Raw genomic sequence first — 144,179 nt, 5'->3', positions numbered from 1 at the left:
GCCTTCTGAGATCACTCAGTAAATCAAGGGTAAACTATCTAAAGGAGAAGAATTTTTGTAGATGTTATTTTAATTTTTTTCTCATATTAAACTCATGGACTCAGTGGTGTGCTAGAGCCGGGTCACACTGGCTCATGACAATCCATTGCGTACACCTCTTCCAACTTCACTGTCAATGATACCACATTAGCTGCTTGATATTGACTGTGTTGGGAGTATTAGCATAAAAATTACCAAATGCTAAAAATCAGGGCTTTTTATTTTTGGACTCAGAGGGTTTTTTTTTAATGTTTCAGATTTTGTGAAGCAATTGTTAAATATTTCTTAGAAATACACTACTGAAAGGTAAAGTCATTTCTTTATGGCCTTTTATTGGTATTTTAGACCATTAATATGGTCTAAAAATGGAAGAAATATGGCTTCCAGCTATATATGGTGGATAGAGTACATGAATTTATCTTTCCTCCTTTCTGAAATCTCTCTCTCTCTCTCTCTTTTACACACACACACACACACACACACACATACATATTTTCTAAAAACACACAGCAAATAAATGGCAGTAACTTCCCTAACTGAGTAGAGATGGCAAACCCAACCATACTCAACCTACAGATTGGCCTCATTCTGCTGCCTGGAATCCTATTGATAGTACATTTAATTAAATGTTTTATGAGTCAAATAAACAGATTTGATCCTAGATTCCATTGGTCATATTAATCAGAGTGGCTGGTCCAATTGTCTACTCATGGGAAAATTCAACAGAAACTAAAATGGTGCAGAAAAGGAGGTGGATATTATTGGAGACAATTCTCCATGGATCTCTTCCATTTTTCCATCATCTGTCAGCAGTGACACTTTCTGTCACTTTTCCAGACTATCTTTTGAAGGATGCTTGTAACACAAAAAGCCTTGGAAGATAGAGATGATATTTCCCACCAAAGGAAAGGGAAGATTTGCTTACTGTCTTATATGATAGAAATTATCTCTATCTTCAGAGTAAATGACATAAATGGTTATTTCCTGTGAGATTCAGCTTCTCTAATTTCAGGACCCATTGCCTTTAGTAGGTATGTGCAGGCATTACCTAAATCTTGGTACTGCTTTTGGAAACTGGGGCATGGGAAACCAGCACAAAAAGTGCAGATAATTTGCCTATTGCTATTGCTAATAATAAGGTCCTTTCTCTCTGAAACAGGAGTCTTACGCTTTTCACCGGCATCCATGAAACTTGGCAAACTAACTTGTTAGCTTGCAAGCAGTGTAAAATATCAAATGAGATTTCAAAAATAGTTAAGAATAGCTTGCTTATAAAAACTATCTTAACAGACTCATCTCTATCAGTTGTCTTCAAGTGATAAATGATACTTAGATTTATCATAGGCTTGGAACTTAAAAGGATGGACTAACCAATATATGCCCTTCATGTGTTAGTTTTCTATTATATTTTAGATACCAAAAAGATTAGCTTCATATAACTTTGCTTTAAAAAGCCTATACATATTTACTAAAAGTAAAGTCATTCATACCTAAAGATATATAGAATGCATTATTTCTCCTAAACCAGATATCCTCTTAGTTGATAAAATTTAGGTTTAGAAATCCTATGAATTTGACTCTAAGTTTCACTTAAGTTATCCTTGATTTCTGCTTCAATGCATACCTAATTTTTATTTATGTCTTCAGGATGTTGCAAACCTCAAATGCTACTAAAATTTTAAAATTAAATTATATTGGTGTATTGTTTTTTAGTTATCTCATCTACATTTAATTTATTTGTCCAGGTCAGTACTGCAAGTCTTTCATTAAAAGTGCCAGGGAACATGAATTATGTCTATATGATATTCTTTATAGAAGTTCCTTGCAATTTTTAGAGAAATCCTCTTTTAAAATGCTATCTGAATTATATGTAAATTGGGGTAGTCATGCTGGAATATAGTTTTGGAAAGATGCAGGCAGAGGCAATGAAGGGTCAAAATACATAAGTATTAGAGAAGAAACAAAATGTAGAAACTCAAATATCAGGCAAAGAGGAAAAGAGGTCAATAAATTCCAGAGAAGTCCATGATAGGAAGAGACAAAAGTGGCAAAGGTAGAGGTGACACTGCAGGTGAGGGCCTGAGGTAAACATGCTGGTACACACCAGGCTTAGATTGTTCTGTTTTATCACTTTAACATTCTGCACAATTCAATCAATGCAAATACAGCATCCTAGTTCCTTCAGCAAATCTTTGCAAATGCTCAGTAAGTTTCCATTTCAATATATCACATAGATGTTTACATTCAGTAGAGAAATTTGAGAATTTTCATCAGGATATACAAAAATCGAGTTTGGAAGTCTGCGGTCTAACAAGTCCTCCTACTCAAAAGCAAAGCCTTCATCATGAGAAACGCTGTTCAAGAAGGGACAAAGAGACAGAGAGGTTTCAGAGACAATGGGAAATAGTGTACCCACCCAAACTTATCTATGCTAGTTTTCTGGCCACACCTAATTGAACAAGACCAGAGTTATGTGCTTATTCAACTTGGTGTCACACAAAAGAGGAATTGTTTATTTCAGTAACAACACATTGGAATTCATGGTTTTGCTGTTTTTCAGGACTTTGAGATAGGCCCCTGGGTAAGCAGGGTTCTTATTTCTGTCAATGGAATTTTTCCTTAGAGTTTATGACATTTTAAACCATAATTTTCCTTTCAGTTTATAGTTTTTCACTCTCTGCTATTTATGCAATAAAAGTCATTGATCATATACTATATTTAAAGCATTGTGCTCAGCATGGGTAGAAAGGGTTGAATAAAATAAAATCCCTGCCCTAAAGGAACTTAAAGTGGGCAGTTATCTTTGGAAACAGACCATCACAGAAGCAAACACATATTGCCACTCCAACAAAAATATTTAGGTTGTTAGTTGGTTCAGTTTGCCACATTTATTAAGTGATTTGGCCTATCTGAATAAATTTTAAAGACATTTTATAAATATCATATAGAGACATATACATGGATAGTATATACAATTGTTACTATACTTTTGCAATGTTAAAATTGAAGCAAAATTACAAGTGGCTAGGCTCATTCTCGTCATTGATCTTTATTAAATTTTAAGTTACTAGAAGTATAAAAATCAGCCTGGGATTAAAAATTAACAATAATAATAACTTGTGGTTTTTCTATAACCACTATAATTCCCATTCTCCAGTCATGCATCAACAAGGAGCTGCTAAGTCAATCTAATTTCCTCGTGAAATTCACTACCATCATGACGCTTATATATATATCTATATTCATTTATTTTTACTTAAGTTCTGAGATACATGTGCAGAATGTGCAGGTTTGTTACATAGGTATACATATGCCATGGTGGTTTGCTACACCTATCAACCCATCATCTAGGTTTTAAGCCCTGCATGCACTAGGTATTTGTCCTAATGCTCTCCCTCCCCTGTACCCCAACCCCCGATAGGCCCCGATGTGTGATGTTCCCCTCTCTGTGTCCATGTGTTTTCATTGTTCAGCTCCCACTTATGAGTGAGAATATGCAGTGTTTGTTTTTTTGGTTTTTTTTTTTAAGTGAATCCAAAGAAAGCTTCAAACAGCATGGCCAGGATAAAAGATACAATAGATGTTGAAGATTCAGCCTGCTATCTTCAAACAATATCTGACAGTCATCTTATCTATGTATTTTTGGGGTCCCTCCCAATGGTATCCACTTCCATTGTCACACACAGGATAATTATTACCTTGAGATATCAGGCCATAGACAAGTGGCAACTAACAAATCTGCCTCAGATCTATGCAGGTAATCTTAGACCATATGAACAAAAATGGAAAGCTCATGTTCTAGAGTGTATTGTCCTCTGCTTCAGATAGTAAAGCCACTTTATGTTCATTCTTGTGTGATATGTGCTTAATATCTAGAGCAGCCTGAGATGGGCAGAGGATAAGTAAATGAAATCTAAATACAAGCACCTAATTTTACCCATTTGCTGCAACTCAAACATCTTCCAAACTTATTTTACAAAAGCTAAGATACCCAATCTTCAACCAAATTAAGGTGTCTGGTCCCTTTACCCAGTTTTTTTCTCCTAGAATATTAACTATCCCACCTCACATGCATTGTTTTAGCTGCTGCTGTGCACAGCCTATACCCCCATAACACTTTTATTATGTTTTTACCAGTTCACAGTCCATGGTCCTTTTGCAGTGCCCATTTGGAAAGCCTCCAAATTTGTTTCAGTGCAAGAAATCTAGCTTTTTGCTTTGTACACTCAGGAAATAAGGAAAACAGCATTCATTGTGAAAACTGTTGCTTCTACACATTTATGGTTTCTGGCCTCAGCTGGACCTGTGATGTTTCACTTCACCCTGGTGTCTTCCCCATCACTCCTGTTTGCTCATGTTAGCCCTTCCAAATTTTCACAACTTTTCTTAGGCTCTATGTTCTATTCCACTTGCCACAGCCCAGCAGATGACTTCTTCCTACCTCCCTACCTTTTTCTTTTCTTGACTGTGCATTTACAGTAAGCTTTCTGAAACTTGACCAATCCTTCCCTCCATTTGCTTTGTTACTGTTCTGGAAGAGTCAGTTATCATTTCTTTCCTGGATTATTGCAATTTTCTAATTGACCTCCCTCCCTACAGTCTTGCCTTTTCCTGGCATCTTTTCCTTCCTCTGCAGCATATTCATTCACTCTAATCCTCCTTCCATATGCTGGTAACCCTCAAAACCATATCTCCTGCCCTGACTGATCTCCTGAAGTACAGATCCATAGTTACAACCACCTCCTGAATATCTCCAAATGGACATTCTGCAGACTTCAAATGTCTAATTTATCAAAAACTAAATTTTAAAAATTCCTGCCCTGTAGCCTACTCCCCCTTTGCACTAAGCTATTGAATTAATAGTGCAAGTTAGAATCTGTTAGTCACAGTGAGCTCATTCCTCTTACTCAACAGTCTCCCCAGACATCAAGTATAATTACTAAGCATTGCTATTGCACTTCCCAAATCTCTCTTGAACATCATATTCTCTTCTCTGTAATCTTCTCTTACCAATGTTCAAGACTTTATCATTTTTGGTTAGGAGCATGAATATAGCCAACTAACAATTTATGCTTCCTCAAAGTCACTCCTCATTGGTGCATCTTCCCTAGGGACATAATAACAAAATTTTTTAAAATGCAGAAATAATTCATCATAAAAAGGCTGGAAGTCTCTGATAAATCTTCCCACTATTTGCCATCTATAAAAACATGAAAAGATGATTTTAAAAAACGGATAATTAAGACAGACAGTACACTATGCTAGAATTCAGACAGCATTTAAAAATAATAAGTCAAGGGCACTGCCAGAGTCTAAGTATGCCTGCCCACCAGAAAGGAGAAAGGAATATACATTTATTGAGTACCTACTGTGTGTCAAGAAATCTAGTAGATACTTTAGATAGAAAATTAATTCATCACAACTCATTGGATTAAAAATATACTCTTCAGAGGGGAGCACACGATATCCCTAGTGGTAGGTATAGGTTTGGGAAGCGGTAGAGGCTCCTTCCCACCTCTATCTCCTAACCTCACCATTAATACCTCCCTGTTCACCTCTGGTCAAAGCCTCCAAGCTTAGAACAGTGTAGGCAATATAGCGTGGGTGTAATATTAATGACACATTTAATTCTAGAAGGTGTACTTCTTTAATTCTGAAAGGCATACAAGTAAATCATTACAGGTATAGGTAGAGAGAAAGGTCAAGTGATTCTCCTGTCTCAGCCTCCCCAGTGGCTGGGACAGGCGCATGCTACCATGCCCAGCTAATTTTTGTATTTTTAGTGGAGATGGGGTTTCACCATGTTGACCAGGCTGGTCTCAAACTCCTAACCTCAAGTGATCCGCCCACCTGGGTCTACCAAAGTGCAGGGATTACCAGGCATGAGCTGGCCTTAAACTGTATATATTTGTTATCTTAATTAGAACACCAGAAGTCGCAACATTTATGAAATGGAAAAGAGAGCCATAAGGGTGAGATTAAAAACCAGCAGTATCATATAAGATAATGAAATGAGGAACGATTGCCTTCTTAAATTAAAATGCAGTAACAGATAAAATCCACATTGGAAGGCAAAAATGACACTCACCACTGTGGGAACTCAAACTGGTGATGAAGTGAACGTGTTAAAATATTCTCCTAAAATATTGTAGAAAAAGAAGAAAACTAAAAGATAGATACATAAGAGAGGATGAATATCTAAATAAGCAACAACGGTTCACATCTTTCATAGCATCAGAACATCTTTCAAAGCATTTCACACACACACATACACACACACACACACACACACACAAAATACATGTGGCACATTTGATTTGCCAAAAACTCATTCCTGTATTTATAGATATAAAACCTGACTTAGAAAAGAGTAAAATGACTATCCAAGGTCACAAAGTTTGTATGGAGAGAGGATTTATAACCAAGGTCATTTGACCCCAAAATCTGCTGTCAGTTACTATGATATAATGACCCTCAATAAGAACATCTAGGGGAAAAAAAGTGAAGGAAAAAAGAGATTTTAGCACACAGACAACTTGAAAAGTTACATCGAACATCAGAATAAATCCATAAAAATAAATACAAACTACACAAAAATTTTACATGATGAAAATAAAAAACCAGAACAGCTTACATAGCTTTTTTCTGCAATAAAAATTGGCAAAAGCAGTTGAGAGAAAACTTTTTGAGTCAATAATTTAATACTCAGCCAAGTTATTATTCATCTATGAAGGCAACCGAAGAACATTCTTAGATACTCAAAGGTTCAGAAATATACCACCCTTATAACATTTATTTTTTTAAAAAGCATACTCAAAAAATGTTTGCATTACATGTTTAAGTAGAAAAAGAGGTTATAAAACAACAGCTATTAAAATATCACATTGCACCCCATAAATACATATAATTATTATTTGTCAATTAGGAATTTTACAAAAAATAAAATAATACATATAATTTAAGCAGTTTAAAATAAACTTACATATCTTTACAAATATGTAATATGCACAAAAAATCTTAAAAGTTATACAGTCAAAGGTAAATATATTTTTAAAGTTTTGGGTTTTGTTTATTTGTTTGGGGTTGGTTTTGTTTTCTTGGTTTTTTGGTTTGGGTTTTTTTGGCAATCGATGAATTAATTAAAATTAGAAACTTAAGAATGAACAATTATAATATTAAAAGTGATGGTAAGTGCTGAGCTATATTAAACATAGAATCAAGTTGAAATATTCACTTGATAGTAAAACTAAATAGGAAAACACAAGAAAAAATAATTATGTGCTAATAATAAAGTATAAAATCCATATTTTAAAAAAAGTACCCCAGTAGCAAAGGGCCAAAGAGAGTAAAATAATCCCATATATTTTATCATATGTGTGGCACACATGCTACCAAAAGAAAATAATGAAAATAGAATCTTTTAGAAGAAGAAATGCTAGTGTCCAGTAAAAAAACAGAAAGCGATTTGTTCTCCTGAATTAAGAGCACACAAATTTAAAAAACAATGAAATGTTATTTTTCACACGTGAACTTGATATAAAGTATAAATTTATAACATCCAGTGCTGTTGGAAGTATAGGTAAAATGAATCACAGTAAAAATTTGTGCATGATGAGAGATGCAGGACTCAGGAATACCTAATACAATTTGCAATGTGCATAACATTCACCTCCAGCAATCTCACTCATAGTACTTCGTTATCCCAAAGAAATATTTTTTGAACATGAGCGTACAGAAGCACTTGTAAAAATATTTTGGGGGAGCATTATTTGTAACAGCAAAGAAGGTAAAGCTTGGCTCTTACTGTTTCATTGAGGAGAATGGGCAGGCTGGGTAGAGGGTATACAATCTCAGGGCAGCAAGAGTGAAAGAAATAGGAAACTGAGGCAGGGAAGCCAGAAAGGCAAAAACAGTGTGGGTCAATATGAAGCTGACATAGCCTCACAGGATACATAGCAGGCCATATGGAACACCTCCACTTTGGAGCAGTTGGGAGCTGGATGGGAAGTGGACTATGGGAAGTGGACTATGGGAAGTGAATGGAAGAACCAGCCCTCACATCGGCTATTCTTCATTGGTCAACTCTTCCTCACAAGTCCCTGAACTTCTGGCTTGTATTAGTCACTCCCTTTGACTAGTCAGATCTCATGCCCAATGCTCAGTGCTCATGTGAATGCAGAACCAGTGGAGAGAGACAAAATTATCAGGCATTTAGTGAAGGTGAGCCCAGTTTAGATGCTGCTGCAGGTCCCCCTTCTTCAGGCACAACAAAGCTTGACTTCTTACCAGGGCAACCTGAGACAGCAAATTATATTTGGGGTGAGGTGACTCCTCAGTGACATAGCCAAAGATCTCTACTGAGAAAATGGCTGACCCTGGGAAGCAAGTGTGGCCAAGTGAATCTGGGAAGGTGTATAAATGTTTAATTCTATTGTGTGTTTATTAAATTATGTAAATACACTAAGTTTAGAATTAAAACTGAATAACAAACCAAAGTTACTAATATATTTTCACCTTCAATAGTAAGGGAGACAATAAAACTAAAATGTTTTTAAAAGGAATGTTTATCACTAGTAGAATCTAAAAATGGGATACTTACTTTCCAAATTTCTAAAGAAGTGAAAACTAAAATATAGTTTATAACAGAAATAAAAAGGGACTGCAAGGAAGCATAAAATTAAGAAGCATTAAACAAACATCAAAAAGAAAGATCACACAGTTCAATTACGCTAAATGATTAACACCCCATCAGGAGGCAAGGCAACATAGATAATATTAAAGCAAACAAAAAAACCAATATCCAAGTCTTTATTGGCAAAGCATTCCTCATTAGTTCTTAGACCTTTCAATGCACAAACTAAGATATTGCTTTCATCTAATAATGCAAAGCATTGCTAGCTGTCAATGGAAAGAGAACCCCAAAATGCATAGATAAATATAAGTGAACATTATTAGAGTTTATGCAGAAAATCTGATGGCCAGGGCTAAGCAATCTGGAAATCTGACTCTAAATGCTTCATTAAATTATTTGTCACAGCATCCAAGCTATCGATAGCAGTAAAAATACTAGTCTACTTCACTGGGTTTTAGTATCGGGGAAAACAAAAGTATCACTTTGTAAATCACAGAAACCATGGTAACATCGGGATTTTTCAGTGGAGTGGAGAGAGGAAGAATGGAAGAAGAGTGTGAATCCTTGTGCTGATGAAGAAGATCCATTGGGAACTTTGCTTTTCTGTATTTTTTATTTTTAAAAGTCTTGACACAGCACTCAACACAAGTATAAAGACAACAGGAGATATTCACCAGTAATAATTCAAATAAGACTTATAAGAGAGTATACTATGATTAAGATAAGTTTTTTATTTATTATTTTAATTTTTGTGGGTACACAGTAGTTGTATATATAAGTTCCTTATTTCTCTGTCTCTGCATCTGCACCATCATAGACTTTTTTCTCCAAATCTTTTTTTATTTGTCCTAGATTTTTGTACATAAAACTTACCTTGTTCTTCCCTATTTCAAGAATCTTTAGTAAAGTTTTTCAAAGTCACTATCTACATGTTTGAGATAATTATTGTAGTTTAGAAATGTACATTCTCCTTCAAAGTTCATATGATTCATCTTTAGAAAAATGTTCACTTAGAATGAAAGATATTTATTTAATATTTTTCTGTTTCTTTATTTCTCTCTTTGGTATGAACTTCACTCAGAAACATATAAAAGATGAGGAACAAAAACATACACCCAGAATAAAAGCAGCAAAGACTACCAGAAACTTTTTCATGGCTATAAGTATTCTGCAGATTATATGGAGGATATTCTTATGGCACTATTCTTTTTTCCCAGAGAATGATCTTGATGCCAGCCTTATATGTCTTTGTAGATAAACATAATAGCTATGATATGTTCAGTTTTAGGTTGTGAAAATAACCTTAGGCATTAGTGTCTCTTTATTTCAAGACACCAGTCATGAAATACCAACTAGTCAGCTCCAGACTTTAAAAGGAAAAGAAAGGGAGGGAAGAAAAGGAAGGAAAAAAAGAAGGATATGATGATGCACAAGGCCCTAGAAGGATATGATGATGCACAAGGCCCTCCTTTCTAAAAGTTTCCACCACACCACTTGACATTTATCATCAGAGATTAAGCTTTTGCAATTACCAAGCAAGGGGATTCCATGGTATAAGCTAATATTCAAAAGAAATGAAATGGCAGCTGCTTGAAGAAAGAAATATAGAAACTCTAAAATAGAAGATGAAGAGGATAAACTCCATGTGTTACTCTTTTCCCTGGATAAAATTCCATGTGTTGATTAAGGAAAAAGAGCAGTGAGGCTTAAACCAAATAAATTATGCATTGTGCACCTACTATATAAATCCCTCGTATGACTGTGGGCTGAAAAAAAAGAAACAAAAGTAGAAATGAAAGTAGAACGATAGGAAGAAGACATAATAAAAATAAAAGCTACACAATAATTAAGAGACTATTAAGGAAAATGTAATACATACTTGTACTAAATGTGAAAATTTCTGATTGCATTTCCAACTCTATTTGGAGATTTGGTTCTTTTGTAATATAGAAAGAAATTGGTACCTGATGAGAAAAATGCTGGCTGCTTCTCATCGTCAAAGGCTATGGAAGATTAACTGTGTAAAAATTGTATGCAAATATTTAAAAAACATTCATTCAAGCTCTGTTTTGGGTAGATACCAACATATCGCCAGAGGAACATAACTGAAGCTGCATGAGTTCTTAAAACTACTGTGTAGGTACAAGTTAGAAAGAAATATTATTTTTCCTCCCTCCCTTCCTAAAAAGAAAATTTCCTGAAAGTGTCTCCTCACAAACTTAACAGCTATAAAGTCTGAGGGACTGCAATTGGTGGTCTCACTAAAACAGACTCCATGTCTATTTAAATAATTTTTCAAAAACTAGATGGTTATTTTAAGCAGCATTCTTTTGTTGATTTTGTCAGCAGATTTGGGTTGAATATTTACTATTAGCAAATCCCATTGCTTAAAATGAAGAATGTAAAGTTTAGATCCCTTGATCTCTACACCTACTTAAGTTGTTTGAAGTTTCATTGACGAGTAAGACACGTTCCAAAAACAACTATAAGGCAAGGCAGAAAGTGATCGTGCCAAAAGAAAAGTAACAGCAAAATTTCTGTGAAGTTCAGAGAAAGTAGAACTCGTTCCTATAGTGTTAAGAAGGGACAAGAGGTTTTTCATGGAGTTCGTATCAGCTGAGATGGGTCTAAAGAACATGTAAGATTTCTATAACTAAATAAAGTTTTATAAATAATTTATAAGCTGAATAAATTTCAAGTGAAAGAAATAGTGCAATAAAAGGAACAAATGTTTTAAAAAGCACAGGAGATATATGGCAGAAGTACATGTAATCCAGTTATGCATGATACAAGGCTATTTAGAACAAAAGTATATTAAGAGTAAAATACTAGACTTCCAAGATTTTTCTTTGTTTTGTTTTTCTTTTCTTTTCTTTCTTTTTTTTTTTTTTGAGACAGAGTTTTGCTCTTGTTGCCCAGGCTGGAGTGCAATGGCGCCATCTCGGCTCACCGCAACTTCCGCCTCCTGGATTAAAGCAATTCTCCTGCCTGACCCTCCCGAGTAGCTGGGATTATGGGCATGCGCCACCACACCCGGCTAATTTTGTATTTTTAGTTAGAGATGGGGTTTCTTCATGTTGGTCAGGCTGGTCTTGAACTCCCGAACTCAGGTGATCCGCCTGCCTCGGCCTCCCAAAATGCTGGGATGTGAGTCACCCCATCTGGCCCTGACTTCCAAGCTTTTTCTAAGGCACTACTGGCTCATACCCAGATCTTCAAGATACACTTTTATACAAACCATGAACTTCTTCTATAGAAATAATATCATAAAACTTAGACCTGGAACCTTCCAGCTCAAACTTCCCTTTTAGCAGTATTGAAAAACTGAATTTCAAAGAGGTTAAGAGGTGTTTCCAAGTTCACAAAGCTAATTAATGGCATCCTTGAGACCCATATTTGTAGTTTATTATTCCAGTCTGGAAGGAGTAATTTTTCCTGGCCCATAAATAGTCGTTACTCCACACCCTACCTTTCACTCTCTCCCCATTCCTGCCTAAGTACACATTGGTTCACACGCTGACCCAAGCAGTCTGTGATCAAGGGAAGGAGTATTTTCTCTGTAAGATGCTACGTGGTTCACATATGGAGTCAGTCTCTATCTTGGCCTCATTAGATCCCAGTTCTAACCAATTCCTGGACTGTGTCTTTATTAACTGAAAGGGCCAAAACAGACAGATTGTCACCAAGAAAAGGAATTTATTAAAAAAAAAAAAAAAAAAAAACCAGCACTTGAAATGCATTAACATAACTTTCTTAGATTTGACTCCCTCTAGAGTATGTTGAAGGGAAAGACTTGATCCAATAAATTCTTTCTCAATACACCTTTTAAAATATGGAACATTTCATGCTACAAAACTATCTATCCCAACCTCCAAAAAAAAAAAAAAAAAAAATCTACAAGTTTTCTTAAAAAGAAAAACAAAATAAAAACAATGTTCCGTCTTTTTTAATGGACACAGCCAAAATGTTTCTGTTGAGTAAACTACTAATTTGTAACTCCAACTCATTCATCTAGTGGTGCCAGGACCAGAGATCTCTAAAAAAAGTAATTAAATACTGGTTCTGTGATGTAAATTATAAAAATTCCAAATTTGCAGTAAGAGTTTTCATAGAATAAGTCAGATGATGTTTCTAATAAATTAGACTTTAATACATGTCATCAAATCAAATAAACCTGCCATGAAACATTTATGCCTATAACTTAAAGTTTAGCCACCACATTCAATGAGATTTGGCTTCTTGTGTCTCTGATGAACACATATTCACTTGTAAATGTGCAAGTTACTTTTTTTATGGCAAGACATCCATGCATTAATTTCATATTGCAAAAAAAAGTGCAAAATCAGAGAGTTGCTTAATTCTTCTAAACTCTTAAAATGTGAATACATTTAAGAGTTGTTTTACATGGTTTGCATTTTCAACCTCAGGCAGACTTATTCAGCATAACATAAATGTTCTCAATGTCACACTGAAGCATTCTGTACCATACATCAATTATAATAAAAGTGTTTATGAAATCCCTCATAGGAATAATATGCTAGGATAATCAAGTTACGTCAGATCTTTTTTGTCCTTTCCCATTCTTGCAGGGAACCTACATTTTTAAAAAGCACACACGTACACAAACACACACACATAACATGTGAGTTCTGATGATTTTCCACTATCTTATATTGATAGATCCTAGAACCTACCACTCCAAAATTTAAATAGTTACATAAAGAAACTTGGAAATGATATGGGAAAGAAACAATAAAATATTAAGTTGAATAATATGTTAACACTTATCTGTATTTATGCAGGAATTTTTCTACTCCATAGGAAAAACACATTTCATTCACATTTCATTTTAGGCAAAATGACCATTTATGCCATTTTCTGTCTCTAATGCTCCTCCCAGTAAAGAAAGTTCTTGCTTGGCCTTGGGTTCCCAGCTATTAGTTGATTAGTAAAGTACTTTGGCTTGTCTACTAATATTAATAATTAACTTGATTGATTAATATACATTAAAGGGGTAGAGGAAAGTCATGCTGATGGGAACCTGTGACAGATTGGTTATTTATTTCAACACTATGGTATGTTAAGAGTTCATTTTGATTTCCATGAATTCTGCAAGGCAGATAATTGCTCACCTTCTACAGAACTGAGAAAAAAACTTCTAGTCATTCAGAGTTGCAAAACATGGTGACTAATCCTTATAATATTGTATTACACAGTTGCATGGTGACTCCTGATGTCAATTGACCATTTCCCATTCCACAGACTGGACTCACTTGACTTTCTGTTTATTTAAGTGACACTTGTTTGAAATGGTGGGTGCTTCTTATCCCTTTGAGTCACACACTATGTCTGGGAGCCTCTGGCACTTTTATCACCTAATTAATTACTAACTCTAGCAAAGTCCTGCTGTTTTGCAACTCCCTGCCTTTGTTGGGAAATCACAACCCCTTGCTAGAATGAGAATGCAAGAAAATAGTTATCAACCAAATATCCACATTGGGTGCATATTACAATCTTAGAATCTCATAATTCCTCTATATATTCAAACTAGATAGGATAACCCATTGTGTCTCTAAATCTCCTTTAAGTTTAGCACCAAAGGAAATCCAAAAAATATGTTTTTTAATTGCATTTGCATTCAGCTTTACCTCAGAGAAGTTAAATAATCATTAAAGTTTTTCAGTGAGAATTAGTAATGAAATAAAAAAATCATCTCTTAGCTCACACTGGCAAATTTTCTAGGGAGAGCACAAAACACAATGCCTATAGGCATGACAGAGCTCTTAGTTCCTTTAACATTTACCGTCCAAATCTCCCATTTGTCTGTCAACATATGCACTGCTCCATTATTACTTATTTTTTGTGCCTAGAAGTTCTGACACCTCTGACTCCAGATAAATTTCAAGCACTTCAGAAGCAGAGGTTCTATCTGTAATATTTTCTATCTGCAGCACCTAGTGGAGTACTGCACATATTTTTGTAAGTAGATGTTTAAAATACATAGTATTTTTCCTACTGCCAAATATAAACACAACTATAAATAATTCTATAAATCAATGCATAGTCTCAAAAAATTCTTGAAAGAAAACTTCCATAATTTTATGAAAAGTAATTTCTCAAACCAACCTGCTACTCTAGGTCAAGACAGCAGATACACTGAACAGATGCAACGAGTATGTATTATACTATAATATAATATAATCAATATCAGTATTAGAAATGTGTTATTGCCCTTTGTATTACATTTACAAGTAGAGAGATTACACATTCTTGAAATTGATATTCCTCAAACTGAAAATCACATAAGCAAAAAAAGAATCCTAAGGACAGCTTCCCACAGTCCTACAGAATACCGACTCCTTCCCTTTGTAATGAACCAGAAGACTTTCAGTCAAGTTAACCATTCTGATTTGATCTCTCTTTTCCCCCAAACCATGGTTATCTTCTCTGAAACATGCCCTTTCAACACCAGTCCTTTCACAAACAAAGAGATTTAGAGTTGCTGAGAATCATTCACTGATCTAAGTGCAGCAGTGGCTTTGATTGTGACAAAGGGATTCAGGCTGATTTGAGTCCTACCTCTTCCCCCATCCTATTGGATATTTTGGAATCTCTTTCTCTTCCCACATTCTTTCCTTTCCATGTTTGTCTCTCTACTTTGTGAGTTCACTGCCTTGTCCCTTGGTGAAGGATGTAAGGACGCAGAAAAAAGAAATGAGTTCCCACAAGGTCACCAGATGAAAGAAATAGAGCCTGAGTTGCTTGTTAAATACATGGATGAACAGCTTTCTCTTCTGGAAATTACGATTTCTGATTCTGTAGGTCCTGAATCTAAACTCTGAAATTATTTTGTTTACATGGGATTTGTGGAATTTTTATCTATAGGTCATTTTGGGAAAGAGCAGAGCAGTGTGTCCCAACCTTGGGTACAGGCTATAATCTCCTGGAGAGTGTTTAAACCACACAGATACCCCAGTCACTGGAGTTTCTGACTTACCTGTGTTGAAATTGAGCCTATTTAGTAGTCCTGTTAAAAGCTCCTTCAGATGATTATATCATGAAGGGTTCTCAAACTTTAATGTGCATTCAGTCACCCAGATAAATGGTTAAAATGATTGAGTAGATTGTGATTAGCAGGTCCAAGGTGGGGCCTGATGTTCTGCATTTCTAACAAGCTCCCAGTTGATCTCTGTGTTCCTGCTCTCTGGCCTACCTATAAGCCGCAAGGCCTATTAAGCTGAATATTTTGGGGGAATTGAGACAGAGCTGAAGCTACTGATCACTCACTCACCCTCTCTCCCCACCAGCACACACACATACACACACACACACACACACACACACACACACTATTTATATATTTTAGATTCCAGGGATGAATAAGATGCACATGGAAGAAAAGGTTGAGAATAACCTGCCAACCTATCTAGAGGGAAGAACTACTAGTTAAACAAATGTGATGACACGCCATAGTGCCTTGCACAGGGCCTAGAACATGAGGTCTCAGGAAATGCTGCTGAATGTGAAGCTGAACCTTCTGAAGGAACCCGTGCAGAGAGTGGGTCATTGAATTGAGAGAGGTCACTCAAAAGAGAAAGGAAGACTTCTTACCCAAGCCTTCTCTTAAGTAGTAATGTCTATATATATTAATTGCCCTTTCCCTATATCTCCGTCAGATTTAGACTTGCTTCAAAACCTGGCTTACCACTCAAGTCTTCAAAGACTGGTATTTTAACTAAACTGACCTAGTTATTCTCTTTTCTCGGTAGTGTAAGAGTGATTCTGTTTTGGTAAAAAAGGCATAAATAAAAGAGCATTTTTACTATTAACATATTTCTTTAGGTCTTCTTCATGACTTAGTTATGCACTCCTGGAGACCTGTGTCCTTCATTTCTTTGGTGCTATTCTCACTACATTTAACATATTTATGTTTATTGCCCACATAGTAGGTACTCAGCCTGCTCACTGATGGCAGTGTTGGAGTAGAATCCAAGGGATTTTTACACATTGCATCAATCTGGAAATAAATAAATAAATTTCATCAGTGCCAATATAGGATAATATATAAATGCATTGCCTTATTACTTTAAGAAGGCTATTTTTTCCTTAAGTATGACTGAAAGAAAAACAAAAACCTAAGGTCAGTTTGTATAACAAAGCCAAAAAAGGTTCTCTAACTATAATAACAAATATTGGTGTTTTAATCAAAATAAATGCAGAAATATTAGGTTCTTCTTTCTATTATATTCAGAATTTACTTGACCCTAAACTTTGCAATAAGAAGTATATGAAAGTCAATGAAGAATTATTAAAAGTACTAGAATTAAAGTATTTAATCCAAGGAAATGGTTAAATTCATAATTGTTTTAAACTTTATAAAGTGGTCTTAGTCTGAAATGATAATGAGGATTGAAGATAATGCCCAAAGAAAGTAGACACTAAGGGAATGTTAAATTAATGTGAGTAAATGAATGAAATGAATGAACTGGTGAATAAATGAGTTGTTCTTAGATTCCATCGATATGAAACATGAGATGGATTTCTAAAGTAGAATGAGTAATTAAACACTGAATGCTGAATGAAACAGCATTCGGAATCACAGTGCAACAAAATGTATTCTAGTAATGAGGAAGAGGGTTTTAGTCTCAGCACTGCCAATAGGGCCTTGGGCATGTCATTTAATCTTTCAGGTCTTCAAAATAAAATAATGTATACTAATGATTTCTGAGAGTACTTCCAGTTCTAGAATTCTATGAATTTCACAAGTCAAATTCAACTAGATTTTTTTCCTAAAAATCTAAAGTTTTTCCAGTTCCTAGGCAAAGATTCCAGTTTGCTTTTGAAATTTTACTTCACTACAGAAAACTTATGCTGGCATAACCTGCCAACAGAAGGAAATAAAACATTTTTTGAAATAAATTTTTTTCCTCATTTTTGAAAGCTTCTAAAAAAAAGAGGGGAGATTCTTTCCCTAAAAAGTCTTTATGAACAGTATACATCTTTGTCTCTCAAGGTTGCTTTAAATGTTCTCCTACCTCAGGTGAGGGTGGCAAACAGGTTTCTCTTCTGTATTCCAGCTCCCATCCATTGCCAATGACTGCATACAGCCCTTTACATAAAGGATTGTGAAATCCCTTAGAGCCAGTGGTCCAGAGTGCCAAGATCACATCAATAAATTGCAATTCGGAGAGGAGTTGAGGCCTCAGACTGAAATATTTGCCAAGTGTGAAAGATTAGATTAACCAATCTGTCAAGGACCCTTCCAATTCTATAAAATACGTGTTTCTCAACTTGGTATTAAAGATAATAATTCTTCAACAATGGACATAAAAATAATTCATTTTGTATTTAAGTTTTAAACATCTATGAATTCAGCAACAGCAAATATATCTTATTCCAGCGGACTCAGCTGCTCCATTTTTCAGTTGTTCTTGCCCACCATCAATAAAGATCTATTGAATCTACTCTGTAAATTATCCATTATTTCCTGCTTTGGTATTTTGGTGGAAATTGTTTATTTGTCTCTTCTTTATTCCCCATCTGAACACATGTCCTGATTTATACAGACAAGGAACTATTCTGACTGAAATATATGGAAGCTGACTTAAGGGAAATCTCAGTGGCCCGATATAACTACAAAGTTGTGTTTCTCATTCATGCTGTGTCCAGCATAGGTCAGCAATGGGCAGGGAGCGAGGGGGCTGTTCATAGTCACTCAAGGCCCTTGTCTGACAGAAGGTTCACTCTGTCTTATGCTTCCATGATCACAATAGCACTAGAAAGAGAATGTGGCAAGTTCAACCCTGGCTCTTCAAACCTTTATCTTGAAGTGACTAATGTCATTTCTGTCTCATTTCTTTCCATTTATACATCCCATGCCTAACATTAAAAGTGACAGGGAGAGGCAGGGAAATGCAATCTCTACATGCGTCCCAAAAACAGAGTGAGGAGAGATAGAACTATTTGCTGAACAGTCCCATGGCTACCACACAATTCCATGCCAGGACCAGCACTGCAGGGAAAACATTTTGCGTATTTTTCACCTGTGTTTCATGGTTGCACAAGACATGTCTGGCCCCTAGAATATCTTCCTTTGAACAATTATATTAGCTCCTGCCAGTACAGGGATGATTTTAGTTCATCTTCTACCTTTAATTATTAGTTCTCTATGAACACTTTACACGAGGTCCGAAAGGTGCATAGTAATTCTATTTCTATATAAAAAGAGATTTGAATGATCAACTGTCAAGAGGAGACTGGAGTCTGATTTCTTTGCCCTATGCTCCCACTCTTCCCTCCAGTTCCAGAAAGGTTCTTCACTTCCTCTTCCTTCTGACAAGGACACTTTTTAAAGTCCTGATTCCTCACTATACTGTGGCTTTCAGTAAAACTGCATATTTAGAACCAAAACTTTGCTGGTATCTATAAAAGAAACTTGGAGTTTAGAAATCTCTTCTTCTCAACAAATCCATGGCAAGACTAACTACTAGGGATTCAAGGAAAGCAGCTCTGAGACACAAAATGCAATAATGAAATTGTGGTCTAGGGGTTATCTCCCCTTACCCCCAATGAATGACCTTGATTTAATGGGTAGAGAATAACTGTAAGGCAAAAAGATTTTCAGTGAATGAAAAATATGCCCACTTAACATTTTAAAAACTAATGCCTGCGAGTTATTCTTGAATATTAAACTTCAGGGCTATATATTAAACAGAACATTTTTATTAGGTGGGGCATTCTTTAAAAAGGATACAATATAAGAACTAATATCTAAACATGTCTATATTGTCACTGAAGTTTCTCTCAAAGAAGATTTATAAGCTGGTCATGCAGAGAAAGTACTTTCATACAGTCCTCACTCACAGGTATGAATCATAGCAGTAGTTTTGAAAACAGTTAGTTTTAAAAAGAAAGTGAGTAAAAATAAACTACATGCTTTTTGCCCCATGTCCTTGCTTTCAATAATCTATACTCACCCACTTCCCATCTTTAGTGCATGTTCTGGGTAATTTTTTTCTTTCCTTTCTCATGCCAAACATCAGGTGAATTTATGTCATTGTTTTGAGAACAATTTATGTATAATATTTTATGTGATCTCCTCTTATGTTTAGGAGATTGCCATAAGGTGTCAAATTTAGATTTTTCTTAATGCTTCATAAAACTATCTCTAGAAAACTAAGTTCATCCTTTTACTAAGTTCATTCTTAGCACATTCATACCACTCCTTTTGCTGCTGCTTTTTCTTGCAGCTTCTGCTTCTGCGCTCACTTTTCTACCTCCCTTAGTTACTCGGTGTCCTTATCAGACCCAGGTCTCCCTCATACTCAGACTTCATAATGCCCCTAAACAGGTCAGACCCTCTCTCCTTGCCAAATTTCAGAGATATGTTCAGAAGGAAACAATCTAATAAAAGTAATTCACCCATACTTAACTTTCTTTGGAATGTTTGCATTTAAAATAAATTTCTAATTGTGATTATTTCAAGTAGCATACATAGCGATGTGAATAATTTTAACAATGCTAACAAATAAATAGAGGGAAAATACAAATATACATGAACAGTGAGAAAGCAAGCTATACGTACAAATACAATTATTTGGAGGAGAAATCCTCAAGGCATCAGCTGTCTATTAGAAACCAGGCTGTCTTTGAATATGCCTTAGTTCATTTGGGTGCCACAACAAAATATCTTAGACTGAGTAATTTATAAAACAACATAAATGTAATTGTTACAGTTCTGGAGGCTGGGAAGTCCAAGATCAAGGTGTCAGTAGGGTCATTGTCTACTGAGAGCTTGCTCTCTCTTCGAAGATGGCACCTTCTTGCTGTGTTTTCACATGGGATAATGGGCAAAGGGAGATCCCTGGAGCCACTTTCATAAGGGCATGAATCCAATTTATGAGAGTAGAGCCTTCATGACATCCCCAAAATCCCTACCTCTGAATACAATCACATTAGAGATTAAGTTTCAATATACAAATTTGGGGGAGTGCACATTCAAACCATAGTACCACATATCTTTAAAAAAAGACAAAAGATGCCATATTGTATATAATTTGCAATGTTACTTTAATAAAGTATTGATTCTTATGGTCACAAATAGTGAAAATTCACCAAAAACTAATGAAAACCCAATATATCCTTCCTAACTAAATCAGAGAATCGAGTCACAGTGAGGAAGTAAATCCATTAGTTAAATTGCCTCCTTTCCTAAGCACTTAAGGTAAATCTATGTTGTGGGGCAAAATGATTGTACCTCATGTCATTAAATCTTAGAATTATGAAATCTAATGAGATAGTGCTTCATGTTTTTATGCACTAAAATGATAAGTTCTGCTGCCAATTTTAATAGACAAAAGGAAGGCCTCTTGGCAAGGAGGCATTTTCACAGGGATTCTTTGCAACGAGAAGCTGTCTATAAACCTTAAGTATTCATAAACCTTAAGTAATACTATCCTAGCTCTTAAGAGAAAAAGGAAGGAAATAGCAGGCTGAAGAAAAACACTTGTGACTTTTCCCAAGATGAGAACATTGCAAAGATTTTTCTCTATGAGTTCCAAACCATAATTGCTTCTTATTTATGTACCCAAAGCTGAAAATTTGTCCCGGCAATGGCCTGGACCTTTGTACTACTTTGATACTGTGAGGCTTCAAGTCTAGAATTAAAACTCAATCCAGAGAAAGAACTAATCTAGAACCAGACACTCTGTATAGGTGGTCAGATAGGGTATATGGTAAACCTCAGTTTTGCTTTCTTGTTTTAATTAGGTATCAACTTTCTGACTGGTCAAAGAGTGCCAGACTTGGCTTTATACAGAGGTTAATAACCCGCTCATTAGCTCTGGGGTGGATTTAAAATAGCCTACAATTCTTTGCAGTTCCTTCTATCAAAAGATAAAATCTATTGGGTAAATTCTGGAATCTAGACTGGTCTTTTGACTTGCTATGGCCAATAAAATGCAACATAAGTGACACTTGTAGGACTTCCAAGGGGCCTTGCAGCTTCCTCTATCACAGAGCTCCATGCTCTGGGGATGAAATACCTGGAAAGATAGGCCTGCTATCTCTACCATGTCAGCTGACCTGACAGCTGGATATGGCACATGAGAGACCCTAGAGGAGACCAGCAGGAGAACCAGTCAACCTACAAAAGTGTGAGCAGCCACAAATAGTTGATAGTTTAAGCCACTAAGTTTAGAAGTGGTTCATTATACAACAATACATAACTGATACAGGTCCCTGGAAAAGAAGTCCTTTGTTCTCCTCTATCTTCTTGCAGAATACTTCTCAGTGAGTCAATCTTATCTACAAATATAGAATACCACCTGCCAAATTGGAAAAAAATCAGGATCACCAGTCACCAGAGCTTTTTCATAGTGGCTTGAAATCCCCCACACCTGTGACATACCCTACAGGCCAAAGCGAAATCGAAATATGTTTCTGGGAAGAAAAGATTATATGGAGAGAAGAGAAGGAGAGAAGGGTGGAGTTAAACCAGCCCTTTATCACTGGTAAGCAAGGATTAGATTTTAGAATAAGGAACTTCTAGGATGGGGAGAGCTGGAAAGCAGAAGAGATGAGCCTCAGCAGGGGACTTTCGATAAGGGTGGGTGCACAAAACACTGTCTGGGGAGAACATGTTCCAAAGGAATACTAGAAAGTATGGAGAGTGCTTGGACATGGAGCTGGGGCAAGAGAATGGGAACAGCCGGACATTTACAAAGGCCAACCCTCATTTCTTTGGTAGTTACTCTAAACATTCTCAAACATTTGTGGAAATAGGAGAAATGAAATGTCATCTTTCTCACATGAGAGGAATCTGCCCACATTCTCACTACAGTAAACCTGTCAAATCATTAACCCAACAAACCCCCACACAGGTATCAGCCATGAACAACACTCCCACAGGATCAGCACTGAGCCACAAGGAATTACTGGAGGAGGAGGAGGAGGTCTGATGCCGCCCTTGGAGTCTGGCTGCCTCCCTAGCAAGCATGTAGCCAACCATGACCACTGACCTCCTCAAAGCAATGCAGAAAAAGAGCTTTCTCCCCACCACCCCAAATCAGGGCCAGTCTAAAGCAAAAGAAGGGATCCTTCCTATCCATTAAGATTCACCATCGGCCTGGAGTGGTGGCTTACACCTGTATTCTCAGCACTTTGGGAGGCCAAGGCGGGTGGATCACAAGATCAGGAGATCACGACTGTCCTGGCCAACGTGGTAAAACCCTGTCTCTACTAAAATACAAAAAATTAGCCGGGTGTGATGGCACACACCTGTAGTCCCAGCTACTCGGGAGGCTGAGGCAGAGGAATCACTTAAACCTGGGAGGTGGAGGTCGCAGTGAGCCAAGATTACGCCACTGCACTCCAGCCTGGTGACAGAGTAAGACTCTGTCTCAAAAAAAAAAAAAAGATTCACCATCAGTCCTTTAAAAGTTGCATATCTTAGACAAGGAATGTATCTCTTTCCTCACCACCATCACCCCCCACTCCAAGTATTGTTCCTCTTCCCATCCCCACAACACAAGCAGAGCCCTTACGGCACAGCACTTACCACATGGAGGGAGGCCTTACTGATTTATGTGCCTGCCTCCCTCACTGAGGGTATTCACCTTAAGGGCAGGGCCCTAGTGTCCCTAGTTATGTATCTCTTGGGCCTAGCATGGTGCTTCCCACACGCTCAGTGAGTGCTGAAATAAAAGTAGCCAGATGGCCAAAAGTAGCAGCAGCACCAGCAGTAACAAATATACACCATAAATGATAGTATGTATACAAGTGGAGAGAGGTTTTCCTTCTGCTTTGTTTATGAAGATGGCAGCTTTGAAGACGTATTTTCTAAAGCTTGCTGCTGGGTATGTCCTTAGGTGACATTATATGCCAGTTTATTTCTGTCATAAACCATAGCATTGCTTTTCAACTGAGCACCAACACAACACCTAATGTAATTCCTTCACTATTCTTGCCTTGAAGGCCATGCACAAAACCCTGCTTCAGCGTCTAGTTTGGAGTTACCCATGGTAGGCACCATCAACAATATTCATGGGATGAGTGGATGGCACATTGACGTTAGCTGCCATCTTCCACGGTGCTTTCCAATAAAGTACCCCTACTCACTGCGGATTGTGTAAGACTCACTTTGGACCTAGCAGGAAAAAATAAGTAAAAAGTGATTTCATCAAACCGTACTCTAAAATCAGTGTCAGTTTTTGCTGCTGCTATTTCTTGACTGCCTGGCTCTTTCTTTTCCTGTGACTTCTTGTTTCTGATTGCCTGAGTATAATTTTGAACATGAACTCTGTCTTGCTCTTTGCCATTCTGATTCTAGTTACTCATGCTGATTTAGCCCATGACCTTGCTCTGATGTTTGTTGTGTGCCCACTTCCTTACTTTATAAGCGTTCCTGGCTTATAACGTACCTTGATCCTCTTCCTTCATCCAACTCAGTTTTAATCAGAGTACATTCCTCTGGAAAGCCAGGACAACATAGTAAGAAGAGCACTAGCATTAAATCAGACAACCTGGTTACAAGTCCAAGTGCTGACACTTCTGTGTCACTTAGGGACCCAACAAGAATTTTTGAAAGACACTTTTAAAAAGTGGCTATTTTCTATGCTGCAAGACAGGGTTGAAGAAACCAAGAAGAGATGTTGAGGCATCAAGGAACTAAGAAGAGAAGGAAGCCATTTCTACCCCTAAGCCTGAGGAGTCAGGGAGGGTAAGTGGTGATACTGAAACCTACTTGAGTGCTAGAGCCACAGAAGGACTGCATGACAGGGCTATAGGCTCCTGAAGGATATGGCAAATGAGGCCAAAGCAGGGAAAGGGTAGCATCACTTTTCCTCCCCAAGATCTGATCACCCGCAGGTACCCCCACCGATGCCTGAACTCAACCAGAAAACAGGGGAAATGAGCTCTGGTGATTTAGTTTATGGAAGTCAACTTCTTGAGGAACAGGGAGGGCAGAGAAAATAGATTTTGGGGTAATATGAAATATCCAGAATATGATCTTACAAGCTTAAGCAAGTGACCTTATCTCTCTGGATTCAGTTGTCTCATCTATGAGACAATGTTTTTGAGGTAGTTTTGAAATAATACATGTAAAAGTAACTGCAAAAATTACTCATTGATATTATTCCTCATCTAGCACTCTACATCTTACACTTTTATGTCTTTGATAGTCACCCTTCAGCCTAAATCTGTGACCACAACCACTCAGCCTTCACTGTTGACCTTCAGAAGGGGTTCCTGGGATGAAGGGTACATGGTTATAAATCCTCATCCAAAGATGTGAACAGGAAAAATAAAATGTGACTTTTATTTCCAACATTTTATTACAAAAAAGAAAGTAACAACACAAAATTTAAAAATGGCACTTAGTGAGATCCACATTCCTCTCTCAGCTGTGATTCCAGCAAACAGGTCTAAATGAGTGCTATCTCTATGAGATGCAGAGTGCTTTTCCCTACTCTCTGTAGGACTTTGCCCAGAATCTCGGGTTTATAATTTGTTCTTTCTTGTTGTCCCAAAGTCTACAGACATCTAGACAGATTGAACTGGTCCTGAATTTATCTTTGCTGGGCCAGAGTCATCTAGGATTCTTGTAATGGGTTAGGCATTTCCAGAAAATCAACAAGTTTGAAAGCAGATTTCTAAATCTGGGCCTATTCAATTAAACACAATTCTGTAAGTAAATGCTGTGATGTCACACAACTAGAAATAGCTCTGACATTTGCAATTACAAGTCTGTCTTTCTTTCTTAGAAATAGTTCCATTATTATCAGAGCTGAAAGGGACTTTGGAAATGGTTTAGTTGAATTTCCTCGTTTTTCAGATGAAGAAACCTGACACACAACAATATACGTACACAACAAGGACTCACCTCGATCCCCAAACTCCCAGTCTAGTGCCCTCTTACTACAACATACAGCCTCTTTGCATTAAAGCTCCATGATCATGCAAAATTTTCTGAGCTGTTAACTTCTTTATATTGAGTTCTATTGGATATTCACATTTTAAGTGAGCCCAGCAATCAACTGATTTGTGAAAGAAGTTTTAAGCATAGGCATACCAGATGATGCCTGCCACAATTACATAAATGTCCCATAACTTCATCTGGGAGGAAGAGCATTCTTTCTTGTTGACAGAAAGTAATCCATCATGGGTCTTGATTTTCTCATTTTCTTAATGCTATATAACCATATAACCACTTTTTAAATTGCTACAATAATTCTGTCTCCTTTCTTTCTCTCTCTAAAATTAGTAGTTTTCCTTCATCTACTAATTTCAATGGTGTTTAAATGCTGCTGCCCGCTCTGTATTTCAGGGATGACTTCTAGCTGCATCAGTTACACACGCCCCTCCAGCAGTACCCTGTTTGACTTACTGACTCAGATGCCTCCCTATCTGAGCAGCTGGAGAGTTGCACATTTTCAGAATCTGCATATTCGCTCTGTGGTATAATGACTGATGTCAGCCCCAACTTTGCCAAACATCTCTCATCACTACTAGTTATATCCCTTTCCAAACTATTGGGCTTGCTCTCTCTTTCTGGAGCACACCCCCTTTCACATATTTGCAGTATGGATTCAACAATATGACAATCATTTTCTTTCCTTAAAGTGCCACTGCTGCAATGGATAAAAATAGCTTGTTACTGTTGTCACTGCCTGGTTGGAATAAGTGGAAGAGAGATGAGAAACTGCAGTAACTAGTCTGGATACGGTTAGCCTTCTATCTTTGTTCAAAACTATTCTGTTCTCCAGGACCAAGTCTCCCAGTCTCCTGGTTATCCAAAACTCCCTAGAACTGATGTGTTTTGGAGAAAAATAAGCAAATGTTGACGTCCATGCTGAGCCTATGCTTTTTAACTTTCTTTAGGCTTGAGCTCTGAAATTCACTGGCAGCCACAGGCTTCTGTGAGTGTTGTTTTCTTGCCTGAAGGGAAAAAAAAAAAAGGTACTATGTTGCAGAAAATATGCTATGGCATGCTCTCCATAAGCTTCTAAGACAGTTGAGGGAATGTAAAACTCAGCCAGGCAAGTAAACACACATTTAATACTATGGTAATATGGATCAGGAAAAAGTTATTCTAAAGCACAGCATCAAGAGAGAAAGAATACTCTCCCCATGTATTTAATGTTTTCCTTATGCTTCCTCTGAGCAGAGCTTATTCCTTAACAAGCTTTTCCTTCCCACTGTATCTAGCACTTCTTTCCTGGGATGGCTCAAGAACTGTAGCTTCTCATTGGGTTTGTTTATTTACTTACATCGCCATTCCTGTTCTCATCCAAACTAACATATGTCTGCACAACGCACAGTGAAAAGTAAATGTCTTTCTTCATGTTTATTTCCCTGAAGTTGTTCATCAAATTGCTTTTTCACATCCCTTTTGCAATCTCATCTCATCCAGCTCAAGTATCCCGGATTAGAAAGGCTGTCTCTGGAGTCCTTTTCAAAGGGAGCCTCCCATAGTCTTTAAATCCCCCATGTTTTATGGTGGAGATATTCAGGATTTGAGGTATTAAGGAAGAAGGAAAGCAAAGCAGATGGGGACAGGCACAGTAAAATAGAGTGGCTTCTTCTGTGGATAATCATTATTGGAATTGTCCCGTTATCCGTAACTGCTGGTTCAGTGATAAACTCAGTCATTTATAACTAGACGTTTTGCAACATATAAAGGGTGGAAAGGCTGTGGGGGGGGGGCCGGGGGGGGCACACATGTGCATACAATGTACAGAAAAAGTTCCACCACTGAAAGAGAGATGTTGTAAATGAACTCCTAAAAAGAAGGCAAAAATCGTAATCTTGTTGGGGGTGTTGCCTTCCTCATAATAATCAAACCTAAAGAAAACCATGCCTACTTTCAAAATTCCAACACAAGCGTGCAAAATAATAAAGGGTATTTAATTAAAGAATTAGCATCAAAAGGCCATCTCTCAGATTCTAATTTTTAGCATCTTGAAAATAATGCATATTTCAAGTTCCCTTCCTTTTGCATCCAAGCCACTTTACCTCCTCTATCCTACTTTTGGGATGTATAACAAATACACCACTGAAGTACTCCAGAGACACAATTCGTAGCATTGCAAACTTACAAAATGCTCTAATTTATGTACATTTATCTAATTTACATAAATTGAAGGCAAACCAATAATAGGGATTACAAACGGAGGAGAGAGAAGTACAAGTGTCACTTGATTCCCTGCAAGGCTTTAGCAATTTACTTAGACTGAATTATTTGCGCACAAAAACTAGCAAGGCACCTATGAATCAAGGACTCTTTCAAAGTGACCTCCCAGAAGTTTGCTGCTGTGTTAACCTGTAGTGCTAATGTAGTCCTTCAGATATTCTGTTAAATATAGGGCAGGCTTACGTTAAAATCACTTGAGGCTTGTGACTTTCAACTAAATACTTCTTCAGTTAACTACTGAAGCTACTGCTTCATCAGCTACTGCTACTGGAGAGAAGAGGTGGAAAGCTCACCGTTTACTAACAACAGCCAGGGTGTACACCACTCAGGGATGCCGGACCTGTTCTCTCACCCCTGGGTGGGCCAGGGAATCTTACTCTCTGCCGCCTTGGGCCTCCACTTGCTCTGGGAAAATAAGAAAGAGGTAGACCTTCTTCCTCGTTCCCCAAGACTGGGAAAAATCTTTCCACATCTTATTCTCACTCTTCCAGATGAGAGCTCAAAATGTACAACAGATCCTCTCAAGAACACTGGGAGACCGAGGGTGGGAGAGAAAGCTCCAAGCGAGGTCGAGCTGACTACAGAGGGAATTGCCTGAGGGGAAAAGGAATCTTCCAGAGCCACAGAAAAGGCTTGGTTTGGAAGAAAGCCCTAGCACAACTGCATTTCCAATGGGAAGGTCCTAAGCGCACACACTTCTGGGTCCTCCCCGCTTAGAGCAGGTAAACCTCAGAGTAGCAGAACGGCAGCACCCACAGGGTTTCCTCCCGACCACCTGCCTGGCGACCAACTGCAACCACTTTTATTAAAAGAAAGAAAGGGAGAAAGGCAACAGAGGAGAAGATCAGGAAAGCCGGGAAGAAGTCAGCAGCCAGAAACTCTCCAGCGATCTGCCAAGGAGGAGAGGGGAGAGCTGCCCTGGGACCAGTAGTTGGGAGCCGGCGCTGGGGGTGGGGTGGGGGCACAGGGGCGCACGGCCACCGACAGCCGGCTGCACCTAGCTTGAGGCCGCGGAGAGGAGCCCAACTTGGATGGGTGAGGGTCTTCGCTCTCAACACTGCCTGCCAGCCCCAGGGCGCCCAAGTCTCCCCGCCGGAGCTGCCCTTCTGAGGGGCTCTTCGCACGCACTGCTTTCCCCATTCTCCCGGCTCGGGTTCTCCCGCCGTCACTGCAGTGTCCAGAGATGCTCCGCAGTAGACCCGGGACCCCTTAGGCGCCTCTTCCCGTCCCTCTGCCAAATCGCAACGCCTGTACTTTTCCAGCTCCCTCTTTCCCTCTTGAAATTGAAAGTTATTGAGGTCGCTCAGGGTTGTTGCTCCAGCAGTTTCCTTCCCCGCCCCCGAGCTCCCCCCGCCCCCCACAGCCATCCCCCCTCCCCGCTCTGCCCTCCTCCCCCTCCCCCCTCCCTGCCCTCCTCCTCCTCCCCTATGGGGTGCTCCCGGGAGCCCAGCCCAACACTGGAGCGTCTCCTGCTCGCGCACGCCAGAAGCAGCTCGGGGTCTCTCAGCCGCCCCTTGGCCATGGCCGCAGTGCCGACGGCGCCCGCTCCCCTGCTCTCCCGGGGCCCCCGCCGCTGCAGCCGCAGCCGCCGCAGTTTCTGAGCCCAAGGGGCCGCCGCTGCCGCCGCCGCCGCCGCTCGCCCGCCCGGATCCCGCCTGCGGCAGCTGCCGCACAACATGCTACCTGCGGCCGCCCCGGCGGCTCCTGGAACTCCGGTTCGCGGCGATGCCAGCCAACCCAGCGAAGCCGCCGCAGTTCAGTGCTTGGATAATTTGAAAGTACAATAGTTGGTTTCCCTGTCCACCCTCCCCGCTTCGCTTGCCATCACAGCACGCCTATCGGATGTGAGAGGAGAAGTCCCGCTGCTCGGGCACTCTCTATATACGCCTAACACCTACATATACTTTTAAAAACATTAAATATAATTAACAATCAAAAGAAAAAGGAGAAAAAGAAGGGAAGCATTACTGGGTTACTATGCACTTGCGACTGATTTCTTGGTTTTTTATCATTTTGAACTTTATGGAATACATCGGCAGCCAAAACGCCTCCCGGGGAAGGCGCCAGCGAAGAAGTAAGTGCAGGGTTTTTTATGCGTTTGCTCCCTCCCGCCGCGTTCACCTGTCGGGTCTCTTTGCCTGTCCGGAACCGGCTCCCAACGGCGGCGGTCCTCCCGCCCTGCGCCCTGCGCCTCTCAGTGGAGATGCCGGTTCGGGCTCTAGGGGTATGGACGGCGTCTTTCACGCCTGCCCGTCTGCGCCCCTGCCTTCCGCAGCATCCCAGCCGATGCGGGGGACGGGCGGACGCGGCGCTAAGGTGGCTTCCGCCCCCTGGTAAGTTGAGGTTCGCTGGAAAGTTAGGTCCTGGGTTAGACTTGCACCCGGGATTTGTGCTTTCCTTTTGAGGATGGGACAGGGGCACCCAGCCCTAGGCAGTTGGGACGCCCAGACACAGGATGCCCTGAAACTGAGTAAATGCCGGGGGAGGCGCGGCCGCGGCACCCTCTCACCTCGCGACTCCGCCTCGCGCGGGGAGACCTCGGCTGGGCCCTTAGGCTGCACTCCTATAGCCGCGAGCCCGTTACCCGGCCAGGACGCCAGGGAGCCAGCGCCTGCGCGGCCGCATCCCCGACACGCACCAGCGGAGCCAAAGGGCGCGCGAGGCGCTGGGGGTTCGCGTGTCTGCGCGTTTGCAGAGCTGCCCGACGTCCCAAGCCCGAGGGGTGAAGACAGCAGCACCCCAACTGTGGGAGCCGTAGCTGCTGAGTTTCCAGGTTTTCTCTTGGCTGTCACACGTGAGTGTCTGTACCATCTCTGACCCTTTCAAGTGTATCCCCTGAGACACACACGTAAGGAAGATGGGGTTCCCCCTAAAGATTCGCCTCCTCGCTGCCCTTAATGCTGTTATTTGGAAGGTTGGATTGTGATGGCTTATTAAGACAGTGCCCTAGCTGGGGTTAAGCGGACACTACCAGGGCAGCCTCAACCCGGGCTGCTCTGTCTGAAAGGTGGAATCTTCCCGAGATGAAGGGAGAGCTGCGAAGGTGTCACCTCTCCTCGGTCCAGGTTAGCCTGGCGCGCTCGCTGCTCTAGTGTCTGTGTTCCCATCGGGAGTCCCTTCGCAGACAGCAGAGAAGGGGCGACCCTGGCTCTCGTTGGGGGCGCTGGTGGGGAGAGGGAGGAGGAAACCCTTCCTGGGGCTCGCGAGGGCAGGGAACGATGCTGCTGCTCTGGCCCCTAGCACATCTGCGGCGTGCAGCCCGCGACCAGCGGCCCCACCTGGTTCTCCAAGCGGATCCCTCTCCCAGCGTCCCGCCCGGGAAGCCTTTCGGGGCAGGCGTCGGAGCAGCGAGGAGGACACAACACGGGCTTGTGTGAGATGGAAATTTAATAATCGCTTCTCGGCTGCTGTTTGTCCCTGCCCTGCCCCTGGGCATGAGGGTCCCCTGAAAGCTCCCTTTGTGTTGCTGGCCTCCGCTAGACAAGGTTTGATTCACCTGAAAATTGCCTTTAAAAAAGGTGGCAGGGCCAGAGCGACAGGGGCCCTGGCCCGGTTTCACCGCCTTTAGGATCGCCTAGCAGGGGGCAGGAGAACCCAAACTAAATATCTCAGGGCATCCAATTTATTATTCTTGGCCTCCGAATGGTGTGTACTCTGGTAACTCCCCACCCACTCTTTCGTTCAGGCCTGGACGCGGAAGGGGCGGCCTGGGGTTCAGCGGTGTACTCGCGCCTGGAGGTCCCCGCCTCCTCTTCTCCCAGGGTCTAGCCTGGCGAATTGATTCTCGGGCTCTGTGGGCACAGGGAGGCCGAGCTGAAGCGAACCCCGCTCTGCTTTCCATCCGCTCTTCCAGCCGATGCCCAGAGTCCGCTCCTTCCTTTACCCCCACAGAAGACCCCCCCCCCCGCCGGGCTGAGAGCCACACACTTGTCAAGGCGGGACAGGGTACTGAGTGTCAGAGGCGTCTCGCTTTGCAGCGTTGGGACCCCTGGTTATGAAGGAAGACACAGGAAAGGAAGCTCGCGGTCCATTTGCTCCCACCTCCCCCAGCGAGGACCACGGCACAGGAAGCTGTCCCCGGGCGCTGCCTCAAGGCTTGCGGGAGCTGTGGGATGGTGCACCTCTAGGTTAGGCCAGAGAGGAGTCAAAAGGCAAACTGCTTTTCCACTTGCCTTAATCGTCTCAAGGCCAAGTCAAAGGCGACCTCTGTTTGGGTTGCGGGGATGAAAGGGGATGGGTGGAATTGGGTTGCAATTCCAATTATTCTGTGGGAGAGGGACTGGGAGACAGCTCCCGCAGCGATGCTCTTGCTCTGCACTTTTGAGTCTGCGTTTGCAGCGTAGTTCGCTGGTGCAATCCTGGGAGAGGGGCGACCCCTTGCGTCCTCGGAGGAGACAGACTAGACTTTTGGCAGGTGCAGTACGACTTAATGAGGAAGGCGTGGAGGGTAGAGAGGTCCTCTTTAAATGCCCAGAAACTCAAGGTCAAACTGCGTGTGCACAAACTCATACATAGCATTTGTTTGGAAATCTCTGGGGGAAAAAAACGAATGAAAAGACTCAATTCACAGTTCCTGTTTCTCTAGTAAGGATTAGGAAAAGTTTTAAAAATGAAAACATGTAGTGGTCAAACGTGTTTTCAAAAAAACCCTCTTTCCTAATTTTTTTCTTCAAGAGACAATTAAGTGAATTTTTAAGGAATCTTCTGGCCTGTAGATAAATAGTTTCAATTTCTTAAAATCATCAGTGAAGACACGACAGGTAGAAAATTAAGGTGTTAAAAACTGTTTTAGAAAAATTTTAATGGTCTCTCTTGATTGTTTTGGTAGGAAAGTTTTTTGTAAACAAGAACATTCATTTGCAGTGTTAAATATTGTCATGTCTAAAGAAACATGCCTTATCCTCAGAAATAGCAAATAAATCCACAACAGTATTATCCTGTTTCCCTAAAACAACTGTAATCCCATTAGTCTTTACTCTGATATAAACTAGTGATCCTAGTTATTACACACAAGTCTTTCTTCTCATAAAAGAAACAATATTTTTAAATAAGAGTCTTGCACTTTAAAATATCTATTTAGTTATGGGTGAATAAATACACGATACATTTTTATCTATTTGAATTGCTATACAGCTCCTAAAAATGACTCAACCTGTGAATTCCAGATTGTGTGCCAATAACATTAAGAAGCAATTTTTCCATAATCATAGCCACAATATCTTAGTGGGGCATCACATTTTTGCTTCCATTAGTCACTTGGGCCCTGAAATAACCACTGAAATGTAGGGGCAGGTACTTTCCATCTTACAAAGAAAAGATCTGAGAAAAAGAGGCTAAGTAACCTACATAATGCCATACATCTAGAAAGTGGAACTTGTCTCCTGCCATGAATCTCAGTTATGTACACATTTATTCTATATTCTGGTCATAGAGAACATATGAGGTTTATTAAATAATAAATTAGATGGTATGCAGACCATTATTTATTCAATAGGTTTAGGGAATAAACTGTTCTCCTTGACTGGAAATGTTTGAACTGATATTATTTATTATACAATGGTGATCAATAAAGAATGAAATACCTAATAATAAAGCTTCCTAAATTGAATACAATGTTATTTGATTATCTAGAAAATACTGTAGGATTATATTATGCCAGAAGGTTATTGTTAGAAACATCAGATGTCATTTAGTATCCTTTTTATTTGATGCCATCTAGTAACTGCGTTTTAATTGTTCAGATTCTATATAAATACAAGTTTTTAAAAGTCATTATATGCATAATAATTCAAAAGCACCCATTGCACAATCTATAAAACTTTGCAAGTCTTTCACAAAGAAGTCTAAAGAAAGAGAGAAAAAATACAAAGGAAATAATGTTAACGGTAATAAAATATAAACAGACTATTGGTATGTACTGGTCATTGCTCATGACATTGTTTCAGATGTTGAACCATTCTTTGAAATTATGATACACTCTTTGTGATTATATTGTGAATCCTGGAAAATAGCAAGTTAACTGATAAAATAGAAAAAAATCTTTAATTCTATTATACCTTTTGTAGTATTAATTTCAAATGAAAGTTTTGTTTGGATATTGACTACAATACATCTTTCTCGCTTGTCTACATTTGTCACCAATCTACCTTATTTTGAGAGTAACAGTGTTTTAAAGATAGAGACATGAATAGAATTTGCTGAAGAAAGTATATTCTTTGACATGTCATGTAATAGCTGTATAAATCAAGGCAAATGCAAATTTATATCCAGTAGTGGTAACCTGTAAATGCAAGGAAAAACATCTTTGTGAATTCAAATTTAATCATTACATCATCAGGGTTGTTTCTCAAAATATCCCATGGTGGTACTATTTTAATTCTCTGTTTATTACTTTAATAGAAGGATTTAACAAGAACATTAGAAATGGCAATTTAAAAATACTGTCTTTTTAGTCCCAAGTTACTCAAGTAATGAGAATATAAGAATGAATATGAAACTGATTTAATGTTGTTATTTCAATACTCCTTTAAGCATGAAATATGAAGAGTATTTGAACTTATAAGTAGATAAGCTTTACTAAATCATTTCTCCATTAAATAATTCCCTAGTATTTAATATTGTACAAATCAGGTCCCCAGAAAGCAATGAATGGGAATTACAATGTGCAGTAAAATTTTATTTTCAAGTTATTATGGGAAAACCCTTGCTACATTGCTACAAAATGAATTTATTAGTCATCTGATAATTTTAGATGATTTGAATCTGGACAGAGGTATCCAGATTGCTACTAAAAATCTAAAATATTTTCTAGTTAAATGGTTAATCTTTTTTTAGTTGCAATAATTCCTTTGAATCCTGTGCAATGTTGACAGAGTACTATGTAGAGTTGTCAGAGCCCTATGTAGAGTTAAGACCAAAAAACACCTCTGCAACTATAAGAATGAACTATCAAAAAATACAATTACCAAATTGTATTTCCCCATTATCTCCATCCAAATGTTTTATATTGGACATTGTCTTGATCTCTCTCTTCCTACTTCTTCACTATTCACTCACACATCCCATCCCCACCCCAAAAAATTCTTTTCCAAGTAATGAATTTTTGAAATGTCATCAGAGTGGATATTGTGCTTCATGAAATGTAAGAAAGAACTTTGGTTACCATTAGGAAAACATCATTAAGTTTTGAGAGCACGGTAAGGACCATGCAAGACAGTGTGTTGAAATTCTGTGTTTGACTTGGTTAGGACTATTTCTTGTAACAGTGCATTCTGTGATGGGATTTTTTTTTTTTTTTTTTTTGAGAATGAAAATTTGAAAAAATGTTGCATCGTAAATTGCATAGATTTTTTTGGCTTGGCCTTTGATCTTAAGAGAAAACGTAGATTGCTTTCTTAATTAGATATTTTTCTCAGGGTTCCACATGATTGAATTATCTTAGATTTATATCTGTTTGACAATCTAGCAAATTTGCAATGTTTTGCAACTATACCTTAACAAAATACATGAGGGATAGTATATGCATCTGTAAAAGGTGCTAGCTATCTTTTCTGTTTATGCAATTCTGCCCATCAGGTCTTTCCATTTAGGAATATTATTGGCATTCTGATTAAAGTAGTCACCCACCAATACTGAAAAGAATGGAGTGTTCCATTCTCAAAGATTGTGGGGGTGCTGAGAATGCTAAATATCTAAATGTCATCGATTGCTATGAATCCCATTTTCTGCTCTAAAGAATCAATAACATAGCACTTTTAAGCAAAACACCTGAATTCTTTTCACATTTAAACCGTTAGAATAATATTCAGATTTTATTTTTAAAAAACAGGATTGCAGGTGCCTCTTATCTGATAGAGCATTTCTGCTTTATTTGTAATCTCAGCAAGGGACCTAGGTGCTATCTGGTCCCTGAATTTTTTTAGAGAAAATTCATTGGTACTAAAGAATATGATTATTCAATTAAATAAATATTTAATGACTTTTAACTGTCCTTACGTTTTATGCAAGCATCTAATCTATTCTTCAAAACACCACCTTATTAATGTTTCATCTGACCCTTAGAATTTAATGAATTGCAAGTATCATAAGCTTGTGGTAGAGTCTGAGACCTGAGGAGGAAGGCTCCTCAGTGTATGTCGAGAAAAGGTAGACTAAGAAGTTGAAGACCTGGGTTCTAGATCCAGCGTTGCTGCTAATGCCTGAATAACCCAAGAAAGTCCTTTTACTACACCAGGCTGAAGTTCTTTATCTGCAAAGTGAGGAGGTTGATCAAAAACTTAAATCTCAGTGACCCCTATAGTCTCCTCAACATTTAATCTTTTGGTACACAAATATAAGTCACAACTAGGGAGTTAAATAATAACTTACTTGTCTTCTTTCAACTAAATTTAACAGCTAAAGCTTAAGAGTACACACAAACATAAACATTCATTTATTATAAGTAAATTCATCACATACAGGTTAATTGATGAGTAGTAACTGATCAAAGTGAAGAATGAATTAATTATTATATATCCCATCATTCACATCTTTTATTGTCCAAAAACCATAGTCACAGCAACAATCGGCGTACTCAGTCTATAGCAGGGTCCAGGGTCTTGTCCTTAGGCTCAGGTTTAGGGAGCTGGATCAGAATACTGACTCAAGGGTCACTTCATAGCTTCCCTAGCAGGGCGGGTTTTCAGAGGTGGCCGGTAAGGATGAGGAAGAGATGATTTACAGTAGTCCAGGTTTAAGAAGATAAGGCCCTATGCTACAACAGCGAATGACTACACAAGACAGTATCTACAGCAGATAATTTCTTTTGATCAAATCAGTAGTTCTTGGCAGTTAATTGGATATGAAAGGGAAAGAGATGGAGGCCCTATTTGGCAATGAGCTTTGGAGTAGAAGGACTCGGGTCTGGGTGAATGGAAAAATGATGGAGACAAAAAGGAAAAAAGAAAAGTAAGAGAAGCAGGTCTTGTTGGAAATCTGTTTCTCTTTTAGGAGGCAGTAGGAAATTTAGAAACTCAAAACTTGAAACACCTGGGATTAGAGTATCAGGGCTGAACACAAGTTCTTTAGAGTCAGTCACATAAAATGATGTTTATTATTATAAAAGTGTGTGCTCTCCTACTGATATGGGGGTGTAAAAATATATGTGCTGTGCTGACATTGAGACTCACTCTTCTTGATAATATCAACATAAGATTAATTACATTAAAGTACCTTGTCTGTTTTAAGTAGTTTAATATATCATTTTCAACTGTGGTTTTTTATGGTTTTTATAATACTCTCTGTGTTACATAAGAGGATGGTCACTGGTATCATGAGCTATAGTTGTTAGCTGCCAAATCTTGCAGCTGAAAATTGTACTTAGAGGCCTTATTACCTGTGGAACTTTGCCACAGAGCATAAGGAGACCTGAAAAACTGTGATAAGGAAAGGCAAGTTTCCATAAGGTGTAAAAATAAAATTTTGAACCATTGAATTTGGGCCCGGTATCTGTTCATAACAGTAAAGTGTTCTACTTTTAAGTAGATTTCTCTACAAAGTATGCTCTCTTAATATAAGAGAATCTCAGGAAGGGATACAACTTGAAAGAATCCAGTCCTTGAAAGACACACACTGTGGGGATCACTTCCACAACATCCTCACTGAGTAATTGTGGAGCCTTAGTAACAGCCAACCTCCTAAGCTCTCTCCCTTTTTTCTCCTATTTTTAGGGCTTCTGTATCAGAAGCAGTTTATTCTCCTAGTCCTCTTCTGAGCACTTGGCATGGGCATGGGATCAGATCTAGTTACCTTAAAACACGTTTCTAAAATGAACACACAGTAATGCAATGTGCTATATTAACTCGCAAAAATTGTCCTTAGAAAACTAGCTGGTAAGCATATTTATAATTATACCCCAATACAAAGCACATTCCTGAGAGTAAGTGGTAAAGCAGCCCCCATTTTATAACCACATAATACAAACCACTACCGCACAATATAAAATAACAGAATTTGTGAGCTGCTTATTTTAGAACACTGTTTTCTTAACATATGCTCAAAAAGTTGGTAAGAAAATGAGCAGTCCTTTCTCATTGTTTTGTTCCCCTATTCTACAAAGAGACTTTAAAGGTAAGAACACTGTCATCTTAACAAAGGCTGTCATATAAGCAAAGGAAATATCAATCACATTTTGCCAACAAGAAATAATATGCCAAAGATGTGTAAACGCCACATGGCAAACAACAGCTTTTTAGCTCTCAGAGCCATTATTATATTTAGATTAGATAGATAGATAGATAGATAGATAGATAGATAGATAGATAGATAGATATCTTAATATGCATGTGTACTTATTAAAGTATTATGATAATAATTATTACTCAATAGATCCCATGTTGTAATCACTAGTAAATGCCAGATTCTTTGCTTGATGCTTTTGCAAAAATCATCTCACTTGATCTTCATACGTACCTATAAGGAATGTGCCAATAGTCCACTTTAGTTGATCACTCAAGGAAGTGGGGTGAACCTCAGTTTCCACTCTAGGCTTGACTTCAAGATCCTCCTTTGATTCATCGCCCCACCTTAACTATTAGGATTGGAGGCAATCACGGGTGCATTTTCTAAATTCCGCCTCACTTTTTCTTTCTCTTACTTTCTCTTCTTTCCTCCTTCTCTCCTCCTCCTCATTTAACAAACCGTACGTCTTTTTTTCAAACATTTACTCTAAAGTTTGCTTCTGGTATTCAAATACCCTCCTCTACAATGTTTTCTTTTCTTTATCCTTTGTCCTCTCTTTCCTTAAACCTGTCTTATTGATGGCTTTTAAACATCAAAATTTGCTAATTTTTCTTCATTAAAAGCAATAGGATTGCACAGTTTATATGAAAGACTCTATGATTATTATTTCCATCTACAGTGTGCATAACCAAGAAAAGATTAATGTACGCATGAGGATGTGGGCAAAGTCTCTAATTTTGCAGTTAAAAATCAGAATCCGGCTGGGCTCAGTGGCTCATGTCTATAATCCCAGGACTTTGGGAGGCCGAGGGGGTAGATCACAAGGTCAAGAGATCGAGATCAGCCTGGTCAACATGGTGAAACCCTGTCTCTACTAAAAAATATAATAGTTAGCTAGGCGTGGTGACCCGTGCCTTTAATCCCAGCTGCTGAGGATGCTGAGGCAGGAGAATCACTTGAACCTGCGAGTCTGAGGTTGCAGTGAACCGAGGTGGCACCACTGCACTCCACCCAGGCAACAGATTAAGGCTCTGTCTCAAAAAAAAAAAAATCTGAATCCTTCTATGTAATTTACAACCACAATAGATATTTTACTGGCTAGTTTTTGTTATCCAGAAAAAGTTATCTTTATGGCACTTCATAAAGTCTGTTATTTATATTACTTTTACCATGAGCGTTAACAATAACCTCCACTCTGAATTCTTGCTTTATGGGTTTTGGTACAATGATTTTTCAGCCCTGAGTTCACATTAGAATCTCCTGGGGATCTTTTAAAAAGATACTAATGCCCAGACTTCACTCTAGAACAAATGGAATAATCTTTGGGGATGGGACCTGAATATCCATATTTTTTAAGTAGTTCTGGTGATTCTAATGTGCAGCCAAGACTAAGAAATATTGTAAGACCCTGAATGCAAGAATGACTATTGCAGCTAAGCAACCACTGAAAACCATGCCAGTTTTGGGAAGGCTAGATGTGGGTGAAGTGTGATTAGAAATGAGATGGATGTCATTTGAACAAACAGTAGTGTAAAACATAAAGTAATCTGACATTATTGATCAATACCCTATTGATCTGTATTGTTGATCAGTAGAGTATTGTTAAACTTGTAGCACTGGCTGGTACAGGCAAGACTGTCTGACAGAAAATTATCTCAGTCAAAAGAACAGAGCAAAATGCACACAGTAGGACACACTAGTGAATGTAACAGATTCTGGCTTCATAGAATAAGAACACAGCTACTAGGCGAGGTACATACCATGGGCAAGTGTGTTTGCTGCCGAGCTATACTGTGCAGAGGAGGCAATAAGTTGGACAGTTGTAGAAGATGGGCATTAGCCATACTCAACTTTTTTTCAAAGCTACTTAATAATAAACAACTGTTTTAAATTTCTTACTAGATGATTGGTAATGTGCCCTAGAGTCCTTGCTTTTAGGGAAGACTTAATGGTTAGGAAATGCCTGACGAGAAATAAATGTCCTTTTCTTTTATAGTTTCTACAATTCCTGACTCACTTTAGATTGACTACTGGTGATCAGTAAAACTACTATAAATAGCGCAGTTTTAACTATACCTTAATGGATTCAGTTTTGCAGTGGGTCATTTATTCATGAACTTATCATTTCTACTTCACTCCTAATGTGCTCTTCTTTGGGTAGTTATCTCTATTAAATCTTGTTTATGAGTCTTTTTTAGTCCATGAAGGATTTTCAAATCTTGCCATAAACTGGGGAGAGCTCCACGTAAAAGTGAGGTGGAAGTCTGGGCTTCCTGACAGACTTAATTCTGCTAGTTAAGGGAGCTCTTTGGGATAATACAGGTTTCAATGAGTCACTAGGCCAAATCCCAATAACTGCAATTGCCAAAAGTAATTAGACTGAAAAAAGCCAGGCTCTTTGGGAGGAAGGTCATCACAGAGAGCTTTAGCCATTGCTCCATCGTCAGACCTAGTTACTTGTCCCTAAGGATGGGGAGCAATCATAAGTTCCAGAGAGTAGGAAATATACCAGAAAACAATGATTTTCCACTAATTTGTTTTCTCAATAGGTTATTTACCCTAAGCATGCAAGAGTATGTGCACAGCTTATGTCATTATCCTCATAAACCACCTTGTCTGCCTGTGTGAATGTACATGCCCACATAGAGAATTCTTGCTTGATCATTGCAAGTTTTCCTCCCTTCCTGAGTAGATAAAAAGAACACAAGGAATTTAATCTAAGTTCATTTTAAAAAGGTGTCTGACTAGCATGGAAATGGAAGAAAGGAATTCTTATAAACATCCTTAGGTCACCTTAAATATTATATTATTGAAGTAACATCTGGCAACAAGAAAACGGTAGTACATTATATCAGGCCAGCAGTTCTAAAATCTCTGGAGCTAGAACAAACTTATGATTTCTTGTATTGAAAGCAATTCACTTTAGAAACATGGTGCTGTAAGTATCTAAGTAGAAATTATCAACAAGTAAGTGGTGCTATAATTTTAAGCTTTTAATATTTGAGAAATTAAAAGATTGTTAAACCTTTCCCTAAGAAAACATTCAAGTAGCACAAATGTATTCTTGCTCAATAGCCAAAGTAAAAGTTTGCCTTTGAAACCATTGGCTGGGATACCCAGAGAAGATACTCTATCACTTCATATGACGGATCTTTAACTGAACAAAGATACTGTCCTTATAATGGTAAGTTGCAAATTCAAAGACACTGTCCTTATAACGGTAAGTTCAAAGACACTGTCCTTATAATGGTAAGTCTTTATGGTTCAGAATGACTTCAGTATATTTCAATACTCATTTCAACTTAGACTACCAGTTCTCTGTTTAAATATGTGGATGAGTGACATTGATTATTTTAAATCTACAGACAGGAAGTCAAACTACTTTTCTGGCTAGCCTTCTCTGGCAACTGGAAATCACCAGGTATCATTTGGTAGGCAAATAAACCCTGTCCTTGCACACATTATAACCTAATAGTTATAATGACCTGATTATCACTATGGCCAATATAGTGGAACAATATGTTTGGTTTTCTTTAGTCTTATATTGACAATAAGATAACCAAACAATAGAAGAATCCTAATTTTTGAAACAGCTAGCAGCAAAACTTTTCTCTTGTGTTACTTGCACCACTTGTCGTGTAGTTTCTGCCATAAAATACAAAAGATATAAACAAATACTGCTTGGCCACAAACTGAGGACATACTGAGAAGCTACATATTTGTTTCTTATAGAATTTAATTTTGTTTTTCAATTTATGAGTTTTTTTTATCTAGAGTCCAAAAAGTCCCTCATCACATGTTTGGTAACAAGGAACAAGGTCCAAACATGGTATCCTTAGGCCCTCTGACTTGAATTCACACACTCTCATTTCATGCCATCCTCAATATGGTAACTCTCAGCCCCCTCCATAAAGACTGAATATAATTTAAAAGGGCCAGCCTCTCTTTTGGATAGCACATTTCTAAGACATCCAGCCAACTTTCTAATTCTGTCCAGATCTTGATGTAGATCCGAGCTTTTAGCATAGATCAGTGGTATTTCCTTGGAGGCCAGTTAGGCTTGCAGTATCACATAGATGCATACTTGGCCCTAGTATAATCAATAACATTTGCTATCACAGCCAGCCTGTGTTTTTAAACCTGTAGGCATTATGTGACCATACTCCAAAGTTTAGTTTCTAATAGAATAAGGAAGAGTTGCAGCAAGAGAAGCTCCAAACCATTTCATGCTATAATTACCATCTTCAGTATCCATGTGGACTTTCCATTGACATTCCAGGAATTCATTTTAAACTGTTTGCCTCTGAACTTAGTATGTATTCTAAGGAGAGCTTACAATCCTAGAAACCTTTATGTAATAGTTTTTAGCCAAACTACTTAATTCACAAGCTGTTGGGCTGAAGTGCTATAGTTCATCAGATAAGAACACATTCAAATGAAAATTGCCAAGATTTTCCAGTGTAGGATATTTTCATCACCCTTCCTAACTCAAACACTTCCTCGTCCACTCTCCAAATTCTAAACCACTACTAAAATGAGTTGAACAGTCTTAATTTTAGAATCTTCCACAGAAAAAATAAAGACACAGACAGCCGAGTTAATTTATAAAACAGTGCTGCATTTATCTTGGCATTTATCTTGGCAGATTTCAGTTCTCCCCAACCAACTCTTATGCTGACTACTTAGCAACTCAGGGGAGGAACAAGTCATTTCTATGGATTAAGCACCTTGAGAATCATTGCACAGAGTAAGTTTGGTGTGTTTCTTCACACTTCTTGTACAAATTTCTTTCCTCATAGACAATTTATTTACTGGGTCTCTGAAACCTAAATAATCCCTTTACTTTAAACCTGAAGCAAATGGAGAGTCATTTTTACAAGAGCAATAAACTAAAGTGGCTGTTCAAATACTTTACTTGAATTGCTCTGTGCACTGAAGTACCTTTTTGTTAATACAAACCCTTCATATTCTAGCAGGAAGACCCCCGAAATTCTAGGATTGCTTAAAATTGTATAACCAGGAATCTCCCCTCTCCCCCAGCACCAGCCCCCAATCCTGGGAGTATGCCAGCAATTTTTCAGGATTCATTCGGACAACTGTTCTGATATAAATATTTATAAAACTCCTTTCCATTAGAGATTAAACGAAGTTTAAGTAACTGTTCCTAAATGATAGATCTTAGTAGTGTTTGCAACAGCAGGTCTGATGCTATCTGATGCATAAATTCTGATACTGTATACTAGAGAAAAGGCTAAAGGAAAAAGAATCAAGAGAGGAATTAGTATGAACTGTAGATAATTTGAACTGCAAAATATTATTTTAAGTTATCACTATACAGATGACTTTTTTTTTTATTGTGCACAGGATACAAGGGAAATGAGTTCATTTAAATTGAAAAATAGTAAAAACTGGCTACTGGTGCTTTAATGGCATTAAAAAAGGTGGGGGCAATTACAAATCGTATCATCATGCCAGTTCAAATGCAATTCTTGGATAGTTCTCCAAATTCTCATCAAAATGAAGTAACATATCTGAGATCTGATCTGATGCAAGCTCTGGTATCCATATTATTATTCAAGAACTACTAAAAAGGATAATGTCTGAGCTCTAAGCCTTATATCAAATATCATTTATTAAAACAGGGCAGCACCCTAGGCCTCAAGAGGTGAAAGCAAACCAGTGTTCCCTTTCTGAGCTTTCCTGTTTGTACAGCATTTTCAAGTGTTTATTATATACTAGGGGATTACACAGCTAAGCAATTAAAAACCTCAGAAACGTCATTGACTGGATTTCAAATTAATGCTAAAGCATTAATTTGATACTTGACTAGGAAAGGCATATGTCTTTTAGACGAGTTAATTTTTCCTACTTCCCTTGATGATTTAAGGCCTACATTAAGATATAAAAACCTGTGAATCTTAATTTCATTTCTTGGTTGATAAGTCACAATATGAGATTTCTTCTTAATATCTAGAGTTTTTTTCTTCATTACAGATAGGACTTTTTAAATTTTAAGATTTTTGTGAAAAATCATTTTAGAAAAAGTTCAGTGTAAATAATGTTAAAACATATGCAATGGAATTCTCCTTTTTGTTTTGCTTCAAACATAATGGCAGTGATTCACTGCTAAGTTTCCAATTGAATCCTACTTGAATACTGTATTTGCTATGAATGAGCAAGAAAATAAAAATGGATCTATAGAATATGAAATAGATACTTTATAAACTTAATTGTAAGAGAATCATGTCTTTCTAATTACCTTCTTAGAATCTAGATGTTCTCGATTTGACTGTAGTGAAAAAAATCCCACCTTAGTAGACAGGGACATTGATTTTAATTTGTACACTGCTCTATAATTTAGACAAATCATTTAGTCTGTGATTTGATTGCATCCACTATATCAGTGAATTCATAATCTTTCATTTATGTGAAAGCAGAAAACTGATCTTGAAGTCCATCCCTCCAACGCTAAGATCAATGAGCTTTCCCTTTTCATTTTTGTAGTATGCTCTAACCTTAGATAGCTGCCCGTCAAAATGTCTAGAATGCTGAGTTAGGGCCTGAATTCAAAACTTGAAGTTTATTTTTCCATGTTCATGAAATTTTTAGACCATATTTTTTAAAAGCTAACAAGGCAAAAAAGAAATCTTGGGGGAAATTATGGAAAAATCAAAATTGAACTTAGCACTAACTACAATATCAAACATTTATTTATTTAATAGCTCTTTATTAAACATTTATTATGTGCTAAAATTACAAAAATGAGCAAAACACACCTGAAACTTGCCCTTGTAGTATTTTGCAGTGGTTAAGGAAAGAAAATATGAATTCAGAATCAAAAAACAATATTTGGCTAAAGATGAATTAGAGCACTTTAGATATCATTTCTAAGCTGTATAGTATTTCTTTTTTAGATTTGTTTAAATATCATTGGAAATTAGTTTACAATAAACCTAATACATACCCAGATTTTTCTCTGGGAAATAGAGACAAAGCTGAACTAGACAGCATATAGGGATGAAGCAGGAAGGTGGAAGGAAAATTAACTGAAAACATGGGAATTTATTAGGCCTTCTGGTACTTTCTTGTCTTAAAATATATGAGCAATGAACAGGAGTCATTACTTAGCATGCCATTTGTGACAATCATAGGAAGTATGTTATCGTCCACTTTAAATGTAGTTAGCCTTTTTAAGTAAGCCTTGGAATGGAGTGGCATAGCTTGGCTGAGTGAATTTCCGTTTCTGGCACATTGACTAATTTCTATAGCTGAACATTCACACTAGTTCATTAACTAGAATTACTTTTACCAAACACTAACATATTGTACATTTAAAAATAGTGCATTTTTGTCCATATCTCTGAAGCATTTTCAAAACTTTTATGGTAACCCCATAACCACCACATAAAACATAGAAGTCAGTCTACTTAAAGCACCAGTTTGGCAAACACATGTCAACAAGTTATTTGGATTCTTATGTAACTCTGTTGATGACCTTTTCTAACATTAGTTGATAACTTTAAAGATATCAGTTAGCAAAATTCAGAGTCTTGAAAATAACTTGATTCAATTCTTTTCTGTATGTGATCGCTAACTCGTTAAGGGCTTTGAGTAAAGAAAGACAACTACCAGCTACCTCCACAAGTTTATCTCATACCACCTTCCCAACAATTTCATGATACTTTGTTCTATTTTTATAAACAAAGAAGCTGAAAACAACTAAGGAACAGATCGAAATGATGGAGCCAGAGATAGTAAACCTAAAATGTACATCTAGATCTTCTGACCTAATGAATAGCTTTCCCCATTACACTCTGCTTTTCATTAAGTCTGTAAAAGAGAATGCCAGAGGGGGTTTAAATGAGAAATAGCTCTCTTTGCAACTGAGATGGAACTACTAATTCCTCATTAGATAAAACTTAAGGGTGTGAGAAAATAAACCAGACTAGTTGACAGAGTGGTTACTTGGGAAGTGCCAGGCCATGCTTTAAACTGATTTTAAATCAGAGGCCCAATAAGATCACAATTATTGTTCTTAAAAGATCCCTCTGATTGGTAATGGTAGCAGTGCTGGTAGTAGGAAATGGAAAGATGTGAACTCTATTAATTAGGGAAGTAGAATCTGTAGGAAAGGTGACTGGAGATGAGGATGAGAAGGACCCCTAGATTCCTGATTATAGCATCTTCAGCCATTTACTGCTGTATAAAAAGCACATGTCTATTAATCGTGGTGGCTCTCGCTGGTAATCCCAGCATTTTGAGAGGCCAAGGAGGGCAAATCTCTTGAGCCCAGGAGTTGGAGACCAACCTGGGCAACATGATGAAACCATATCTGTACAAAAAGTACAAAAATTAGCTGGGCATGGTGGCTCATGCCTGTAGTCTCAGTTACTGTGGGGCTGAAATGAGAGAATCACCTGAACCCTGGATTTCGAGGTTGGAGTGAACTGTAATCATGCCTCTGCACTGCAGCCTGAGCAACAGACTGAGACCTTGTCCCCCGCTCCACCCCCCGCCAAAAAAAAAGAAAAGCACATGTAAATAAGTGCACAACAGTTTTAACAGCTAGGAAGATTTTTGTGAATTATATATGCATCATAAACCACTCATGTTACTGAAGAAGACAGAGACCAGATAAGTAAGCGACTTCGTTGAAGTCACTTTGCATTGGAGCCAAGAGTAGAAATAACTCCTGTGGCCATTCTGTAATACCAAATGTTACACAGCAGATGGTTCCAAGAGTTGGCATTCCACAGAAGGGCTCTGTGGATCTGCTGCCAATCTGATTTCTTATTTGTCTAATAATGGTCTTTTTGGAGATAAGTATCTGTTCATTGACTGAGGAGTTGCTTCACAATTTCTTTATTTCCTTACTTCAAGAAATGCCCAACTTTAAAAAGTTACAATAACCTGTTGCCCTAAACTAAGACGGCTCATGATAAGGCACAATTTTAAAAACCAAACCAATTACACATACCATACTCTTACCAAACACAGTTACCAGTTTTCTCATCAAATATATTCTTATTCTGTTCCTGGGAATGAGGAAGGTTTAAATCTGGTCCTGAGCTGGAAAAGTATCATTTTGCCCATGATTAGCAATAACTTATATTAATATGATTTTGTACAGCACATAGACACTTTCTCATCTTATTTGACTTTTTTGACACCCTTTTGGAATGGGCAGAGCAGATTTTATCATACTCTTTACAGTTAAAGTTCAAAGATGGTAAGTTATTTGCATGGTATCACAAGGCTAGTAAGTTGCAGAACTTAGCCTCAAGGTTCTAGTAGGGGGATGGTTGTTTTGCTTTTCTACAATCTCTGACCTTTCCTGCACTACCACAGTTCTCATACATCTACCCTGAAGTTCCTACTATTAGTATAATTCCTTTGGGTTTGACAAGAAAGGCATGTAGATTAGAGGAAATCATTATTATAGACATGATTCTTACTAACTGACAATGTGAACTGGCAGATCTTTAACGTCCTGTGCCATCTGAATACCCATGAATGAGCTTACTGTGGGGAGAAGGAGATACAGAAGCAAGAGCATCAAGCATTGTTTGACAAACTGTCTTCAGGAAAAAGCAGAAAACTTACTGGGTGTTCTCTATGGTAGTAGAACTTTCTAGAGAAATGGTTGAGTTTTGATATGATGAGATGTTTATTAATAAATGTTGTTATAGGCCGGGCATGGTGACTCACACCTGTAATCCCAGCACTTTGGGAGGCTGAGGTTGGAGGATCACTTGAGACCAGGAGTTCAAGACCAGACTGGCCAAATGGTGAAACCCTGTCTGTACTAAAAACATAAAAATTGGACAAGGGTGTTGGTGCAAACTTGTAGTCCCAGCTATTTGGGAGGCTGAGGCAGGAGAATCACTTGAACTGGGAGGCAGAGGTTGCAATGAGCAGAGTTGGTGCCACTGCACTCCAGCCTGAGTGACAGAGAGAGATTCCTTCTCAATCAATCAATCAATCAATATCATTATAAAACAATTGTATGGGCTTTCCCCAAATATCATGATATTTGTTTTACTAGACATAATCAAATAGACTGTTGTGGGGAAGCAGTTTGAACTAGATACTTCTAAAGTTCCCAGAGTTTATGATTCTGTCCCCTGGAAGCTGACTATATGCATCTCAGTATTCTCATCTGCAAATTTAAGGGAAAAGGAAGAACTTCAAGAGCCTTTTAAATTCCACAGGTAAATTCGTCATCCTCTCAAATGTTATGTATGTATTTCTACATAAAGCATTTTTGTTCATAACACTTTCCCTCTCCCACTTTCCATTTGTCTCAATTTTTCTGTTCCTTCAAGTTCGGTAACCATTCCTAACTGCTCTCTGTAGTGTTTAGATATCTACATTATCAGTAATTGCTCCTGTCTTTTAATTTCTTGCATTAAATTTCTAGTCCATACATTTATGGTTTTCAGAATATAAAAATACTATTTTATTAATTCTATTGTAGGCTTCTTGAGTCAGAGATTACGTTTTGTCTCCCAGTATGAGCTTCCAGTAATTATTGTGTAAACAATTATTTGTGAAGATAATAATAATGGATACTGAAAGTGTGGTATTTATATCACCTTTGTCAGATTCACCTGGGATGCTTCTTATCAATGCAGCTAGCTAAATCCACTGGATACACTTCCAAATCAAAATCTATAGGAGTGGCATCTGTACCTCTTCATTATAAACAAGTAATCCAGGCCATTTTTACACACAGCAAAGTTTAGAATCTTTAGACATTGGGTTTCTCTGTGCCACATAGACCTTTGATTTCTCAGTACCATATCACTATCATTTCTATGCCATATCTTACCTTTTTCAGTCTGTTTAAGTAGGTGCATCTCCTCATTGAGCTGCTAGTGCCCAGAGGTTTTCTTGCCCAGAATGTTTATGACTCCTATCAAAATCTGTGTCTGTGGTCCTTAAAAAGTAGTCACTCTTTATGACTGTTGGTGAGTTTCTGACTCCCCAAGTTCCTCACACTGCCTGTGTTAGAAGCCTCAGTATGTGCCCTCTTTTCAGCCTCCTTGTTTAGAGGTTTCTTGAACTTGAACTCCTGACCTCAGGTGATCCGCCCGCCTTGGCCTCCAAAGTGCTCAGATTACAGGCGTAAACCACCACATCCGGCCATGTTTAGAGGTTTCTAAGAGTCATTATTGGATAAAGCTGCCAGCTACTTCAAATGTGGATGATGATAACACAGGATGGGTTTAGTGCCTCTTGAGTTAAACAAAGTGTCTTATACCTATGATTTTGATGATTGCCTATGAGAGTGCTAGGTGCTTTACATAGCATCTCACTTAATCTTCTCAAAATATGTCAAGAAAATATTCCCATGTTACAGATGAGGAAGCCTAGGCTCAAAGAGATTAAACAACTTTAGTCTAAATAAATAATCAGAATGGAAATTTGTTGACACAGATAATTGGTTATATTCATCTTTGTATGCTTACTAATTAGAATAATGTGTGGATGTTGAATAATTTAATTTTTTAAATGATTAACTGGATAAAAAAATAAATATTGGTAATTCAGCTAGAAAACATGGAACTGGGGTTCAAAACCAGACTCTAGATGAGTGCAGAGCCAGTACCTCTTCACCCTGTCCCTGTGCTCTTCTAGAAAGTGGGTGAGACTCATTTCTGAATGAGGTCGCAATGCAGGGAGCCATGCACATAAATATAAAGATGCGTATACTTACAAAGGTGTATGTATATTCCTCTTCAATTATGTTAGCAATTTTGTGAATCTAGGAAAAATGCACTTACTTTCTTTGCTCAGGATTTTATATGTGATATATAAATCCGGATTTTTTTTAAATGGTATACTCACTATTTGTACATCTTCTAGTGCCTGTTAAAATACCACAAGTCTCTCACTTGCTGTTTGCTTATGCTAAGGCTTCAGCCATCAGATATGCTACTTTAGCATGCTATGTAGCAAGAATATCCAAGTTTATTCATAATATAACAAAGTGGAGTTTGTTTTTAGCACAAACTGAAGTTTGTTTCATTCAAGAATGTGAAGTTAGTAGTTATGGACTCACACTCATGCAGATTCATTACCATTAAACTATCACATTTTCTGTTTATGTTGATTTCTAATTATTTCTTCCCTTAAAAAAAAAAAAAAAGGAATGCCTCTCTCAGCCAGACCACAGCACATAATGATTCTTACTGTTGGATGAACACTGTTGGATCTGTCTCATGAAAAACGCTGTTATTACCACCCACTAACTCATCAACAGGTCCTGGCTCTCTACAGAATCTGGGTCTCATCACCCCCATCCACCCCCTCTTGTCCTCTATTCACCTCCACTTGGGAACATGGCCACTTGGAGAAGGGGAAGCTTTCCCTCTCTTAGCAACAGCTGGGGATGTTGACTCAGTACCTTACATTTTACACTCGTAGCAGAGTGCATTCACTTTACCATGGATTTTTCTACTTGTGGTTAAGGAAAAAATACCTCTTTATTTTTAGTTCTGTGAGTAGTTTGTAACAGTTTCAATAGCAGTATCAACTGTAGCTAGTCAGTTTGTCACAGGAAAGCTCATATGGTTTTTACTACTTTTGAAGTATCAAATTCGATATTAGTCTACAGACTTTTAATTCATTTAATGACAAAAAGAACGTAATAGTAAGATACTAAAAGAAATATTAAATTAGAAGTAAAAAGCACAGTGTTGTTACTCTAAATTATTTAGACTGTTCAATATGCATTACTAATGGTAAGAATTTAGAAAAATACAAGAAAAGAGTATATGCAAAACTGTTAATTTTTGGCTTTTTATTCTTTCTTTGTTCTTATGACCTTTTATGTATTTGATAACTTTTCTTACTTCACCCCACTTATTCCCACACATACACATACACACTTTCATAAAAGAGAATGAAAATTAAAACCCCAAAGCAAACTAAAATTACTGCTAGAGAAAGATGGGGAGGAACAGAGGAGAAACGAGATAGTCCCAAGAGCAAAACACATGTAGATTGATGCACAGCCTCTTCAAAGATTGGATTCTGCATGTAAATTTCCAAGTTTGTTGCCAGTTAGAACATTCTCCTCTAATATAAAAGTTAATAAGAACATATTTTCGTGGAATACAAGATGCTCGTTCTGTTCCAAGGTCCATAAAATTAACACAAATTAAAGTAACCATATCAGGCAAAATGTGTTCTTTCCTTTCCTTCTGATATTTACTTAGAAATGCAGAGGCTACACGTATGTAGGCTGTTTACTTTGGCCCTCAAGGGATGGGAGGAACTGGCTCCAACCGCCCTTTATAACCCGTTTCATAGCACTCACAGCACTGTAGCCTCATTGGTTCCTGTCGTGTTGCTCCTGGTGCCCAGCTTCTTTCATCGCATTATACTGTTTGCATTGCTGATGCTCTACCTGAAATACTCTTCCTGGGTTTACATGACAGCTCCTCCTTATTCTCCAGGCCTCAGCTAAGGAGTAGCCTTAAAGGGTCTTCCCTGACATGTATTTAATGTAGCTTCCCAGAGTTATTCTCTGCCTTATCCACCTGTTTGGTGCCTTAACAACACTCATTACAATCTTTAATCATTTGATTCCTTGTTTACTTGCTTATTAACTGATGAACATCATGTCTTCAGGAACTGGATTTCTCTTTCCTTCCTGCCTTTTCTGCATCACATGAAATGTTCAGCACACTGGGTGAAATTTTTGTTGAAAACCTTAATCATAGTTTCCACAATGTATCCATATACAGTGAAGCCTACTTGCATTTATCTTTCATTTCTAGTCCTGATTCTGGACTAGATGTGGTTAGGCAAAGCACAGCCCTCGATTACCAGGTTGGCATCGAGCTCCCAAATATTCATCATATCTTAGATTTCATGAATTCTATAGCTACCGTCATTTGCTAGCCTGCTAGCCATTTTCTTAATATTTTGGGCTGACTTGATTTTAGTGGAAAGCCTAGCTATTTGCTGTTTAATGTTAGGTTTCTCTTATTGCTGTGGTTTTATTTTAAAGTATTTATAGAATATAAATATTAGACTCCCTTCAGGAAATTATTATTCAGTAAAAGAAAAAGAAAGATTTTCCAAGTTCTCAAAGAAATCATTTCCATTAAAAACAGTATGTTTCCCCACATAATAATAATGGTGGTGCACCAACTGGGCTGCATTCAGCAGCTGGTGAGTACGTTCCTCTCTGAGACTCTTAGGAATTCTGTCAACCTTTTGTGTAGGCACAAACTTTCAGATTAGATGTTGGCTTAGTAGGGCAAAAGATACAGCAGACTCTATTATCCTAACTGTTACGGTTCAGTTAATGTCCATACTTCTGAGTTTGATGAAAGACCAATAGAATTTGTATGTAAGTGTGTGTGTGCATGTATGGGCATGCATGCATGCATGTGTATATGGATATACAAACACATATATGTGTGTATATATGTATACATACATGCACATGTACATATGAACACATATGTGCACATATTCAAGTATGTATATTTAATAGCATAGGTGAATTTTAATTTACTTAATGGTTAAAACATTGGTATATTAAAACACTGAAACCATCAGATGATAAACAGTATTTCAAAAATGGCAAGGTCTGTATATATTTAGACATATACACCTGTGGTTCTTTGAATAAGCTATTAATAAAAAATAATGACTAAACCTGTATTCACCCAAATATCATAATTTGATAACTCCAAAAGAGTGTTATATCCCAACAAGTAATTATACTTATTCAAAATATCCTTTGTACATATTTTGCTATCTATGCCTAGCTTTCTCAAGTTGTCTAAATTGTTGTAGAGACCTAGCCATTGTCAGCTCTACTTTGGAAGCTTTAACATATGAGCAAATAAAAAACATTGACTCTCTGAATATTTTCTTGGGTTGACTGAGCAAAATTTGACAGAAAAAGCCAAATAATTCAAATTTTTAACATTAGACTTTTGTTAAAGTGAACATTGCCAGATATTCCAGAGGAATCCTGAAACATATCTTTTTTTTTTTTTTTTTTTTTTTTTTTTGAGACGGAGTTTCGCTCTTGTTACCCAGGCTGGAGTGCAATGGCACGATCTCGACTCGCTGCAAACTCCGCCTCCTGGGTTCAGGCAATTCTCCTGCCTCAGCCTCTCAAGTAGCTGGGATTACAGGCACGCGCCACCATGCCCAGCTAATTTTTTGTATTTTTAGTAGAGACGGGGCCTGAAACATATCTTAATTATCAATAAGTGTATTATTACTCTAAACTTCAATGTGGCTCCACAATAATCAAGTCCCAAGATATGGTAGAAATGTGTTGTCCTAACTTAGGCAAGAAAAAAACTCCACATTTTCTCTAAGAGAATGAATTACTGAAGTAAATAACACATTATTGCTTCACTTTGAATGATTTATTTTATAATTAATCATTCAAAGTTTATGTAATTTGGAACTTGATTTTTTTACCAGATATTCATAGGCATAGGCCGCTTAAATTATTATAGATACTTACTGTTAAATATTTGCTACTTTAACATATTTATTATTTTTATTAATCTTTCTGTTGTTTGTTTTGTTTTGTTCGTTTTGTTTTGTTTTAGACAAGATCTCGCTCTGTCATCCAGGCTGGAGTGCAATGGTGCAATCTTGGCTCACTGGAGCCTGGACCTTCTGGGCTCAAGCGATCCTTTTACCTCAGCCTCCTGAGTAGCTGGGACCACAGGCTTGTGTCACCATGCCCAACTAATTTTCTTTTTTTTTTTGTAGAAGCAGGTGTTTGCTGTGTTGCCCAGGCTGGTCTCAAACTCCTGGGCTCAAGGAAAGTGCTGGGATTACAGGTGTGAGCCATGCACCTAGCAACATATTTATTATTATTTTTTAAATAGTTTTTTCATATGTATTGCTTTCATTTGTTCAATAATCAAAAACACTTTATTGAGAACCTTTTCAATAAGTAGCTGCCTTGTATAGAAGGTGGTAATTATCCCAAGTTCCTGAGTCTATAGAGGAAAAAAAAGAAGAAATTATCAAACCATGAGACCTCTTAGCTTAGAAAGTGTACAGTCAATGTGAACACACTTCTAAAAAAAGAAGGCATGGAGGAAAGGACAGATGTAAAAATAACTTTGATTATGGAATTCAGTTAGTCTCTTCTCTCTACCCTGTCTCTTAAGGCCACTGCATACAGAAAATCAGGCAGTGAATGTTGTGCAGACAAATACGCTTTGGGGAGACTTTGTATATGATTTTTGTTGTTGTTAAAAATAACATCAAATTTGTGAATTTATAAATTTTAATTAGATTACAAAATTAGTGTTACTTTTGTGTGTCTGGCACTTCTTTTCAACTCAGTCAAACCTATTTTCTTAGTCTAAAGTCTACTAAAATTTGCATTTCTGGAAATTAGCCATAAATAAATGATCATCAGCAGTAACTGGCAGCATGCAATAATGGATTTTTTTCATATAACAACTTACAATAGATGTTAGTACATTTGCAATTGAGCTTTAGAAATGGATTAAAGTGAAGCAAATGCTTGAAGCTTACATTTAAATTGTCACAGAAACAGAATTTAGTTATTGAAAACAAGTCGCTGAAGGTTGTATATTTACCAAATGTTCTGGTTCCATTTAAAGTTCTGTATTCTGGATGTTTCGAAGTCGAATTAACTCTTATAACAGTAGCAAGTCTCTTAGGAATGGTTGCATCAGTTATGTATCACAAGTTAAAGGTTATCAAATAGTACGAAGCCTCATCTAATAGATAGTGAAATTGAAGTTTCTTACTCAGGGAGTGTTCACAGTTCAGACACTGAAAGTAGGTTTAAGTTATGCCTCAATTTACAACCTTTTTTACAACTAACCTTCATAAACAAGTTAAGAAGTAACACTTCCTTCTTTCTTAATTTTAAGGATAGACATATTAATTTCACTGTGTATGTGACACATCTTTAGTAGAAGGTCCCAATTTAAAGTTTCCATGAATTCTGCCCATTTTCTCACTCATATGTACCCCTATTACACATTTGAAGTTTACTTATATATAAAGAGATAGTTACCAGATAAAAAGATCTAGATCTTAACCTTTGATCTAAACTCATTATTTTTCAGAAGGTTACAGCATTCCTTTGAGTCCAAGTTTGAAGTTTCAAAATAAATGATTATGATAGCTTCTACTCTCTTATACCATAAGGCAATTACCACAGCTAATTTAGCTTTTGAGTATGCTTTGTAAGCAACAGTGGCCTGGAAATTCAAAGTATTGTTTAAAGCTGCTAATAATACATTTTGTTCTTTTACCAAATGTCCCATATTTTGAACAATGTCTCCTCTTTCTAAAATTGTCTAAAAAATTGTCTCCTAATTTTTCTGTAGCTTCCCCTTTCTTTCTTTCTTTTTATTTTATTTATTTATTTATTTATTTTTTGAGACAGGGTCTCACTCTGTCACCAGGCTAGATTGCAATGGTGCGATCTGCGCTCACTGCAACCTCTAACTCCCATGCTCAAGCAATTATAGTAGCTGAGATTACAGACACGCACCACCACACTGAGCTAATTTTTGTATTTTTAGTAGAGACGGGATTTCGCTGTGTTAGCCAGGCTGGTCTCAAACTCCTGGCCTCATGTGATCTGCCCACCTCAGCCTTCCAAAGTGCCGGGATTACAGGCATGAGCCACCGTACCAGGCCCAGTAACTCCCCCTTTCAAGATGCCTTTTCTAATTAAGTAGCCACCATCAGAGACTCATGTACATCTCCAACAGCCACTCCAAAGTAAGCTCCATCTAGTAAGCATCACTCTCTGGACATTTCATAAAATCTGCAAAATTAGTGATTCCAAGCCAGGTTTATGTCTTTAAACATCTGTATTCTATGCACCATTCCCTACTCTCCAACTGCAGGTACTCCTCTGATAGCTCCTCTCCTCTCCATTCACTGGCTGGACCTAGAAACACACCTTTTCAAATCCTCTTTATTGTTCAGCCTACATTTCATTGGCCACTATATTTGGTTGATACCACCTCCTAAATATCCTTGAAACTACATTATATTGCCTCTGCCATATTTTAAGTTATGATCAGCCTCCTATCTTGACCACTACATTATTATTATTCTCCCAGTTTCCATGCCTGCCACATTGCCAGGGAAATTTCCTTCCCAATTCAAATCTGATCATATCACTCACTGGTATGATTAAAACCCACCCCCCTGCCATGTTTACAGAAGAATCTCATTGGCCTATCCCCCAAAAGTTTCTGTAGTCCAGGTCTATTTTATGCTTGCAATCTTCTTGATATTTCTCATATCATCATTTTGCACTACTTTTGCTCTAGTTACATCAAACTCATGTCAGTCTCCTTTCCAGCTGGGGTCATTGTAGTGTTTCCTTCTATAGCCATACATGACCACTTACGACTGATAAACTCCAACTCATTTTCTAAGATTAAGTTCAAATACTGAGATTCTGTGAAACTTTCCCTACCTCTCCACCAACAACTTCAAATAACAGTAGGAAAATAGTGTTTGGAAAGGTGATATAGAAATGCAAAATGAAGTTAATATTGAATGGGGAAAAAAAGAATGACACAGGAGAAAGTAAAATTCTATTTTCTGTTTCAGAATCACAAGATTTTATGGCTGAAAGTGTTGTTACAGTCAATCTAGACCAAAGTTTTTTGTGGTTTCCATATAAAAAGTAAAAGCTCTTGCCTTAAAATGAAGTTTGGGAAATTTGTATCTAGTTGTGTAATACTGACTGTGTAATTTGTGTGATCCTTATATGGCATTCAAGAAAGTTGTCACTACACTACATAACCATAAAAAAAACTAGACTCATTGAATCTGAGCTTTATAGTTGCCATTTCTCTCACTTCCCACCGCCAGCATTTAAACCTTCCTGAAGAAATAAAGTTTGCCATCATTCGATATTCAAAATTCATTGCCCATATTCAAAATTCACTGATTAAAACAAACGTAAAATTTTCTTGCAAGTTGGGACAACTAGGTCTTTCTTGCTTTTTCAAAAATCAAATTAAAAAAAAAATTTGCCTAGGAAGTCAAAATATTTTTTTAAAAAAAGCGAAAAGAATTATTGTAACACAACGTTGACTGCACTGCATTTCATCTGTAAAAGTTTTAGAGATGGGGAATCAAGCAAGGTATTTTGGTACATCTCATAATTTCAGTGGATACTGTCACAATCATGAGAAGTATTCAGAGCTGTCTCCTGGAGAACATTCCAAACATTCAAAACCTAATTTTTTAAATAAAATTTATCTTAAGGAATGTCAGTTTTTGAAGTTCTGAATATGTAAATCATGTTTATATTAATAATTGATATATTTAAAATTATATCATAATTGGCAAAAGTTTCAGAACTCATAAAATTAGAATTGCGTGTTTTCTTTCAGCGCCACATTTCAGAAATAGGGATGGACTGGCATGGACCAATACGATCCATCTTCCTTAAACCCAGAGGCTCTTAGTGCCCTTAACTTGAAGCACTTTTCTTTCAAGTTGAGGTCCACTCTTCCATAGACAATTCTATGAAAAGGTCTCACAAGTTTTTATCTACACCTCTCACTTCTTGAAATGGATAATGCTAGATTCTGAACACATGGAAATCTCTTGCCCCTTTTCCCTTTTAGGGTCTTTGCAAGCTTACAATATGTACACGTTTTCTGTAAGTCACCAATGCTGAGTTACTGGCATGAAAAATGACCCTGTTACTTGGAAAGTAGTTTCACTTACAAGTCCCCGAGGCCCTGTAACGTCTAAACCTCCTGTGCCAGTTTATGTGACTGCCCCACCCCCACAGAGGAGCATGCACAGGAAAAGCAGACTTCCCTTCCCCCACACATTTCCTTAGTTTATTTACAAAACGTCTTGGAATGAGAATGAGCTGTTTGTGGTTCCTGTGGCTGGTTTGGGGATGGTTTCCTACAGGCAGAGGATGCTGGTCAACTGAATGACCTCTCTGTAGCTAACCCGTGCACCCCTGTGGTAAGGCTGTTTGGTATTATGGGTACCTCTTCTAACTAAACCTGGAGGGATTTGTTTTTGTGGTAAAGAACTTAGTAATAACCAAACATCACTGGAAAGACAGATTTAATAATGCTAAGGCCCACCAGAGCCTACCCCTTCTAGTACCAGCAAAAGAAGTCAGAAATACACTGAGACGCCTTTAGATTCCTGTGCATCAATCTTTCTTTCTCAAAGGATTATGATTTTTTTCCTCTGGCATCTTCAATGGACAATAAAGCTATTTGCAATATATTTGAGTAGAGGGGACAATAGGAAAGAAATCATCCCAAACACCAGCTGTATGAGAAACACCCCTTAGGCAGCAGTTTTTACCAGCTTATACAGAGATGATGTTGACTAGTTAATAGTCAAAAGAAGATTTAAAGTTGTGATGATCTTAAATAAAGGTGAATCTCCCAAATATTTGTTTCTGTTTGTTCAGACTTGCAAATGAACACTCTTACCTCACACACAGGTAACTCTTGGAAACCCTGGAATATGCATGCCAGTGATTCTTAAGGTAGACTGGTCCATCTTCACCAAATATACATTCCACTTGAGTAAGTAGAAGGTGAGGGCACAGAAACTATAAGACTCCAGTCCCAAAAGAGAAAATATGAAACATAAATTACCATAGCGGTCACATACAATCCATATGGAAACACTGATGAGATAAGTATCACATTTTCACCATTGTATCTGTTTTAACTGGCAGTCACTAAGCCCATGTGAGAAGAAATATTTCATGAAGGCATTGAGGAGTGCCCAACAGCTAACATAGATTCAGCATCAGTTTGCATTGGATCTAAAAGTAAAATTGTGTTCTTTAGTACACCATAGTTCAAAACAGACATTATAAAACCTAGTGTCCTTATTCAAGTTAAGCCCTAGTCTACATTAGTTTACTTACTGAAGAAATTAGAAACATATGCTTATCCTCTGTTACATAAATGAAAAGCAAAACAAATGTGTATTAATTTCATTGTGTAAATGAGCACAAAATTACCAGTGCCCATTCTCCAGGGTGCTAGTCCAGTGAGGATATTATATCTATAAAGAGAATATATCTATACAATTAGTTATACATAATTATACTATATATATTATATATAAATAAAATACATGTAAGTCCTTTGAGGCAGTATATTCTTATTTTTCAAATGCTCAATTTTAAGAACTTTGAAATTAAAAACAACACATGTGCTAAAGGAAAATAAAAGATCACACAAAAAAAAAAATAGGAAAAAAAAATCCCACCTCATTTACCCATTACCAACAAATTGAAAGATAATGAAAGAAAATGTATATCCTGCCCAGAAAATGTCATTTAACTTCTGTATCTGTAATTTAACCTTTGTAATGTCTTTCTACATTTGTCTCTGCAGCGCATCCTAACGTCAGTCAAGGCTGCCAAGGAGGCTGTGCAACGTGTTCAGATTACAATGGATGTTTGTCATGTAAGCCCAGACTATTTTTTGTTCTGGAAAGAATTGGCATGAAGCAGATTGGAGTGTGTCTCTCTTCATGTCCAAGTGGATATTATGGAACTCGATATCCAGATATAAATAAGTGTACAAGTAAGTGCCTACATGAAATTGTATTTTTATCTCATCCTTGGTGACTTTTCCAGTTTGAAATGATCTCTAATATATTCGTGATATCCAATATTAAGTAAATGACGTGTATCTCTTAATTAGGCTAAACCACACTTGGACTTAGCTCTCAGAACCAGAAAATTTTTATCACTAACTTACAAAAAACACTCATGTTTTGGTTTCTTTTTAATAATGAAACCAAAGGCTGTGAATATGATTATTGCTCATGAACCTATAGAAAAGTACTGCAAGCCTCAATTCCATCTGAGTTCCCATTATCAACACAAAATCCAAGTATTGACTAACTTCCTGAATCATTTCAGCTATTTTGACTTCAAGAGTGATTCCAGAGCAACTGAAACGTTTATTTATCAATTAGAAATAAATATTGGGAGCACTGTCATCTGGACCCTGAAAGTCTGCTTTCCACACTGCAGATCAAGAGACCTTTCTCAAAACTGTAAATTAGGAAATACCACTCTATCCAAATATCATATGTAATTCTGTCAATCTCTCCAAACTCATCTCCTACAACTCCTCCTCAACCGTTTTGTATCAGCCTCATTTGCCTTCTCATAAGATCTTCCCACCTCAAGCCTTTGCAGTTCTTATTCTACACTGGCTGTTCTAGCAGTTGGAAAGCTTTTTGCCCACATCTTTGCATGGCTGGCTGTCTTATTTCATTGCCAATTTTGCTCATATGTCATCTTCTCAGAGAGACATTCCATGACCTTCTTATCCAAAATAATCAGCCTGTTCCCCTGTCAACCATTCTCGGTCTCTTTTTCCCACCTTTTGCTGTATTTTTTTTCCCAGACCACTTATCGCTCTGGAACTAGACTGCCTGGTTTCAAAAAGCAGTCTGATCTGTTGTCCTCGGTTAGTTTCATAACTTTGTGAGCCTCAGATTCCTCGTGTAAAATGAAATTATACCAATGACCAATGACAATCTCATTGGGTTGCTGTAAACCTTAAATGACTTAATACTATTCTAAAACATTATAGCAATCCTGGCTTACAGTGATCACCTTCTAAGGGTCAACTATTGTTATTGTTTACTGTATCTCCTCTCCTAGGATGTAAACTTTCTGAAGCCTGACTCTCACTCCTCTTGTACATTGCTGTTAACCAATATGAAGAACAATGCCTAGCACATAGTAGGCAATCAAATATTTGTTGTAAGAATGAATAGCCAGCTGGGTGCGGTGGCTTCAAGCCTGTAATCCAGCACTTTTGGAGGCCAAGGCAGGTGGATCACCTGAGGTCAGGAGTTCAAGACCAGCCTGGCCAACATGGTAAAACCCCATCTCTACTAAAATATAAAACCTATCCTGGCGCTGTGGTGGGTGCCTGTAAAATCCCAACTACTAGGAAGACTGAGGCAGGAGAATCGCTTGAACCCAGGAGGTGGAGGTTGCAGTGAGCCAAGATCGTGCCGCTGCACTTCAGCCTTGGAGACAGAGTAAGACTTTGTCTCAAAGAAAAAAAAAAAGAATGACTAGCTCTCAAGAACTATACAAAGGCAATGTCCTTCATATATTTTCTTAAGGTTCTGATGGAACATTTTCACTATCACTTAATATAAACAGATACTCAATCTTATAAATATTCTTGGCTATGTATACATATTCCAAATTTTTTTTCATAGGGCAATCAGTACAATGTTTTTAAAATCAATAACTGATGTACATCAACTAAATCACTGTGGAGGAATCCTGTATTCAGTCTGGCAAAATAATTTTGGACCTCAGGTGTTTATTTGACACTAATGTTGCACGTGCCTGTGCTGAACACAGGCAGAACTGGACCAATAGTTAAGAGGACATAATGAAAGCATATTTCTCTTTCTCTTTTCTCTTTCAGAATGCAAAGCTGACTGTGATACCTGTTTCAACAAAAATTTCTGCACAAAATGTAAAAGTGGATTTTACTTACACCTTGGAAAGTGCCTTGACAATTGCCCAGAAGGGTTGGAAGCCAACAACCATACCATGGAGTGTGTCAGTATTGGTAAGGAGAACCTCTAATAATTGGAATAAATGATAATGTCAGTCTCCATGGAGGTGCTTTTCAAAGTCCTTTGTCAAAAGAACCTGAAGCTTCTTGGGCTGAGATCTCTTAAAAGCTGTATCCATCCTTCTTTACAAAGATACTCTCCTAAAGGTCTTTTTCATAACCTTATCTGGCATGTATTACAGTACAGTTTAATACAGTTTGCTTCCTTGTTTCTTAGGGGCTATCGATAATTGTTTCAACTGTCTGTTCATGATAGATTCATTTTTTATTATTATTTGATGAATTTTTGCTTAAGTAAAAATTCAGTCAAGACATAAATATATCAAGACAAATACATATATCAAGACATATATATATATCAAGACATATATATGTGTGTGTGTGTGTGTGTGTATATATATATATGTCTTGACAGTGATCTGTTATGTGACATACATTTATGTCTTGAATTGAATTTTTACCTTAGAGCAACAGTTTCATAAAACACCTAGGTCTAATCTCAACTAATGACCAAAGTTATTTTCTAAGCGGGGAGCATACATTCTCTTGACACAGCCCATTAATGCTCAGTAAATGGATCAAAGACCTAGAGAACTGGAATTGATTTAGTTAAAATCTCACTTTTTTTCTCTCACACTGCTATGCTGAAATGTTCTGCTTGTACAGGTATTGATAGATAAGAAAGAGGATAGTGGACTTACTCAAACTGACAGAATGAGACAGTCCCTGGGTCTGATTAATTGCAGTCCAGATTTCCTGAAGGGGAGGGAGGTCCCTCAGACAAGTTGTTTGTCTAAATAACAGATCACTGTCAGGATGTATTTTCCCTCTTTTAAACGTTGTACAGCTACTACAGCTACAACTTTGATGAACACTTGGGAAGCAGATGCTAAACCAAATGGGAAAATAGCCTAGGAAATCTCAAAATCCCCTGGGCAAGAACTACAAGAACCTTTGATGCTGCGCCAATGGCATATCCACACAACTGCCGTCCTGATTCAGTACAAGATAGTCTCCGGGACTCCTCTGGGGTGCCCATGTTAGGGATCCCTTAGAATCTAAAGTGCTGGAGTAATAAATCTAAAGTCGTGGTTTAACCACTTCAGGTCCACCACAGCACTTTTATTTCTAAACAATGTTTTTGATAGAATAAAATAAATAGATATTTTAAAGATAATTTTAGAAGCATCTGGAAAACAATGGTCTTGAAATAGTTTGTGGCTCACAATGGTTAAGTTTTTTCTTCTCTAGTTTTAGAAACACAGGGGAAGAAAGCAACAGTTAGGATAGGGTAAAAAGTACAAAAGAAAACACTTCACGTTTTTTTTCTTACTGGTCCTGAGGGCTGATGATTAGAGGTAATAAGTTTCAAACAGTGGAAAAAATAGAAAACACGTCTGTGCGATATTCAAGAGCAGAAATTCAGGACGAGTTGCAGAATGTTTATGACATTTCTCTACCTGGAAAAAAAAGATACATATTTAATTTTTTTTTCAGTTGTTGAAGGTGTAGCATTCAGTCCTGGAAAGGCTTTTTACCTTAAATTTATTAATGCTTTTCTATCAGTGAGATCATTTCACACTTGGCACTATCGGATTTGCCTTTAAAGCTTACTGGTAATTTATACTACTGGTAAGACTAAGACTGCTTATTTCTTAACACAATTACATTTTAATTTATACATTTTGGAAGAGAGGTTAGCAGTCCAAAAGCCAATTACTGAATTTGGCTCATTTAACAGGTGCAAATGACCTAGGACACTGTAGTAACACAAATCAACAAGTTCGGTTCAAGGCTGGCTCTTGTTGTTTGCTTGATAAGAGATATCTGGTATCATATGGTGCCTAGCCTACAGGTACTACACCTGGCATGCCTTTAGGTTAGCCCGGGATGACCTGCTTCCACATCACAAAGGAATATTACAGCCTATTCCTTTAACAAATATGAAAACTAGGATCCGGAGAGGCAAAATGATTACCCTGAAGAAATATTAGTTATTTTCAGTGATGTAATTGGTAGCTTGACTTTAGCTTCCTACTACTCAACCAACAGAAAGAATGCGTCTTTCTCATTGCTAAAATCTACACCATAATTCTAGTTTTCTATCTAGATTTTAAATTGAGAGGAAAGGTCACAAACAGAGGAAATACTAACCTGATATAGAGCTAGAATGAAAGAGATATGTCACAACACAACCACTCTCCATGGTTTGCAGGTCAAATGAAAGAGAAACATCCACTGAACCAAATTTTATAAAAGAACACATTCTTTTCACTTTGTGCTCCAGATATTTGCCTCCTTTCTGCACTGTCATTTTGTCACCCCCATTGCTTCTCTTAGAGAGTTGGACTTGTTCAAGTAATCAGAGAGAGAGCATATCTCACTCCAAGCACTGAGTAGCAAGTAGAGTATATCTCACTCCAAGCACTGACATACCCTTGCTATGTTCTCTATGTAATCATGCAACTAGTCAACAAGAATTAGAGCAAAATGACCAGTAAAGCCATTACTGGTAGGACATCCTATTCAACTTTCTTTCCAATTCGGGAATCCCTTTTACAGCATTTCACACTGATGATCAACCACAGCACAATGATTCCCAGGGACCAGAGCTCATTAGCTTTTATGAGACATGTGCTTCATTAGCTTCATTAGTGAATAAAGATTTCCAGTGTTAAGATTGTTCTTAATACAGAAGCTAGAAGGAACGCAGAAGGTGAATAGTCTGTTTTTTCTTAACTACCTCTTCACCAAGGAGTGTCTGAATTCTACATTATTCATTAAATGATCCGAATGGAACTTAAATCACCTTTTGTGTTGTCTTTGCACTTTTTTTCAGTTTTTGTTTTTTTCCTGGAAATATTATTTGGATGCTAACATTATAGGTTTAGTCTACAATATTTCTCTAAGATAAATTCACCTCATCTCATGGTGCTTTGGCTATCTGGTCTCATTACAGCTTTTAACTACGTAAACTCATTTGTTTTGAATATTTTCCCTCCTCCAGTGAAATTATCTAAGCTTGTCCTTAGAATTTAATTTTTAAAACTATTCATCTTCTGACTATAAACTAATAATTACCTAACCTGTAATTTTTAAAATCCATTTTTTGAAGTTCAAGTATGCCTTTGTCTAGACCACTTTTGCTATTACGAAAGAGCATCAAAGTTTTGGTTACTTGCACATCAGATAGTTTTTTCTAATTTAGTCCTCATAATTCTGGAATTAAATGAATACTGGACAAAGTGACAGCTCAAAAACATTGATTTTCCTCTTTTCATTTGCTTTTTTGGAGGTGCTTTTATTTGTAATGCTAAGGATCCACTACTTTGTAATGATTAATATCAGAATGGGATGCTGGAAGATAATATCCATAACCGGCAAGATATTATAATATTACCAATTGAATTAGTTACTCTATTATTGAACAAAAATTGTAATGGTATAACTGAGCATGAAGACTATTTTAAAGTGGTTCAATCAAGTTCATTTTATTTCACAGAAACCTAAAGTCATGTATTTAATCAATTCCATTTAATTCCATGTTGTACTTAGGGACCTAAAAGTGTCTGAAAAGGCCTGTGAAAAATGTATACGTGGATTTAAATTTCTAAAACATTTAGGTTATCTTTCTTGAGATTGTTATGAGAGATTGCATTCTGCTCTCAAGTAAGGAATCATTAAATCAGAAGACAGTAAGGGAGATAACTGGAAGCTTGTTTTTGTGGAAAGACTGTCTTAAGTCATCTGAAAGTGTTACTGTTGCTAGTCGTTGTTATACATTAGAAAGTTTTAGGGACATGTATATAATAGCATCTTGTAGATGCTTCTTTTCTTTAGAAGTGCAAAAATCTATTAATAACCTGAGAAAGCCATTATTGAAAAAAAGAAACTAATACAGAAAAAGGAAACAAATCTCCAAAAGAAGCTTCAGAAAAAGTACATCAGGTCATCTTAGGAATCACTTGGTCAGGTTTATTTTAGAAGCAGGTTATTAGATGAAATTGACCCAGAATTCATATATAATAGATGCTGCTGTGCCTGAACCATACTCAGTAACAGATATCAATATTTAAACATTCAACGGCACATGAAGTAGAAAAGGCGGTAAATTGCAGACCAAAGACCTGGATTCATTTTCTGCTCAAACATTCTCTAACAGGGAGGTTCTCAAAGGGTGTTCCCAGTACCTGCAAATCAGCATTACCTGTATTGTTAGGCAAATTCACAGCCCTACTCCAGATAACTGAATCAGAAACTCTGGTGGGTGATGGGGTGGGGGAAGGTCCAGCATTTTTGTTTTAGCAAGCGCTCCAAGTGATTCTGCTTGGATACATGCTAAAGTTTGAGAATCAATTCTCTAGCACTCAGTACAACAACTGTTCTTCAAATTCTGGTCAGGATCAATCAACAATTGCGGCAGTGCTCTGGAAATTATGAAGAATTGATATATTTTAGTGATTACATTAATATGAGTGCCTGGGTTAATCAATCTAGAGTAAAAGGAAATCCAATGCAAAAATTGGTTTACCTTATAATGAGTACTGAACTGAAAACATTTAAATATCCATTTTTGCCTTTCCCTTTCTCTTGTTTTATATGTAAGTCATCTTGCCCAACTTTGGTCTGCAATTTCTGCTCAAATTTGGGCAAATTCTGATGGAAACAAATCTTTCTTTAACTCAACAATAATGAAAGTGGTTGTGAGCCAACTGAGGCTGTTTCTTCTGTTTTGTTTCAGTGCACTGTGAGGTCAGTGAATGGAATCCTTGGAGTCCATGCACGAAGAAGGGAAAAACATGTGGCTTCAAGAGAGGGACTGAAACACGGGTCCGAGAAATAATACAGCATCCTTCAGCAAAGGGTAACCTGTGTCCCCCCACAAATGAGACAAGAAAGTGTACAGTGCAAAGGAAGAAGTGTCAGAAGGGAGAACGAGGTACAATCATAACAAAATGTGCTGGTTTGAATCCTCATAAGTTCTTGCATTTTTCATTTTATTTCTTACAAAATGTTTAGCACTATCTTTCATGCCTTATATCCTCAAATGTGTACCAAACAAAAATATGTTGCATGTAAATTACAGAATATAGATGTGGTAATTCCAAAATATGGAGCCTGATGTCAGAACTTTAAACTACTATAGAAGTGTGCTAATTGAATTATGATGAACTAGGCTGTGTTGTAAGCACTTGGGGCATTATCTTTGATATAATCCACCTTCCTAGTACTTAGAAAACTTTTGGGAAGTCTCATAAATATAAAGTCTAATGATACTGGATACGAGAACAAGACAAAGAGACACTGCCATCAAACATTCCTTTCCCTTATTGCCTGCAAACCAAAGTAGTGAAATTTGGTGGTAAGCTTTAATAGCTAAACATTCATATTTTTAAAGACAGATTATCACTCTGTCATCCAGGCTGTAGTGCAGTCGTGCCATCATAGTTCACTGCAGCCTCAAACTTCCAGACTAAAGCAATTATCCCATCTCAGTCTCCCAAAATGCTGGGATTATAAGCGTAAGCCGCCATACCTGGCCAGTATATTTAACACTGACTTTATTTTGAATTAAATGACCAAGGCCACATTTTATGAATATAGCAAAATCATTAATGACATTTGCCTCCAGATTTCTTTTCATATTGCACTAACTTTATAGACTAGATTACAGAACCTATTCGATCAATATTAACTATTAGAGTTTGCTGTGAAATCGGCAAGGAGAAAGATACCATTTAAAATGATGCTTTGGGGTGAATAAACTTCCAGCTAGAAGACCCTCAGTTGTTGACCTTTAAAATATAATTTTTCTATCTTTCTCACTAATGTCTTCAACACCACTTCGTACAAATATGTTGTGCAGTTTTATATAACTATTGGTAGTTATCTGATGAGTCTATAAATGATCTTCTCAATTAATTCCAAAGGAGTTTGATTACCTCTGTAGTTGACTTTTCTTAGCTTATTTCTCCAACGCTGAACCTTCTTAGGTAATTTCATTCATTTACCAGCTTATTTCATTCATATATTCATTCAACATAGCTTTGTTATATTCTTACTTTATGGCCATGCACAGTACTAGGGCCTAAGGATTCACAACTGAATGGGGCACTATCTCTCTATTGCGAAGGTACATCGGCATCCAGTGAAAGGTTAAGATGTTTAAACAGATAATCACAACATCATAGAGTAAGGGAGATTATAGATGTGTAAACTAGTTTGAAGGAAACACAGAAGAAGACACTGCAAACTTGAACATTGCTTATACAAAAGAGAATTTGGGTCACCTGTACTTTGCAAAGAAAGTTCCATTATGCCAAAAGAATTGGCCATCATCAAAAGCTATAAAACCTGTTTCTGCGATTCTAATCAAGTAGTTAATGTGATAAAATTCTTGAAGACATGGGTTATTTTAAAGAGAACTTCAAACTTTTGTAAATTTGTAAGAGGTTTTGATTAAAATTTAGTTTAAGGAATGAAAGCTGGCTAGTGAAAAAGGCTTTTCTGGCATTTGTTACCAATTAATTTAAAACATCTTAGATTTTAAAAGTTGGATTTGGAAGTCAAATATTTCATCACTCCACTTGTTGGTGTGTTCCCATTGCCGTACATTTACTTATGTTTATTAAATTTCTTTAAAATTTAATAACTTACAGGTGGTCTTTGCTCATATCCTTCTTTTCACAAAGATTGTACATTATGTATTGGTATTCAGTATTTATTCCTTTTAAAATATAAGTGAAGAGAGGTTATCCAATAGCAAAATTAAATCATGATTCTAATTACATTTTATTTCTTTTACTTGAGAATGTGATCTCTCAATAGAGTATATTTTGGTAGCACTTGACTTAAGCATTAACATTGAAAATGTCAGCTTTTAAAACTGGCGTTTATCTTATCTAGAAACAGATAAAATGAATAATACCACAAAAAGTTTGAAATAGTAAACTGTGACATAAGATTTGGCTTAAAAGTGTCTTTCTGATCTGTTTTCTTCCCCTCTGAGGATGCAGTGACATTTTACATTTGCAAGGAGAAGTTTATATAACTAGAAAAATGTAGGTGTTTTCTTTTTTCAAATTTCATAAAATATAGACTAACGAGTGGCAAATATGAATCACATTTACAGTTAATTTCCAGATTTAGTCCTACTTATACTTTTCTTCATTTATTTTTCAATGTGTTTGTCAAAACCTTTTCTTAAGTAGCCTGGAAACTTGAGATAGGAAGAAAACCACTTCTCTCTTCATTGTTTCTCTAATCCTCCAGTTTTCTTACCTTCTCTTAAGGTTTAGTTATCAAATATCCTATTTGAACACAAAGAAACCAAATAGAAAAGTAATAATCACCTCTGGACATCCCACCGTATCCTCTCTATCAAGCATTATATCAAAATAATAACATTATCCAGAGTCTTCATTTAGGCTCTACTGTATATTTATATAATATGTATAATATATAATAAAATGTCTTGAAAATTACTCATTGTCTTGAATTTATAAACTAAATGATAAGAATCCCACATATACATAAAGAGAAGCATATCAACAGAGCAAATTTAGTAGAGGACTATAATTTATGTTTATATTTTTCTATATAAGTTGTCATTTCTTATTTTAAGTAGGGTAAGCATTTAAGCAACTTTAAAGATTAAACACAATAAAGTGGTACAGACATGACTTCCCCTAACACTTAGGATAGATATTATTTGAGTTACTTTCAGATGCTTATAGATGAATAAAATAAGATTCTTTTAGGTTCACAGCTTGAGCATTTCTAGATGAGTGTACTAAAAGATAAGGCTTTTCTTATAAAATTAAAGTTTTAATTTAAAGTTAGGTCTATGATCCCCGCCTAAGAGGTTAACGGTAGACAGAGGTAGATAACTCATATTTGGAAAAGGTAGGGAGCATGTGTTGAGGATTTTTTTTTCTGCTCTGTTGAAATTGCCAAAGGAAAGATCTCCAGGGAAGAATGATAAGATCCAGAAATGACTTTGCAAAATGTACACAAAGAAGAAGTTGAATAAAAGAAAATAGTTTGTAGGAACAGAGTGAATTCCTCTAGTTGGGAGATGCTTTTTAATATGCATGTGTTGCAAAATCTTACACACACACACATTTTCCTTTGCTTCCATTTTCTCGTGCTTTGAGTAAGTTAACCCAAGGATATAAATTTAATTATTGTATTCTTACATTTAAATTGTTATCAGATATATTTGTTTACACTATTTCAGATTATTTCCCTTTACATGATACCTTTTAATCAGCCTTATCTTCTCCATCAATTACTAACTTTAATAAGAGGTTATTACCAACACAATTCTTTCTGGCTTGAATTTAACTAAATTATATATTTGAAATGTCAAAGAAATAGATTTTAAGAGATTATACAGCCTAATATATAGACTATTATCACATGTGTATTGAAACATCATATTTAAGTAAACAAGAAGAAAATGCACTTCCAGCAGTTGCCAGTTTTTATTTCTTGACTTTTTTGACGTACAATGTGTAACCATCTCAGATAAGGAAAACTAAAACAGCTCAGGAAGATGTGTGTGCACCTGCATTTGATACAAAAGGGTACTTCTGTTTATGTGGTGGTGGAAGCAAAATCAACAAACACATTTTTCATTCATTTGTACCTTCCTCTAATTAACTAAAGAGAATTTCCTACAGATGGTTTTTAAGGCAACTCACCAAGAATAAAGACATTTTGTTCTTTGTTAATTTTATGAAAAAGATTCTTATTAATTACAGATAGTGTATGATCTTGGGATAGACAGGAGAGAGAAGAGCTGTTGCTGGAAGAAATGAGGTGCAGGTCTACCTTCCTAGTATAAAGAAAAGCTAGCATTTATTGCAGAGAAATAGAAAACGAACACTTTAAAATAGAAAAAAATTAAAAAATTAGAAGTAAAATGTTCAGGGACACTCCAGAGAATAAACAAATGTGGGAACACCTGTATTATTGTACTATTTGAATATACTGTAGGTTGCCTTATGTACTTTCTCAAAATTAAGTATAGTAAAAGTCTACCAGGCATTACATAAAGGAAAAGTCTTACATGTTAACTTATAAATTGTCATGAATCATGCCCTCTAATACCAATAATATAAATACACATTATGTTTATTGTGAGTACTATATTTAAATTACAATAAGGTCAGTTTTTAAAAATCTAAGCCAAATGGCAGTGAGTCTGCTATGTGCTCCTCTATTCTTTAGTTTATGCCTTAAAATCTTTATAACTACTCCACTGCTGTATCATTGAGTTCTATAGAAAGAATTTATTATATCAAATATTAACTCAGATTTAAAACATGATATTTAGCCAAGATTCCCAGTACAATTCATCAAAATCCAAATAGATGGATTTATTAGCTCAAAATTATGGATGCCAACTGGCTTTGGGTATTTGTGTCGTGTCTTCTCCCCACTTTCACCTCATGAAGACAAACTGACCTGAAGACAGTCATCCTGGTTAAGCACTGGGAAGTGGGAGCTTTCTACTCTTTCCCTAGACCTGTTAGTGCACTAGCCTCTTGACATAGTACAGAGAAAACATTAACAAAGTACACAGCTGAGATAATAATGGCACTAGAGAATGTAGTTCTCAAATATTGGCAACTTTGCTCCCCAAGACACATTATTATTTGCTAATAGGACCAAGGATGAGAAACCTTGGTGTAAACTCAGCAATCTCTCTTTGTTTTCCTTCTTGGGGCCTAGCCACTCCCTACCCAAATAGGTTGCTTGTTCAGACTCTGGGGAGGATACATTGCTACCAGTGAAAACTGTTGGTATATTTTGCTCCCCAATATAAAGCAACAATCAATTTTACTAAAAGTTAATCTCTTTCAATTTAAAATAGTCTGCTGTGTTTAAAACCTCCAAGAAAGATAGTCTATTGTAGTAAACAACAACCTTTGTTTATAGAGAGATATTTCTTAATGTAAGTGAATGTATTCTTTTTTTTTTTTTTTTTTTTTGAGACAGAATCTTGCTCTGTCCCCCAGGCTGGAGTGCAGTGGCACGATCTTGGCTCACTGCAACCTCCACCTCCCTAGTTCAAACAATTTTCCTGTCTCAGCCTCCTGAGTAGCTGGGATTACAGGTGCACGCCACCACACCCAGCTAATGTGTTGTATTTTCATAGACACGGGGTTTCAGTGTATTGGCCAGGATGGTCTCAAACTCTTGAGCTCAGGCAATCCACCAGCCTTGGCCTCCCAAAGTGCTGGGATTACAGACATGAGCCACTGCCCCTAGCCGAATGTATTCTCTCTTAAAGGCTAAGCCACATTTTCAATTTAATGTCTTCAGTGGACAGGCCTTCCAGTTGCTGAATTACTATTTAGCTTTCCCTCCACTAAAATTAATTATATGACTATAATCATTTCTTGTTTCATGATACTCTGTTATCTATTCAGTTGAACTGTATGCAACTGCCTTTTGTGTAGGTCATAAATGGTCAAATGCTAGCAGTTTCATATGGTTCAACCTGATACTTTAAAATTTCATCTCTCTAAATTGGTTAAGTATTGGAACCAGACCTAGAGTATGGTTGTTGAGGATTGACAGTTTACAGTTTGTATACACTCACAACCTGTTTTAAATATTAAGCTTTTAATAATAGTGAACTGTACAATTGTCCTTGAAAGAATATAGGCACTACTGGTGAGGGCAAAGGAGCCTGAAAAGTGGGGCTTAGCCTGGGAGGCTTCTTGGCTTAGCTCAGAACAGAATTCGAGGGCAAGCCAGTGGTGTTCAACGGCAACTTTTGTTGAAGCGGCAGTGTCCAGCAGCAGCAGAGGTACTGCTCCTTGTGGAGCAGGGCTACCCCATAGGCAGTGTGCCCCGAGTACCATCTCGGAGGCAGTTCTGCAGTCACATTTATACCCACTTTTAATCAGATGCAAATTAAGGGGCAGATTATGCAGAACTTTCTAGGAAAAGGGTGGAAACTTCTAGGTCATCGGGTTGTTGCTATTGAAAGCAGTGATAACTTCTGGGTGTTGCCATGGCAACGGAAAACTGACATGGCACATTGGTGGGTGTGTCTTTTAGAAAGGTGCTTCCACCCCATGCCTGTTTTAATTAGTTGTCAATTTGGTCTGGTGTCTGAACCCCCCTGCAGAGTCAAGTCTCACCTTGTGAGTCAAGTCCTACCTCCTACCTCACTACTAATCTTTAAAGTCTCTCATAAAAACATATTTGATCTTCAGATTCTCTTTAATCATGGTCACACATGATCTATTCTCTTTTTTTATTTGATTGTGTATTTTTCTCCTTAGCTATATTACTCAACCCTTACCCCTCTTTTTTTCTTTCCCACCATCTCCAATTTAATCACTGAAACATCAAATCACCTTATAAATTCAATATACAAGTATCAGAATTTATTATCCATATAGATGAAAACACTGTATAGCCTCAGTGACATGCCCCATCTCTTATTGTTTCCTCTGGCACTGACATTATAATAGCAGGATCTTTGTGAGGATTCTCTGTTGCCTAGGTTTGTAGGTTGAAGACTGAACTGAGAGCCTTTATATGTACAGTTTTATATGTACAGTTGACTCCCATGTGTCACAATGAAGCAGAAGAATCACAGCCAACACCTGGATAGATGTAGAAAAAAAAAAATGATAGTTATTAAGTTTCTTGTCTCGAACTTATCTTACATCCTAATTGTGTGTTCTTAAACTTCTCAACATTAAAGAATAAGCTCTGCAGAAAATAAGAAGCCTTTATTTCATGCCTTGCAATCCTTGGTACGATATCATTTTTTAGAACTCAACCAGCAGTTTCTACCTCTTTATAATTCAGACCAAGTTTGCTCCATATCATTTTTGTAGGCTCTCTAAGATTTGGGGAATTTTATTAACAGTGGCCAAAAATCATGGTAGACAGTATTCACAGCGGAAAATACTTGTTACTATTATCCATGTAATCCCTTCATTCCTATGGTAGTATAAAAATTATTTGTAGGCTTCTCTGCTAATTGATGTGTACCTCAGCATCCTTATTCTAAAATAAACTTTATAATAAATGATCCTTGAAAATGCCTATATTCTCCGAGATTTCATTTAATGATATGTATAAATATCTAGTGCTTTGTGACCCATTGGTAGTGTGACATAACACACAGTGGTCAGGTTATTGAATAGAGTGGTAGCATTCTTCAGCTCCTAAGCAAACAATGGTCTTGCCATTGTTTAGATGTGGGGCATGAGGATTGTTTCTGCTAGCTTTTACTGAATAACAAATAACCTCAAAACATAGAGGCTTAAAACAGCAACCATTTACTTAACAGTTTGTGGCTGGGCAATTGAGGCTGAGACCTACTGGGCAATTTTGATCTTGGCTAAGCTCCATCACATTGTAGGATGGCTGGAGAATGAGAAAACTGCCATGTTTCTCTTATCATCAAGATGGCAGGAGGTTCGGCAGCCTTCCAAAGTGGAAACGGTGAAGACATTCCTCTGGAGGCTAGGCTCAGATTCTAGCATAGTTTTTACTTTCACCATGTTCTGTCAGTCTATACTAGTTACAAGCCTAGTCCTGTGACTAGAGTTGAAAAAACAGATCTTATCTCTTGGCTGGAGAAGGTGTAAACTTAGTTTGCAAGGTGGCATGCATATACAGGGTGAGAGGAGAATTATAACGATTTTTGCAATCTACCCTAGAGGTCTTTCTCTTGTTTGTAGTTAGATTAGTGTGATTGCTCATTCATTTAACAATCTCTTAGAGTCTGAAATACTGTCCCTTCCTTTGTAAAAACACAGTCAACTACTGATACAGGAGATGTTGTGTTGGATATTATTTCTATTGTACTTTCTAATTTGTAAAGGGCAGAACAGGAAGAATAAACAAAATATGAGGCCAAGATACCCTTCATACACTCAACAAATATTTATTAAACTTCCACCGTGTGCTGGGCATTCTTAGGGGTGCTAAGAATAAAGCAGTACACAAAAAAGGCCAAATTCTTTTCATCACAGATCTTATATTCTAAATGGTTTATATCAGTCCACAAGGTAATGACCATAGAGGATCAGTCCTTTTGTAAGCATATACCTTTGTTAAAAGTTTTCACCTTCCGGTGGCTCACGCCTGTAATCCCAGCACTTTGGAAGGCCGAGGCGGGTGGATCACGAGGTCAAGAGATCGAGACCATCCTGGTCAACATTGTGAAACCCCGTCTCTACTAATACAAAAAAATTAGTTGGGCATGGTGGCGCGTGCCTGTAATCCCAGCTACTCAGGAGGCTGAGGCAGGAGAATTGCCTGAACCCAGGAGGCGGAGGTTGCGGTGAGCCGAGATCGCGCCATTGCACTCCAGCCTGGGTAACAAGAGCGAAACTCCGTCTCAAAAAAAAAAAAAAAAAAAGTTTTCACCTTCATGATTTGCACCACAAGTAGCTGCTGTCTTCATTAGAGTTTGCTGACACATTACAAAGACGTGTTTATTCTGGCAAAAACAAAATTTCTCTGCTTACATTTCATTTTGGTCTCAATGTGAATACATGTATTTTTTCTGTGACCACCATGTTGATGTGCTAATATGTGTTTGTAAGATGGCTAACTAGGGTTAAAGGTACAGCCTGTGGTTGTGGAACAGTGCTGAGTTAACCGGCCCTTTGGAGAAATGACCCCAAGGCCTTGGCTTCCTTTACAGCCTGTTCCAGCCAACTGAGATCCCTGCCAATTAGGAGGGTTCCCTAGAGAGAGACTCGAAGAGCATCAGCATAAGTTTAAATTCTGGACCCCCAAATATAGTTTCCAAAAGAGGCTTCTTGTCCTTTGCTAATTGCAAAGTAAACATTTCTCCAGCAAAAAGACACTCCCTCCTTTCATGCTAATCTCTCTAATACAGTCACTCTTAAAACTGCTGGTGTTGCTGAAACCTCTTTGGTATAGGAGAAACCCCACATTTGAAGGCATGAAAGAATGATTGTTTCCATAGATCATTATCTTGCTCTCTTTTTATCTCCTCCAGCAACTTCTTCATAGAAGCTTTACAGACTAACTTTGTAGATGTCATGGTCTTCAGAAAGGAGTAGATGCCTTGTCCTTGGGCCTCTCAAGAGATGTGACTAAGCTATTATAAGCATGACAAAGTGGATCAAAATGGAATATTCTTCAAAACCTCTTAATCCACTTTGTTCTCTCTTCCACATGCCCTACTCTTTGTATTTAATTTCCTGCTCAGTTCCTCTTACCTTCCATTTAAAACATCCCACTTCTCAGGTCCCAAATTAGATACTTTTCTAAAATTTTTCTGTTTTTCAGTTTCTCTGAAAACGTATTTACATGACATACTTAATTATTACTTAAATAGCAAAACAATATATTAGCAAGTATCTCTCAATGATAGTCATTTTTCACCAAGCTCACCGTTACGCCCTCTGTATTGTGCAGGACATTTTAGTTGAAAATGAAACATCTCAAATTATCTTAGGCAAAAAGAAAATCATTGGCTTAAGTACAGACTGCTGAAAATTCTCAAACGATATCACTGGGTTCATCTCCTTCCACTCTCTCCCTTTCTCACCATTTCAGCTCACACTGCCTTCATTCCTCATTGTTTATTGGCCTTATTCTCCTCTGCTGCAGAGTCTTTCTCCATTTAGGAGGAAAACTGGCTCTGGCCAGCTCCAAGTCTATATATCCACATTGCTCCAAATAAAAAAGGATAGCGCTCTCCCTCTCTTTCAGTAACTTTGCATCCAGTCTTATGAAAGGATTCCAGTGGACCCTGCTTTGAATCACTGTGGCATTAGGGTCCTGAGATTGGTCTGTCTGCCTAAGTAAAATGCCTGCAGTTGAAGCCAGGGTCAAGTGAGCCATTTTGATTGTTGGCTCTATGTAGAAATAAGGATACTGACAAAACAACAGATATAAATGATCCCCTTCTCTCCCCACCAAACAGGAAGCAAATTTACCAAATCTAAAAACCTATCTTCCTCTACAAGATAATCCCTTTTCGATACTGTTTTTGAAAATAATTTTAAGTGAGGAAGAATAACCAAAGTTTTTTCTGTCTACTTCAGACTAAACACACATTGAGGATAATGTTAAGAATATTTTAACTATTTTTTTTCTAGTTTCTCTGCATTTGCTAGAAACATTTTTATGGAAGTAAACTGGCTCTAAATGAACAGAAAAAAATAATCTAAGCATATGAATGGTTTCTGGAATTGAATTGTGCAGGCTTAACTAAAGACATGTCCATGTCCATCTCTAGCTGCTGAGCATTCTGTGTGAAATGTACCAGTGTGGGCAATGACCTTTTGCTTGATTATGCACAAGGCCACTGAAACTTTAAAATTAACTCAAACCTAATTACTGAACTCTGATGTTTATATTGTGTATACACCACCAGGTCATAACTCTAGCCTCTGTGAGCCCCAGCTGCCATAATTGAGAAATATGACTTGCAAATGGTTGTTTTGTTTATTTGCTGTTTCGGCTGGAAGAGCCTGTTTTTCCTATTTTAGCAAAGAATCAGATGTAGGGAAGAGTTTCTGAATAAAGTTTAATTACGTTTTATATCTCAGTGCAAAACATGTACATCTTTAAATGAGATATTCCTTTTATTTTTGCATGACACGAAATGTAATATCTGAAAGCACAATGCCACTTACTATTTACTTTTTTGAGTAATAACACATTTTAGGTAAAGAAATATCAACATACTAAATTCACATGCAGAAAATATGAGTAGTTGCTAATTCCAAAAATACAAGATATAGAAAATACGTGCATACTCAGGATCATCAGTTAATGTTTAATTAATTATCACTCATGAACAAAAAGTATTATCCTAATTAACAGAAATAAGAACCTAGGTTTTCATAATGTAATTAGTAGGATACTAATTAGATGGCTAAATATTTTTGATAGAACATGTACATATGATAGTAAAATATTCCTCAGAATAATAAGTACACATTGTAAACATCTGCTATGCTGCTTATCTGTTTTCCAGCCAACAGCAAAATCGTGAAGGGATTTTGTTTTATTTCAAATTTGGTTTGTTTTAACAGCTAAGATACAGTTACTAAAGTATTTCATTGGCAAACCTGTAGTGGCTTCACATTTGTCTAGTTTGTCAAGGTCTTGAAATGTATCAGGCAAGGGAGTTCTTAAATTTAATTTCTCCCCATCAGCCCGTTGGCTTTCTACCATGTTATATGCCCCTTATGCCCTTCCTCCTACCTTGTCACCCTTTCCTCCCATCCCAACAGGTTTCTTCAATTTTGAATTAAAAATTATCTGCTCATAGAATAACTGTTTCTTCTCATGTTCATAATCTTCAAAAACTAATCTTTAATATTTTCAATGTCAGCCTAGTGAACTAAAAAAGTACTGAAATAGTTTAAAAACCAGAACCATCTCAGTTAAGCTACAGGTTTGTTATTTGTTTTACTCATTTCTTTGTTGGGTTTACACAAAAGCTGTATTTTTAATATCAATAATGATGTGCATGTTCTTGTAAAAACACAAAAGCCTAAAATATACATAAATAAAAAATTAATAATCTCACTCTCCCTCAGTCCAGTCCTTCCCCTGAGAAAAACCATGTGAAAGTAGGTTGTATATTCTTCCATATTATTCTTCCACTTATAGAAATATACATATAAAAAAATTCCATAGAGAATGTGCATATTATTTTCTTTATAAAAAGCACTTGACTTTTCTTTCTGTGTCAACAGTAAAAGAGTAAATTGTGCACCTTGGTAGCTCAATAGTGTGTGTGTTTATTTGTGTCATTTTAAAATCTGCATATCAAGGACGTCTTTCTAATTCATCTTTTGAATAGCTGCAAATTGCTACATTCTATGAGTATCACATAATGTATACAACCATTTTGCTATTGATGGACAGTAAAATTGTTTCCCTTTGTTTTTGCTCTTCTTACTATAACAAAAATCTCTATCATGTTAATGAACTGATACATTCACTTTCTATCAGAGGAAAGGAGGTGATGCAACATGGTGTTTAAAGTCATAGAGCTAGTTAAAAGCACAACTGAAATTTGAAACCACATGGTTCCAAAGCCTGTGTTCTAAATACCATGTTGCACAGGCTTTGGAACCATGTGGTTTCAAATTTCAGTTGTGTTTTTAACTAGCTCTATGACTTTAAACAAATTCTTTAGCCTTTATATATCCCAATTTCCTCATCTGTACAATGGGGATGATAACGGTAACTACATTAAAAAGTTGTAGTGAGGAGTTATGGGTATGTATAAAACTCTCAGACTTGTGCTTGGCACAGAGTAAGCACTCAATAATTGTGAGATCTAATATTAAATGTAGTCCCAAACATTGGATGGATAAATCAAAGGATGTGAACATTTTAAATATTAATATATTCTGCCAAATTATTATTCAAAAAGATGTTGCAGTTCACACATGGAATATATCAAAAATACCCGTTTCCTCATATCCTGACGCTAACTGGATGTTATTAGTCCTTTAAACTCTTGCCAATCTGATAGATTGACAAATGGCATTCTATTGTTTTATTGACATTTTCCTATTAGTAAGGCTAATCTCAGGTTTAGAGGCTATTTGAATTTCCACAGGATGCCTATTTATATGTTTTGTCCAATTTTCTAATTTTTCCTTTGGGTATTAGAAATTAACTTTTTGTCATGTGCATAGCAAATATTTTTCTTATTCTTCTATTTATTTGACTATAATGAGTTTTTCTTATCTTTTTTAATATTGCTGATATACTTGAATTAATTTATTTTTTTCCCTGAACTTTTATTTTAAGTTCAGGGGTACATGTGTAGGATGTGCAGGTTTGTTACATAGGTAAATGTGTCCCATGGTGGTTGCTGCACAGATCATCCTATCGCTTTGGTATTAAGCCTACCATCCATTAGCTATTCTTCCTGATGCTCTCCCTCCCTCTAGCTCAAGCAAGTCTCACTGTGTGTTGTTTCTCCCATGTGTCCATGCATTCTCATCATTCAGCTCCCATCTGTAAGTGAGAGCATGCAGTGTTTGGTTTTCTGCTCCTGTGTTAGTTTGCTGAGGATAATGACTTCCAGCACCATTCATATCCCTGTAAAGAACATGATCTGATTCCTTTTTATGGCTGCATAGTATTCCTTGGTGCATATGTGCCACATTTTCTTTATCCAGTCTATCACTGATGGGCATTTGGTTTGATTCCATGTCTTTACTATTGTGAATAATGCTTCAGTGAACATATGAATGCATGTATCTTTATAATAGAATAATTAATATTCCTTTGGCATACCATATAATCCAGCAATTTCATTTCTGAGTATACACTCAAAAGAATTGAAAATAGAATCTCAAAGAGATAGTTTTACACCCATGTTTATAGCAGCATTATTTACAATAGCTAAAAGTTGGGATGACAGCAGCTAAAGTGTTCACTGATGGATGAATAGATTAAATAAAATGTGATATATACATACAATGAGATATTGTCTTTAAGAAGGAAGAAAATTCTAACTCATGCCACTGCATAAAGACATTATACTAAGCAATTTAAGCCAGTTACAAAATGACAAATACTATATTATTTTACTTATATGAAGTACCTAAAGTAGCAAGTTAATAGAATAAAAAATGGAATGTTAGTTGCCAGAAGGTAGGGAAGATTAAATGGTGAGTGATTGTTTAATGGATACAGACTTTTCATATTTTGTAAGATGAAAAGAGTTCTGAAGATGTATGATGGTGATAGTTATACAACAGTGTGAATGTATTTAATGCCACTGAACTGTACACTTAAAAATAGTTAAGATAGGCCAGGCATGAGGCTCACACCTGTAATCCCAGAACTTTGGGAGGCCAAGGCAGGCAGATCACCTGAGGTCGGGAGTTTGAGACCAGCCTGACCAACATGGAGAAACCCTATTTCTACTAAAAACACAAAATTAGCGAGGTGTGGCGGCACATGCCTGTAATCCTAGCTACATGCGAGGCTGAGGCAGAAGAATGGCTTGAACCCGAGAGGTAGAGGTTGCAGTGAGCCTAGATCTAGCCATTACACCCCAGCCTGGGCAACAAGAGCAAAACTCTGTCTCAAAAAAAAAAATGGTTAAGATAGTTACGTGTTTTCTACCTCAATCTAAAGTAAAATAAAAATAAACTAAGTGCTTCTATTGAAGTAAGATATAGCCAACCAGCAGCTCTGTACTAAAGTACAGTATATTAAAACTGTTGAACAAGATGTTTTCTAAAAGCTCTTTTATATTTTTTAGTTATAATCATGGTAAAATCTGTATTTGACATTCCTGTGGACCTTTTGTTACAGAAAAGCAGAATATTTTTTTCTTAGGAAAGTTGCTTGACTCCCAGAAGGAAAAATATATCAGTGTGCTCCCCAAGGCATTGTGCAAAGGCTATGTCAGATGTCTTGGAGTCCATTATGCTGTAGTTGTAGGATGTTGTAGGGTGGCAAGAAATAAGTAGCTGTGAGAAGTGGATCTCTCAAGATATACTAACATGCTGACCTTTGTATTTCTTTCTTTCTAGGTTTTCTCCTCAAGTTTGCATTCATTTATACTAACTTACAGAAACATCCCTTCCATCTTTGTCCTTATGACTACAGTAAAACTATGGAAAACGAAGATGAAACTGTAACATTCCTAACACATATACTGTACACATAACCTTTAACTTGTAGTAATGTTTAACACATGATACTATATCACTTTAAACAACATCTCTTCCTCTTATTTGTCCCATCTAATCCCTTGGCATTATGTTTTTTTCAGGATTTCTGTCATTTATCCTTCCTCTTTTTGATTGCTTAATACATAATCTAAAACATTAGGTTACAAACTAGCCTCAAATTGGCTAGGAGCTTGGGAGAACTAGTCTGAACAGTTTTTATATAAACTCCAAAGAGGTCAAATTTAGAAAAATCTCAGCTGCTGGACTTGGATCCCATTAACCACTGATCATTTATAATTAATATTAATTAATGGCAGATGACACATGTATATTGCTTAACTAAAAATGTGTGTGTAATATTAAATTTTTTTAAGTTACTTTAAGGCCCAAAGGACTTGAATATATGTGTTGGAATAATGAAAAGAATAAAACTACCAACCTGTGATCTAGTGTCTTCTGACTACAAGCACCTAAAGTTCCAGAGGAAACAGAAGTATTTTTAATTCATCATATTAAACATTGTATTGCCATGAAACTCTATACTTTTACACTAAACTGCCTATTTCACAAGCCTATATTAATCTGGACAATAGGCTAATGAATCATTATAGATATACAGATAGAGATATATATACATAGATACACTCACACATACACATACCTAATGTTAATCTCCTAATCTAAAACCACATTGTTTAATATATACAGTTTTTATAATCAGAAATAAAAAAAATAATATCAAATGCTGAGTTGCTTTAAATCCTAATGTTCCATAGAGTCCCACTAAATAATATAACAGCTGGCAGGGATTTATTCATCTCTGGACACTAAGAATTAGGGCACAGTAGTTCAGTTGCCTGGTTATATAATTCTGGGAACCTATATGATGATTAAAATGGAAATGAGACCTCCAGTTATTGCAAGGGAAGTAAAATGGTTTTCCAGGGGAATTACACTTGCACTCAAAATCACCTTACAAAAAGCCAAAAGACAGAAAACTTTGTTTGTTGGGGTTGTATGTCCTTATTCAGCCATATTCATTACCGTAACCATATTAACATAGATTCTTTCCAATTGGACTATGATTTAATAATATTATTTGTTTAAATGTTGGCAATTTTACATAATTATCTCATTTAATTCTTTATTCCAGGCATATATTCATTATTGTTATCAACTGGATTTTAAAGATGAGGAAATTGAGGCTTTGAGTGTGAGTAGTGGATTTCACACTCAAAGACTAGGACTCACACCCAGACCTAATTCTGAGTCCAGTGATAGTTCAAGCATTTGAGGCTGTAAAGAGTGTGTAACTACCTTAAGAATGCCAGTTAATAAGTAAGTTAGTACTAGAACCTAAATCTTTTGTCAATCTGATCTTTCCATTCTGTCTTTTCAACACTTTTGCCCCATGTTCAAAATGATCACTTATTTCTAATCATCTGCTCTTTTCTAATTATACTTACCACACATGAGGCTTAACATCAACCATTATTTTATTACAGACATTGTCATTGACGAAAAAATTGAAAACCTCTTTTTACCACCAAATCTACTTAGTCTTTCCATTTGCAATCATTTTATTATTCAAAGAGCAAACTTAACTGTAATAAGCAAATTGGCCAGTGATTCCCCCTTTTGCCTCAAATCATACTGATGTTTTAAAGCCAAATAGTTTTCACATATTGCCAACATTGTACTCAAATGCAGTAAATGGTTATGTTAGTGCTATCGTGTTATCTAAACAAAGATGCTGTCAGTCAATAGAGTCAGTGACCTTCAGGCTGTTAAGCGGTTTATGCAATTTTCACAGGGTTATGTTCAAATATAAACCCCAATAAGGAATATCATTTGGCTTTTTAAAAGATTGTGAAAATTAATAACTAATCCAATTACTATAAAATAACATTGAAAACACAAAGTAAAATATACTAAAAAATGTATTTCAAAGTTTTGGATTTTCTACTCAATTTGTGAAGCATATATGGTCTCCTAAATGCTGTGTGAATCATTGGACATGCCAGACATGAAGCAAACTTCCCACCCCAGGAGGCTTCTCAGCCTGAAGCAAGCTGTAAGTGGGTAGAGTTCCAAGAGGGAACACAGTGTGCATGTGCGAGTAAAGCAGATGCAGCATGACTTTTGGTTTGTTCTTTGGGAACACACAACTATATGGAAAAATACATGCTGCTCTCAATTGCTGTAGACATCTGCTGAAGGCACGTGAGATTTAAACTAGGCAATGGTGCAGAATTTCTCCTAGAATATTGCAGTTTAACTTCAGAAGCAAAAGGGAACTGGCTGTTAACAGAATAAGAGTTTCATTCTAACATGAAAATTGCACGGCACACTCATTCATATAGGCACACAGAGGGTGTTAAGCTATTTCTTTATAAAATATGGGAGCACTGATTTCCTTTAGCAGTATTATTTGATATCTATTTACAGTTTAGTTGGGTTGTCAAACATCATTCCCTTTCTAATAGCATATATATTTGTGATACCTTGCTCTTGGCAAAGGCTTAAAAATTTAAAGAGTCTTTCAAATACTTTTTAGGCATGAAATTGAGCTCGCAAAATAAGCTTGATGACAAATTAGTCAGGAACACATGTATATGTTTCCTTTAAATCATATACAGATTTTCAGAATTAAGATGTAGTAAAACCTACTAGCAGTCTATTAAGCCTTCTAAGGCACTTGCAACATAACTAGAGATTTGCAAATTCAAGATTGGCCTAACAGAAAAAGGAACAAATTTGTGTTTGCATTTTAGCATTGCCTGAATATTTTTACAAATACTTCATTTAGCATAATTTTGAAATGGTGCATATGTTCATATCAGAAGACTAAGAATTATGAAGAGAGCAAAAGAAACATGTTTTAAAAATCAGGGTAATAGATATACTAAGAAACTGCTTGCATGCTAACTTCTGTTTTGTTACCATTGTCCTATGGGATGATGAGGACTGTAACTTTTCAAATTGACCTCCCTGCCACCATATTCTCTAAAGCCACTAGAATGAGACTAGTCTTACACTGTTTTCCTCAAAGATTTCAGTATGTGTGTGCTACACAATTATTTATCACATCAATAATAAAATAATTTAAAGTAATTGTATGGAGTCATAGAACTGAAAATAGTCACCAACAGATTTTTTTAGAAAGTATTTTGTGGTCTGTTTGTTTCTTCTCAGTGATATAAGAGATTTTCATCTGAAGAACCCAGGAAAGTTTTCTTAGGGCAGTTCAAAGGGATGTCTGACAGAAACAGTGTTTAGGTTGATGGAGAAGCTTTCTACCCTTGGGCAGCTTTAAACTAAAACTAACCATGGAATCATATGAGTAAGGAACTCTTAGACTTCTTTTATTTATATCTCTGACTTTAAGCATAGATGTAAGCAAATTTATTTGATTTTAAGACTTCTTAGTGAATAGATTTTCAACCTTACTTCAATGCAAAAAGGGGATTTTCCCCAGCTTATCAAAAGCTTTCAATGCTCATTCTCTTTACATTCAATAATTCATTTGTCTCCTAATGTATACATTTTCCCAAGTTAAAACTAATTTATTTATTTATATTTTTTCCTATATTTGCCTTTTGGTCTGTCATAAGTTTGCTCATCTGTTTTATTTTGGTTATTTGTCTAACTTAGAAAACAGAATTCCTTTATTGGATATAAAGTCCCAAAGCATATTATTTAGTTTGTGTTTGGGGGAAGAAATTATGCATCTTCCTGAATATTGAAAACCAGTAAGAGTAATGTTGAAAACCAGTAAGTAAGAGCTTTGCTAGTTTCACTAGTTTCAACTACAGAGTATGTTTGAAAAACATGCAGTTGTGTTACCTTAAGACTGGTTCACCAAATTTTCTAATACCAGTAAATGTAGACACATTATATTGAATAAGGGTATTGTTAGCCAAATTCTAAGATTCATCTTAAATTGTTTTTTTACAAGAATTGTGTATTTATCATTTTAAAAATCACTATTATTTTAAAACATTTAGATAGTGACCATCTGAAAATGATATGCCTTTGGATGCTCTGTAATATTAAACAGATCCAGACATAAAGACAAAAGTAAATTCCAGAGTATTTCTGTAGCCATGGAATCACCATAAAAAGGGGTTTTTGACCCCAGTGTTACCTTAACATTGTCTTCAGAATTTCATATTTAATTACAGTAAATTACTCACCAATATAATAAATGTAGATTTATGAGATACTTTAATGTTCTTAAAACAAATGAAAACCACCCAAGAGGAGCCTCACCAAACCTGAGGTTGTCCAGATTGCATTGACTAAGATTAAGTAAAAGATCATTCATCTCCAAAGGTCATGCAATTAATCTCAGAGTGGGAGTTAAAGCAATGACTAAGCAGAAAAGGAAGCCAAATACAAGCCTGTAACAAAAGGAGCTGGGGCTCCAACAACAAGGAACTTGTTATTTCCTTTTTATTTTTTGAATAGACCTAAGACACTCATTTTTTACTACTGGTTTCTTTGGGTCCTAAAATTCTGTTTGGTTAGGTCAGCTATTTTCCATGACTATTTTTGAGATGGTCAAACAAATACAAAGAATAAGCTTTTTAAAAAACTACAACAGGTTTTAATGCCTAGGAGAAAAACATGTCACCATTTTGTGTGTCAACAGAAAGTAATTTAGGATGAATTTATAATAATCCAGGATTTGGACAATGAAAAAGCTCAAGATACACTCTAAGGACGACATATTCTGCTCCAGGGTTTTTATAACTATTTAAATTCAAATAAAAGTCAAAGTTCATCTTCATTTAACTCAGGTGACACCTGTTGCAAAATATTGAGGAAAATGTTTGGTTATCATTCCTTGAAGCTGAATCTTTATACCTTTGCTTGATAATCTCTACAATTCCCTGTGGCAGCAAATTTTTATTTCTAGTAAACTCTACCTGTTTTTTCCTTCACCTTATTGAGATTCCTAAACCTTAGATTTTAAACCAAGAATAATTTTGAACTTGGTCTGTCCTTATTGCAAGGCCTTCTTCTAACTAGGGTGAATTTTGACCCAAGACTAGCCTGCCTTTGGGGTTTATGATGTGATGTGCCACGGCTGATGGCCCATGAAAGGGACTGCTAAATCTATTGCTCACATCAATATTCCCACTGGATATTTTGCTCATTCCTTGGGAATTTCAAAGAATAACAAATAACCAACAAATCATCAAAAACTATAACATGTTACCCAATTCTTGGGAATAAGCCAGTGAGACTAAAATCTGCTTAAGTATCACAAATGTGAATTCCCAGTATTTCAGGCTTGTAAACTGTATCCAATGCTCACCAATGTCTATTCCATATCTCAGCTGTACAGAAGGGGCACATTCATCTGGTAACTGTCAACAATGAGGTTCCTTCCTTCTTGAACCCAGCTGGCCATACAAGCAGGCAGGAGTTGCATGTTTGACCCTGAGAGAGCAGAGGATATTTTGCCCTTCTGGAAAGACAACAGGGATGCAATGTAATCTGGAATTGATTTGAGGTTAGCAACAGATGCTCCATGCCAGTAATAAGTGCTGATTATAAGAGCTTAATTTTGTATAGTATTAGAATTAATCATAAGGTATGAGCATAGTATGTCACAAACTATAGGAATAAATAAGAGCAGAGTGAAATACTAAAATGCTAAAACAAGAATAGAAGTTTTAAAAAGAAGGTAAATTGAAGATATTTGTTTACTTTCTTTTTATAGCTTGAGCAAAAGAGTTGGAAGACAAAGGAGAAAAGGACTTGCAAGAAGCCAATTTTTTTTTTATGAATGTGTTTGTTTTTCCTCAAAAGTCAATTGTAAATGCTCTTCAGGGAAGGGAGTCAGAGAGAGCCAAATAGTGGTCTTGAAGTTTTGTTTGTGTTATTATAGTTTTGTTGTCATTTTCTTAAAAAGAGAATGATGAAATAACTTTTGTCACGTTAGTATTAGTCTCATAATCAATGAAACACAGTCCTTTTTTGAATCATTCCTGAAATAGAAATGAGCATGAAATGAGCCTGGTATTCACTGAATATTAATAGGTTCACTTAGTTGCATGTCTAAGACTGTGCAGTCTATGAGGGATCCTTTACTAGTTATCTTGAATTTAAATTTTGAACTACTAACTAATTATATTTCACCGTGTAGCTTTTTAAATAGTAGATTATACAGTTGGCAAGGGGAAACATGTTGTACTATTTGGCTGGACAAAAGCTAATAGTATTAGAAACAACTTCTTGAGATTCTCTAAGTTCTACACATAAGCTTCTTAATTACTAAACTCATAGCAGAATATGTGTCTTGAAGCAGCTTTAACATGAGTCCTATTTTTTATATAATTATAAAAATAAAATACAGGTAAAAATGATTAATTTTGGTGCAAAATGGTTTTAGGTATCGCTTCAAAGATTTTCCTAAAATGATTGGGAATCTGGCAAATAAAATATTCCCCATGCTATAAATATGCTCAATAAGTCAAAAGTAGAATATCAATTTCTGTGAATTTTCAAAGAAAAGCATGCTAGGTTAAGGGCCAACATGACAATAACATTTATTGTTTTGTATTACATTACATACACACACACACATGTTTTGTGAACTTTTATAAATGGAATCGATATAAATATCTGTATAGATAAAATATTGTTCTAGATCCCAACTACATTTTTTATATTATACTTCAAAAATATGAAAATAGTGCTGAGAAAGGACCATCTGTGTCTTCTCACATATAACTTTTCTTGATTATTTCTAGGAAAGCAGACTAAACATACAGTTCTGACATAATACAGCATCCCATTTTGATTTCTGGTTAGCTCAAAAGGCTTTACCAGCTGAAAAAATTCTCTGAAAAGGGCAACACTTTCTGACCTCAGGAGGTTCTGATAGGAAGAACTAAAGCAGTGAACACCCAGAGGAGAGAAAAACATGGGAATAAATTCCCCGGGTTCTGTAACCACAATGATATGGGTGCATGGAGAAAGGCGTAATTTCATTCTTAAAGAATTTCCCTGTTTTCACATTCTTTCATTTGTCTTAAAGCTGATCCTGCAGATGATATAGTCCAGATGAATTTCTGCTTAATAGGAATTCTTGTTCACAAATTGACAAAAAAATATACCAACTATATATGTAAAAACAAAGTGGAGACTATTCAAGCATACTATAATGACTTTTCCATAATTCAGCTAACTATCTATCAGCTCATTTGTGGAAAAAGGAAATTTTTGCTTCTTATAAGAATTAGATTGAGAGTAGAGGTATAAACTTGCAATAAAAAATTAGAATGTTATCTCCTTCTGATGCTCCACTTCCTTTGATTTATTAGTTTGCATCTTATTAATAAATTCAATTTCTCCAAATTTGTTGTAACAAAGTTTTCAGAAAGGAAATTAAGGCTCTTATGTGCTAATATTCTGTGTAGGCAAATTAGATGCTGGTCATAACCAAAATGATCTCATTCAGTTTACCCTAGAACATTTGAGTAGTGGGATGAGGGTCTTTAAAACTGTTTTGGGCATAGGTGAACTGAAATATAAGAAAACCATTACAAAGTTGGGTTTATATTAGGTTTCTGTTGCTGTCGTCATTCCGTTGCTGTCATCAAAAACTTAGTGTCCTAAACAACACAAATTTACTATCTACAAGCCAGTAGGTGAGAAGGCTGACACAAGTTGTACCATGCTAAAATCAAGGCATCAGCAAGGCTGTGTTCCTTTTTGGCGACTCTAGGGGAGAATCCACTTGTCTTTTCCAGGTTTTAGAGACTGCTCACAATCCTCAGTTCATGGACCCTTTCTCTAGCTTCAAAGCCTCAAGTGGCAGGTTAAGTCCTTTTCACATAGCATCTCCCTGACACACACTTTTGCCTCTTCTTCCACTTTCCACTTTTAAGGAATCATGCAATTAAATGGACCAATCTGGATAATTCCAGATAATCTCTGCATCTCAAGGTCAGCTCATTAGCTAGATGCTAGAAGTGAAAATAACAAAGATAGCAAATATGCATGAGACTCCTTTGGAAGTTCATAATTTCATGGGAGAGTTGGTTGTAGACAAATAAATGCAAAATTGACTGATGTGTCCTTTGGAAATAGAGGTGGTAAATTATTATTGGCTCTTAAGGGCCAAGTAGAATTTTCCAGCTAAAGAGAGGGAGAGGAACTTTCCATTGAGAAGCAGCATCAATAGTATCACAAAAGCAAGAAAGAACATGATGTGATAAAATTGAAGTGAGCTATGTAGTTTGATTGAAGCAAAGGCAAATTAGGGAAGGAGGTGCTGCTCAATAACATAACCAAGAGTGAGATTTGGAAGGGCCTTCTAAGCCATGCTGAGAACTTTGGGAGTACAGGCACTGGGGAGATTTAAAAACAAAACAAAAACCAATAGGAATAAAAGGCAAGCCCTCTGCACTATAAGAAGGTAACCTAACAGCAAAGTGGAAAATACCTAAAAGAAAAAAAAAAAAAAAGTTTGGGGAAAAAAACCCCTGCTATTTGCAAAAATACATTCTAGAGGTACCAGAGGCTTGAACTGAATGAGGATAAAGAAGGAATGACACATTTAAGGGATATGCAAGAAGTAAGGCAGATGGACTTGAGTGGGTTAAGGACATTCACCAAACATCTTAAAGGAATTAAGTGCTCCTGAGATTTTACCCAAACCAGATTAAGGCTGTTCTATTTTTAAAGGTGGCTTGATTCACTCAGCTGTTTTACAGTTTCATAGAGAACATTTATTATCACTACTAATTATTTTTCTTTTAGGGATTAAAATTTTAGAATTATTTTCATTTTCAGCTACTTATATGTCATTTGTTTCTCATACCTACCTCGAATAGTGAGACTAGGAGGAATTATTGATTCTATTTTATAAATGAGTCAAACGAAGCACAGAAAGTGCTTTACTTAAGGTCACATTCCTGATGAGTAATTTGGTCAAGTTTAAAATGCACATTTCCTGATACCAATTTCAGATTTTTAAAATTTAATGCCCCACTTTCTTTAAGCACACATTTTAAAAGATGAGGTCTTGAGAGTTTAAGTAACATCCCCAAAGGATAGACAATGACTAAATAGCTTGGCAGAAAGTCAAAGTCAGATCTTTCTGACTTCAAAGCCCAAGGTCATAGCAGCTATACATTACTGCATCCCTCCTCACCTGCTGGAGAAGATCAGGGAAGAATTCATAGAGAAGTAGCCTTTAAAATGTATCTTGAAGGACCTATATAGGTAAGGGGTGATCCTCAAGATACTTAACAACTAGTACAGTAAAATATACAAATATAGTGGGCCATATATAAATGTGTTAAATATATTAACATACGTAGATAATGCCACTGCTTACCAGGTGTTGTTAGCAGCAGTGCAAATCATCTATGGGGTTATTCAGTGATGCCTGAAAATAGTTGCTAATTTTTAGAAATCACCTGATATTGTTTTCTGTTTGTTAGAGTAGATTCACACACCCTCACCTAGACCCATTCATACTCAAAGAAGGCTTCCCCAGAGACATTTTGTGCTTAACTCCTTGAATCCTCTCTTGTTTAAAAGTTTCAACAGAGTTTTCGGGGTCCAAAAGTGTTCTTGACTAAGTGGGCCAAGATGTAAAGGACAAAACAAAAAAAGTTTCACCTTCCTCTCCTCCCAAATTCCGCCATAACGGATGACTTTTGCTTTCCTTTAGTATATTCACTCCCCAATATATGTAGTCACTTCCTGACTACTACTGTTTCTCCTAAATATTCTCTGGAGATAAGGGAATGGCTTATATAAGTCACTGATCACATATCCACCTTTTTTTTTTTATTGCATTTTAGGTTTTGGGGTACATGTGAAAAACATGCAAGGTTGTTGCATAGGTGCATACATGGCAGTGTGATTTGCTGCCTTCCTCCCCTTCACCTATATCTGGCATTTCTCCCCATGCTATCTCTCCCCAACTCCCCACCCCCCACTGTCCCCCCTCCCCGCCAACAGACCCCAGTGTATAGTGCTCCCCTCCCTGTGTCCATGTGTTCCCATTGTTCAATACCCGTCTATAAGTGAGAACATGCGATGTTTAATTTTGTGTTCTTGTGTCAGTTTGCTGAGAATGATGGTTTCCAGGTTCATCCATGTCCCTACAAAGGATGCAAACTCATCGTTTTTGATAGCTGCATAATATTCCATGGTGTATATGTGCCACATTTTTCCTGTCCAGTCTATCATCAATGGGCATTTGGGTTGGTTCCAGGTCTTTGCTATTGTAAACTGTGCTGCTATGAACATTCATGTGCATATGTCCTTATAGTAGAACGATTTATAATCCTTTGGATATATGCCCAGTAATGGGATTGCTGGGTCAAATGGAAGTTCTATTTCTAGGTCCTTGAGGAATCGCCATACTGTCTTCCACAATGGTTGAACTAATTTACACTCCCACCAACAGTGTAAAAGTGTTCCTATTTCTCCACATCCTCTCCAGATTTTTTAATGATCACCATTCTAACTGGCATGAGATGGTATCTCAATGTAGTTTTGATTTGCATTTCTCTAATGACCAGTGATGATGAGCATTTTTTCATATGCTTGTTGGCCTCATGTATGTCTTCTTTTGTAAAGTATCTGTTCAAATCCTTCGCCCATTTTTGAATGGGCTTGTTTGTTTTTTTCTTGTAAATCTGTTTTAGTTCGTTGTAAATTCTGGATATCAGCCCTTTGTCAGACGGGTAGGCTCCAAAGATTTTTTCCCATTCTGTTGACTGCCAATTCACTCTATTGACTGTTTCTTTCGCCATGCAGAAGCTCTGGAGTTTGATTAGGTCCCATTTGTCTAATTTGGCTTTTGTTGCCAATGCTTTTGGTGTTTTGGTCATAAAGTCCTTGCCTACGCCTATGTCCTGAATGGTTTTGCCTAGGTTTCTTTCTAGGGTTTTTATGGCGTTAGGTCTTATGTTTAAGTCTTTAATCCATCTGGAGTCAATTTTAGTGTAAGGTGTCAGGAAGGGGTCAAGTTTCTGCTTTCTGCATATGGCTAGCCAGTTTTCCCAACAGCACTTATTGTACAGGGAATCCTTTCCCCATTGCTTGTTTTTATCAGGTTTGTCAAAGATCGGATGGTTGTAGATATGTTGTGTTGCCTCCGACGCCTCTGTTCTGTTCCATTGGTCTATATCTCTGTTTTGGTACCAGTACCATGCTGTTTTGATTACTGTAGTAATCAAAAAAAAAAAACCTTGTAGTTTTTTTTTTGTTTTTTTCTTTTTTTTGAGACAGAGTCTTGCTCTGTTGCCAGGCGCCAGGCTGGAGTACAGTGGTGCAATCTCGGCTCACTGCAATCTCTGCCTCCCGGGTTCAAGCAATTCTCCTGCCTCAGCCTCCCGAGTAGGTGGGACTACAGGCGCGTGTCACCACGCCCAGCTAATTTTTGTATTTTTTAGTAGAGACGCGGTTTCATCATGCTGGCCAGGATGGTCTCGATATCTTGACCTCATGATCCGCCCGCCTCAGCCTCCCATTGTGCTGGGATTACAGGCGTGAGCCACCGTGCCCAATCACATACCGCTTTTCAACCTTAGTCCATTTTGGTGTTGCTATAACAGAATACCTAAGGCTGCATAATTCACTCAAAAGAAAAGAGGTATATTTGGCTAACAGTTCTGCAGGCTGTACAAGAAGCATAGCATCAGCATCTGATTCTGGTGAGGGCCTCAGGGGAACTTGCGTGTGCAGATCATATGACTAAAGAAGAAAAGAGAGAGAGTGTGTGAGAGAGCAGAGAGAGAGAGAGAGAGAGAGAGAGAAAGAGAGAGAGAGAAGGTGCCAGGCTCTTTTTAACAAGCAGCTCTCTGGGGAACTCTGCAGGAACTAATATGGAGTGAGAACTCACTTATTTACTGTGAGAATAGCACCAAGTCATTCATGATAGACCCACTTCCATGACTCCCAAGCACCTCCCATTTGGCCCCACCCCAAACATTTGGGCTCAAATTTCAATATTAAGTTTGCCGGGTCAAATATCTAAACTTTAGCATTACCCTAACTAGGTCTTAAGGCACATGAGAAGTTTACTTTGCTCAGAAAATAAAAATCAAGCCGAGCGCGGTGGCTCACGCCTGTAATCCCAGCACTTTGGGAGGCCGAGGCGGGTGGATCACGAGGTCAAGAGATCGAGACCGTCCTGGTCAACATGGTGAAACCTCGTCTCTACTAAAAATACAAAAAATTAGCTGGGCATGGTGGCGCATGCCTGTAGTCCCAGCTACTTGGGAGGCTAAGGCAGGAGAATTGCTTGAACCCAGGAGGCGGAGGTTGCGGTGAGCCGAGATCGCGCCATTGCACTCCAGCCTGGGTAACAAGAGCGAAACTCCATCTCAAAAAAATAATAATAATAAAATAAATAAATAAATAAATACCAAAAATAAAGGATATTTCAAGCTCTTTACCCCTTTAAAACTTTTTTTTTCTATCTATTTCATCTAGCCTTATTTCCAGGGTCATTTTATTTGATTCTTAAATACTTCAATTAAATGAGAAATATCTGTTTTCTTAGAGTTTGAGTAAGACAGTGTTCATTCTTTCAGGAATTGTCACATTTCCCTTAATTTTCAGCTCATTTGCTTAAGCCTTTCCTAAGACGTTCTCTTCCTATTAATTGCATTGCACATAACATCTGCTGCCCTTGCTACACCCTCTTAAATTGAAAGTTTCATCATACTACCCATTGGTCCTTCATTTTGGTGGCATTTCACTAAAAGCAAAATTCAATGGATTACAACAAAAGCCACAGTTATTCAACACTCAAGGGGAAGTCAGGCTTCTGAGACTGTGTAGTGCCACTTCAGGAGAGGATACAAAAGCCCCAAGATCAGGCAAGATGGGCTAGCATCATATTTCATGACTTTAAAGTAAGACTACATTCTCAACTCCACCAAATAAGCATCGTTTATGCCTGATATAGAAGCTACTTTAAGGAAGAAAATGTTGTTTTGTTATCTTTCAACTTTTGACAATCATTCCAAGTCCCTTCTTCTCCTCCTCCTTTTTTTGGGGGGGGAGTGGGGGAGCCCTCTTCCTGACCACCTCTTTTTCTCCAATCTCAAAAACTTTTTATTAGGCAACTGTTTTCCAGCTTTGAGCTAAGAGATGGACTCTGGTCCACACTTCCAACCTCAGGGAAACTGGAAGGCCTCAAATCACTAAAACTGTTCTAGAATTCAAATGCTTTCTGGAAAAAAGAGAAGAGAGTGGAATTCGTTCTAACTTCTCTGTTGCAACCTGGACTTCCTAATACCATTTCTTCAAACAATCTTAGGCATACTTTAGCTATTGATCATTGACTTGGTCCCAAAGGACCAAGAATGACAACTCAAAATGATATTCCTGAGAACATGATATAGCTCTCTGGAGTTCACTGTAATCTCCTGAAGCTGATACTGGAACAGAAGTATCTAACTGGCTGAGTACTCCATCATGAGTGGGACTTATTAAGACAGGTTGTTTGGGACTCTGGGTAATCACAGCATACCTGCATATGAGAGAGCAACACCAAAAGTATCTCTGTCTGTGCCTGTCCTTCTCCAACTCTAACTCAAATTAAGTTCTGGCCATGAAATCAAGAAAAGGGAACGTTACTTATCTTTTTCACTTAAATCATTCAACGAATACTTACAGACTCACTACAGTTCTCAGGCTCTTGCCAAAGAGAAAGGAGGCGCTACCACAGTCTTTAGAGCAATAGTAGCAGTGCTTATTAATGTACCAGGAACATGGGCCTCATATGTCTCCCCTTGTGCACAAAATTATGCAAATAGATCAGAGACTCACTGCTAGAATCTCCCACTAGTATCCACCCCACCTGTATTAGTGCATTCTCACCCTGCTAATGAAGTCATAACTGATACTGAGTAATTCATGAAAGAAACAGGTTTAATTGACTCACAGTTCAGCATGGCCTCAAGAAACTTACCATCATGGCAGAGGGGGAAGCAAATGTATCCTTCTTTATATGATGGCAAGAAGAAAAGTGCCAAGCAAAAGGGGGAAAATCCCCTTATAAAACCATCAGATCTTGTGAGAACTCACTCACTATGAGAACGGCATGAGGGTAACCAACTCCAAGATTCAATTATCTCCCACTGTGTCTATACCACCACACATGGGGATTGCAGGAACTATCATTCAAGGTGAATTTGGGTAGGGAAGCAGCCAAACCATATAACCAGCCTACTCCAAAATAACCGGTCCTATGAATTGCATTTCCTTTTCCATACTTTAGTAGGTAAATCAAAATTAAGGTTGAATTTTTATAAAGAGTAAGTTCTTCGTATTTGCAGTTGTTACTACATTAATTGTTCTTCCTAATATTACGAAAACTGGAAATGAAGTTCAATATCACCTTGACAAATTGCAAAAGGGCCTAGAAATATCACTCAAAATTAGTAGATAATATAGTAGGATGCGCATAGGCACCCACTCAAACATTAGAAGGAAACACACTAGTTAGTAGCAAAGAAAGAGAAGCGAAAGCTACTAATGATAATGTGAACATTGGGAGGGAAAGTCTTTGCATAGGAGATTGACTGTCCAATTCTCTTCTGCATTAATCAGATGCTTATTAGAAAGCCATATTCTATTTTCCTCAGGACATTCTGAAAGTTTGTGAAGAGAAAAAGTAGATAGGATACAAGTCTTAATATGATATATGGAAAATATGATTGATAAGAAAACTTAAAAGTCATATAACTTACTTGCAACCCCCATGTGATGCAATTCCAGATTAAAGGTACATTCTTCCCCATAGACCAATAAAAAACTTCAGAGAAAGACAGAGTGGGCTGTGTTAGAATGAGAATTAGACATCACAGTCAACTAGTGCATAATATGATGAAAGAGTGGAATAATATCAAGATTTCTTGTACAATCAATCACTGCAAACATGTCAGCAAGTATGAGGCCATCCGCTCCTGTCCATACAACCCAGTAGACAATTTGGGTAAGGGAGTGAGTATAGCAATGCCAGACATGGCTATCGACACTTCTTTTTCTGTCTCAAAACAACAAAATTCTGAGATAAGTTCTTAGAACAAATGGAAATTTATCCAAATGAAAATCAAGTGATAAATGCCCAGAGAATATTCTTTCTTTGGAATTCTTTCAATTCTTTAATTTAACCAGCTGGAATAAATTTTCAAGTAGCATTCTGCTCAGCCTTTTGAAATGAAGGACTTTGCTGTTAATTGGAAAGTTATATTTCATCAAAGATGAAGACAATGCTTTTGGCTTAGTGATTCTTAGAAAAAATAAAAGGCATTTGGTGAATATTTATCATAAACTGATTCCAGAACATGTATTTTAAGCATGAAAAAATGAGCTGTGAGCCTATTTAACTAAAGAAAAACAGGGAAAATTCAAATACAAGTTTTATTTTAAACTCTACATAAAAACTAACTTTTACTATGCTCAGTCATGAGTGCAATATGTAAAGAGAAAAAAAGAAATAGAAGCCATTAACTTTTAGAATGAAAGACTGATAATACAACTGTGGTTTCTGATTTTCTGAAGTAAATGAATTAGATAAGCCAACACATTTAAGTGTTCTTTACTGTGTTACTGGAATATGTGTTATTGGGGCTGGGGAAACAGAAAAGTCAACTCAAAAAGATCTACAGCAAGAAAATAAAAATTCACTAGGAAAAAAATTCTTTCAAATATTCATATTTTTAAAGCTACCTGTACCATAGGCAGTACTTTAAACTTAGTCATTGATTATTGACATATTAAATAACCTTGTTACATTTAAATTTTAAATTGGCACACTAGGCAAACTAATATATCACAAAGAATGTGAAAAATTGTTTGAAAATTAATTATAGTCAAGTACTAAAGAAATAATTTTTCCATATTTCTTAAAGGAGTCACTGGATAGATGGTCTGAATTATAATTGTATATTCTGATCTAAAATAATTTTATAGGCCAACTTATACGTAATACTATTTATAGTAGAAATTATTCAAAGAGGCTGTTTCACTTTTTTAATATTTAAATTTCTGAGAAAACTTGTTAAAGGGTGATATGAGAGAAATATTTAACATTAATAAGTTCTATAGACTCACACAAGTTCTCTAGCTTGAGATGGAAGATGGTGGCCTGAAGCAGCAGGGGGCGCCCCCGGACGTGGGAGGTAAAGGAACAGGGTAGAGTATGATGGTCACACAAAAAAGATGAACACATCAATTCATTTCTGAGATAGTCACTAATACTTTGAGAGGACTAGATCCAAATTGAAAATTTGGGATAGGACACGACGATGTTGCTAGGCAGGCTTTAATGGTCTTTGAAATATTAGCGCTAGGGCACTCTACTGACTCGATTTCTGAAGATAGGCAATAAAATTCCCATATTATAAGCTCATAAACAGTATATAAAACAACCGAAATATCCTATTCCAGGTCATTTTTTTCTTAAGAGAACAATAATATTCATCTCACAAGCAAGTCGTGAATTTCACAGCAAAAGGAATGAATAAAATTTGACCATATTCAATAGATGCAATTTACCTACCCTTTGACATCAAGTAAGAACGAGAGTAAATTTACATGCTTATTTAATAGATACAATTGTTTAAAACCCAAGATCTAACTCAAAATGTGTTATACAAATATGCTTAGATCAAGAAATTGTCTACACGTAAGTTAATGTACCTGACTTAGTTTCCAAGAGTTTTATGATATAACGTAAGGTGATTAGATAGGATTTCAAAGTCAAGTTAAGAACTTCTACACTGGAAAAAATTGACTTATTGCAAATGAACTTTTAACCAAAAAGCAGTTGATTTAAGAGAAATAAACCTATATAAAAGAATACAAACTTTGAAATATTTAATATAAATTATAATACCAAATTATAATGCTATGCTTTTAAAATATACAATAAAATATAGACCATACTTTTACTTTTATAATGAGTACAATTTGTAAACATCGCCAATAGTTTAAAAAAATCTTTGGGTACTTTCTCCCCTGATAACTTTGAACTGTACTTTTAATGTAGAACAGGAAGGCATCCTAGTATGCAATACCCAAAACCTTTATAGTTTCTTTTGGACTTCAGCTAATGGCCCTTTTAAATGGAAGCAAGGATTCCAGGCTGGGGTTCAGGGCAGCAGATGCAATGAGGTGGAATGGAGTAAGCTTGAATGAAAGGGTCATGGAAACTTCTGTCAGGACATTAAGTCAAAATTCAAAATTTCACATTCTGAATCTTTAGTGGATAATAAAATCATTTAAACAACGGAGAAAAAAATCTGTAAAGGCCTATTGGCAATGGTCCATTTGTAAGGAAGGTATTTAATTTGGTAAAAGAGAGTTTATTATGCTTAAAGCAGACTATGAAAATACGTATTCTAAAAAAATTGTGATTATTGATATTTATGATGTCTGCTTTAAGATGAAATGATTTATAATAGGACTGCATTCAAACCTCAGTAGAATTTTAAATTTTTAAAGCTTTATAATTATTCTTTCTCTTTTTCAGAATTAAGTATAACAAAATATGAAAATATGTGATCATTTTATTAAAAATCTCAAAAATGTAATGGTAGTAGTCTAATGGAAAATTATTTCTAAATTAGATATAAATGATGTATAATTTTCAAGTTACATATATGTCTTATACCTCTATATGTTGGGGGGAGTAGAAATACTAAAATATAGGCTTGTAGCAAAAATAAAAAGAGAGAGAATAGAGAATGCTGAATGATGCTGACTCAAAAAATTTATTCCAAATGCTGTGAAGTTCTGAGTTAATTTCTGATAAGCAGCTTTTTATAGCCCAGCAAATTCAAATTTCAAGAGATTAAGAAAGTACACTCCAAATCTTGATTTTTATAAAACTCCTCTGTTTTAAAAAGTTAGTCCACAGCTAGGCTCTTTCCTTGCCTGAGTAGCTAAAGTGAAACAAACAAGAATGGCATGTCACATCGTGCTGTACTGAGAAATAATATGGAGGTAGAGGGGTGCTGTGGTTAAGAACCTTCATTGTCCTCATCTGTAGAACACGGGTTGAATAGAGCTTCTAGGTACAGTACTCTTACTTAGAAGTCTATCTGGTACATATTAAAAGTAATAGCACAAACAGCAATTATTTTACACCAACCTAATAGAAGTGTGTGTTGAATTTTAGTTGTAATTATTCATACTATTTTTTAAAACAACCCTTCCAGGTCATCTTCACCTTGATTATTGCAGCAGGGTCATAATAGGGAACTGAGAACACAGAGAGGAGAAATGTGAATAACCTAGCCTAGGAAGAGGTTAAGAGAGTGAGGAAGGTTAACCTAAAGGGCCAGAGAATTCAACAGTAAGTCTGAGTTAGGGCAAGGGATCTAGAAAGCGCATTCTAGATAAGTGTATCCAATATATGGGATCAGTAAACATTATGGTGGGACAAGTGCAGGGGAGACTAAAAAGACAAGTGTGAGGCCAGCAAAGTAGTTAAGTAAGCAGGGGTCATATCACAGCGGACAAGGACCCTGAGGGCCAGGTTAGGAAGCTTTGGTTTATTTGCTTTCACCTCCTAAAGTTTATAATTGATGCCTTCCAATCATTACATTCTTGTTTCCGAATTCCCAAAACATCATGATACAAACAGCTGCATCTCTTAAATTGGTCCTTTGAAATTGATGATAAAATGTTATTTCAATCTCAATATATTTTAATGATCAGAGCTATCTTTGCAAAAATGGGCTCAAGGTAATATCCCAAATTAATAGCATTGAATAGCGTATGTAATGAAGTATCAAATTATTTTTCTTTGAATAATTAATCAGAAGCATCTTGAAAATTAAAAAGAAAGGCAATAGAATTCACGTGTAACCTACAGCACAGGTAAATCAGGTAGCTTTAAATTTCAATTTGGAACAATTAAATGTCTGCCTATTTATCAAAAAGCAAAATAAATTCATTATTTGATATATTTACAGTGTTTGTTGTAAATTCCTAGGCTAAATTTATAGCAAGAAGAATAAGTTTTCTATTTTATTAAAACAAACAAAAGACAAAAGGTTTTGATGCATTTCTCAATTTACTTGGTAATAATAGTGGTCCTAAGTATGTATCTACACAATACATTATAATTGCCCCCAAAAAAGAAAAAGTCATACTATAGCAATCTCCCTTCCATGCAGATTTTCCCAGTGATATCTTAACTTAAAACAACAGGCTGGCTGCAGTGGCTCACGCCTGTACTCCCAGCACTTTGGGAGGCAGAGGCCAGTGGATCACTTGAGGTCAGGAGTTCAAGACCAGCCTGACCAACATGGTGAAACCAAACCCCATCTGTACTAAAAATACAAAATTAACCAGGCGTAGTGGCACATGCCTGTAATCCCAGCTACTCTGGAGGCTGAGGCAGGAGAATCACTTGAACCTGGGAGGTGGAGGTCACAGTGAGCCAGGACTGCACCATTGCAGTCTAGCCTGGGCAAAAACTCCATCTCAAAAAAAAAAGAACAAAAGCTGGAATTTTCATTCTCTATACATAAAAATCAGATCCAACTCTAGATTCAAAAATGGTAAGATCAGTCCCCTATTCACACCATGTGTGCTTTTTAAAAGGTGTAATGCCATGAGCTTCCAGTTTCATTCCACACCAAATAAAAAGAAAAGAAAAACATAATACTTAGTTGGTTTGAGTCATAGAATTTGTGATATTTAGTCCTTAGTCTATACTGTGGAATACATTTTTAGCATTTGGGTAAAAATTATAACCTAGTTTGTCTTGGGAAGTGAACCACTTACAGCTCAATGGCTCCCCTTAGTGACATTTTGCAAGAAATTCACAAAGAAGCAGCTCTTACGAAGACCTATGGGCAGATTTTATCTAAACATCAAGAAAATAGCCGATATTCATAATTTAGTGGTTCTCGATAAATGACTTACAGTTGTGATTCTAGGGAGAACAACTCTTTTATTCATAACCTCATTATATTTAAAGGAAATTAAACGTGTTCTACGGTTTGCATTTTCACTTGGAATATAAATATATACTACATAAGTTAGGAAGAATAATTCAGGATCATTTTTGTCTCCTTGTCATTTTTACATGTTTATATTTTCTAGTTCATATATGTACTTGAATAAGTTTTAAAAAGCCTGCAACTAATTTAATTTATATATGGGTACCTGTTCCAAAGGTATCTAATAAGAAAACTTGCCTTAAAATTAGTAGCTACAGTAAGTCAAAAACATACTTGATACTCATCAGGAAAAAGAAAAGAAACAAATGAGCAACCATGCAATTTGAAGTAAATTTTGAGAGTCTGTATTTAAAGAAACTGGGTCTTCTATTACTCTACAGCTTTTAAATGGCTCTTAAATGTGGTTGCACATCAAAATAAACTGGGCGGTGGGGGTGAACTTGTTATTGACTACAGGTTCCTGGGCTTCTCATAAGAACCACTGAATCTCCAGGGGTGGGATCTAGGAATCTGAATTTTAAAAAATGTTTTGGGAACTTTGTCTGTAGAAGGCCATAGGAAATGTTTATGTAAAAGACTGTATGTGTTTATACTAACAGAAAATAATTTCAGAATCTTAAAAATATCAATTATATATTTAATTATGTGATACTAGTATGCAACAAAATCTTAAATAAATATGGCTTTTTGGTCTACATGGAGATTTTAGCTACTCTTTCAAAAATTAAGACTCAAAAATAAGTACGAAACATTGACTATATTCCCTCTATGTCGTCTTATTACTTACAGCAATTTTCTGAAATAGGAAATAAGGTCACATGTCAGAATATCCTATTGGCCTTTTCTAAACTCATCACAGAAACATCCAAACTCTGGCCTGCTATCCGAATCCGATACTTGCCCTTCTCTAGTTTTCAGTACACTGGTCTTCAGGACAAATTCCCAACATGGCAACTGAATCCCGTATATCGTTCCAGCTTCTCTTGGTAATAGTCTATATATAGACTCTGATCAAACCAAGGAAGTCGACTTTCAATGCCCCAGATTCACCATGTCCTTGCATGCCTTCAGACAGTGAACATATTGTTCACTGCCTGTCAGGTCCTTCTTCCCTTATCAGCCTAGCAAACTCTCAGTCATTCTTTCAGGCTCACCTCAAACATCATTACATCAGGGGAATCATTTTTAGTCTCTGAAATCATTTTCAGTCTCTCTTCATGGAATTCAATGCTTTCCCACTGTACCTCAACAGGACCTTGTACATGCCTCTCTCTATTTTAGTATTAGCATGTAACTATAATTATTGGCAGTCTCTGTATCTCACTTGTATCCCTAGTTTTATCACACATCTTTGGCATGGAGTAGGGGCATTTTTCATGTTTGGGCAAGGGGTTAATACTATTAGCTTTTATTTGTCCCATGAGTGACATACACCAGGCACCATGCTAAGTGCTCTACAAGCATCTCATTTAATCCTTATAAAGTTTAGCAAGAAGTGAGGATTATTCATATTTTAAATATATCAGAGAGTTAATCCCGAGAAATATCAACAACTTCCCAAAGGTCACATAACTAGCTGGTGGCAGACATAAATTTGAACACAGTGTTTTTCTGACCCTAAAGACAGTGGTGTTTTGTATTTTGGTTTTTTTGTTTGTTTGTTTTTTGTTTTTTTGAGGCATCTTGCTCTGTTGCCAGACTGGAGTACAGTGGTGGGATCTTGGCTCACTGCAACCTCTGCCTCCCAGGTTCAAGCGATTCTCCTCAGCCTCCCAAGTAGTTGGGACTACAGGTGTGCCCCACCATGCCCAGCTACTTTTTGTATTTTTAGTAGAGACGGGATTTCACCATGTTAGCCAGGATGGTCTCTATCTCTTGGCCTCGTGATCCACCCACCTCAGCTTCCAGAAGTGCTGGGATTACAGGCCACAATGCCCGACCAGGACAATGTTCTTAAATGTTACAGCATAGTGCTTTCCTGCAAGGGCTCAGATTGTACTTGACTGATAATAGTAAATTATCTTTGATGTTTTCTACCCAAACCTCATAGCTAGAACATGAAGGGGAGATGAACTCTGTTTTAATCACGAGAATATTTGAAAACCCGGTTCAGGCACATACGTGCATGTGCACATGCACACATACATGAATATTCAATGAATGGCAAAGCACACATGTATATTACATATATAGATACACACACATACACACACACACGTCAGATTGTCATAACTGGAATGCTTAGTTTGCAAACTTGCCAAAAAAAAAGGTTGAAAAAATATTAACCACATCAATGAAAAGTCACCAGAATAAAAAAGGAAGTCCCCTTTAATCAAAACCTTACGAAGTTATCCCAAATTACACGTGATTTTTTAATGGACTACAGCCACTCTTCTCTATTTCTATTTTATTTCTTAGACAAGAGGAAAATATATTTATGCAAAGGGTAGTTAGCATTTCCAACCACTAACACATGGCCTGTAAAAAAATAATAACCCCATTTTTCTATTGTGCAATAGCCCTCTGTTGAGCAGCAATAATGTACAATGTGTTAATGTCCTGTTACTTCACTAGAGCCTTCCCTTTCACTCAATGCCCAGACTAGTTATTCCTTGGATATAAAGTTATAATACTGAGTTTCAATCTACTTCCAAAAATGTTTAGGCCTGTCTTAAGAAATAATCATATCAGTTTGCTAATAAGCAGAAATGCACTGCCAGTTGAGTATGTTGTCACAAGTGGCTAAAAAACATATAAATCAATCTGTGAGCAAGGAAGAAACAATACATTTCTTATGTGTTCAAAACATTATGGTTGGGATCACAGCTGTAAGATGTTGGACCATCATCAAGAGAACAATGTGAAACACTGAACTTCTGGATGATTTCCATAAAAATAACATTTTGCTCAGGGTCAGTAGTTTTTATGGAACTTTGGAATGATTTTCGCTGACAATTTTTTCAGTTGAACTCTAACACCTCCAAAATGCTCCTCAATATGGAAATATTATGTAATCCAGCCTTGCAGCCATCTCCTTCTGAAAACTAAATGCATAGCATGAAAACTTGTATTTTTCTCCTTCAGTTTTTCAGTTTTATAAAATTTAAATTATGCTACATATTCAGAAAGGTAAACTTACTCTTCAGTTTTCTTGTTTGATTATTATTATTATTATATGCTTATATTCGAGTCAGCACATCAAATGTCTACTCATTAAATTCAGCGTGGAAAGAAGGCCCTGATTCCTTCTGTAGAAATCTTATCAACCCAGCAAAATTATTTTAAGTGAAAAGAACAATGGAATCAAGTAATCGGTATATAAGTAGTTCAGCTTAGGCATAATAATTGACTATAATATTGTTTGTTCCTCTCTGTACATCCCAAATAATTTGCTTCACCCTTGGCTGAATTCTGAGTTTTGTTAATTGTCCCTTTCGATTCCAGAATTTGAAGGTATGTTGCGCTGAGCCCAACAAGGAAAGCTTTTATAAAGTAACTGGAAGGTTTTAAAAATACAGTCTCATGACAAAGCTAGATGTGGCAAAAAATCATTAATCCAAGGAGACTGTATTGGCGTAGCATACCTATGCAGTATTAATAATACCACTCCCAAGGATTCTGTAACCAGAGCTCAAGAAAAGGAAAGCCAAACCACTGAACTCAATATTTGCAGCCTACTTCAGGACATGAAAATATTTTGGTTCTCCCATGCAAACAATTTCTCCAAAATATTTTTGTCAAAAGGGACTTAATTTAGACAGCCTAATTTCAAATTTTAAATGGCCCAGTATGTGGGATGCACATTCAGAATTTGTCATACCTCAGGGAATAGTTGGTTCCTAGTTTTTGTTTACTATAATATTGATTTGAATCTAAGCAATCTCTCATTGGGATATATGTGTTAATGGATGTTACTAAAACCACGCCCTCAGACATTGTAGACTGCATATATAAAATGTGTACATGATAATAAAACATCTAGTTAATTCACTATTTAGAAATAACTAAAAATAATTCATCCAATTTGGTGCCAGTTTTATCCACTTTTATCAAATTATTCTCTTCTTCTAAAACTCTCAGCAGTTCTCCAATGCCAACAGAATAAAATTCAGTTTCAAGTGGCTCCTTGTTGACTACAATTTACCTTCTCACATCCAAACCTTTAAAGTCATGTTGATTCCACTTTTAAAAATTCCTCCTCTCATAATGTGAGTCTGAGTTAAATCTATGCTCCAAACTCAGCTCCAGGTCAGGGGCCTGCATGAAATCCAGTATACATGTGATAAATTTCTACTCATTTGCTGGATAGAGACTCAAAGTTCCTACCCTGGTAGCTTATACCAGAGGGTTACTGATCAGTTATAGCCACCACCCTGCATGTAGAGGAATTACAATGCAAACTAATTTCAGCATAGAAGTATTTGTGTTAAAATACAATTATCTTGTTATTCATCTTGAATTATTATTTCTGCATTTATTATGCAAATCAGTTCTCTTCTCTTAGATAACAGGCAAATATCTTGATGAATTCTAACTATGTAACTGCTACTTGGAAAAAATTGAATACAAAATGGTGCCTTTAAAATAGGAGCCAGATACCTCCCCCCCTCCCTTTTTTGGGGGCAGATAGAATCTCTCTCTTGCTCAGACTGGAGTGTAGTGGTGCTATCAGGGCTCACTGCAGCCTTGATTTCAGGCTCAAGCGATCTTCCTACCTACCTCGGCCTTCTGTGTAGCTGGGACACAGGCATGCACCACCATGCCCCACTGATTTTTTTTTTTATTTTTGGTAGAGACAAAGTCTCACTATGTTACCCCCGCTGGTCTTGAACTTTTGGGGTCAAGCAACCCCCGCACCTCAGCCTTCCAAAGAGCTGGGATTACAGGCGTGAACTACCATGCCCGGCCAAAATATGCATTTTAATAAATGTTTTCAACAGCAAGAAATCTATCTAAAATTTTCCATGAAACATGCATAAATAACTATCATGTAAAATAAGTTTCAAACTTATAAGAACCGAACTATTTGGATTTCAAACTGTCATATATTAGTTGCTTTATTATATCATTTATGTGTTTCACATTTACATTGTTTGGAATATACCATGGACTTAATCATAGTTGAATGAATTATTTAAATAGATTTTTAGCATCTATTTATATATGTAACTATGATATATAAGAGATTTTAGCATCTGTTTATATATGTAACTATGATATATAAGAGAAATTTAAGTCATTTTTTAAAACTTAGAATAACCAAATAGAACATAATTGAAGGTAATTTTTTAAAAGATTTTATCCTTTCATTTCAGGAAAAAAAGGAAGGGAGAGGAAAAGAAAAAAAGTTAATAAAGGAGAAAGTAAAGAAGCAATACCTGACAGCAAAGATCTGGAATCCAGCAAAGAAACTCCAGAGCAACGAGAAAACAAACAGCAGCAGAAGAAGCGAAAAGTTCAAGATAAACAACAGAAATCGGTATCAGTCAGCACTGTACACTAGAGGGTCCCATGAGATTATTGTAGACTCATGATGCTGCTATCTCAACCAGATGCCCAGGACAGGTGCTCTAGCCATTAGGACCACAAATGGACATGTCAGTTATTGCTCTGTCTAAACAACATTCCCAGTAGTTGCTATATTCTTCATACAAGCATAGTTAACAACAAAGAGCCAAAAGTTCAAAGAAGGGGTACTTTCAGATGGTTGTCTTATGTGCTTCTCCGCATTTTTAAAAGACAAGACATTTTTGTACATATTATCAATAGGTTATAAGAGGTAACAACATAATGATGACAGCTGGAGAAGAAAGATCTTTTCCTTATAAAAATGTGTTTTCAAGCTGTTGTTTTAAGAAGCAAAAGATAATTCTACAAATTCAAAGATACAGTATTCCTTCAAAACAAACAGGAGATCAGGGAAGAGAAACATCCATCAAAGGACAGTGTTGTTTTGACCAGGAGATCTAGAGAGTGCTCAGAATTAGGGCCTGGCATTTGGAATTATAGGATTTATCATCACAGAAAAAAACTGTTTTAAAATTAGTTCCATCATACTCATCCTGTATTTTTGTGAGAAACACAAGAGTGCATACCAGAGTCGAATATACCATATGGGATTGCAGAGAGACAAAATGTGGAAGAAATCATAGAGCTGGAGGCTACTTTTGTGCTTTAGAAAGCTGTGAAGGGTTGTGGTCACCTGGAACAGGTCTCTAATCTATGTTAGCACTATGTGGTTCAGCCTCTGTTACCCCTTGGATTATATAATATCAGTCTGTAAACATGTGCCTGTAACTTACTTCCCCAAACAAAATCATACTTATTAGAAGAAAATTCTGATTTTATAGAAAACAAAAAATAGAGCAAGGAGAATATAACATGTTTGCAAAGTCGTGTTTTCTTTCTCAATGAGGGAAAAACAATTTTATTACCTGCTTAATGATCCACCTGGAACTAAAAGGGATACTACTTTCTAACAAGGTATATCTAGTAGGGGAGAAAGCCACCACAATAAATATATTTGTTAATAGTTTTTAAAGTTTTTGTTCGCTTGGTTTTATTGTCTGTTTTATTGAGAATTTCTTACTCTTAGAGACTCATGAATTAAGAAAGAGAATTCTGCTAACTCAGAGAACCTGTGTCTTATGTAATACAGAATATTACATTTCTCAGTAATATTTGCTTTTAGAATTCACCTTTACCTGAGCCAATGGAGACTTACTAATAGGGTATTAGGAGATATAATAAATAAACATGGAATAACCATGTTCTTATTTTAATCAACATTCTAATTATAGACACATAAGCCTCCCTAACTGATTACACTGCTCCCCCTTCATTGCTTAGAAATGGGGGTCATTTCTTGTATGTCAGATCCTCCTGCATCTTCAACATTCGGTCTTTTCTTCTCTATATTTTCTCAGTCTGTGGATCTTTTTAGGGGACTGAAGTCACCCTAGCTTAAGGCCTCCCCAGTGTTTCACAGAGGACACAGCCCACCCCATGCAGGAGGAGGTACCTCTGAGTGTGCAGCACAGAATCTCATGAACCACCTTAATCTTCCTGTTGTCATGGAAGGATGCACGGCTGCTCTGTCCACCATGATTCCAAGTCCTCTCAAGATCACTGCTTTCTGAAGTATTTGCAATGACTCTGGCTTCTGGCTGTCTATCTCTGGGCACCCTTCCCTCACCAACTGTACAGTTCCCGTAGTCTGCTTGGCTTAATTGATTTTCCACTTCTCTCTTCCTCTTCCAAGATATAAACATTTTAAATGATTTATTCCTGTTTCTTATTCTGGTGTTTCTTTCCTTGTCCCTATGAGATAAGTGTTCAACTCACTAGATCTATTCCCAATGCATAAACTAATTCTAATTCCATTTTCAGCTAGAACATATATTACCAAGGAGAAACAAACCTTACCCTACAGAATGATGTTAGGTAGAAGTATATCCCCAGGTTTGAGACCTTCGGGTGATTTCATATACCGTCTTTCTTCTGAGTGTTACCCAGTCAGGTATAAGTAGCCATATTATTTTTGCACATGTTTCTTTGTTTCTCATGTCTTCATTTATTCAACAAGCACTTACTGGGAAGGCTTACACCTGCATAGGCAATGCTGGGAAAAGGGTTAAGTAAACCAGGACACAACAATGGTGGCAAATGGCCATCAGGTCTTCCCATGTGTTTGACTCAAAGTTATTACCCTGTGGTCCTTCTGACAATGGCAAAGGGTCTAAATCCTTGATGCAAAACTTACATAAAGGTAGAATTATTACAAAAAATATATATAAATTTAAAAAAACATTAATTTTATCTGCAATTCTTCACCTACCGGTAACAGATCCTTAAGACAATAAAATCATATATAGTATTCAAACCAGCAGCCTTCTCAAATTTGAGCAAAAACTCTTTTTCAACGTCTGGTAAAGTTCCTACACTTGTCACAGAAGGTGTTAACTTTTTACTCTGATTCTGTCTCCGTAATGGGGTAAACTGTTGCTGGTGAAAGATGGTCGGTAAATTCTTGATTTGAAGAATCAAGAGAGTGCAGCAACATAAATCTGTTCATGTCTAATCCAAGCTCCTGCCCTGTCCTCCAAATTCTGCTTCATAATTAAGGGAAGGCCTCTTTTGTATCCTCAGATTTAGGTTCTAGTACCAGCTGTGTAACCATTAGTGAGTCACTTAGCTCCCCTGGGTCTCCATTTCTCATGTGCAACAAGAAAGAGGGAAACTGGAGATGATCACTGTAATTCAGACAAGGGAACATTTCACAGTTTGTTTACTTTAGGGTGATGTCCCTGAGTCCTCATTAGTGACAGTGTCCTTTGGAAGTTATCCCAACCCTGCTTTTCTCAAAAGTGAAAATGTATGGACTCCTAGAGGAGATAGATTTAACTCTGATTCTCTCATGTTATTGAATTAAAAGCTGTTCACATTAGTGGTCATTAAAATACTGAAATAAATAACACTGGGAAGAAAAAGAATACATAAATACCACTAATAACAAGAATAGAGACTCATCCTCACAAAGGGAGAAAGTAAAGAAAAGAGAAAGCGCACTGGTGCCAGAGTTAGACAGCTTGTGTTAATGTCTCAATTCTGCTACTAACTGGTTGCAGCTTGTGTGACCTTGGGCAAATTGTGTGATCTCGCAGAGCCTCCATCCCACATCTGCAAAGTGGAAGTGGCAACATCTCTTTTGCAAGGTTGTTATGAGAATTAAAATGTTCTTGACTCAATATAATAATGAATATTTTGTATATAAATGTCAATTAAAAGTTATGAATAATTTGACAAGTCAGACATACAAATAAATTTTATTTCTTGATTCATGTTATGTGATAATGTCCATAAAAAATGTACATGCATAATAATTTCAAAGAATAAGTATATATGTGAGAATCATGGAAATGAAATGAATATTAACTAGTAACTAAAATATAATTTTGTCTTGAGTCTTCTTAAAGTTAAGAAACTACTTATTCTTAAAAGTACATATTTTATAAATGGGCATAAATAAAGACAGTATATCTTTTCCATGGATATATTTTCATAGCAGAGGAACTAACTAGATTCTTTCTCAATACAACTGCAACTATTTCTGGGAAAATTATGGGGAAAAGGCCTCTTTGTGGTTGATCTGTTACAAACAGGGTGTAACTTCTTGTAATGCAAAGATAATTTGTCTGGAATTCATCCTCCACTGAAAAAATAAGATTAAACAAAGAAGGTGGTCAAATCAATTGAGATTTTTCCAAATTTAAGCAGTATCATTTCATCTTACTAACACAGTAGATTATTGTAATTTTATCTTAAGTGTTCCTAGAAAAAGAAAGGCAAAACAAAACAAATGGCTGTACCTCCTTTATACTGGCCACTTACCTTTGACTATATTATATTATGTAATTATCCCAAAAGCCCTGTGAGAGAGTCATTGATGTCCTTGTTTTACAAAAGAGGAAGCTGAGGCACAGAGAAGTGTCCAAAGTCACACAACTAGCAACATGTGAGTTTGGAAGTCACACTCAGCTCTAGCTGACTCTAAAACCCACTTTCCTTCTCTTCATCATAACCTCTAAAGTCATATTTATTATTAGTTCCAAGATTGCCCATGACATACAATAGTGAAGTGTTTCCCATGATCTAAAACAATTATTCCCCATGAAGAAGCCTGAGAAGTCAAGTTGTAGAGGCCTCAACCCAGGATAAGACTTAACTGTGAATCTGAACTCGAAATGTGACTGTATATGGGGTGTGTGTGTGAGAGAGAGAGAGAGAGAGAAATTGATAGAGAGAGAGAGAGAGCACTGCAGGAGGAAGCCTATGGACTGGCTGGATGTGGGATTTGGGGGTAGTGGATTGGGGGAGGCAAGTACATTGGTAGGCAAGAGGCATAAAAAGGAGAAATAGGAAATATGTGCTATCAGAAAAGGACCAAAGTTCAGAAAGAGAACAGCAAGTCTAGCTCCTTGGGAAGCCCTCGATTGCTCTAGTCCTTTATGACTGTTGAATAGCCCTCAATTCAGTTATTTTCTGGTATAAGCAGGGTATTTACCAGCACTGTCATCTTTGCCCTGAGTCTTTGTTCAGAGTTGCAATGATCCAGGAAGAAACATCAACAGATCTTCTTCACTGTTGGAACTACCAAAACAACTCTATTCAGAGGATACTTCATTTTCTCCCAGCTACTTTCAGACGTTCAATATCAGGATTTTAATTGTCACACACCTTTTCTTCCCCATACTGACTCTCAAGTTCTGAGGCTAACATATCCATCACATACACAGGTACAAAAAAATGAAGGAAGGAAGAAAGAAAGGGAGGAAGAAACATAGGAGAGTCAGAGGGAGGGGGAGACAAGAAAGCAAAAATAGTAATCATTTTTATTTATGGTCCTCCAAATACCATGGTAACACAACTCCAACTAGTGGAAATATTTCATTAATTGGAAAATTGGCTACATAATAATTTCAGAAGACATAATTACATGACCACAAAATAATCTGACATATAAATAGTTTTTAAACTGTTACAGTTACAATTCTATATCTAGAGCTGTGTGCAGTGAAAATTGGTGTTCAATATGATGTTGAGACAATCCAATATACTGAATCACCTACTAAAGATTAAGTTTTATTTTAAAAAGCAGAGAACTGGCAGATACATATTAGAAAGTTTTTAAACAAGGTTAAATAATAACTTTACCAAAGTTTTCTGGTTAACTGAGGTTTAATTGAAGTATTAACTTTTGTACTATTAACAGTTACCATTTTAGCTGCTCCAAATTTCTACCACAAATGAATTTCAAGCAAGAGCTAGATTTTTTCAGCAAATTTAACAACTTCTTAAACATTTTTAAAAGGCACCTACCCTTATAACAAAATCCAAAATAACCAAATGCATTTTAAGTGCTTTGAAATTGTAAAGCACAATAAATGTATAGGCGATTACTGTTGCTAACCACTCCCTAGCTACAGCAACAGCTTGACATTCCTTTCCCCCTTTCTCACACTGCTGCCCACATTGGAGATTTCGGTCTTAGAGGAAATTATCTATATTCTTCCCCAAAAGGAGTCCATAGAAGTACCTGATGAGACCACATATTTGAGAATGCAACAATGTAGCCCATCCTTACTAGAAGGGAGTAAGGATATACTTCACTTCCTTCTAGTATATCTACATTGCTTTTTTCTGTAGCTGCTGGCAGTGGAGCTATATCAAACATGGAACTAGAGACACAAATTTACTTTATACACTGTGTGATACCCAAATACAATAAAATTAACTACCACTAAATGTTGAATCTTGAACTGGAGACATTTCTGAGTCAGTTAATGCTACCACATATGGTCTCCCCAGAACACACACATTCCAGGTTGGTCCCCATCTCCTAAGAGGTAGAAAATTTAGTGACAACTCAATCAACTATCTGGCTATGATGATCTCAAGGTTTGAAAAAAAAAAGGTAAAAATAATTCTGATCCCAAAAGAAAGGGACCCTTATTTTCATCCTTATAGCTACCCAGTGACATGTACTGCCCCTCCACCAGAATGACATGCCAAAGATAAGTGCCATGCCCTGGGGCACTGTGCTGTCTGTCCCTGGCAGCAGTCAGTTCATCCTTTTGACTTCCTTCCCTACTTCAGTTCTACACTTTGCTTATGTATGGTTTTTGACTGACTAGCTTGGGAAGGAAAATAAACCCTACCTAATGACTTAAAAATTAACCTAGGAATAAACTGTAGAAGACATAATTAAATAAATTCCTCTTAATATAGCGCTATGGAAAGAATATTATTTATACTTCTTAAAAGAAATTTAATAAAAATAAACTAGAAAAACAAAAATAAAAACACTTTGTGTTTCACATACAAGGGATTTTCCTCATGTGGTAAGTATTTAGAAGAAGGTTCTATTTATTGCTAAGTCCACCCTTACTGATCTTTTTCCCATAGTAAAAAATGATTATGACTCACTTTATGAACACACCAAATGCTACAGGAAAGTAGAATTTAGTTTTATCCAAACCAGAAGTGAGAATAATTTATGATTCCAAAAAAGACATAGACATGCAGAGTCATTTTAGGAAAGTGAGTCAGTTTCATGCAAATAAGTTCTAGCTTTCTTGATTGCCAGACTCCTTTTAATGTTGGACTTTTGGGGGGTGGGGGGAATTAATTATTGTGGAAACCAATATTTCCACTTGTTGACTATGGAGTATTTAAAGGATAGTTTAATGTGCACATGTGAAAGGGTCAAGAGAATAGAGTTTTATTTGAATATCTAGATGATCCAATTAAATTCAAAATGGTATTATTTATAGAAGAGAAGAGATCATTAGCATGTGCTGTTCTAGTATCTGTAGATTTCTCAAATTTATTATGAAAATTATCCTTTTCACAACTGTCAGAATAGGTATTTGGCCATAAACATCCTTGCAGGCCTAAGCAATTTGAAATTCAGGACCTATATTAGTTTTCTTGCCTCTACCCCTGTCACCCCCAAAAGATACCAGTCAATTAGTTAATGGATAAATTAATACTATATTGACAAGCAAAAAATAATTAGAAATTAATAAGCATCAAGAGAAATTACTGTGTACAAAAATCATTTGTTTCAGGTTTAATGTAGTCACTTTGGGACAGCAATATAAAACATGGAACATAAAAATAGTCAGCAGGTGCCCTTCCCATTCATTAATAAAGTATCATTAAATAAATAAATAATCAATCAACCTGTAGGTTCTTACCATTAGGGAATTAGCAACAGTGCTTTGATGTACCAGTAGAGCTATCAGATTAGAGAATCTTCATATGTATAGGTGACATAACATTCTCCTAAAATTTTCTGTCGGGTTTCTTGATGGAGATTGAAGGCCTTGTGTTATTTTGTAATAATTGATACACCAAGCCTCGCATCCACAATAAATATTGATGTTTTCCACTCTGTAAAAATGATATGAAAACATATTAATACTTTTATAGTTACGTAACTTGGTATGTTTCGATAGGAAAAAAAGATCCAGAAAATGTGAAAATACAGATGGTTATCTAAGTATAGTTTCACAGAGATTAAATGATTTATCAGTTTGAAAGAAAACTTTATCTGTAACAACAATCATAACTGAACTACTGAACTAGCTCGCAAATTTACTAAATGCTGCCACTCACGCAGTATTTAGTCATTATTTTCAAATGACTAAAATTAAATAAAATAAACTATGCCTTTGAGGATCATTTCAACTGGAGAAGTAGCCAGTTATGAGAGCTAGCCACAGGCAGAGTGTTTACAAAAAGTCTCTTTAAGAGGTGTAAGATTATTTCAGATCCTCAAAGAAAAAGCAGCAGATGGTCCTGCTTTTCCTTGTTATCACTTGAAACATACAAAACTTAAATATTAAGTTAAAAGTGTATTGAGAATACTTAAGAAAACAAATCTATGCCCAAATCACTCCTTAAAGCATGGAAAGAAAAATAATGCTAAAGTGGAGGAAAATAATTAAAAGTGGAATTCCCTATGCATCCTAATTTGCAAGATGAAGCTTCACTCTTCCTGCAAAATACTACATTACAGATATGAAGATACCACACCGGTCCTAACCAAAACATATCCTCAGCTCTTCTCTGGCCTTCACTGGATATCATATGGCCAGCTTCTCTTTTGCCATGTCTCTGCACTTCCACAAACCAGATTTCCCAATAGAAAGGCTTAGTACACTCTGCTGAACACAAAGCAGTGGTAAGAAAAAACAACTTAAAAAATGCTTTATATTAAAAAGCAATGTTTCAAATAAATGTTAGTATTACTGACATGGCACTGAAGTAGTCATAATGAGAAATGTGAGAACTTAGTTGAATTTCCTTATACTTGTTTTACAGTTTAATTCTGTGTAAGTTTGCAATACATAAAAAAAGGAACAACAGAATCTTTCAAAATCCTTGGTCCAGCCCTATTGCACAAACACAACCACCCACTGCCTTCCTTCTCTCCTGTTAGCCAATCGTAAGCCTTGTTTGAGAAGTATCAGTGATTCTATCAAATACAGCAGACTGCTCTCTATCCTGAGTGCCTTGAGAACGTCTCTAGCTATTCTGGTGGCACCTTTGACAGGAAGTAGGTTGGTAAGCAAAGGTGCCAAGGCTCTGTCACTCATTCTGCCTTGTGTTTCTTTCATTTCCTGTGCAGGGTAACTGCTCAGAAATAGTGAACTATTTCTTACAGGGCAAACCATAGAAAACCTTACAGGATAAAAAAAGAAAAGAAAGGAAAAAGAAAAGGAAAAGGAAAGGAAAGGAGAAAAGAAAAGAGCTAGTGTAATGAAGAGAAATGAAAGAAATAGTAAGAGAACACATGGGAGAAAACCAGCCACACCCATTCTCTCTAGTGCTGTGTAACCTAACCCACACCCAAAGTAAACTGCCTTCACTTCAAGAAGCTATCTCTCTATAAATAAACTGACCAATGTATCTTTAAGGCATAAACGTCTTGGACTGCCATAATAAACATTGCAAAATAAATACAAAATAACATCTGGAGGCAAAGATTTGCTAGGAATGGGGTGAGAGGGAGTGCTAGCTTTACTTAGCACCATTAATAAAGCATGAACTTCATTTTCTTTTAGCTTGGAAAATGCTTTCCATTGTTAACCGAAAACAAATCAAATACTTATTTTATTTTAAAATCCAAAGAATGTAATACTGTCTGTCCATAATGTCTTTTTGCAAGTTGGACTAATCTTCTTAGTTATATTTTAATTCCCTTGTTTTCTACGATTTGAAACTAGCACTCAGTTACCAAGCAGTGAATTTAGATATGAAAATCGTTTCTATTTAGATCTAATTATTACTGTCCTCTTAGAGAAAAATCTTTTTTCTTTCTGTTTCGGAAAAACCAAAATATCCAATGTGATGTATCAGAAAAACACAATGCTTCCATTGTAAGAGTATATCATAATGATTATGACACTCAACCATTGTTTCTCATTGCAATGGCAAGCAAGACCATGTTTCATGTGCTTCCTATCTGCATCCAACTTATGTGTAGTTATCCCATTCAGTTAACATTTATCATCAGCCAACAGCAACTGGTCCGGCTCTCTACCTGTACAAAACAATTACATCAAATGCTTGAGTTGCTCCTAGTAAATTTTACTATATTATTATGTAGATAATTTCCCTAGGAATTCTTCTCTTATTTTGTGTAATGCTCTGATAAGATTTTTGTAGGTGACATAGTAAGCATTGTATTCCAATGCCAAGGAAAAAAACCATTAGAAATATATGTAATTTGGCGACTTCTCCGGCCCCTCCTGTCGGACCTCAGAACCTCGCCCGGGAGCCTGAATAAACCTTTCATATTGGATCTTCTTGTGTTGGCCTCAGTTTTTTCCTTTTAAACTCGGCAAGAACAAACCTTACAAATGGTGCCGGACACCCGGGAGGAGTTGTAAGATCCTCCTAGGGGAAACTGACTCCTCCACATAAAGCCGGACCGGGGAGCCGCCGTTCCACCACAAGGTAAGACTTCTGTTGCCCACTACCCCACTCGCTGTCTGCCTCGTAAGGTCCCTGCTCGAAACCGCTGCAGCGTCAGGGATTCTCACCGCGGGTCCAGGACCCCGTCTCGAGGACCTGAGCATAGAGGAGATGTCCCTACACTCTTGTCTTCTCCCCGTAAGGGGTTTCTCAGGGTCAGGATTTTGAGGGAGACGTCCCCACATTCCTGAACCCTCTGGTCTCCGGTGCTCCGTAGCGCAGCTTGGGATGCTGAGCCGCTCTTCCGACCATCTCCGTAGCAGCGACTGAGGTGTGGGTACTCAGAAGCGCCGTTCAAGCAGCCCTGTCTTATGGCAGAGCCAAACCCCCCGGCTTATACCAAAATCTTTATTTTGAACTAGCCCATTGGCGTAAAAGGCTCCCGTTAAGTAAGAAACCGTATTTTCAGTTTCTTTCTTTTTCTGTTTCTCTCTCTTTTTTATTTTTTTCTCCTTTCTCTCTCTCTTCTTCTCTTATATGTGGTCCTCTAATTTTGCCATGTGGCAGATAGCCCTAGTCCTGTCTTTTTTGTTTTCTTCCTGATTATAATCATTGTAAACGTGCAGGCTTTCAGGTATCTTCAAAAAAAAAAAAAAAGAAAAAAGAAATATATATATATATATATATATATATGTAATTTGGCCCCACACGGTGCCTTGCACCTGTAATCCCAACACTTCGGGAGACCGAGGTGGGCAGATCAGGAGATCAGGAGCTCAAGACCAGCCTGACCAACATGGTGAAACCCTGTCTCTACTACAAATACAAAAATTAGCCAGGCATGGTGGTGTGTACCTGTAATCCCAGCTGCTTAGGAAGCAGAGGCAGAAGAATCACTTGAACCTGGGAGGCAGAGTTTGCAGTGAGCCAAGATTTCGCCACTGCCCTCTAGCCTGGGTGACAGAGCAAGACTCCATCTCAAAAAAAAAAGAAATGTATGTAATTTATGGCCAGGCACAGTGTCTCACTCCTGTAATCCCAGCATGGGGAGGCCAAGGCTGTCGAATCACAAGGTCAGGAATTTGAGAACAGCCTGGCCAACATGGTGAAACCCTGTCTCTACTAAAAATACAAATAATTAGCTAAGCATGGTGGTGGGCGCCTATAATCCCAGCTACTTGGGGACTGAGGCAGAAGAATCACTTGAACCCAGGAGGCGGACGTTGCGGTGATCCAAGATGTTGCCATTGCACTCCAGCCTGGGCAACAAGAGCGAAACTCAGCCTCCAAAAAAAAGAAAAGAAATATATGTAACTTACGAGTAAATTATAATACCTCCTAAAACTCATTATACCTAATTTATAATAACTACTACTAATAATAACAAAATAAATTATTCCAAATGTATATACTCTAACCTATTTCTTGTTCCCAATGCATTAATCTTGTTTTTTTAAAATGAAATAAACCGGGCCGGGCGCGGTGGTTCACGTCTGTAATCCCAGCACTTTGGGAGGCCGAGGCGGGCCAAACACAAGGTCAAGAGATCGAGACCATCCTGGTCAACATGGTGAAACCCCGTCTCTACTAAAAATACAAAAAATAGCCAGGCATGGTGGCCTGTGCCTGTGGTCCCAGCTACTCGGGAGGCTGAAGAGGAAGAATCGCTTGAATCCAGGAGGCGGAGGTTACAGTGAGCCAAGATTGAGCCACTGCACTCCAGCCTGGTGATAGAGCAAGGCTCCGTCTCAAAAAAAAAAAAAAAAGAAAAAGAAATAAACCTGTTAACTATCTGTGCATAGTAAATGCTTTCCATTTAGTCAAATAAATATATAAGGATATTTAATCTCATATAACTGTTTTTTAAAAATATACTTGTCTCTCTTTTCATAGGAAGTAATGTTTGGCAGAGGAAAACTGCTGAGCTATGTCTGAGGTAGTTTCATCTGCTCACATCTGCTCCTGATGGCACATATTTATTGTGTTTCTCACGTGGCCTAAACCATACCAGCAAAATGAGGAATTCAGTTTTCCTTTTAAAAATTCCCTTTTGAAAATAACAGGCATTTTATTAAACATTCCTTTTTTTCTTATTTTGATTAGCCAAAATGCAGTGTTATAGGTAGGCTACATAAAGGATATTCTAAAATCCAGACTCTCTTTCATCAGATATTGTAAAGGTTGAAAGTAAGATCAAATTTACCCAAGCTACAAATTGTAATACATTTTAAAGAATCATCTTTAGCTTCCATGATTAGTCATTTCCTCTCTTTCAACAAACAATAAATCAAAAAATAAAAATTTTAAAGGACCTGTCTATTTTAGGCTTTGCAGATAGAAAAACTTGCATTTAAATCTCTTTATTATTGACTGTGCACTCTTGGAAAAATAGTTTAAGTTCTTTGATTCTCCGTATATTCATATGTAAAATAAATATAATATTTTTACAGACCGTATAGAGTTGTGAACATTAAAGGAAACTATGTGGCATGCCAAGTACATGGTGGGTTCCCAGTAAATTGCTACTAGTTAGAATGTATGCGCTGTGTTTAAAATAGAATTTCCAAGTCACTCTGAAACAGAAATATAGATATTTCCATTATATATAAATACATAAATACACTCATGCAAACACACATATGTACACACATATTTCCTTCAACAATTGATCTTCCTATAACATTTAATTTAATCAATAGGTATTCACAGTACATCTACTGTTTACCAGGCAACACGCTTGATAATGCTAATGCATATCCACAAAACAGAATTCTTATTTTTGAATCTTCCTACTAGAAGAAACACGTAAGATACCCAAATTCTATGAGTGTATTTTACCTAAGTATATGTCTCCTAGTGCGGAGGTCAAGAGGAATGAGCCCCAACACAGGCTTGGATGCAGAGCAGGAGAGGGTGACTGTTTAGTAACATGAGCTAATTCCTCAGTCATGAGTACTTCTTTGGAAGTGAAACAAGGTAGGAAAGGAATGCCAGGGTGTGTATCACAGGCCACGAGAAAAGCCTGGCATAAATGAGAATATGCAGTTTGGGGAATTATATGTAGTTTCTGTGTTCCCCAGCAAGAGATTTGGGAGGTGTGAGCAGGAAACAGGACAAATGGCCTTCTATGTTATGGGAAAGAGTCTACACTTTATCTTGAAAACAGTGATGAGTCTGTTAAGGGTTTTATGAGGAGCAATGAGATAATTCTATTTGTCTTAAAAGTTGCCTTTGGTGGCAATGAAAAGATGGATTTTTCAGAATGAAGAACACTCAGATGAGTAACAATGTTAAGTATAGGAGTAAAAAATTGTATAGATCATTTCAAAATAAAAAGAGCCAGAATTAATGCAGAAAAAGATGAGCGAGGGGAGAGAAGAGACACCGAGATCATTTGAAGGTAGAAGCCATGAAACATGTAACAAATAGCAAGAAGCAGGAGAGCAAAATGAGTCCCACGTTCCCCTCGGCAAGCAGTGTCATTAATCAGAGAATCACCCACAGCTGAGGGTGGGATTGCTTGTTTGCTTTGTTGAGATTGAGGTGTGTGAGAAATATTCAATGAAGATAATCTCCTAGGAGTCTGAAATATTATAGGTCTGTCCCTGGGCTAAACTGTATGAAAGGTAGAGATATTGATTTAGAAGTAATTATCTAATAAATAAATCAGATGGCAAGTGTGGGTGATCCTAAGGAGAATTCAGTGAAAGAGAAGAAAAAAGCTTGAACAAAATTAGCAATATTTAAAGAGTAAGTAGAGGAACAGGGAGTTATGTAGGAAACTGAGAAAGCTGGACTCAGAGGTAAATGGGTGAAGAATAAAGAAAGCAATGCTACAGAAACATTGGGAGCATGATTATATCAAATATTGCAACAAAATCAATCAGTCTAAAGATTGACAGGTGTCCTCAGGACTTGCTAATATGGTGTTCTTTGTAGAACTTATTTCAACAAAGTTCTGAGGACAGAATCCAGGACTCAGTGTGCTGAGAAAGAATGGGAGGTAGGGAGTTTGCAGATGCAGAATGTAGGCGACTCAACAGAGAAGCTCTTCTATCGGTAGGAAAGAAGGAAACTCAAGGTAGAGCCTACAGAGAGTCAGCGTATGTTTTATTTGGGTCTGCTTTATGAAGAAATTAGACTACAGCACATTAACCTACTGAGGCAAAGGAGAAAAAGGAGTAAATGTTTTAATTTAACAAATAGTAGAATTATTCACACTTGTGATAAAAGTCCAACTATAAATATTAAGCATGAGGGACAAATGCCAATTTTAACAGCATTTCCATTCAAATGTGTTTTCCCCAATACATCTTTCCAACTTTCTCTCTTGACTCCCCATATCACTTCATAATTCCCAGTAAGATAATTTTTTTTTTTTGCCTTCTCTTTATTTCTCTTTCTCCTTTTCTATATAAATGCATTTGGGAATGCTACTTCATCTTAACTGATTTTTTTTTTCATGTAAAATCAATCTTGGTTGCTGCCCTCCTTAACACCTAAATCAAATTTCTCAACTTTCAGGCAATATTCCCAGAGTTGAATAGGCAATATTGAATATAGAATACAACTCTGTGAATATAGTATACTCATGTATACCAAATTGCTTTCTACTTTTTGTATGTTATTTTGTAAATAAATTACAAATAAAATAAAAATTGATGTCAGAATCTTTTAAAAATGTAAAATATGAAGTATGACAATATTATTAATATCAATTTAAGGATGCCTTTTCTTCCCCTTGATCAAGTTGTAAGCCAATATTTGAATCATTAATATAAATTATCGACAAAAAAAATAGTTCAGGCTGACATCACTGCCTAGTGGAAAAATTTCCCTAAAAATATTTAAACCTGTTAATTATATTTTATATAATTCAAATACATATATTTTGTTCCATATTTGCATTTCTCTTTTCAAATACATGCAGCAGCAGTCTACTGTATGCAATCCTGTTTAATGCAACCAGTTATTTTTTGTAGCAGTCTATAACTCACATATTTGCATCATTTCAACTATTCAATTAAAAATGAGATTTTTTATTAATGTATTCAGTTGCTGATATAAAGCATCTTGTGCTTAGCATAGTCAGCAAAAATAGGGCTAGATTCTTTCCATTAACTTATTATTTAATCCTTAAAAATAGAAACCTAATGTAATGGTTATGGTATGGATCCAATACTAAATATAGAATTCTAGTTTTCTGCCCTATAGAAACTCAGATGATCTGTAAAAAAATCACACATCTTCACAGCTTCTCCTAAGCCAATAAAAGCAAAATGTTTGCTTTGAAGTTAGATTCTAAATCTTAAAGTTTATTATATAAGCCCAGAAAATAAAGCAGTTATCTTACCTCCATTGTAAATCCTTTTGAAAAAAAAAAAAAAATATGTTTCAGCACCCCTCCAAAACTGCTCATTTTTTAAAATTTGTTTATTTTCAAAACATATTTCCTTTTTGCCTAAATAACAGGGCTTGCCCTGAGAAATAATTGTGGATTTTTAAGACTGCACTAAAGTTGTGTGTTTATATATGATAAAAATTCTAAAAAATAATATTAAACTATTGATTCGTTGTTAGAATACCAGCCTTTGCCATCAGAGAAAACTACAGGACACGTGGAATCACAACCCCTCTCAGACATCACTCTCTCTGCCTAACTAATCCTATATTTCTATTGTGGTTTAGTTTGTTTGCCTTTTAGAGTTTTTAAAGTAATAGATTAGGGAAGTTTTACTGAATGTGTATTGTATTAAATAAGAGATTTGGCAGAGATTTTCTGTATAATTTATGTATAAGATTTACCGAAGCACTACAATTAGATGGCTCCATATCTGATTGAACAACCCTATGTAAGAAGTATTGATAAAATTATCTATGTCAGTTTCTTTGTCCTTCATTTTGTCCTGTTAGCTTCATCTCAATAGCTTAGATGAAGCTAAAGAAAGCATGCCTACCTGAATTTGGAAAAAAAAAAATAGGACAATGCTGACAGAAATAACTGATACTTTGGAGGAGAAAGTCAAAACTGTAACATAGCAGATGTGATGATAGGCTGGGGCCAAAATGATACAATCAGTAAGAAAAGAAAGAATAAGCCTACATTAAAATATGACAAATAACACAGTAAAAGGAAAGTAATGGCATTTTGCTTGGACAAAGTCGACCCTCAGAAGTTTTACTGCACCACAAGCTTACTAGGAACTAAGAAGCTGATATTGGTGCTCAGAGGAGCTAAGGAAGCAATGGTGCTGTGGAGAACCCACCATTCCCAGGAGCTGCTGCTACTCCTGCCCCCCACCCCCCACCCAAAGTCAGGTCCTGGGAACCAGCTAATCTGAGTGTCTGCATCCTTGGGCTAGAGTTTCTTCAAAGGTTCCATAATAAAATCATACCACTGAGTTGGAGCCTTGAAAAGTGGCTATTCATTCATGTCCTCAATCTACAGCCTGTTCAAATTCACCCATGAGCTCCATCAGGAAGCATATGTAAGTCCAAGGAATTCCAGCCCATGAGGTGGGATTTTTCAAGGCCATACCTGTTTGTAGGAGAATTATTCATATTTCCGCTATATCAAGGAAATGGACAGCTCAATTTAGAGGAGTTATATGTTGGATTCTAGGTATGGGTAGAGAGATGGATGTGAGAAGTGGCTAAATCAGACTTGAAGCAGCACAAAATAAATAGGAAAAGCGTAGAATTTTTTTTTTTTTTTGCCAGGGGGATGACCAAGAATGAGAGGGATGTACATGGAGGAAGAAGAGCCAGAAGAATGGGACTTCACATTACAGTTTCTAAACCTTAACTTCTCTTAAAAGTCAGAACATCATGCTTTACACTTACTGTACCATTGCCACAACAGACTCATCAAAGATTTGAGCAGATCAATCCAGTTTTATTCCTATTTCTACTCATCTTGTACAATTGCCACTTCTGTGTGGACAGTATATCCGACACTCCAACCTCACTGTTTATATGTCTCTGCCTGGACACTATAGTCCATATCATAACCCAGTCCATCCAGCTCTGGATTTATAATTTCTTGATTACCGCACTCTATCCACAATCCCATATGTGTCCTGCTTCCTCAACCTTTTGGTCCACTGATAATATTCTTCAGTCTCACTAAGGACTCTAGTCTTGGCCAGGCACAGTGGCTCATGCCTGTAATCCCAGCACTTTGGGAGGCCGAGGCAGGCAGATCACAAGGTCAATAGATCGAGACCATCCTGGCCAACATGGTGAAACCCTGTCTCTACTAAAAATACAAAAAAAAATTAGCTGGGTGTGGTGGCGTGTGCCTGTAGTCTCAGCTATCTGGGAGGCTGAGGCAGGAGAATTGCTTGAACCCAGGAGGCAGAGGTTGTAGTGAGCCGAGGTCTCGCCACTGCACTCCAGCCTGGCACCTGGTGACAGAGGGAGACTCTGTTTCAAAAAAAAAAAAAAAGGACTCTAGTCCTTGGCCCTTCATTTTTTGTAATCTCTCATCTTCTACCTGCCTTCATTAAATTACTCATCTGGGCTTCATTTTCCTCATTTGTAAATGGGAATAGGAATACTCACCTTACATATTTTATGTGAGAATTAAATTATGTAAAATGTAACTTTGTTCCTTGCTAAAAGTAGACATGAAGTGATGGTTACCAACCTTAGTCCCCATAAAGCTCATGATATATTACTTAGAAATCTCTCTTGCCATTACCATCAGTTCCCTTGTCTTTTGTCCTTCTTCTGCACCTAATTAGCAAAACTCAAACCCTGGATCAACCAGTCACTCCCTTTCCAGTCACATATCTGGCTGCCAAGCACTGCTGAAAACAAATTCCACAACCACATGGATTGATGCCACTACAAATTTATGGTCTCCCACATCAGTTGAGCTATTAACACTACACAGTAAAATTTCTAACTATCCCTAATCCACTTCCTCTCTCATTCACCACAATAATATTTTCAAACTTTCGCTAACCTGATTTTCCCCATCATTCTCAGCAAATGAACTCTACTTTAGAGAGAAAATACAGATCATCTTGCAAGAACGTTCTCCACTTCCTTTCTCTCCCCACAATACAAACAAGTGTAAATATAGTCAAAGCCAGCCTTACCTCTTCCCTTTCTATTTTCGCTAAATTGTTGTCCTACATTTCAAATGTTAAACCTACCATCTGTTCCTTGAATCGCATCTTCCCATTTCTTTGCACATATCTCTTCTCTTCTATATTTCAACGTCTCTTTTTCTTTCAGCATCTCCTATTTTGTCACTCTGTTTCCTTCTAGTGAACACCTTAATTTTCCTTTCACCTTAGAACTGTGTTTCTGCAAAGAGCAGTATGTACTTACCTCCATGACTCCATTTCCTAGGACTGTGTCAACCACTGTTTCCATGTTTTTCTATCTCTATTACAGTAAATTCAATCTTGCAAATGTCTTTGTAATTGCTAAAAACAACAAACATGCTTCAGTCTTTACCCTGCATGACCTTTCTTCTACTCATGATATTGTTTGTCATCTTTCTTGAAATTCTTTCCTCTTATGACTGTTAAGCCACCATTTACTCTTGATTTTCTTCCCTCTTTTTTTTTTTTGAGATGGAGTTTTGCTCTTGTTTCCCAGTGCAATGGTGCAATCTCAGCTCACTGCAGCCTCCGCCTCCCAGGTTCAAGCAATTCTCCTTCCTCAGCTTCCTGAGTAGCTGGGATTACAGGCACCTGCCACTATGCCCAGCTGATTTTTTGTATTTTTCGTAAAGACAGGGTTTCGCCATGTTGGCCAGGCTAGTCTCGAACTCCTGGCCTCAGGTGATCTGCCTGCCTCAGCCTCCCAAAGTGCTGGGATTATAGATGTGAGCCACCACATCTGGCCTCTTCTGTCTTTCATAAGGAAAATCTCATTCATTTCCTGGATTTTAACTACCAGTAACCTTAATATTCCAATATCTAACTTCTTGACTTGAATATCCTATTACATTTCAAATATATTAGAACCTAAATTGAATTTACCATCTCTTTCATACCTTGAAATTTGCTCATCTCCTGTTTTCCTGTGTTGGCAAACAGTACTACCTCTCAGCCATTTTTCTCAAGCCAAAAATTGCATTCAATCTATTGACTGAGCCCTATTATGTTTTTCCCTCAATAATCCTTAAATCCACTCTTTTGTTATTATTATTCTATGATTACTGTTTCATTCTTGGCTCTCTGTGTAGTTTTCTATAAAAGTCTCCTCCTTGTGTCTGCTAAAAGCCACTGGAGCAATACTCATCATCCACACTGCTGCCAGGCATCCACCCTATCAAAAATTTCCCCATTGTTTGCCATGACTTTAAACAAAATTAGCAACAACTACCATTTATCCAGCACTTACCATGTATAGTAACATTTTATATGCCATTTACATTAATCCTAAAAAAAATTCTTAAAGTAAAAATAAATAGGGCCAGAATAATCAGATACCCAAGATTAAATAATAAATAGAAGTAACAAAGCCAGAATTTGACCAAGAGACTTTCTGACTGGCAAAAGTACGCTCATAATGGCTGTTATATAACTGAGCCAAAGACAGCCTCTGTATCTTGGTCTCTAGGTTGTTTATTTCATCACTGCAGGCTGAAACTCATTAAATCAAAAGTCCACTAGCACCAAACACAAATTTTTATACATCCAATTGTTTTTGAATCGCCCAAACACCCAGATTTTTAGCCACTTAGAGCCTGCTTACTTTGCACACCATAAGAAACCTCATCCTACATCTGCTGGCTATTAATAAGATCGAGGCTTATGGTTACAAGACCCCAAAATGTTGTGGCAATTTTAAATAGAGTGGACAGAGAAGACTTCAGGGAAGTGCCACTTGAGTGAGTTTGCGATTTTGCTCTGGGGTAAATGGGGAACCATTAGAGAATTTGAGCAGAGAAATTCTAGGATTTCACTAATATTTAACAAAATCACGCTAACCTCCAGGTTGAAAATCAACTTTAGGGGACAAAGAGCAAAGGAAGCAGCTGAGGAAAGTTGGTATCGGAAAATAGAGTGGTCGCAATAGAACTGGTAATAGAAGGTCAGATTCTGAAACTATTTTGAAAATAAAGCTCCCAGATTTACTCATAGGTTGTGAGTACAATGTGAACAAAAGAGAAGGATGAGGGATGACTTCAACATTTTTTGGTCTGAACAACTAAAAGAATGGAGTGGCCATTAACTGTGATGGAAAGGCTTTTGGTGAGGTCTTAGAGTTTATTATTTCTTTTCAAGCTTAACCTTTCTCCTCAATAAACAGAAATTGTTAGTGCACATCAAAACTTAAAAAAAATCGTCATCCCTGGAGAAAAGAGTAATCTGAACTCAGCAATCAAATTGTACTATGAAATATAGTGATGACAAGTTGGATGGATCAGTGTATTGTAGATACTGTGATATGGTCTAAAGATACTTCCATATGGTCTAAAGAATAGTACAATTCAGACTGCATCCATAATAAATGAGTCCCAAACAGAGACTGTTTAAGACTTGCAAAAACACAATAAAAATACCAGAGTGGATTTTAAGGTTTATTTTTGAAAAATCTATTTTTCTTTAGTTTTTGTTTTATAACCTTCCTTTTCCTCCTCCTTTTTCTGTTACTTTTTACTTGTTCTTTTTTCTTCCTTTTAAAATTTCATTTTTTTCTTAGTTGCTCTGTGGCCCATTAAATTTTTAAGACATCAGTTTTATCCTGAAGTTAAAGTGTGATTTCTGGAGCATATGCGGATTAGAGCTTATCTAAATCTATCATGTTTTATTTCAATCAGGCTCTTCCTATTAGCATTGCAAAAAGACCCAAATCTACTATGAAGCCTAATTGGTAACAGAAGGGCACTGGTGCATCTCTCATCGTGCGTAGGTGGAGTAGGTGCTTGCCTCGTGATTTGCCTTAACGAAATACACACATTGCTTTAAAAATAGAAAGCCTCGGGATAAAGATAATCAAATATTTATGTCAGCCTGAAAAACTGCATAAATTTTAAAGTCAGAACACTTGAAAACTATGCTTTATAGCTTGCAAACTGAGTGATTTGGGGCAAGTCACATAACCTCTCTGAATCATAGCTTCCTCACTTGTAAGGCATCATTATGTAGGGTTTGCCTTTCTTTTCTTCCTGTTTATCTCACTTTCCTTCCCTTAATCCTTACTTTCATTCTCTCCTACTTTCCCTCCCTCCACCTCTCCTTCCCTCTCTTTTTCTTCTTTCCCTCCTCCCTTCCTTCCATTATACCTTATGCCACATAGGATTTGAGAGAGATTTCAATAAGAATACATCCAATAAAATAATGAGAAAATGAAACATAGATGCAGAAAACCAAGAGTAGAAATACACAGGCTTAAAAGCACCTACAGATATTTCCAAGCAATTAAAAGTTGAAAATTTCAGCCTCAGTTATCATATTTTGGTTAGAATTAAAGTATTCAATCGCCACTCTTAGCTGGATAGAAAGCAATCGTACCCCATTATAGAAGTGTTTGCAGCCTCAGTTATTGGTCTATTCCATCCTTTGAACACATGAGAACACAGGTATGCCACCTGTAATATGTTCTTTATAAAAGTCTCTCTATTCTTCTTTTTCTTTCATTCTTTTTTTTTTTTTTTTTAGGAGAAAGATCTCGTTCTGTATCCCAGGCTGCTGCAGTGCAGTGGTGCAATCATAACTTACCACAGCCTCAAATTCTCGAGCTCAAGCGATTCCTCCTGCCTCAGCCTCCTGAGTAGCTGGGACTACAGGCACATGCCACTTTGGCTAATATTTATATATTTTTTAAGATGAGAGTCTACTATGTTACCCAGGCTGGTCTTAAACTTCTGGGCTTGAATGATCCTCCCACTTGGCCTTCCAAATGGCTGGGACTACAGACATGAGTGACTGTGCCTGGCCTCCCGGTTCTTCTATGTACTTACTAGGTAGATAAACTTTAGCAAGTTGTTTAACCTTCCTAATCTCAAATATAAATCTGTGTATTGCTATAAGAATAAATATATATGTGAAAGTGTTCATATTCATTTTCTATTGCTACTTAACAATACTACCACAAACTTAGAGGCTTAATCATCTCTGCAGGTCAGCAGGCTGGGAATGGCTTAGCTGGATCCTCTGTTCAGAGTCTCACAAGCCTGCAATCAAGGTGTTGGCCATACTGTCATTCTTCTTCAAAGCTCGGTGTTCTCTTCCAACCTTATTCAGGTTGCGGGAAGAATTTGGCCCCTTGCAGTTGTAGTACTGGGGTCTCCATTTTCTTTCCAACTATTGGCTGGTGACCATTCTGAGTTTCTAGAGACCACCTGCAGTTCCTTATCATGTGCCTTCCACAGGCAGTGCACAACCTAGCTGTTTGCTTTTTCCAGGCCAGCAGGAATGTATCTTCTGGTACTTCTTGTTTCTTTTAAGAGCTCATCTAATTAAGTCAAGCTCATTGAGGATAACTTCCATTTTGAGATTAATCAGTCAACAAATTAGTAACCTAATCATACAAGTGATATCGTATTCACAGTTTTACCCACGCTCAATGGGTGGCGGTAATACACAGTCATAGGATATTGAGAGTCATCCTAGAGTTCTGCCTACTGCATGTAGCATACCATGCCACCCACTCCCTATAAATAGAACAGTTTCAAAAAGATTTTATAAGAAGTGCTACTTGATGTAATCCTTTTTGCATGCCAGAATCTTAACTATAATAATCAATTCAGTCTAGGAACCATTATGAAATAGTGTTACCTCAAGGATTTCTCAAATTCCTGATTTTTTCCTGTATTCATTCATCTCCTTGTCATTCACTTAACAAATATGTGTTGGCTATCTACCCTGAGCCAGGCAGAGTGTTAGACACTGATGGCAAGATAGTCATGGTCTCAGCCTCTTCAGAGCATATAATTAAGTAGGAAGAATAAAATGATTAAACAAAAAACCCCAAACAACGAAAGAAACAATTAGGTACAACATTTGCTAATTGTGCTAAGAGTTAAGTCATTGTAGGGCTTTCCAGTCACTGAAGACCCTTAAATTATTTTCTGGATCTTCTTGCTATTGGATGCAATCTCAACTGGAATTTTTTCCAACCAGAATAGTTTATCACTTATGGTTAGTTTGGCTACAAACGAAATCATAATGACTTAAACTAGAATGAAGTTTATTTATTTATTTATTTATTTATTTGAGGAAAAGCCTGAAGATATGCGCTAGAGGGCTTGTATGGGACTGAGCTATGCTTCAGGGCTGAGCCGGGGTAGAGGAATAGTACAATGAGGTCATAGAGGTAACAGTGGAGCCAGCTCATGTCAGCCTCTCCCCTTGAGTACAATGGGCTACCATTGGAAGGTTTTGAGCAGAACCATGGTATACACTGATATGGATTTCAAAAGGCTACTGTGTAACTGAGGCAAGAGACATTGCAGCTAAGAATAAAATGGTGGCTGCAGTGTCAGTGAGAAGTGGTTGGATTAAGATTTGTTTTGAAAGGTTGAGACAAGATTTCCCAATTGAATGAATGTGGAAATGTGACTCTAAGGTGTTTAGTCTAACAAACCAGAAAATGGAGTAGCCATTAACTGAGATGGAGAAAGCTATGGGTACAGAAACATTCAGGGCAAGGATCAGGAGTTTAGTTTAAGACATTTAGACATTCAAGTGGAGTTGTTGATGGCAGTCAGATATTAAAGTCTATCCATCAAGAGAAAGGTCTGGGCTAGAGATATGTATTTAAAAGTAGATAGCATGTATATAGCATTTTAATTGATGAGGCAAAGAAGAGTAGACCCAGCTCCATCAACCTTAGCTCATGACTTCCACCTCATGGCCCAAGAAAACTGGTCAAGTTCCATCTGGACTGCATTATAGCCAGCTGAAAAAGCAAGGAAGTGAAGGCCATATGCCAGATGACCATTATGGAGGGTTTTATGAAGCTGTAAACAAAAATCAAAAAACTTATGCTTATGTCTTGTTGACCAGAACTTAGTCACATGGCCATACCTAGCCGCAAGGAAGATTAGAAAATAAAGCCTTATTTCCAGGCAACCAAATGTCTAACTAAAATCCAGGTTTTTAATTACAAGAAAGAAAACAAGAATGGAAACTACAGTAAACCACTAGTAGTCTCTGCCTTGCCATAAAAACAATGAGGTAAACTTCAGTGGAGTAAGAAAAGTCCACAACTTTTGGCCAGTTTTGTAAATAGGTCACTCATTCTAACCCAAACTGAAGGCTTAGTCTCAACTAGAATTCCAGGTGTAGGTTTTACAGCTGAAGCCCCAGTTAGAAATGATGTCACAAGGTATTCATGGAATAAAATGAAACAAATGGAAGTCCTGGTATCTGACATATGTGACAGAAACCCACCTTGAACTAGCTTAAGAAAAAAGGAAGTTTTTCTTTTGCAAATGTATTTGTCTCATTTTCAGAACTTAGACAATCATGAAACAACCAAAACTTTGGGAGAACAAGTGTTGAACTAGCCTCAGGAATAAACGAGATACTGAAGAGATTTTCTAAATATGGTAATATGCTTGGGATGTTCCTCCTACCTCTCATCTTTTCTATTACTTTGGGGGACTGGATGGTGACAGCTTTATTTTCAAGGATTTTCCAATATGGTGAATAAGTGGAATGCCTTCTAACTAACTAATCAAGGGGCACATCCCATGGTTCCTGATTAGAGAAGAGATAGAAAGAGATTCACTTCCTGGAAAGAAACTCTAGTTTGCTCAATTTGGAGAATATTCCCAGCCATGGACAAATCAGTGTCAGTCCCATCCAAACCAGGTGAATGAAAATAGGAATGAATGGGAGCCGCACATAAAAGAGGGGTAAAGCTACTGAGCAAATAAATTCAGTGGAGCTCTGCTAAATCTGGAGTTGGTGTACTAACACTTTGGAAGTCCTCAACAGCAATTCCAACAGCAGGAAAAGAGGCAAAAAAAAAAAATCTATGTTCCTGTACTATTATAGAATTTTAATATTTAGTCAGGAATAATTTGAGGGTAACATCTATTTAAGGTACTTCTTTTGTGGGAAGAAAGGATGCTCTTGACTAAGAAAAGGGGTTCATTTTGTTCAGTTTTAGAGAAAGACAACAACTTTCTGCTACTTTGTATTTCTGGCCTTATATAACTGAGCTAGGTTTGTGTCTGGTGTATGTTGTATAACCCTGGCTAGTTTTTCCGCCCAGCTGCGTAAGAAGAGCCAAGGAAGCTCCCTTGAGGTTCTCTCACAGCCAACCCAAAAAACAGAGGATGGGAATCCAACCAGCTCTGCCCTACTCTTTGAGCCAAATGCTATCTTGGTTTTCTGTGCTTTCCTCTACTGCTTGTTGTTAGAGGTGTGCCTTCCTTGACTCAAGGAGTGTGTTGACATTCAGACAGAATTCAGATTTAAACTTTGGAGTAGAAGCAAAGAAAGCAAGTAGGTCTTCTACTCAACTTCGGTCCTAGACTACATAAGTCCAATTAACCAAGCCAAAAGAATCAGTGAATGATTACACTGAGATCTCCATGGGAGTCTGGAGCCAACCCCAGATAGTAATAAAATATTCTTTTATTTGGTTTTATTTTCTGTATATATATATTTTTTCCCGGATTTGTGGTTATGGTACCTGTTAAGAATCAAATTAAGGTGGCCAGGCATGGTAGCTCACACGTGTCATTCCAGAACTTTGGGAGGCCGAGGCAGGCAGATCACGAGGTCAAGAGATCAAAACCATCCTGGCAACATGGTGAAACCCCATCTCTACTAAAAACACAAAAAATTAGCCAGATATGGTGGTGTGTGCCTGCAGTACCAGCTACTCGGGAGGCTGAGGTAGGAGAACCGCTTGAACCTGAGAGGTAGAGGTTGCAGTGAGCTGAGATCATACCACTGCACTCTAGCCTGCGACAGAACAAGACTCCGTCTCAAAAAAACAAACAAACAAAATAAGAATCAAATTAAAGTGATTGAGACCCTGTCCTGACTAGCAATAGCTATATCTCTTTCCATAAAATCTCTTGCAGTTCACATGTACATATGTACACATACTCAGACATTCATCTATTTTATCACAACTAAATACATACATACACATATGAAATTTGGTAAACTAATATAGCAGGACTCTAAAATAGACTTTTTACTGTATTTCACTAAGGAGCTTATAACCACCCCCGCGCCCCTTAGCCAGTTTGAATGAGGATATCTGGTATCTGTACTGCTCCAATCTGGAATCCTCTTATTCACTTCTATTGCCCTGATAGTTTTTATCAGGCCACCTATCCTGGGATTTGTGTCTTTCTTATTTAAAAGCCCTCATTACTATTTTCAGACTAGTTTTCATTTTTGTATCTACAAATGCTTAAATTTCACTAATCATCTGATTTCTATAGAGAGTTGACTCTTCTAATTTGTGCCGCAAAATAATTTCAGCCTGCTTTATTTCTCAACCTTGAAATGTTCGTGTGTGTTTGTGGGTGCACAATCTCTCACTCCTCTCTCTCTGTGTCCTTTACTCTCTCTCACCAACCTTCCACTGTTTGTCTGTTTCTTTCTAAGATGGATGAATGGGTGGAAGAAAGGAAGGGGAGGGAAGGGGGAAGGAAGAGAATAAACTTCTCAAGAGAGCATTGGTATTTTGTTTCACAAATTTGGGCAAGAACATCTGGATGGGGTAATAACAACTTTTACATTGACTAAAGCATGAATATCGTGTATGACATGTCCTATGTCAACACTGACTACAGCAGTTGAATGTGTATCTATTTAACCATTTTATACACAGCACCATAGAGTTTGTGGTGGATGTCATTAAAACTCCATATTCGTTTTCTTCTCTTTTAGTAGAAAAGAAGCACAGAGGTGAGGCAAACATTTACAGGACACCCAGAGGAGGCAAAAAAAAAGACTCAGAAAAGAGAGACTGTGGCTGCCAAATACAAGCTTCCCTATTTCCGGGCTTCATGCCTTGCCCTCAGCTGGCCTTTTCTGTGCTTTAGACACCCTTCAGGGATTGGCTTTCCAGGGCTTAGGAGTGGGCTTAAGGATCCATTTGGCACCTATGAAATCAGAGAATGAGTAAGAAGTTGTCTTTTTCTTGATTTTTTCAGGGTGGCCTGGGTCACCTCGAATAGCCCAATAGGATCAGAAGAAGTCAGCTCTTCCCACCTCATTTGGAAGTCATGCTGACCTGAAAAGATTAATTAACCTGTGATTGTATTCACCTTGAAATTATTCTTGTTCTCTTACGTCGTTAGTACTTGTGCTAACTTGCAAATCATCACACACACAAAACATTTCTTTGAATTAAGGCACAAATGTGCTATGTTACCAATCTAAAAAGAAAAAAGAAAGAGAAATTAGGTTCTAGCTAGTTAGATAGAACCACGTTGTGACACAAAAGGTAGCCACCAGATAGGGAGGATGCCACCTGCTAGATGTTAAAGTACCACCACTTGTGAGTGACTTGTTTTTGAAAAGTAAATTTGAACAGATTCAAATTATGTTCTTAAATTATTATTACTTCCATTCTTTGCATTTTGATATATGTAGGGCCAGGACAGCCTCAGTGTTCTGTCTAGATCTTTCTGGATTGCCTTTACTATTCCTGAGTAGCCATCATTCAGTTTCTGGCCTATACCTCAGACTCTTACAAAAACTGCCTGAAGACAGCTGAAGTTATTTTGCCTATAGGCTAAGAGCAAAGGAGTTGAATGTTCCTGGGAGCTTATGTACCTCCCACATCCCAGTCCTTGGCTGATTACTTACTGATGCAAAAATATGAAAGCTTGGTCTTTTCCCTCTCCAATCAGGATAATGCTGTGGTGAATTTTATATTTCAGAGAATTTGACATTTCCACAAAATCAGGCTGAGGCTCTTTCTGGGCTTCTCCTGTACTCTGTCCTGCTGACCCTATTCCTTTCCTGGAATCTCCTGCAAGTACTTTCTTTATTAATCACTTGTACACACGTTCTTGTCTCAGGATTGATATGCTTCTGAGAAAATTTACCTAAGGCAATATATTGTCTTGAATAGAGAAAAATGATAAATTTAGAGATGTTCTGTCAGAAATTGCACAAGCCCCTGTTATGGTTTGGCTGTGTCCCCATCCAAATCTCATCTTGAATTGCAGTTCTCATAATCCCCACATGTCATGAGAGGGACCTGGTGACAGGTAATTGAATCATGGGAGCGGTTACTTCCATGCTGTTCTCACAATAGTGAGTGAGTTCTTAAAAGATCTGATGGTTTTTTAAGGGACTTTTCCCCCTTTTGATCGGTACTTCTCCTTTTTGCCATCATGTGATGAAGGACGCATTTACTTCCCCTTCCGCCATGATTGTAAGTTTCCCAAGGCCTCCCCAGCCATGCTAAACTGTGAGTCAATTAAACCTCTTTCCTTTATAAATTACCCAGTCGATGGTATGTTTTTATTAGCCACATAAGAATGGACTAATAGACCTCCCAAGTTCCCTCAGAATTGTCCCTCCTAGAAATGTCATCTGTCAGGTACATCACTCCAAAGAAAAGAATTGAAATCCCTCCCTAGACTAAGCCTGGATGAGGAATCTTTTCATACATTGTGCTTTAGGAGGGAAAATTTTTAAAGTTAATGCCTATACAACTTTAAAGATTATTATATAAATTGCGGAATTTTTACAGAGATGGGAGCGTTGAATTCTACTGATTTTCTCAAAAAATAAAATTTCGATATCAGGTGCTTTCCAGAGAAATGTGAGAAGCAGCAGAGGAAAAGACAAGGAATAGAGACAAGGAAACACAGTGAGAATTAGAACTTATAAATGATGTTTAATGTTTAGGGCTATCATTCTAATACATGCATATATATGTATATACATAGACATACATGTACATACATACACACAAGTATTTATCTAGATGTTTACTAATTTATCCACACAACAATTCTATAAGGTGAAGACTATTATACCTTCATAGTTCTGATGAGAAAACCCCAAAAACACTAAATTTGAAAAAATTTGCTCAAGGTCATCCCATAGTAAATAGCGGAGCTGAAGTTTGGCCCCAGGCAATTGGGCTCCAATGTCTGTGTTCTAATTCACTACCTGTCCTGGGAGAAAGTGAGAGAAATTAGTAGAAAAAGGCAAGAAAAGGGAAAGAAAAGAGAAATAGAAAGTTAATTAAATAGGCAAAACTGACTCATATAAACATAAAGATCAGGCAGAAAAGAATCAATGGAGAGAAACACAGACACAGCCCACAGAGGCAATGGGAAACTGATATAAAGAGAGTAACATGATTACAGAGAGAGATCCATATGCAAAAAAGGACAGGCATACTTTATAAAGATAGACCAACATGCAAACCAAGGCTAAAAGGATATGTATTTATAAATAAGCAGGACTTGAGAAGATGGGTTTGTTCAGGGAGACTGGGAACTGGAATTCAGGCAGGAAGCCTTTAAATATTGAGGGAATGACTATGGCAGTGTGTTATGAAGGCAGCTATTTATCTTTAGAGATAAAGAGAGTAAGGAAACTGAAATGAACTATCCCAGAAGCAAAAAATTAAGTCCCAGATTCAGAATACTCATTTGTTTCCATTTTCTATTGCTGTGTAAAAACTACACCAAAACTTAATGACTTAAAACAACAACACTGTTAGTACGTATTGTCATTTTGTGAGTCAGGAATTTGGGCATACTCAGCTGGGTCATTATTTTGCTCTACAGGGTGCTGACTCATTAGCTTTCACCTGGAAGTTGGGCTGGGCTTAGGATCCAAGGTGGTTTTACTTCCATGCATTATGCCTTGCTATGGTCAGCTAGCAGACTGGGCTCAGCTAGATTCTTCAGTCTCTCTCTTCGTATTCTCAATACTCTCCATGTGGTCTCTCCAGCAGTGTGATCTGATTTCTTATTTTTGTCCCTCGGGGCTTTAGGAGACTGAAGTAGAAGCTGCCAATCTCAAGGAAACAAGGTCTAGAACTGCCATAATCCCTATCACTGCACCCCATTAGTGCAAACAGATTAATGCCAGCCCAGATTCAAGGAGGGCAAATAGACTCCACCTCCCTATAGGAGGAATGCCAAAGAATTTGTGGCTGTTGTTCATCTGCCACACGATTTAACCAGAAACAGGCTAATAATGCACAGATGTGTGAGAAACTAGGTAGGGTCAAGCTTTGGACACTTTCCAGAAGGAAGTGTCACAGGAAGCTAGAGTTTAAGAGCAGAAAATGTCTCTGATACTACTGGTAAAACTGAAGATTGGATAATTGTGGAAAAGAAAAGAAATGAAATAACAGATTTGGGTTTATAGTCATGCACATTTGTTCATGCTGTACTACTTGGCCCAAAACGTTTTCTTCGTGTCCTAGATGACATGTTTACATTGTGTGTATTGTCTTGACTGCCTACATGGTTTTCTTGTTCTGCTTCTGCAACTATGTTTTTAAGATTGGAAATTCTGCTATTTTTTTATTGTCCTTTATGTTTCTGAGATGTCTTCAATCTGTAAATATATCTGGATATATATGATTCATTAATAGCACATAGTCTCAGCCAGAAGCCTCTTGTCCTATTTGATAATTCAGAGACATACAAAAAAAGTAGCAATGGATACATACCTGGTATAATAGGACTAACCATTAAACAATCATATCAGCAGTAATTCCCCTTCTCAGGCCAAAATGGAATAATTCAAAGCAAAGTAGGTGGTATGGGCAAAGCATTCACTGTGCGATCAAGCAGAAATCTGCCATATCATTTGCAAGGTGCATGACTTGTTTAAGTAATACTTAATATGAAGTTAGTACTACTTATTTTCTGGGGTTGTTAGGATCATTTGAGAAAAAGTATATTAAGTACATAAGAGCCATTCAATGCATCTTAATAATTATGATGAATATTATTTCAACTATAATATAATGCAAGTAAGGAACTACAATAAAATAATGAAAACCCATAGATACAGTATATGAATCTGGTTAAATATGTGTTCTAGAACTTTAATTTCTAAAACAAATAATAAAATAATATAATATCCATATGATTATGTATTGTCATATGTATTGTCATTAAACATGAAGATATGTGTTACATCATAGTTTTTACCAAAATTTATTTTTAGAAGTAGTATTTGCTCTCTTGTGGATTTGATTTAACCAGTGTTCTACTTGAAAATTTTGTTTGCTTATACATTTTTTCATGTATGTGAACATTTAGAAGGTATCATTGTTAATATAAATAGAATGAATTTAAAGGTGAAGAGAATTTAAAAGTTAATAGAATAGATTGAAAAGTAAAATATTTTAAGGTTGCAACAACTGTTTTTGTGACTAAGCATATTCTTTAAATAACATTTTTTGTTGTTTTTGTTTTGTTTTGTTTTGTTTTGTTTTGTTTGAGACAGAGTGTTGCTCATGCACCCAAGCTGGAGTGCAGTGGGGCAATCTCGGCTCACTACAACCTCCACCTCCCAGGTTCAAGCGATTCTCCTGCCTCAGACACCTGAGTAGCTGAGACTACAGGTGTGTGCCACCACCCCTGGCTAATTTTTTGTCTTTTTAATAGAGACTGGGTTTCACCGTGTTAGCCAGGATGGTTTTGATCTCCTGATCTTGTGATCCACCTTCCCTGGCCTCCCAAAGTGCTGGGATTACAGGCATGAGCCACCGTGCCCGACCTAGATAACAATTATTTTTAAATTATTCTCCACAACATAAAACTAATATACTTAAAAATGCAAGTAGTACCCCCCAAAAAAGTTTCCAATAGGTTACTTGTCTTCTAAAACAGAAGAATATTTTAAAGAGACTTTTATATATCTATTTTTCATATTCTCTTAGTCTGGCATTTTCTCTTTGTTGTATCTCCAGAATTTAGTTGCCAGATCTGTTTTTAACTTCTCTCTCTCTCTCTCCAGGTGTTCTCAATACTCTCCATGTGGTCCCCCACAAGTATAATTAATCTCTCCTTCAGTATTCCTTGTTTTTAAGGGGAGTGTGTTGTGGTTTTTCTTTAACAACTATTTTTTTTTTTGAAATGGAGTCAAGTTTTGTAGCCCAGGCTGGAGTGCAGTGGCCTGATCTCAGCTCACTGCAACTGCTGCCTTCCAGGTTCAAGCGATTCTCCTGCCTCAGCCTCCCAAGTAGCTGGGATTAAAGGCGTCCGCCACCATGCCCAGCCAATTTTTGTATTTTTAGTAGAGACGAGTTTTGGTCTTGAACTCTTGAACTCAAGTGATCGGCTTTCCTCAGCTTCCCAAAGTATTGGGATTATAGGCATGAGCCGTTGTGCCCGGCCTCCTTTAAGAACTATTTTGGCATTTTAATTTGATGCTTTATTTAAAAGTCATTTGTGTTTATGTTTGTCTCCCATACTTAATTATGAGCTCATGAAAGGAAGGAAGCTAACTCCATGTCCCCAAAATACAAACCAGAAAGCTGTATACATAAAAAATATTCAATTTAAAAAGTTCAATTTACAAATGCACACACATAAACCAATCATGCATTCATTAACCAATGAAACACTGGTAATAATATAAAACAATAGATACTAGCTTTTTATACAAACACAAATGTTTCTTATGTTGGGCTTTTAAAAACATTTAGCCTTACCAGAGTATTTCCACTAGTTTTAATCCAAAAATACATCATCTAGTGTCTTAAAACAGAATTGCAACTAGGATAATCTCCAGTTTTTAAAGCAGTGCTACTCCAAGTAGAGTCTGAGGACCATCAGAATCATGAGGACATTGGAGCTTGTTAGAAATATAATCATCTGGTTTCACCCCAGATCTATGGAATCAGAATTTCTACAATTTCTAACTCTCTCACAGGAGTTAGGAATGTGTGTTTTAACAAACTCATCAGGTGATTCTGACGTGTGCTAAATTTTGAAATAATAATATAGATACATATAAAATCTCCAAGCTAGAAAAAAATCTGGGGGGTCTTTAGTCTTCCCTTTTTCAACTGGATGGGAAATTGAGATCAAAAAGGGATAAGTTTCATGTCTACGTGGCAGAACTGAGATCCCAACCAGAACTCTTGATCCGAAGCCTGTGTTCTTTTCACTTCAATAGTCCAAAACAAAATGATTTTGAATTAATACTAAGTGGAATTCAAGTTTATACTAGGTAGAATTTGGGATTCAAAATATAGTTATCACATACTACAAATTGCCAAATTAAGTAAAAGTTATTGAATTCAAAAGAAGAATGGAAAGGTTGTAATCTTTGGCTGCTGGGAAGAAATCATGCAGAGTATAACCTATCTCTTCATCCCATCACTGAACAGTAAGCATGTAGGCATTGCAAATACTCACAGCTATACATAGGGAAATTTCACTCCAGATGTGTAAGTCTGTTATGATGAAGTCCTTCCTGCCAATGATGAATTTGAGAAGAGCAGACATGTATCTTATTCCTAGCCTTAGAGGAAAACAGTAGTTCTTTTACCATGAAGTAATATGCTTGCCGTAGATTTTTGCAGATGCCCTTTATCAGACTGAGAGAGTATCCCTGTGTTCTTTCTTTGCTGAGAATTTTTAGCAGGAATAGATGTAGGATTTTGCAAGTGTAATAATAATATACATATTAATATATTAATATACATAATAATGCATATTACATATGCATATTATATATTACACAAATAATACAGTTACACATAATAGTGTTAAAGTACTTTACATATAATAAAATGTTAATTTTTTTTAAGATAGAAAGATTTTCTTTATTAATGAACCCAACCGTATTTCTTTAGATACAGGAGTTTTGAACTCAAATACTTAGGAGAAAACAAGTTAAGATTGCATTATCCTGCAACTCATTGCCACTAACATATTGCAAAGCGAAACAGCTTGGAATAGAGGGTGGGAGGAAAGGGAAGTGAGGGAGGGAAGATAAAGAAAAGGAATTAAGCTGATCAAGTGGAATTCTTTTTTTTTTTTTTTTTTTTAATTCTTGGGAACTATGAAGTCCTTGCAAGCACAGCTTGTTTCTGCAGATTATTTTCCAGACGTGTACAAAATGGAACCAAAACGGGGAATCCCTTAAGAACCTGAAGAGGTGCAACATTAAAAGCTACGATTATCCAGTAGCAAGTGTTCCAGCCTTCAGTTGCCAGCCGCTTCCTCCTCTTATTCCCAAGATTAGCGGGATGAAAACGTCTTCCCCGTGATTGTTTTCATTTCTTTTTTCTCGGCATCTGGGCATGCGCGGTTCAGCACCCCGAGGAAGTCAGATGTTTTTGCCCACATACGTGTGTGAATATAGGCCTTAGAGCACTTGATGTGGTAGTGCAGGTAGTCCCGGAACGTGTGGATCAGGTTGATGGTGGTGTCTCGAGCACTGGCATTGGTGTGGCGAGGGAACAGCACAAAGGTAATGTAGCCAATGTTGTCACCCACAGCGGCGTCCGTGTCTTTCAGCTCCAGAGGAGGTTCCCTGTGGCTAAAGAGGACCTGTGGGGCTGTGGGGCTGGCTCTGCGTCCTTCTTTGAACTCCTACATGAACACCTTTCCAATGACCACATCGTCGTCATCCTTAAACACTGTGCTGAAGACTACTGTGACTCTGTCCTTTTCAGACGCAACATACATGGTCTCATCATCCCTCAAATGGATAACTGCCCTGTTCTCTCCTTCCTTGCCCTCTTCGTGGAATTGGAAGTGTTTTTCAGACAGAGGCAAAACAATTTCACTTCAACATGCCAGCTTGATGCACAATGGAATCCTTGGATAGATTTTCAAGGTCATATAGCAAAGAGACATTGTATCCTGATTCTGGATTTACCAAGAAACTCCTGTACACCCTCTTTAATAACTCATCAGCACCATGTGCCCGAAGTTCCTTGTAGAATTTCAAAGAAATACCATCACTTTTGTTTTGTCTCCATTAGGATTTGAAATATGATAGAGAACCCCATCGAAATCTGCAAATGTTACTTCTACTGCTTCTGGTTCGTTTCCAGCGGCCGCGTTCTCGAACTTGAGCTCGAGAGTCTCCCCGATGATGCGGTTGTTCACCTCCAGTAGGATCATGGCGGCGGCTGCCCCCGAAGCCTGAACCCACCTGCCGAGCCGCCGCCGCCGCCACTGCCGCTTCACTGACAATCCCGGTCCCCGCCTAGCCCCCGGCCCTGGCCCAATAAAATGTTAATTTTAATACAACTCTGTATAGCAGATTCTATATCCATCTCCATTTTACAGTTGAGAAAAGAGACAATTAAAGAGATATCCATGTAATCCCAGCACTTTGGGAGGCCGAGGCAGGCAGATCACAAGGTCAAGAGATCGAGACTATCCTGGCCAACATGGTGAAACCCCGTCTCTACTAAAAATACAAAAAAAAAAAAAAAATTAGCTGGGCGTGGTGGCGTACGCCTGTAGTCCCAGCTACTCGGGAGGCTGAGGCAGGAGAATTGCTTGAACCCGGGAGGCGGAAGTTGCAGTGAGCTGAGGTCACGCCACTGCACTACAGCCTGGAGCCTGGTGACGGAGTGAGACTCTGCCTCAAAAAAAAGAGGAGATGTCCAAATATACACTGTAAATATATCACTGGACTTAAGATGTGTATATGGGTATATGGTCTCTCTGTTTCCAGAACTGATCATCTTAACCAGCCTGGGCAATGTAAAAGGAATATGTAAGTGGGCAATGTAGAAAATATAAAGGATGCAATTTTTATCTATTTATAGAATCTTGAAATAATCAATTATAATTCAAGCAAAATTAGGGAATGCACATTCTTTTTGAGTTCAAATGAGACACTTTTAAAAGTTGACCAGGTTCTAAGCCACAAAGTAGTCTCAACAAAAACTAATAAGGTATATACCACATTTTATAACTACTTGGCTATAAAATAAAAGTAATAATAAAAAGATAGCCTTAAAAAATAAGTAAACCAACATCTTAGTGTAAAGCATCTGAGCACTTAAAAGAACAAAGTTCTGGACAGGCCGTGAGTCAAAGAAGAAATCATAATGAACAGTGGTTATTATTAAACATTAAGTCATTAATTACAATTAAACTCCCATATAGCAAAACTTGTATAATGCAATTAAGGCAGTTTTTAGAGAAAAATATATAGTCTTAAATTGCACATATTACAAAATAAGAAAAACTAAGAATTAATGAAGAAATAATCTGCCCAAGAATTAAAAATAATAATAGGGCAAATCCTAGAAATAGAACAAAGAGAATAATAAAACTAAAATCAGTTATCAATAAATATTAAAAACAAAGATACAAAATAGAGAATAAAATAAACCAAAAATTGTTTTTGAAAAAACTAATACAATAGAAAAATCTATAATAAGTTTGATGAGAAAGAGGGAGAGAGGAAGAAAAAGCAAGAAGGACAGAAATAGAGAGCAGTAGAAGTGTGCTGGTAAACCAGCTCTCTCTAGGGTGGGGAATAGGTTCCTATTCACAGGGGGTCTCTGATTTCCATAGTGTAGATCCTACCACCATTGCTGATTTTAATCTACCAACATGATGCCACTAAATGCAAATTGGGAAGAGATTCATACACACTTGGCTCTGGGCAGCCAGAACAAGTCAGCTCCAGCAATCACTGGTAAGGTCACAATTCTATTCTAATATTATTAGAATATAAAAACAGGACGTAATGGAATAAAAAATTAAAATATTATAAGAATATTCTGACTAAGTCTGTCAATATAAATGAAAACTTGGACAAAATGGACAATTTCTTAGAGAAATATAACTTTCCAAAATAGACCCCAAAGGAAACCTGACAAAAACAAAATTGCAGCTATATCCTGTATCACTGTAGAATGACTATAGTTAAGAATAATATATTATATAGTTTCAAATAGCTAGGAGGAGGATAGTGAATGTTCTCAACACAAAGAAATGAGAAATGTTTAAAAGGACGGATAGGCTAATTATCCTGGGACTACAGTCGCACACCACCATGCCTAGCTATTTTTTTTTTTTGTACTGGAATTACTGTTTGAAAGAAAAGATCAACTCAAAATTATACAAACTATTTTAGAGGATATAAAAATAAGAAATTTCCCTGTAGTGATCTCATTTTGTCAGGCCAAGATAGCCTTCACCCCAGGATCAGACATAAATACTATGAGAAAGGAAAATTGTAAACTGATGTCACATAGGCCTCTAAACAAAATATCAGCAAATGGAACTCTTAAATGTTTGTGTATATGTCTCCATCTGAGTGTACCATAACTAAGCTGGTAACATCTATAACAAAAGATTTTTTTGTATCGGTAAATCTATTACTGTAATTTCCACATTAACAAATTAAGAGAAAAATTATATGATAATGTCTATAGGTACAGAAAGCATTTTTGGTAAGTTTCAATAATCAT

At 37.0% G+C, this 144,179-nt stretch overlaps 1 protein-coding gene, 1 long non-coding RNA gene and 1 pseudogene across 3 annotated transcripts; 1 reads left to right on the top strand and 2 right to left on the bottom strand.

Annotated features, from left to right (window-relative positions):
* The first annotated feature begins 29,602 nt into the window (after nt 1–29,602).
* On the top strand, nt 29,603–110,403 carry RSPO3 (R-spondin 3). 2 transcript variants are annotated; one of them, XM_064360716.1, is made up of 6 exons: nt 29,603–29,937; nt 59,483–59,674; nt 61,556–61,702; nt 66,450–66,647; nt 106,676–106,839; nt 108,287–110,403. In XM_064360716.1, exons 1-6 carry the CDS (start codon nt 29,841–29,843, stop codon nt 108,320–108,322), a joined length of 834 nt encoding a protein of 277 aa, XP_064216786.1. In that variant the 5' UTR covers nt 29,603–29,840; the 3' UTR covers nt 108,323–110,403. The 2 variants fall into 2 exon arrangements, with proteins under 2 accessions (XP_064216786.1, XP_012299579.1); XM_012444156.3 differs by lacking the exon at nt 108,287–110,403 and having other exon boundaries at nt 29,605–29,937; nt 106,676–107,895.
* Nucleotides 92,951–119,719, bottom strand: LOC135268331 (uncharacterized). Its single transcript, XR_010336616.1, has 3 exons — nt 119,682–119,719; nt 114,119–114,314; nt 92,951–93,123 (listed from the first exon to the last, which is right to left on the bottom strand). It is a non-coding gene; the product is annotated as an uncharacterized LOC135268331 (long non-coding RNA).
* A 20,820-nt stretch (nt 119,720–140,539) lies between these two features.
* On the bottom strand, nt 140,540–141,864 carry LOC105705270 (actin-related protein 2/3 complex subunit 2-like; annotated as a pseudogene).
* Between the last annotated feature and the right edge of the window lie 2,315 nt (nt 141,865–144,179).

The sequence above is a fragment of the Aotus nancymaae genome, unplaced genomic scaffold (assembly GCF_030222135.1).
Source record: "Aotus nancymaae isolate 86718 unplaced genomic scaffold, 86718_ANA_hifiasm-v0.15.2.pri h1tg000040l, whole genome shotgun sequence".
NCBI classification, from domain to species: Eukaryota; Metazoa; Chordata; class Mammalia; order Primates; family Aotidae; genus Aotus; species Aotus nancymaae.
This window is presented reverse-complemented; position numbering and strand designations above follow the sequence as displayed.

Excerpts from the sequence above, each read along its gene's own strand:
- RSPO3 (XM_064360716.1), top strand. The coding sequence starts at position 29,841 with ATGCACTTGCGACTGATTTCTTGGTTTTTTATCATTTTGAACTTTATG. Across the intron at positions 61,703-66,449 it reads CATGGAGTGTGTCAGTATTG|TGCACTGTGAGGTCAGTGAA; the intron begins GTAAGGAGAACC and ends GTTTTGTTTCAG. Across the intron at positions 66,648-106,675 it reads GTGTCAGAAGGGAGAACGAG|GAAAAAAAGGAAGGGAGAGG; the intron begins GTACAATCATAA and ends CTTTCATTTCAG.